We start from the raw sequence: 144,179 nt of genomic DNA, 5'->3' as shown, positions 1-144,179 counted from the left end.
CACGTGCATATTAATTAGCCATGTGCGCTCTGTGGAGCGACAACAAAGTGACAACGAAGACAACAGGCGGAGGGGGGAGGGAAAGAAAGCGAGATACACGGCATCGGGCAATAAATCAGGCAAAAACCTCCCAAATCTCAACAAAAGGGAGCAGAAAAAAGAATAATCTTATGTAATCTGCCCCTTTATTCCAGACAATCTTTTTTTTTCTTCTTTTACCTATGTTAAAACAATGTAAAGCAGCAGGATAAACTCAGGTGACAGAATAATAACAGTCTCAGTAGCTGCAGATCAGTGTGCGCTGCTGCCGGTGTGTTTTTAAACTTGGAGGGTTTGTTTTTTCTTCTCTAATAGGCCTATGTATTTGTGTATGAGAAACAGTGTCTCAGATGAAAAAATAAAAATGAATCAGAAGGACACGTCTGACTATAACGTAATCAATCAATGTCGGAAAAGCGGAATGTTTGAAAAATAGTAAAGTGCCGCTACTCCGACAATGAAAAAAAAAAAGTCGGAATAGTGGGACGCTTAAAAAATAATGTTAATGCCGCTATTCCGACAATTAGAAGTCAATGTCGAAATAGCGGCATGTCGGAATAGCAGCATGTAACCAGAAATATCTGAGCTGGTGCATCTTGATCGATGGGGTCGCCAGAAATTTGTGATGTCAAAAAGGGGTCACGAGCCAGAAAAGGTTAGGAGCTGCAAATACGGCTGGGAGATGAAACGAGATCGCGATTGTTTTCTATTATCGGTTATTATGATCATATTTCCTTGATATTACACAGTAGAAATAAGCGGCTTGTCGCTCTGTCGTTTGATACACAGCTTGATGTTGTGAACATGTAGCCTAGTTAGTTTGAGCTGCTGCTAAAGCTAAAGCTAAAGGGAAGAATTACAAAGTGAAAGTTAGAAAAGAGGGAGGAAATGTGGCGAAATGGAGCCGATGGTAAATGAAGTGATTGTGAACGTGTGGAGCGGTTCATGAGAGGAGTCTGTCCCGGTCAGGTCGCCTGTCTCCAGTCGTCATGTTTTATGATCCGACGTCAGAAAGTGGAGGAGAAACGGAGCGGCCGTTTATTCTGCGGTAAGACGTCTCATGTTGGCTAGTGTTGTTTTCGTTAACGATGACGAAATATTTTCGTTGACGCCCCTTTTTTTCATGACGATAACGAGACGGTGACGAGACGAACATGGCTCTCTGATGACGAAAACATGACGAGACGTGTGTGAGTTTTCGTTGACGAGACGAGAACGGACGTAAATGTTAGTGGTCGGGCTGTGATCGCCTCTACATTCCATATTATGGATTGTCATTACTAGCTGCACACGATTTAGCAACGGCTCCGTCAACAACAGAACAACGCTGCTGAGACGAGCCGCGGTGCGCCGCCGCCTGGTTGGTGCTTGTGATTAGAGCTGCTGTGGTGACCTCGGTCAGTGCGGTGCAGCCGCTCCGCGGCGCTGACAGGTGGTCAGATGTTCAAATGCATGACATTTCTGCTTATTGTGCGTGTAATCTGTCCATTAAAATCAACAAGTGTCTGCAACACTGCTGCATCCTTGTGTGATTACGCCCACCACCTGGCATGCAGCGCACATTCTGCTCAACACACCTGCCGTCACTCCATCAGAAAAAAAACTGAATGCACTACTGTTACCACTTTATCTGTGTGTAGGCTAATGGATAATCCTTAGACCATAAAGTATTTGGCATTGGGTGGAAACATTATGTGTAAAACCATTCCTTTATTGAATTAATTTGTTGAAAGACTTTTTTTTTTTTTTTTACTGAAACTGACTAAAACTAGACGAAAACCTTGTTGAGTTTTCGTCGACTAAAACTAGACTAAAACTATCACATATAGGAATGACTAAAATTGACTAAAACTAATAAGTATTTTCGTCAAAAAGACTAAGACTAAGACTAAATCTAAAATGCCTGTCAAAAACAACACTGATGTTGGCTCATCTACGGCGTGATTAACACGCACTAAGGCTCCTGTAGATGCAGGGTTACAGTAGCTGTGTCCCAATTCAGGGTCTGCATCCTTCGAAGGGTGGATTTGAAGGCCGATTACGTCACAGCGCTGCTCGAAGGCTGTCCCAATTCCTCCAAATTCGAAGGCTCCTCCAAATGCGTCCTCCTTTCCCCTGCATTCGAAGGATGCACCGCTACTATCCTTCGCGGCCTCCCGTATCCCAAGATGCTTTGCTGCACCGTTGTTGTTATTAGCAACCTAGCCGCTAGCTATCGAACGGTAGCAGCTCTGTGCTGTAGCCACGGTAACCCGGCTCGGAGGCGTGGTCGCCCGCTGAGCTGAGCTCTGCTCTGGCTGCACAGGTGAGGAGCGGAGGCAAAGCATCTGAGTGTGACAACTTTTAATAAGAAAGCTATGAAAACACATCACTTGTGCTCTTTATTCCCTATTCACTTAATAGCCTGAAGCCTACCCCCCTGCCTGCTGTTCAATGGTTTGTTTATTAGTATATTAATGATAACTGCCCTTGTATTGATTCTACTTCTTTAAAGGTGTACAGAAATGGCCGTTTGTCCTGTTTGTCCCGAGCTGCAACACGAGTTTACCCGAGTAAGGAAAACAAATTTGATTGGTCGTTATCGAGCGGGCGGGATATTCAAAGCTTGGGGCGAGACCGAGCTCGGTGTGTGTGTGCGTGTGTCAGACGTTTGAATGACGGATTACGGATCCAATATCAGTGGCTGGTGAATCGTGTACAGGCTGACGTATAATCCGTGCGCCTGCATTATCCAATGCGGAAAAAAAAAAATACACACTTTCATCCCGGATTTACTCAAAAATAGAATTTTGCACAAAGTTTGGCCTACATCGTCTGAAAGATGAGTTATCACATTAATTTTATGATCCAGAGTGGGCTCAAATTCAGTTTTCTTTTCTTTAGGCCATTGTTTACGTTCAGATCAGGAAATGCTCCGAAGGCTAGACCGCCCCATTTACCGACGGTTGATGCGGCCGTCGGAGGAGTCTCCGAAGCCGTTGCCTCCGGAGACCGCGTAGGCTGGGTCCTCCGAAGGCTGCAGCCCCTGAATGGGGACACAGCTAGTGTGTGTGTCTGTGTGTGTCAGCGCTGCACACACAGACACAGCGTCGGAGCGGTCAATGTAACAATAACTTGCAGATCACCTGAGTGACGTGAACTCCGCTCGTAGTTACTGTGAGTCAGAGCAATAAAACAGTGAGGTTGTTGATGAATATTTAGCTTTTTACTCTGCTTTGAGACTTTGAGACTGACTGAGGCCTAGTCCACACCAACACGGGTATTTTTGAAACTGAACTTTTATGGACCCCGGTTAAAAAAAAATTTGCGTCCACACCACCGGTGTGATAAAAAATAACTCTGTCCACATGAGACCGCAAATCCGTCTCAAACAATGTCATGTGCATTCCAAAGCAGTAGGTGGCGATATCACTCCTAACAGGAAAGCAGCTGTAACTTGTACAAAGAGAGTGGAGGACAAAGTCCTCTCTGGTGGAGGCTCAAACTGCCTGGCACCGAGAGTCTGCGCTATACTAACACACCCCGCCCGGAATCTCTTGTTTATGACAGATACAAAAATACACAAATACACATCGTAACGGTAATCCATCGATCCACTGATTGATTCTGAAAGGCTTCAATGAAAACAAATGTAGCCTACAGGACGGGAGGAAGCAAAACAGTGGGGAAGTGACCGCAATTTACAATTTGATAAAAGCCTATTTTCGCCATATCAACATTATGTTTACGGTGACCACGCGATTTTGTATTGTCCGCATGTTTAGTGATTATTGATATTCACACACATGAAGCGGAAACCGGAGTTATCGAAAAAGTTCACCCTGGACTCCGGTTACAAAAAACTCCGGTTTCAGGAGCCCACAACTGTGGTTACGTGTGGACGAAAGGCCAAACCGTGTAGAGAAACACACGGTTTCAAAAATACCCGCGTTCGTGTGGATGGCCCCTGAGTGAGCAGAGCGGAGGTTAGCGTGTCGCTGTCTGGCAACCTGGAGTCTGGTGGGTAGGGGAGGGGGGACAACGCGCTGCTGTGTTTTGAATTTGACTGCAGCAACAATTTTGGCCACATTCTTACATATCGTACCTTCAAAGCTGGAGTTTGTAGAATCTGAATAACAGAAGCTCGTTATCCGATTAATAACAGTTAGGCTAACTGATAGGAATTAAATGTGACTAGACTTATGCCAATCGGCAACGCGATCATCCATCCTGACAGAATGATTAAGGATGTTTTTTTTATGCTGCTGCCGTTTTTTTTTTTAAGCGCACGTACCATCCTTCAGACGCACATGCAGACTTCTGTGTGTTTGTTATCTGATCTTCCTTCACGAGACTGCTGCATAACGGGCACATTGCCTACTGTAGGCTAAGCAGCCTAATCCCATGTAATATTCTGCTCTTGTTACCAGTTAACGGTGTGCATCCCTAGTATCCCTCTTGCACATCTTTGTCCTTGACGATGTACAATCAATCAGTCCAAGTGACGAATAAGCACAGGACAGGTGCAACTGGAAATACTACCAAATTAAAAGGGCAAAAAATACAGTCTGCCTACTGTACTCCATTTATTTAATCCAGCTCTGTTGACAAGCCCATACATCCACAGCATAAACTTCCATTGCTTCATTATCTTATTTGCTTATTCGACCACTGTGTTCTTATCAGTGTAATTTTGTTGATTTTTATCTCATCCAGTGTCTTAACGTTACTTCTTATATTTTATATTTCTTATATGACCACAGTCAGTGCACATACCATTGTTAGGCTATTTATTCTGATGTGTGTTTATGTCACTACAGTGTTTCCTGTGTTCTATGTTTTTACTTTTATGTGATCCTATGAGCTGCAAATTGCCCTTCCCTTTGGGACATGAATTGAACCTGAACCTTCATTAGTTAGTCTATTAGGCATTAGGGAATGTAATTTCCAATTACTTCTGGCCAAACAGGTCTGAGTTTCCTGTGGCAGGTTATCCAGCTCTGGAAGGTGGTCTAGTGGCTAACTCAGCTACTAACACCGTAGTCAAATGCACACAACTGTCCTTGCTTGACTTACCTCATGGTGACGATCCCACTGTTGAAAAGACTCACGGCCATCGTTGTGAAAAGACGGCGGCAAAGGACTGATGCCCCGCGGCCTCCTGCACCGCTGGACGGAGCCACAAGCTGCAGCTGAAGCTCCAGTGCTGGCTTAGCTTAGCTTAGCTTACTGCTCTCAACTTCAGATCGGCTCCTCGTCACACAACACAGGATGAATTTTCTTCCCCTCCCTTGATGTTTTCTGTAGCTTTCCATGAAACTAGAGGAGCGAAACACGGTTTATAAACTCACTGGAAGATAACAAAACAAAACAACAGGGAATAGAATAATGACGAGCTAACTCACTGTGCTTAGCGGTTAGCGCCCCTGCTGAAAAATCCGGTAGAATACCATTAGAAAAAACCATTAGGAACCACTAGGTTCCTAGTGGTCTAATGGGAATTGGAACCTCCATTAGGAACCATTAGGAAAACCATTAGGAACCATTAGGATATAAAACCATTAGGAACCATTAGGATATAAAACCATTAGGAACCATTAGGATATAAAACCATTAGGAAATAAACCATTAGGAACCATTAGGATATAAAACCATTAGGACATAAACCATTAGGAACCATTAGGATATAAAACCATTAGAAACCTACTGGTCCCATTAGAATGTAATACCATTAGAAAGCTACTGGTTCCATTAGGAGCTACAACCATTAGAAAACTGGTCCCATTAGGATCTAAAACTATTAGAAAAATGTTGAGAAACCTACTCCTGCAACAGAAATTATAGCAGAGTCCTAACACTGGGCACCAGAGACATGTCTATACATATGTGTAATTGTGTATGTATTCGGATATTTTCCCCTCCGAATTGGGAACAGGACATATGGGGCGTGACAACTCGTTGCAGTTTGTGATTTTAATTACATCATTTCAGAACATGAACCATCAAACCATCATGAAGCAAGTAAAAACCTTAAAACATATTGAACATAAACAGACAAACATGGGAGAGAGACAGGAACACGGGAAGTGAGGTGTAGACAGCAGGACCCCCACAAAAAAAACCTTCCAGCGTCCCTGGAGGGAGATGAAGTCAAGGGTCTGCAGGGATAGCAGTTTACTCCAAGTGCTGAGAGTCTTTTGGTTTTCCCTGGAGAGGAAAAGAAAGAGACAAAAATATTCATATTTTAGTCAAAGTCTAACTTTCAAGAAAAAGGAATTTCAAGAACATTTCAAGACTTAAAGATGGAGTTTTTGCTCCAGTACAAAGCGAGGGACTGCAGGTCCAAATCTTGTTGAATATAATTCAAGCTGCAAAACTGAGTTATGTTGTATTTTTATGTGCCATGACAAATAAACATTCTAGTCTCAGGGGTGCAAACTCATCAGGAGTAAAAAAGGTGAGAAGATACTGACCCCCTGGGGGGGTCCGGGGGTATGCTCCCCCAGGAATAAAAAAACAAAACAAAACAACTTTAAAGGTGAATTTACAGTCAATTTTAGCATGAGACTAGGGTCCAGATTTACTCAGGTTAGCACAGCTTTTGCTCCTGTTAAACCTGCACAAGCTGTCTCTCTGTGTTTGGTTTTGAAACATGTGAAGGGGGAAACATTTATTTATTGATGTAAATGTGTTTTCTGTAGGCTACGTAGGCTATGCTCCGAGGCAGCGCTGCTCTTTCTGTCCAATAACACACACGAAGCTTAAAAATGCCATAGGCTACATAAAACATATTAAGTGGCAATATGTATTTAAAAGATGTTCAAGTAAACGGTTCGGTTCACGGTTTTGTGGTCATGGTTTTCGGTTCGGTTTGGTATACTTTGATCGTTGGGAAAATCAATCATGTCTTGTATATTCAGGTTAAAACTGAAAGAATGAGGCAGTCTGACATCTGATAGATCATTGTGACAGTCTGAGGTTAAAAGTAGGTGAGATTCTGGCTGCAAGGGAGGAGACATTGATAGTTCCAACATGTTTTAATTTATTGGGCAAAGAAAGTTATCTAACAAATGCTAACAACAATTAGATATTCACTGAAATATATAACCTATATTTATTAATGTGGTTCTTACAAAAATTATATCTTATAAAATATAAAAGCTAAAAGGTCTCTTAAAGCTCTGCCCCTTTAATTAGTGCATACAAAATAATTTAACTTTAGCCTACTACTTTTACAACCACATTATTTACCAGCAACATAAAGTGAAACAGAGGCAGAGGTCCTGCCACAGTCAGTCAACCTCCTCCTGCTGCTGCTGCTGCTGCTGCTGCTGCACAGGTCACGCTGCAGTGCTAATAAATGCTAAACGCGCTTGGTCGCGATTCTTCTTCTTGTTTACCCATAGCAGCCATGCTACAGGGCAGATTCATTCTTAGCACAGGCATGTTTTGATGTAGCACGTGCGACATATAGCCTAAGTCGCGTTAGTTTGTATGAAAAGTGAAGCTTCAGGTGTGTATTGCTGGACAGAAGAGCAGCGCTGCCACCACTTGTTTTCATCCAGATAAGGTGCACGCGCCTTAAAGAGACAGGTGCATTGCCTCGCTTCGCCGCGAATTTCGCCGAAAGTTGACAAGTTTGCACCCCTGTAGGCTGCATCCCAACTATCACTTTAAGATACGTTTTCACTTACCATAGTTGGTGTCATTAGTGTCTGGGTGCATCTTCCAGTACTGGCTATGCTGGACCTTCACGTGAGCCTCAATGGAGGATGGGTCCTCACCACGAACGCTTGATGCCTTATGAGAGTTTTGAGAGAGAGAGAGAGAGAGGGGGGGGGGGGGGGTTTAGAAATACACATCTGACTTGTCTGATGTGCACCACTGACTTTGGACAAGTTTCTCTGGCTGGTTCTTGCAGGTTCTAACTTTTGAATTTAAAGCTTCCTTAAAAACATATAAACATAACTCAGGAAAGCTCTGAAAGCATCATACACTCGCTCACCTTGATGTCACTGGCTCCTTGATTGTTGATGAATTAACTGAATTTGATCTGCTTTTTTCAATGATCCTTGAAATGGGCACCATGGTGTCTGCGAGGCCTCACTCAACTGTTACACCATCCACATCATTATCTGAAAAAAGTAAACAGAGGGAAATGAAATAGCTGCACACTTGACAAGGAAAGCAGTCAAGATAAACTCAGATAATTTAACTTAACTAGGGAGATATTTCTAGCTTGTCCCTAACCCAAAGCATGTCTTAGCTGTGATAAATAAAATTCAGTAACATTCAGTGTTTCCTCCATCATATAGATCAACAGTTTGAGAACCTACAGCCCATGTCAAAAATAATAACACAGTTCAACATTCGGACGATCTAACTAGGCTAACCTCCAGCTGATACAGAGCACACTCATCTGGCGCTGATCAGCCGTTGCAGCGCAGGTGTGTTTTTTAACAGCAAAAAAAAAATAATAATAATAAAAAAAAAGTCGATGTTTTTACCTCATAGGTTAAGGAGCGTTGGTTATCGGTCATAAAAAAGTGCATCTAAGTTAACTAACGTTACTTCACTCTCTCTCTCTCTCTCTCTCTCTCACACACACACACACACACACACACACACACACACACACACACTCCACAAAGCTGTCTCGCGCGCTGCTGCTATAACCGTTAGAAAACGGACTTTTTTTTTTTTTTTTTTTTAAATAGAGCCCTTAACGTTAGCCCATTTTACATTAACGTTAGCTGACCATGGCTAGACTTTTAGCACGACATACTGAGAGCAGGAAAAACTTAAAAAAGGCGAGCTACATACACTGCCTCACTTTCTAACAAAGTTATATTGGGTAACGTTAATATGAGCAACGTTAGTTACAGGCCCGTTTTGTGTTGCCAGGCATGCTAATGCTAATGCTAACGCTAACGTTTTGTCAACGGACATGACACTCCATTTAAATTTAAGTTTAGTACCGGTACCTCTGAATCTCTGGGCTTCCTCTCCGGTCACCACGCCGGTATCACGCATCCTTTTTCATAGTTTTTCCATCAAAAGGACAGGGAGCTGTTGCTCTGGTTCCTTCTCCTCCAGCCGTTGTCGAAGTGCGAAAATCACCGGAGATCGTTGGGTTTTCAACTGCCAAATCCAACAGCCAATCACAGTGACGCTGCATGTTCGATGCACCAATCAAATTCGAGCTGGCTAAAGTTCCCCAGCAACAGGCTAGCAACAGGCAGAGAGCAACCCCCCTCCCTCTCCCCTAACTATAAATTCACATTTATCTGCGTTTTGCCTGTCAGGTCGCAGATAGGTTGAATTTACTCATATTTGACCACGTGTGTTGATTTTAAATTTCGTATATTGTCAGTATTGAATCAAAATTACAAAACTGACTGGTTAATTGTATCAACTTTGCTTCATATTTGCTCCGAAAAATATTTTATATAAGTTAAAATAACTTGAATAAATAAAGATAGCAGTAAACCTTCAGATTTAAGAGTAAAATAAATCAATAATTTAATTTTATTGTATTGTGTGTATGTTTGTCAATAAAAGACCTGCATTTTAAAGAAGTTTGGAGTATGCCGTTTCACACCGGGGACGTAACGAATAAACAACACTAAATTGCGAAATAGTTAGCACCTCCATTAGGTTGTGTTCTTTTCCCTCCTCTTGGATGGATAGTAGTCATGACATGATCTGTGTTCCTCCATCACAGAGACCACTACACCCTGTAGTGACCACTAGACCACTGTATAGTGACCATTAGACTGGTATAGAAACGCCTGTAGGAACCATTAGACTCCTGTTGGAAACCATTAGACTCCTGTAGGAACCATTAGACTCCTTTTGGAAACCATTAGACTCCTGTAGGAACCATTAGACGCCTGTAGGAAACCATTAGACTCCGTAGGAACCACTAGTAGGGACCAGTAGGAGATAATAGAAACCCATTAGAAAAACAAACCGAACCATTAGGAAAACATAAGTAACCATTACAAACCATTAGAAACCATCAGGAACCATTAGAAACCCATAGAATATTCCTAATGGTTTCTCAGATTTTTTTCAGCAGGGGCGGCTAACGTTAGCATGTAGTCTCACAATAACATTCCAAAAACACCTTCTATCTCCCAGCATGCCATGTTGCGGAAACGTTATGGCGCTTTTCCACTACACTTTCACAGCACGGAACGGCACGGCTCGGTAAAGGTGCTTTTCCACTGCAGCTGAGTTCTATTGACCCCTTGCAGCTACGTCACAATTAGAACGTTACGCGAGAGGCGACGCCATGACGGACGGCAGAAAGTGCTCAGTGATAATGTACTGTCTATGGACTGTATGGGTGCCGTCCTACAATGTGGCTCGATCACTTCACACTACAACCTTACAGCATTATCACTTATTTTAAATAGAATATCTACACACCCGTTGCAATAATCCGTTTGTTTTTTTGTTATTCACCGTAGAATATCTCAGTTTTCTGTGCTTTTTCCACTGCTAAGGAGTTAACGTCAGTCAGTGCCACACTCCCCATACAGCAGCTGCTGCTGTCTTTGCTGCTGCTAACTACAGTTAACAGACCTGGAAAGTAAAACCTGGTCCGACCTGTGGGTGTTGAAGACCTGACCCGACGTCTGTATAATTAGTGATCATTCTCTGATTAAAGCCGGCTGAAAAATAAAAGAAAACAGGAAGCCGTCTTCGTTGTAATCGGCGCGATCCGACGGCGGCAACTACGTTGTGACGGTGCTATGTTTACTACGAGCGTTAGCTGTTGTTAGCCACAGCATGTAGCTCAGCTAGTTAGCTTCAACTGTGTTTACATCGACTATACACTGTAGATAAACTAACTTATAATGGCATCGATAACGTGTCTGTATATCTTCACACTGGTCCTGTTGCTCATGTAACCCCGCTGCCAGTGGCCAGCCCCCGGTTCTTAGCTCTAGCCCAGCAAGGAGTTGGTGCTTCAGACCAGTTTTAAGGAACAATATCCGGTTTTTAAGCGGTGGAAAAGCAAAGAACCGGTGCTAGTCAGGCTCTAGCTCCGAACCAGCACTGGAACCAGCTCAGTGGAAAAGGAGGGGAAACCCTACAACCACGGTATGTCACAAAACTATAACGCGCCCATTCAATTACATTGACGTTCACTGTTCTTTTGCCGTCCATCATGGCGTCCGGAGCTATCGCGAGTGGAACGTGACGTCACGTGCAAGGGGTCAATAGTACCTCCTCAGCGGGGCGGGGTTGGCACGGGGTCACATTCACTGCGTTTACATGCACTTCAGTATCCCGGTTTTAATTGGTTTTTTTAAGTAGGCTACCCCAATTATTGATCAAATTCGGGGTATGGTGTTTACATGAAGTTAGAGAACCCCGGTTATTCAGTATCCCTGTATACATGATAAATACAGTATCCCGGTTTCTGATTACTGCGTCTTACGTGCGTATGTGTGTTTCATTCATGTTTATTGTTTACAACAGGAAGCGCAACTACAGTACTAGGAAATATGTAGGTCAGAAAATTTACAAATTAAAAATGCTGCCATGTTATATAACTTAATAAAAGAAATGTAAATTCAATGCAGACTGATCCGTTCATTGTAAAACATGCTTTTATTGATGTAAAAAGTGGTGATTTCTGTACACACGTTAGGCGACAGAGCCTCCAGGCAGCGCTGCTCCTCCAATACACACATGAAGCTTCACTTACCATTCAAACAAACTGAGGCAACTGCCACAATTATTAGATTTCATCAATGAGACCAGCATTTATCTCCTAAAAAGAATATAACCAGCCGGCAGTAAACATCTAAAAACCTACGGGTAAGTTAATCAGCGATCGTTTTCTCCACCGAGGTGACGGAGTTGGCTGGCCGGCGAGCACGTCAGGAGACGGGGTTGCTGCCTCTGTGATGTCCCGGTCACAGCTCACACACGGGGAGCTTCACTCCTCCGAAAAACGTCGTAGTAAACTTGTAAACAGCCGTCATGTGGATAAACCGGCCGCACATTGGGGATCTAAACAGTTACTTTCTCGCATGAAAAAAACAAACAAAAAAACTTTATAGTCTCCTCGTCGCTCCAGAATGCGCTCTTGTCGCCGCCATTTTGTGCGTAACGTATATGGTAACGGTTACGTCAGCTGGCTGAGCAGCTTTCAGATATCGGGGTACTGTGTTTACATGCTCCAGTATCCTGATTTCTTTCGGAGTTCTCCGGGCAGCAAAATCGGGTTTCTCAAAATCGGGATATGAGCTTATCCCGATTTCTGGAATCGGGAAATGGTGTTTACATGCGCAAACACAAATTCGGCGTACTTAAAAAACCCGATTGAAATCGGGGTACTGAAGTGCATGTAAACGCAGTCATTGTCCGCTTCTCTTTTTTCGATCCTCTCGTCAGCTCCAAACTCACTCGTCTGCTCCTCGTTAACAGACCACAGTGGTTTTACAAACAGTCTCGGTACAGATCAGCTGGCGCTGTTGCCGCTCTGTTTTTGAAATTTCCGGGTTTGATTCTCATGTCGGACGTCGCGCTCGCGGCTCGCTTGGAACCAGGGCCGAGGAGGAACTAAAAATGGTACCTGGTACCAGGGCTAGTAGAAAACCAAAAAAAGCGGGCCGTGCCGCGCCGTGCCGTGCCAGTGGAAAAGCGCCATTAGAGACAGTGCACAGATCGAAAAACGAGAAATGTTAAGACGCCTACACTACCCTCTATCTCACTGTCATCGTAGGAAGTAGGCTATAGCGTACAGACCGCACCTCTACAGAGACGGCTGGTGCTCTGGAGCACTTTAAATAGTGCGTATCAAACATTTAATTTTCGGTGGAGCACTACCCGGCCGCCTGCCTCCACTAGGTCACCTGGCTCATCTTGTACATATTAGAGATCGGGGAAGCTGAGTCAGAGCGATGGATAGATCGTTGCTCTGATTGACATGTCCCAAGGGCCCAATTAGTATCCTGGCATCCTGTCAGGACCTTGGTATATGTCCACCGTAGATCCCCCCCAGTCCCAATTTGCGCCCCAGATCCGAGATGTAGCGAGGTGTACACGGTGCATAAGGCGGGGAGCCTCACAGCAGAGATGTTCACAAGTCTTTTTTTGCAAGTCCAAGTCAAGTCTCAAGTCTTTGGTCACGAGTCCAAGTCAAGTCTCAAGTCTCTAAAAAATAAAAGTCTCCTGTCTCTTCTGGTTGTAATGACCCTTCTATCATCTGCTGCTATCCGGTCTACTAAAGATACTGCACAGCTATATCTAAGAGATTCAAAGCATTTACTGTAGTGTAGGTTATTATCACTCCTTTATCTATACAGTATTGATTAGTTATTTATTATATGATCACTTTAAACAGGATATTGCAATGCAATAGGAAGAAAACACACAATGAAAGCTTTCCTTTAAAGGAAACTGTATTCTGAGTCAAGAAAGAATCAAGGCTGTTCTGCCCCTCTGCACTGGCCTTTTCTCTTTTTTTTTGCTTTGTTGAATTCAGAAAACCCAGATGAACAACATGGAAAATGATTTAGGCTGTTAATTATAGGTCATAAGATCTGGATGGTACCTATAGTTCACATCTTTATGTGCAGCAAAACCTTTCTGGAACCGCATGTTTCTTAGAGAAGAACTGGTTGTTATTATTATTTTAATTAGCTCCATCAACTCGTGGGAGCATGTCGACACGTACAGACTTCCATACATGCCTTCAGTCATATTTCGCAGCAAAAACATAAATAAACAGGAGGATTTAGCCAACAGTAGCCTGATATGTGCCAGTTATGCAGCAGCTAGTCCCCGTGAAGGAAGGTCTGACAACAAACGGACGTTGTGCCTCACATGTAGGCTACGGACGGTGCCGCTATTAAAAAAAAGAAGAAAAAAAAAGCCCGTTCACAGTCGCCTGTCACTCACCCGCAGCAGCTGACTGCGCTGTCAGAGGAGCTCTGCTGTTCCTCTCTCTTTAGACACTGGTGTTTGGCTGCACTCTGTAGGAGTTCAATATGAAGATCTAACCTCCATCTGAATAACGTTACCGGCCATGTGGCGCTGCTCCGCTAGTGGTGTGTTAACGGCAAAAAAAAAAAAAAAAAAAAAGATCGCCGGTCGTCCTGTCAGGAGGGAGGCACGAGCCAAAAAAATAATGATTGTTCACGAGTCTCAAAACACGAGTCCGAGTCGAGTCTGAAGACTTTAGGGCACGAGTCCAAGTCAAGTCTGAAGTCTCTGTGGGTGCGACTTAAGTGCGACTCGAGTTCGAGTCGCAAACTCGAGTCCCCATCTCTGCCTCACAGCTCCAGATCCCAGTGTAACTCCCCTCGATTTTTTTTTTAAAGTGTAGGCACAGTGAAACTCATCTATATCAGAGCTGGGTATTTCCCCAGACCGTCAAACTGTTGAAATTTACTGGCTTTCCTGTTTGTGGAGCAGTAAATGTCTCTGCTGCTCTGCTCATGTTGCTCTCACGCTCTCTCCCTCTGCCGCCCATACTGCCACTTCTTTCTGTAATTTTGATACACGTTTGTTATTACCAGTTTCCATCCTGTTTGTATCACAATCCTAAGCAAATGTTTATTATAGCAGCAAAAGGAAATGCACAATAGTAACCACAGTTATGCATTAGGCCCACTAATTCTCAAGTCCAATGCCACTCTGCCACTCTCATAAACGGGAGGACTAAATTGTACACAAACAGGAAAGCTGGTAGCAAAAAGAAAATAAATAGGCAAACACATAAACCTTGAGTCAACGATCTTTTTTTTTGTACCGCAATATAGAGTTCACGACATAACGTCTGTATTTTGACCATTAAAACCTCCATAGACCATAGTTCTGTTTGTTTATTATGTGAAGCCCCCCCCCCCCCCCCCAAAAAAAAGAAATATTTCTGATTTTGATTAATAAATAAAAATGGTCTTCAGCATATAGGCCTACAGAAAAAGGAGGAAGACATGAGTTTAGACATGACTGGTTTATTGCCATATAAGTACTACTAACTACATACTACATACAAGTACTACATTTGTCATTATGAAGTTGGCTACTGTGTGTGTGTGTGTGTGGGTGTCGGTTTTGTGTGTGACTTGATACTTTAGTTGTTGATTGAGAACATCACTCCCTCATCAAACCAGTGATAGGCATGCTGAAAAGAAAAAAAAGAGCGAGAGACGCACCTGGGTATCGCAACTCTAAAAAAAAAAAAAAAAAGTGTTACATATTAAACATTTATTTATTTATGTTTTTTTTCCATTGTTGTAAACAAAGGCTGTATCATGCAGGGTGGTGGGTTGATCACACAGATTACTACCTGCCTCCCTCGCCCACCAGCAGCTTCCTTCATCAGCTGTTGTTAACATTTTCATGTTTCTCACATTCTGTGTTGTAAACTGTCTTGTCTGTAACAACATCTAGCCTATGTCACGTCTGTCCGTCCTGGGTGAGGGATCCCTCCTCTGTTGCTCACCCTGAGGTTTCTCCGATTTTTCCCTGTTAAAAGGGTTTTCCATGGAGTTTTTCCTCAGTGGATGTGAGGGTCTAAGGACAGAGGATGTTGTTATGATGTCAGGTGAAGCCCTTTGAGACAAACTGTTGGTAAAAATGGGATATACAAATAAAATTGCCTTGCCTTGCCTTCTCTCCACCTTCTTCTGCTGCTCCCACTGGAAAATAGATACAAACACACACAGCACTTACACCATTGTCTGAAGCATATAAAGCATATGACACGCTCAGTAACACTTTATGACTAATAATGACTGCACTTTTCTTATATAATGTGTTGCATGTGTTGTTCATTAAGTGAAGCTATGGAGCACACTAGTTTTTGTTTTAGTCACCGTTTCCAAACAGAACATAAACTGTGAAGTTTTGTTTCTGAAACATGTCAACATGTTTGGGCTGTACAGCTTTAGTGGGCATTTGCAGGAAATAGACAGAGCCACACTGTACGTATATTCATTATATACACATGGGAATGATTTCAAGGCTTTGACACAATATTTAGACCTTAAGGGAGTAGACCATAAGGACAGTATGATACATTTAGAGAATATAATTTAACACTTACATGAATTAACAATAAATTATGAAAATCTGAGGTCATTCCTATGTTCCCTCAGCCCTATGTTCCCACATTTCTAACTTTTGTTGTCACTGAAAATTAGGCCCTATGTTCCCACAGCCCTTTGGTCCCACCATTGGTTGGGTTTAGGCAATGAAGAAAGGAGTTGGTTACGTTTAGTAAAAAGACCAGGTAGAGGCTAGACAGGCCAGATAGATAGAGTCCAGATAGGTAGAGAGTCCAGTGGGATGAGGGAACATAGGGCTGTGGGAACATAGGCACGCTCCCAAATGAATCTAAATCTAAAGCTAGACAAATGTCTTGTTGAGTCATTGGGATTCTGCTGCCTTGTCCTTGACCGACTGTTTCAAGTTGGCAAATGTTACCTGAAGTCTTTTTTGCTGGAGTCCACTCCGTCAGGCTGATGATGCATCTGAATCCACTTGAGCAGTGTGTTGGATGCCAGCGCCCCCCACTCACCATCAGCTTGGTCCTGTACAAGTTGTTGTAAAAGTTGATTTAGAGAAATGCTCAGCTACAACGTGCACTGTGTCACTGTGAAACTTTTCTTAAAGGGATAGTTCAACATTTTGGCAAATTGGCCCATTGCCATAATCCCTATAGTCATACCAGTAGGTTCGTTACCTTTAATTGTCGGTGCAAGCTGTTTTTAGAACGGCGGAGCAGAGCCATGAGCTGCTCAGAGTTATGCTACGGAGGCTCATGGGATTTCTTGGTTTCCCTCATCAAACTCATCAAATACACAACCCAACAACTCCAAAACGCTCTGGTGGACAAGTTGTGACCTGCACATTCACCACACTATGAGATAATAACGGAACGTTACGAGACAGGTCTGCAGAGTCTGACCAGCTGATAAATGACGGACTGTTACAAAATGAACTGGACTCTTTTGCTCTGTGGTGTAGAGACAATTGCCTGGACTTAAACACCTCAAAAACCAAAGAAATGGTCATTGACTTCCGCCACGGACATTTCACTCCCACACTCTCTGTTAACACTGAAATAATAGAAAGGGTGGAATCATACAAATACCTCGGCACAATAATGGACTACAAACTCACATTCCAACTACACAGTGAACATCTTTTTTCTAAATGTCAGCAACGTCTCTTTTTTCTCCGTAAACTTCGCAAACTCCAGGTTCATCAAACAATACTCTCTGCTTTCCAAAAATGTTTCATCGAATCCATCCTCACTTTCAACATCACAGCCTGGTTTGGTTCACTCAGCATCACCCACCGAAACAGTCTAAACAAAATAGTCAAACTCAGTAATAAAATCATAGGTCAGGAACAGGAGCCACTCATCAACATCTACAACACTCAGGTCAAGAAAAAAGGCACACAGATCGCCACAGACACAACACACACACTACACAGCAACTACAGCCTACTACCATCAGCACACAGATACAGGTCACTCCCACTCCGGACAAAGAGAGCATCATCCAGTTTCATCCCCACTTCAATCCGACTTCTAAACACTTAACTCCCATCAGAACTTTTTCCTTTTTAATTAACCTGTAACTAATTTTTATACTTGTATGTGTCCTTTGTTTTTAACCTTTGCTGCGAGTACTTGTACTATGTGTGGTTGTGGGAATGTGTATTATTATTGTGTTGGGTATGGCTGTGGTATGTATGTGTGGATTGTTGTTTTGCACCTGCACTTTTGATGTCCTTCCGCAACGAAGTTCCTAACGGAATAATAAAGTACTTTTGAGTTTTGAGTTGAGTTGAAATGACACGTCAGCAGCACTGACTTCAGTTGAACCAAGGCATACATGAAAACAACTGCATACTCCACAGTAACACTGCAACTTCCATCTCAATCATGCTAATACAGTAGGTTATTTACATGCATCCTGAAGTTTCACTCAAGTTAAGTATCACAGCATGCATCACAGTCTATGGTGTGCATTTCAGGTTAAACAGAGGTGGCATGAATGCATCTGACAGCATTCATGTCTGATACAAACAGACAAACAAAAAGTAAAAACATTCTCAGATGTAAAAATACCACAAAGTCATCATGCAAGACTTTCTGTGCTGGCGTTACCTGTGTAAGTGAGACAGAACATCAGCCTCTCTGCTCCTCCTGACGACCCTAAGGTGACGTAGCTGTCGCTGCAGCCCGGGTAGAGCAGCTTGTGTGCTTTTACGTTTTTATCATCCTCCTCAGTGTCGGCTGGCTGGAGGTTTGGTCAGGAGTTGTGGCTTGTGTTTGTGTTTCACCACAACTTAGGTAATGATGCATTTCTGGGTTTAGTATTTATTTACAATACTGGAGAAGTATAATGTAATATGTTGGCAATTAAATCAGCTGGCATACTGAACTAAAACAACAGGAGTGTGTTGATGTTGACGTACGTGCTGGTATTCACCATGCTGCAGCCGATGTCAGACTCAAACACATTCTTCCCTCGACCGCAGGTCTGCAAAAAGGCCACCAACAAGTATCATGGCATATGATGCAGTAACTGGATATACTATATAAAAACAAACACAAGAATTTTATGTGAAATGTGTTAGAAATAGAATTGAATTGTGAGGGAGTCTGTTGATTTTGGTACATTTAGAAAAGGTTGTCCATATAAAATGCAAATATCTAGAGTAAAAGTTTTTAAATAAACTCTCAGTTTGTGGTGGTGCTGGGGAAGTGGACATGAATATGGCTGTGTAATGTCCAAAAAACAGTTTGGATGCCGTTTCCTCGACTGTGTTGTGTCTGCTGCCATCTCCAGCTCAGTAAAGGGAACTGTTGCTGCCACATTTACTACATCAACTCTACAACGTGATACATGTTGTGTTCTGCTGCCTCCAACTAGCACTTCCCTGTGTGTGTAGCATGTGTGTGTCTCTATATCTGATTAGATGTTTAGATTATTGGTTTTATGCTGTTTTTTACATACTGTATGTTGTCTATGTAGACTATTTATGGATAATTTATATGTGTAAATATTTTGTTATGCTTTGATTGTGTATTTCTGAATTGTATTTTTTTTATTGTTACACTGATTGGACCCTAGGAAGAATAGTTGATGTGTATTACATCAGCTAATGGGGATCCAAATAAAATAAAATCAAATGTTAAAGGGACTACGAGGAGTTTCGGAAAGCGAAACTAGGAAATGCTGGGTGAGTCGACCAGTAAATAATAATATCAAAATAACTATAAAGACAAAACTATATATTTATCGAAAATGGACCCATTAACAAGTGTGGGTAACATAGATTCATCCACATTAATATGAGACTCTTTTATAACCAAAAGCAAACTCCTCGGGATCTCTAAAAGATTCCTCAGATATGAGGGGAAGTCCTCTCACATGACACGTTCATTAATAAAACTGTATTGGTCGGGGAATGGGCTCCATGGTTCAACTGAAATACTCTAATAACTATGGAATAAGTCATAAAGAGAACTTACATTATTGTTGGCAAAGTTACCCTGGTATCTGTGGTTGGAGTGGATGTACTCTCCAGCTGACTCCATGTTGCCATCCACTCACAAGCCAGTGTCTTTGTAGTGGTAGATGCCCTGGCCGTGCCTGTAAATCATCATCAACAACAACTTAAACAGTAGTTTTAAAGGTTTCAATTTCACTTTCTGTATCTGTTTTTTGTATTGATGTTAGCCTGGTGGGGCAGAATGATGTTCAATAAATTCATATTGTGCCTGGAGCACCACAGTAACTCGTTAGGATCACATTTCATCTTTAACAAAAGGACTGCAGCTCCTGCAATTTGGATATTGACTTTGGTCATTGTGATTTCAAATTATTTCACTCCATTGTTCAGCCCTATACAGCGTACATAGAAAAATGCATGGGTCAATGACATGATACAGTTCAACCCAATGTCAAGTGTTGTAACCGGTATTTTTTTTCATAAAAATCTGATATACAGGAAAAAAAAAATCTGGACTCAGATTTGGGATAAATGTTATTCACTTTTACAATGCAACACTATGTTTCTTGAAATCTTGAAACATAATTTGTCACATTTTTTTTTGAAAAATAGCGTGGTTTTAGAATGTGTCCTGCTCAGTGTTGCCAAAATGCATTTAAATTAATAAAAAACAGAACAAAAAAATCTGTTTTAATTTAATGTTATTAAAAGAAAATATACTTTTTTACACGTAAATCCAGTGTAAGTGGATAAAATATTTATATCATTCATTTGTGGTTACACCATTTGACATTTTCAGGGCAATCAGTCTTACTTTTGTAAAAAGAAAAAAAAAAGTTAAAATGTCATTTCAAATGACGTGAAACCAACATGAATACATGTCCATTTTAAAGAATCTGATGCATGCTTTTATTTTTTTTTCATTCATTTAGGCCTACAGTAAAATTTGTCACTGACCCATGTAGCTACATCTATGTTGGAACAGGACTGAAAGATTAAAGGTTTTCAAGTAGTATACAGATATTTAAAAACATTTCACTGACTGTGACTGAGTCATTTATGCTGCTGTTGTACCTTAGACAAATGAAAAAGTGAAAGAGATGTTTGTCCTGCAGTTAAAAAAAGTCAACCTAGAGCAATACTGTTTTTTTTTTTTTTTTTTCAAAAAACATTCAGTTCACCTACATACTGGTGCAGATTAATGACACTGAGTAGGACTCAAACTAGGAAAGCAGAGGAAAAACTGGTTCCTGAGACTGAAGACAAGTTCAGTTGGACCTCATGCTGCACTGTCCATCATACGTGTCTCCATTGGGATAATAAGTGTAGACACCGTGACCCTGTCTCAGGTTCTCAACCCATGACCCTGACAGAGAAGGAGAGGCAACAAGAAGAGTCTGGTCTCTACAGCTCTGTGTCAGGAACTCGGCTCCAAATGTTGATCAACCCTCAAAATGCATCAACTCATGTAAGGTGCCTTTGCTATACCTTCACATTTAGAGCCATCTGGATAGTAGAAGGAAGTGAACATGAAACATGGGCAAGGCACCATGTTTAATGTTCTGATCATAGTCTCCCACATATCTTGCCCCATTCTTGAAGTAATATGCCCCCTCATTAGACAAAAGAAGAAAACACGAAAACGATACACGAGTTAAAGCTACAATAATTCAATAATAACATTGAGCCCTTATTTAGTTATTTATATAGCATGCTTGAATTATATTTTAATTTGTTCATAAATGCTTACATGTTTTTTTGGTTTCATGATACATGCTACTCTTTCATATATTTATATATAATAATAACATGTTGATGGTCTTTGGTATGGGTATGCTCTGTTATATCTATCGCTCTGGGTATATCTACGTAGCATGTATAGAAGAAATAAAAGCATATAGCAAGTAGCCTACATATCACATTTTTTTGAATAACAGTATGTGTGAAGTATACAGAAAGGAGTCACTGAGTCCAGTCTTGGCTGAATAGGGTGCTCAACATGGTGTTCAAGAAACTGAAACTTAAAGGATTCACCAGTCACCAGCTCTGCTTGAGACTCCTGTTGTTCATCAGGTGTTGACTGTGGACTGATCCTCTCTGCTGTCAGGAAACAGAAACAATGCAAAAGTTAAATTGCTGCAGTACCTGAGCATGATGCCCACACAGAGATAAACTCAGCAATCTGTTGTTAAATTGAGCTCCAATGAGCTAGCTAAGCTAACCTAAATACAGATGCATCCCCTCAAACAATCAGACAGTCACCACATTATCTGTACATAACTGACCTGCTGTATAAGCTCATTAAAAATCGATTTTTTTTTTGGCATTTGGCAACTAAACCACTGCTTAGGCTACCTGTAATCAGTCTTGACAAGACTGGTGTCGGAGTCATTGGGTCCAGACTTGAGTGAAGACAGGTGGGACAGAGCAGCATCATTCCATGTTCAGGAAACTGGAACTTTGAGCAGTTGTCATCAATCCTGTTGAACACTGATTTGTTTAGAGTCACTTCTGCCCTGATGCTGAAATACTGACCTTTTCATCTTGGTATAATCACCAGAGGTGTGGACTTGGACTCGAGACTTGAGACTTGACTTGGACTCGAGTCCCGATTTTGATGACTTAAGACTTGCTTGATCAAATCAAAAAAAGACTTGGACTCGCTTGGGACTTGATGCCAAAGACTTGAGACTCTACTTGGACTTGAGAGCAAAGACTTGAGACTCTACTTGGACTTGAGAGCAAAGACTTGAATTCAAGTCAAGTCACATGCAGCAAGCACAAATATTAAAATATTTAAAAAAGTGTCACATCAATGTTACTGTAGCAGCCAGCCAGAGACATTCTATATAGAACCCACTCCTGTTATCCATCTTGGCTGTATAATTAATGCCAAAACACTAATGCCTACCACACACATAAAGATAATCTGGCTGTTTTTGCCCCGATTTTCCCCCTTCCGACCAAAGACAAAAATCGCCCGATTATCTTGGCTCTTAAGAGTATTTTATGAGATTCTCCTGTGGTGTGTGGTGTTTGGATTTAAATTCTCCCAACAATCGGCTCTTAAAACGGTCGGCGGCGACCAGTATTTACGGTTGTTGGTCCCAACAATCGTGACCGTTTGGATCAAAAATCGGCTTGTGTGTGGGGGAAGCCGACAATCTCGAGTCACCGGCTCTGCTTCTTTATGTAACCAATAAAGAAGCGAGCTGACTGCAGCACACGTAGCATAACAAACCAGTGTGGCTAACGGCTCCATGGCATGGATCTATATAATACATCCATGCACCATGGCCACCATCAACAGACTACGTCAGATCACGTTTGATCACACGAGATTTCTGGCGTGTTACTGTACGTCAATTTTAAATAGCTTTATTGGCATGAGAAGGCAGTACTTATAGACAAAGCATATCACAATAGAATATTAATAAAAATAAACAGATGAATAAGTGGCAGAACATTAACAATAAAATATAAACAACTTAACAATTGAGGCGTGGTCATGATCTTTACAACTTATCATTAATTATAATCGATTTGTTTGGGACTCGAAACAAAAATCTCAGGACTTGGTTGGGACTTGAAAAAAAATCTTAGGACTTGGTTGGGACTTGACAAAAAATCTTAGGACTTGGTTGGGACTCGAAACAAAAATCTTAGGACTTGGACTTGACTTGGGACTTGAGAGCAAAGACTTGAGACTCTACTCGAGACTTGAGAGCAAAGACTTGAGACTCTACTTGGACTTGCAACATAGGGACTTTCTCCCACCTCTGATAATCACCTGTGTAAACAGCCACCATCAAGTAGTTGCTAATCTGCTTTGGGCAATGGGCATGATGCATGATGCCCATCAGCAACAAACCACAGTGCACTGGTCATTTGTCCATTATTATCAACAGACCTTGCAGATCTGGAACAAAGAACAAGAATCAGGTTCAGCTATAGACTACAATTAGCCTACAATTTAATGTGTAGGACACACTGAGCACTACACCTCCCCAGCACATATGCATCAACTTCTGTGTTGATAACGCTACTCAAGAAGCCTAAAAGGTGTTCACTAATCATTGGTCTTCACAGAAAGGTAAGTTATGAATTCAGTCTTGTTCACAAGAGGTGTGTGTGAAACAGGTGGGGAAAAATCGTTGTTGTTATTTGATTCTTGTTATTTACTGTAAAACACTAATGCAAATTAAATAGTAGTAATAGTACAAGTTTTGTCTTCGATAATTCAGCGTTTGTCAGTAACCTGTGTACGAGTGAAGATGGTGGACAAAAAGAGGGGAGACATAAGGTTTGAAAACAACCTGACTGTGAACACGGTTGTGTTTACACGGCGGTCCCAGTCCCAGTCCCAGTCCCACAGTGTGGACAGGAACAGCACGCTGGGCTGGGGCGAAATAAACATGGCAAGCAACCAAAACCCCCACCTGTCCTGAACATGGATCTATTATGGTCCTGAAGTAGGCACGGGTGGGCGGGGCTGGACGCTGCCGCCCGTAACCACGACAACGACCGCACGAGCCAGTCTGCGTCTTTAAAAGGTGTGGTGAGAGCGTGAGACAGACGGCCACTGAGAGCTACGTAGCTAATGAGCCATTACACAACTTCCTGGAGTGGAGGCATTTATCAGAGCTGGAGTCTGAGCCCTGGAAATTAGTACTGGACGTCAGATAAGCACGTAGACGGTGTCTACATTCATTTAGCACAAATACCCGAGCACAGCTCCTACACAGCGGGAACGAGCCGTTAGCCTCCTCTCTCTGACTCTGACAGTTAAGTTACCGTTAGCTAGATAACAACGCCTCCTGCTCCTGTGTGAAAATGGCCACAGATGAGCTCTCGTCCAAACTCAGCCGTCGGCTGCAGATCGAAGAAGGAGCCGAGGAAGCCGTCGCCGTGGACGCAGCCGGAGAGGAGAACGGCTCGGAGCCGGAGGAGAAAGCCAGCACGGCCAACGCAGACTCGGAGCTGGGAGCCAAGCTGCTCCGACGGGGGGAGCTGAACGACGGGCAGGGGGAGCACTGCCAGCCCAGCATGAAGGTGTTCAACCCCTACACCGAGTTCAAGGAGTTCTCCCGAAAGCAGATCAAAGACATGGAGAAGATGTTCAAAATGTGAGTGTGACAGGGTGGGTTCAGAGACATGGCTCCAGGCTACTGCTTCCCCTTTCTAATCTGAGATGAGTCAGTTGCTTGTGTCAGGGAAGTTTGCTCATATAAGGAAGTTGAGCTGGCATGTTGCTCATGTAGGTCACAAAAGAGCCAAAATTAAGTGATAATGTTTTATCATTCGTGTAACACCATTAACAAAGTAGCTACAACAGACTAACACAGTGTAGTATTGATTGAAGGAGATGGCCATTGGTCAGAAGCTGTAACGTTACACCAGCATGTGGAAGTGAGGACTGACTCAGGAACAGATGTTGAGAGCTGTCAGACATTATGAGATAACTGGTTAATAAGTGATCCAAGAAAACAGACTAATCAATAAAGAAAATAGTGTTTGCAGCTGTGCAGTCGGTTAGACCACAGATTTGTGTAGCTGGAGGGAATGCAGGGTGGGGACAGTTATGCAAGTGAGTGACAAGGAAATGAGATAACAGCAGCCTTTCATTGAGTGGAGAATTGTTCTCAGTTCAGGACCCGATGTGGTCTGAGGTTAACAGAGAAAACAGTTTGTTTCAAATCCACTGACCCTGTCTCTGGAGTCACCTTGTGCATGTGGACACGTGGTTGTATTCACTGTGCTATTGGTGCTGGTTAACCTGCTGGGAAGAAGAAGAATACACGAACTGTGACATTCCTGGGGTTGCTGGCTTTTGGAAAAGTTGAAGCTGCACACAGTGTTAGACACATTTCATTGCCCTGTCCTGAACCTGGGTCACAGCAAAGAGACCAGCTCACACAGCTAAAATGTTCACATTCCTCATATCAAACAAGGATTGTCACTCAGTCATTACTTCCTGTTTTCAGGTGAGACACATTTTCATAAAGCATCAGGAAGATGTTAAACATGACAGAATAAAAAGTTAATTCCCTACTGCAAAATTCAATCTACACCATAATAAAAAAAACTAAAAACGGTCGCACTGCATATTGTGTACCGTAATTAGAATACAGCTGGAATGGTTATTATGCATACGTAGTGCTATAAATGCAGTATGTGTGTCCCAGTTTGGATCCTGTAGGAATGACTGAAGGGACTCCATGGTCCCAGTGATGTGATTGGTCAGTAGTTGGAGGATGTCATTCAGGTGCTTTGAAGTGGACGTGCTCTGGGGCAGATGTAGTGCTGCTGATAGCCAGATACATACCATACAGGATGTTGTTGGCAACAAGTTACATGAAGGCGTTTCACTCACATTTGCAGCAGGTGTGAATTTAACCGGGTTAATCCAGCGCTGTGGAAATGTTTACGGTCACACTTTGTCGTGCACACGTTTGTGAATCTGATAGGAAGTGAGTGCTGCTGCCGGGGCGATGGAGGCCGGTTGCAGTGTGACTGCACAGTGAGTCAGGCTCAGCAGCTGAATGGCAGGAATTCAGGGTCAGTGTGCGTTTACCATGAAGCCTGCAGCAGCAGCAGCAGCAGCAGCAGTCAGTGTGGGTGGTAGGTGTGGTGAAATGAGCCTTGATTACATCCCTGCTGGCCACTTCCTCTCACATAGTGTTTTACTGAGACCTACAGTATGAAGTCCTGACAGAGTCCAGCCGTCTGACTCAGCTGGACAAATTAGGATAAAAAGGAAGTTACTGTTACGGTTACTAGCCACGATGCTACATCTGGTCTTCTGTTGAGGCATGTCGTCTTTTAAATCAGGTTGACACTTACGTTTTGTTTTTGCACGTCTGCAAAGTTGGAGCTGTTTCCATGGATGCTCTGCTCAGATTCTTGGGCTTCCTGGCATGTCCAGGCCTGTCCAGGTGGTTTAGCTGCACTACTTTGTACAGTCACTCTATGCACGGTCCCCTGCTAACGGTTCAGACCCAATCACACCTGGATGGTTTCAGCGTTAATCTTGTGAGTTACAGTTATTCAAAAAGAGTGTTGAAGGAAGTATCCCCCTAATTAAACAAATCAATACATGTCTAGAGATGATTAGCCTGCCTGTGTTTACTGCACAGTGTAACACTAAGTGACCCTGTCCAGTCACAGAGCTCCAGTGTGATTGGATCCAGTAGTGCAGCAGGGATGACGTCTAACTCCAGATGTTGCCATTGCTCTAGTTCCCTCCGCAAAGAGCCAACTGGATTTTAGATGAAACAAACTCACAATCACCAGAAATAAATGGCTAATCACAAAGGCTATAAATGAACTACACTATGGCCACATGACGTCAACCGCAGCACTACTGAGCTTCCTGTAATTGTAGTTTGATTTATCTCTGACCTTTTCTACAAAAGCCTACAACGTTAGTAGTGGTTGGGGGGGGGGGGGGGGGGGGGGTTTCAGACTTGGTCTAACATTTCTAACAACCTGTTGAGTGTCATTTAGACTCTAGTGAGCAATCACCCTTTTTAAAGAGACATAAAAATCACAACAGGGGGATTTACTGATGTATTTTATGTTGTAGATCAAAACGAAGATTAAATGAAAATGTCATCTAATAGAAACTATTTTAAAAACCCATTGACTTCAGGATGAAGGAGCCAGGAGTACTAAGTCATTTCCTGGTTTAAGGACTCATCCCTGACCGACTCTGATTTATACTGCAGTATAATATCAATATACTAGTGTGTGCATGGATAAATGTTCATTATAATTCCAGTTTAAATTTAAAAAGAAAAAGAACACAATTGTTGAATTCCTGCTTTGTCATTAGAAATATGTGACAAAGATTTTTTTCCCGCATACTGTTCACTTCGTCTGTTGTGCCGCTTGCTTGAAGTTCCAGTTGTTTTCACACCTTTATGCACCAGACCAGTCAGCACAGAGACGGTGTGAGTTTGAGGGCTGCTTGGGTTTGAGTAATAAAAACAAGAACCCTGGAGGAAAATGAACATCCTCCCTCCATGTGAAATCAAGCCTTGTCTCTTGGTTTTTGACCGAGGTCTCTTTAGAAAACAAATATTTTAAAATAGACCTGGACCGGTGCCAACCACTGAGAGCAAGATGGAAAAAGATGGAATTAAAAGGTCCTGTGCTCAGAGACTGGAGGAGGACAATGACTGAACAACTCATACTGATTGTTTCTGCTCTCTGTGGGAACAGGTGCAGATAACAGAGTGTGTAAATAAAGTCAATAACTGCATGATAACGATCAGTAGTCCCTCTATTGACTACAAAGCGAGTATACAGGAAGTCATTTACTTGTCTGGACATGAACTCTCTCATTGCCAAGTAGGAAATGCTCAACGATGAGCGCACGCTTCCTGTGGCTGAAGTGAGAGCAGAGATGACTGCAGCTGTTCTCTCAGCGCTAAGCAGCACCTGTCTGTTCCTTCCTCTGCTGACCAAACCTATGTTAGCACATCTTTGCACATAGATCAGGTTGAAGCAGAGGCAGAAAAATCTTCTTATTGAAAGTAGAAACCTTGAACAGGACAGGGTGTAGTAATAACACATTCTTAAAGGGATATTTCAACATTTTGGCAAATTCGGCTGTTGCCATAATCCCTATAGTCATAGCAATAGGTTCGTTACCTTTACAGTAATTGTCGGTTCAAGCTGCTTTTAAATCGGCGGAGCAGAGACATGAGCTGCTTAGCTAACGCAACGGAGGCTAATGGAATTTCCACGTTTCCCTCATCAAACTAAATACACAATCCAACAACTCCAAAACGCTCTGGTGGACAAGTTGTGACCTGACATTCACCACGCTATGAGATAATAACGTATAATTATGTAACATTACAACACATGAAGCAAATACTCAGAACTACTTGCCTTTGAAATCACTCACATGTATCACACACATGTTCCTGCTACCTCTAAAACAACTCTGTCTGGCAACGTTGTGTTATTATCTCATAGCGTGGTGAATGTGCAGGTCACAACTTGTCCACCAGAGCGTTGTGGAGTTGTTGGATTGTGTATTTGATGAGTTTGATGAGGGAAACCAAGAAATCCCATGAGCCTCCGTAGCGTAGCTCTGAGCAGCTCGCGTCTCTGCCCCGCAAATCGAAAAAACAGCTTGCACCGACAATTAAAGGTAATGAACCTACTGCTATGACTATAGGGATTACGAATTTGCCAAAATGTTAAAATATCCCCAGGGTTCGACAATAACGGTTGCCCGATTGCCCGGGGCAAGTAAAAATTACCGGCGGGCAGGTAGAACCTGCGCGGACTTGCCCGGTCGGGCAAGCACCGACTCAGATTTTATTATTTTTTATTTTCGGACTTTTTATGCATTTATTTTGAAAGGACAGCTGGAGAGAGACGGGGGGAGAGGGGGGGTTGACGCGGAGCAAAGGCACTGTCAGGTGGGATCGAACTGGGTCGCTGCAGCGGGTGCTCTACCAGGTGAGATAGGTACGTCGCTCGCGGCTCGCCGTAATCGGCGATTTCACCGAGCATTTCACTGACGGTGAGCGGCCTGACGCTGCTTCATTAACGCCGCCGCTGTTTCAGACTCGGGGCAGACGCACCGTTTAGTTACCATACCGACGAGCTAACGTGCCCTTTTTAGGTTATAATCCTGTTGTCAATAAACACACGTGGAGACGGCGCTACAACCAGGGGTGTGAAACATGCGGCCCGCGGGCCAAAACCGGCCCAACAGTGGGTCCAATCCGGCCCTCAGCAAGTGTGAAAATTTTAAATTGCACATATTTTTATCAAGAAATTTCAGGTGGTTCATAATATGTTTTGTAAAAGGATAGTTCATTAACTGTAAACATCTTAATAATGTACTAAAACAGAGGAAAAATAGAAATTTTAAAATATATGTATAGGCTATCATGATATTGTTTTACTGGTTAGGCCTACTTGAGATCAAATTGTGCTGTTTGTTACCCCTGAACTAAATTGAGTTTGACACACATGATTGGCTGTTTGCCTGTCACTGTTGTTTCAATGTCCCACATCCTTGAGTTTTACAGGGGCAACTCAATAAACTAGAGTAACATGGAAAAGTCTAGGCTATTTCCAGTAGTTCAAGTCAAATGGCCCCAACCAAGTATTGAGAGCATATAGATGGACATGAACATTTTCATATTCAAAATTATTTTTTAAATTGGTCTTTTCTAATATATATATATATATTTTTAGATACTGCATTAATACTGAAGCTAAATTGTCCACTGCAGCATGTGAATGCAATGAAAAGAATAAAATCTGATTGGAGGAGCCAGCTATCTGTTAAAATGTTGTCCAGGTTAATGTTTTAGCCATTAAAAGGCCCTTCAGTTCAAGATTTCAACTGTGATCGGGCATTAAACAGGTGGCTCACCTGTTCAGATAGGGCATGGAGGGTGTAACTGCTACTGGTCAAATAATGTGAAATAGCAGTTAATTTTACATGTCTGCAATGATTGCCATTTAAATGCAATTATAGATAATAATAAATACTGCTTTCTGAAGAAAGAAGTGTTGTGTAGTGTTGTGTATAGTCAACAGGAAGGATTTTAGTAAGATATAAGTCATGAGCGAAAGTATGCACCACACAACCAGAAAAAAAAAACCTAGGCAGGGCAAGTAAGAATTTAGATGGGGCAAGTAGATTTGAAAAGTACTTGCCCGACAGGGCAAGTACGAAAAAACCTTAACGTCGGACCCTGATCCCTTTAAAACAGAAAGACAATAATATGACAACTGCTATGAGTAAAAATAACACAATTGCGTAATAAGAATAACTGTAGCAGATGGCATTGAGCAGATCACGGAGTGACGAGGAGGAACACAACTGCAGAGAGAGCAAGCTGTGTGCAGATGGAGAGGAAGAGGAGGAGAGAGGACCTCGGTGCATCATGGGAAGTGCTGGCAGCTATGGGCATATAGCTGCTGGAGATTGGCAAGAATCTGGTGATGCAATAAGTTTTACAATCGTAATTCAATGAATGGTGATGTCTGACAGCAGCACACAGCAGTTCAATTCTTTATGAACAGATCTGCATTTGCATGTATCTCAGTCTGTCAAACATCCAGTCACAGTGCTGCTCTTTGTCCAGCTGGAGCACTTCACTCCCATCGGCTGTAAACCTCACTTATCTCAACAAGTGTTATATTGTCCTGAGCCAGCTCTGCATGCTGATACCGGTTGCTTCTATGTAATAATGGCTCTCTATTGTCCACATGGAGACAAGGTGTTAGTTCTCACTGCCTCCTCCACCACTGTTTCTCAGAGATGAACTCAGAGGTTTCTGACCGTGTGCCTGTGCTCTCACACTGTCCTGCTTTGTAGCAGCAGCAGCTGTGCAGCTCTTGTTAAATCAGCTGTGATGCCTGTGATACAATGGTGCTGGACGCCACAGAGAGAAAACACTGGGTGTAAATGAATGAAAGCCTTGGCAGAGAGATCAAATGCCGCTCGGCTAAAACGGTCTCTGGCCTGGGAAACAAACTCCAAACCCTTCTTCTTCTTCTTCCGTAAACACACCACCACCACTGGCAAAGACCTTTGGAAAGTACCCATGAAGGGAGGGGCCTGGGGGCCGCTGTGAGCACTGCATTCTGGTTAATGTATTTCTACTTTAAATATACAAGCTTCCTCTCAGGTTTCTCCGGCCACCAGGGTCGCAGTTAGTTGAAAAGTGTTGTGTTACGACACTTTTCAATATTAAAAAGACAAATAAATCTGATTGACAAGAGCTGTGACACTGTTTATGCAGAATCTTCTGCACAGATTCTCCAGGAAGGAAGAAAATCTATGAAAACATAACTTAACTCATCCACAGAACATACTTTTATTCTGTATCTCATTATATCTCAACAACTCAGTCTCCTTCTATCTTGTTTTTTCTACACTGGTTACTTTTTATTGTTATGTGTTATTATTCTACTCCACTTGGCCTCCCTTCCACTAAACCTGGAGGATGAGATGTGACTTGATCAGTAGACCTGATAGTAGCTGGTATCTCTTCCTCAGCCCTGTAGGAGCTGCAGGAAGTCGTCCACATTGGTCAGCAGAGCCAACAGATTCATGTTGGGTTCTTAAAGGGATAGTTCAACATTTTGGCAAATTGGCCCATTGCCATAATCCCTATAGTAGTGGTTCGTTACCTTTATTTGTCAGTGCAAGCTATTTTTAGAACGGCGGAGCAGAGCCGCCCGCGAGCTGCTTAGAGCTACGCTACGGAGGCTAATGGGATTTCTTGGTTTCTCTCATCAAACTCATCAAATACACAATCCAACAACTCCACAACGCTCTGGTGGACAAGTTGTGACCTGCACATTCACCACGCTATGAGATAATAACACAACGTTGCCAGACAGAATTGTTTTAGAGGGAAATTCATGCAAAACCGCTGATGCGCGTTCCCGTCGAGGGCAGTTTTTCATCAAGCAGTCAAGCTCAAGTGTATTTCCCTCTAAAACAACTCTGTGTGGTAACGTTGTGTTATTATCTCATAGCGTGGTGAATGTGCAGGTCACAACTTGTCCACCAGAGCGTTTTGGAGTTGTTGGATTGTGTATTTGATGAGTTTGATGAGGGAAACCAAGAAATCCCATTATCCTCCGTAGTGTAGCTATGAGCAGCTCGCGGCTCTGCTCCGCCGTTCTAAAAATAGCTTGCACCGACAAATAATTTGCCAAAATGTTGAACTATCCCTTTAACATTTGTTTAGTGGGAGTGGAAATGTTTAATTGTTGCATACAAAGATAAAACCAGGGTTAAAAACAGTACAGTGAAATGCAAAAACCAAGCGCACAACTGTTATTCATTGTTTAACAGGCTGCCTACTGCAGCTACACCTGGTGGAAGATATGGATTTTCCTTTTCTTCCCATGTAATGAAACACCTGTGTTCAGGTATGACGCTGGTAAGGACAACTACATCGACCTGATGGAGCTGAAGCTGATGATGGAGAAGCTGGGCGCTCCACAGACTCACCTGGGCCTGAAGAACATGATCAAGGAGGTGGACGAGGACCTGGACAACATGCTGAGCTTCAGAGAGGTGAGGGGAGACGGGACAGAGCCAGCTCACTTCAGTCAGAGACTCTGTCTTCATCCATGTGTCTCTGCTCTTCCTGTCCTCCTCAGTTCCTGCTGATCTTCAGGAAGGCAGCAGCAGGAGAGCTGTCTGAGGACAGTGGCCTCTGTGTCCTCGCTCGCCTCTCTGAGATCGATGTCGCCACAGAGGGAGTCAAAGGAGCCAAGACCTTCTTTGAAGCTAAAGTAAGTCAAATCTGAACGTGTACACGTCCCAGATTTACAAGGCAAAGAAGGACAAAAATACACACATTTTTAGTGATGACACACATCACTAGTGATGTGAAGCAATTCAAAGAGTGAAGTGTGTCTATTTTCTCCTTTCTTGCCTTGCCTTTGGCATGTGCTGCCCTATCAAGTGTTTTTGAATTCTCTGTTTTATGACAGTCAGTGCTGTGGGCTGAGTGTTTGAGAAGAGGACAATATGAATATTTATAGCATTTGGCAATTTCTTTGCTTTATGCCTTTCATTATCTGTAATAATGATAATGATAATAACAATAATGAAAATAATACCACTAGGCTGCTATGCTTTTTTAGTGCATTTTAGTTTTTTCTACCTGTATTCATACACATAGCATCAATCACAAATTCAGTTTCAGGTCAGGGGGGTGGGGAATGTTCTTTGCTCGCTTCAAGCCCTGACTCTCAGTGTTGTAGCTACAAAAACAGATTATCCTCCACTGACAACAGCTCTTTGGGATTCAGTTGTGCGTCTCAGTTCTTGGCTCCACCACCTGACCGCTGTGTGCTTCCAGGTCCAGGCCATCAACGAGTCCAACCGGTTCGAGGCCGAGATCCGCCAGGAGCAGGAGGAGAAGAAGAAGCAGGCCGAGGAGCAGAAACAGAGACGAGCCGCGTTCAAAGACCTGCAGTCGGCCTTCAAGTGACTACCTCTCTCCCCTCAGGACCCTCACTCTCTGTGCTGTACTAATGCTGTTAGTTTGTCAACGCTCTGTGTATGACAGTGGTAGACGTGAGTCAGCCACAGGCCCCAACATCCCAGACATGCTGATGACTAGTCTACGATGCAGTCGACTAGATACGCTATGAAAAATCACCACTGCCCATGCTTATGCAGATAATCGCTAAAAAATATGTACCATCATCTGTTAATGTAGCTCAGTCACACCTTCAAACATCCAAATACAAGCTAGAAAATACTGAGCTACATTAACAGATGACCACTACAGTTTTTACCCCCAAATCAGCTGTGTGGCCCCTGTGCTGGCACAGCAGGAATCACACACCCTGCCCCCCCCCCACCCCCTTCTCCATTCATATTTCATTATCTCACACAAACACACACACATACACACACACACACACACACTGTTGCAGCCGGCTGTTGTGATAAATGCACGTATTGCCTTGACCTGGCGACGGTGTTCGACCCACATTCAATTGACTTGATTGATTCCAGGGCTCATATGTCACAGTCACATGATCCGTGTGTGTTGAGTGGTGCTGTACATGTTGAGCTGACAGGTCAGTGGGTGTCCACTGACAGCTTTAACATTAGCTTCTTATATTAAAGGGATAGTTCACCCAAAATTCAAATTTCACTCATTATCTACTCACCCTCATGTCGATTAAGAGCTGTGAGAATTTTCAGAGTCCTCCGTTCAGAGTTACGGGGGGGGTCCACGCAGCAGTATTTGTCCATATAATGGTTGTCAATGGATACCAACTTTCTTCATCCAAAAAGACACACCAAAAAACATCCAAATAGCTCCATAGTGCTCGTCTGTAATGTCCCTCTTGTATTGAAGCCCCGACATGAGAAATTGTTCCGAAAAAAATTAAATAAGTCTATATTTTAAGCTTGTTTGTAGCGGAAGCTCCCAGTGTCTCAGTTCACTGCTCTTCCTGTGTCAGTGCAAATCTCGCGTGATTTGCACTGACCGGCGGAACAATTTCTCATGTCGGGGCTTCAATACCAGAGGGACATTACAGACGAGCAGTCTGCGGACCCCCCCCCACCCCCCGTAACCCAGAGAAGGAACGGAGGAGTCTGAAAATTCTCACAGCTCTTAGTTGACATGAGGGTGAGTAGATAATGAGTGAAATTTGAATTTTGGGTGAACTATCCCTTTAACAAGTGTCTGTCCTGTCAAACTCTGGTGGTTTTCCCCATCAGCTCTAGTTTTATTCACCAGCCTCACTGCTGAGATGTGACTGTCTCTAACCACAAGCTACTTCCTGGTTCAACAGGATTTCACAGTCATTTGGTTTAGACCTGATGGAAACAACAGCCACTCTGCGCCACACACACCGCGTTCTCATTCTCTGACCTGATGAACCTGCAGGATCACTACGGCACCGTGCCATTCCAGCAACTAAACCACAGCTTCCACTGCTTTTAGCCCCCCCCCCCACCCCTCCACCCCCCTGCTCCTCTCTCACAGTCTAACTAATGTGACTAATGTGAAATCCTCCTTCCTGAATTCAAACCAGCCTTGAATGCTAAACCGCTCATTCCCTGTGGGCCCTGGCTAGTTAGTGAGACCAGCTGCTGGGGCCTGTGTATTCTCTGTAATCAGGTAAATCTTTTTAGCTAAGGGATTTGCACATTTTGCACTTACTGGTCATTTGATGTTAGTGTGTTAATCAGTAGATAGTAGACTTCACTTTATGCCAATTGTTGACTTTATTTCAACATCGTCTTTGAGACTTTGTGTTAATCCTGAAGATTATTTGGTCGACAGTACAAGTATTAACACACCAGAGATTAGACAGGCCGTAGTTCATTTGGAATATAATCCAACAGCCGCACATGATGGGACCTTAAACCTGTTGGCCTTTAGTTGTTTTATCTGTTCAAACACCTATAAACTCATCACTTGGTTGAAGTGATTGTGATGTAACCTGGCGACGTAACGTGACCTCACCGTTCTCAGCAGCCGCTCCTTCTCTTTCCTCCTCACTTTACTTCCAGTCCAACACCACTCGTCCAGCGCGGCTCACTAGTTCCTTCACACGGCCACTGCGTCAGTTTGATTACAAATTTTAAATTTACAAATATACAGAGCTGTATTAAATGCATGTGTGGGAGTGAAAAGTAAATACTACTGAGTGTTTAATGTGTTGTAATGATTAAATTGTTTCAAATTGTTGTTTCCGGTATAAAATTCTACAAGAAAACCCCTGAGAAGTGAAACACTGTCATACGACACCATGATCTGACTTCTTTTAAATAAGATTACATCTTCAGGATTATCACTCAACATGTCCAGTCTTAATCTGATGACTTTAGTTTTTGTATCATGGCACACAACAATATAAATTCTTTTTATAAGAGATTTTTCTATCTAAATGCTTTGCTGTTGAGGAACTTTTGGATACTGTATAAAATGATATGCAAGTTACTGATCCTGCAGCGTCCGTCCACTCCAGGACGTCCCAGCACCCCGGTCACAGCCCAAACCTTCCTCATGAGCAACCGAACAAAGATTTCCTGACGGTATGAAATGCAGTTGTGATTTAGTCAGATCTATAATGTGTTTTTATATTTGTAGAGTACGATCTGTCCCCAGTCATTTCCTGTTGTAACTAAACACTGTCACATTTTGGATCGTAGTGTTGAGTTGTGTTGATGCAGACTCTCAGTGCCAGTGTTCAAAACAAACACCATTGGTGTTGTGTAGTTGTTGTTGAGCCCTGTTTCTATATGCAAACCCTTCACCGTCACATCTTGTCCCTCGTGATACCAGCACTGTGTTGTAGTGGAGGTGGAGGTATTTATTTCCAAGGTCGACGTCCCATTAAGCCTCATTGACAGAGAACAGCAACTTCAGTGTGCACACAGTGGAGTCCATGTGTTCTTCTACTGATTCATTCCTTCATGTCCTTATTTTTAAAGTGCCAAATGTTTAGACTACTGTCATTAAGTCCAGTTCAGTGGAGCTGTTCACTCCACAGCAACACAAGTGAATGGAGAGGGAGTAGATGATGGGATGCAGACATTCAGTAAGCTGGCTGGTTGGTATGCTCCATCATCTTCACTGTTGTCATGAATGGAGCTTCTCCTTGTTGCTGTGTCCTCGCTCACTGCTGATCTTCAGAAACTCAACTGTGAAGTGTGTTGAATGTGAAAACTTCACTGTGAGCTGGAGGGAGTGTGTGCAGCCTCTTCTCTATACAACATGATCAAAGAGGGTTGAACTACGTTTCCCTTCTGTATTTTTCATTTCATTCCCTTTTTTTTGTGTTAGTACTGGCGTTTGTATTGTCTTGTATGCTGATAACAAATGAGGAAATGTTCTAATACATCTTTATTTTAATTTTCAATAAAAATGTATCCTTTTGTCGCAGAAGGTTGTCTCATCATTGTCTTATTGTTCAGTGTCAAAGTGAGATCAAAGCCTATAGGTCTGAACAACTGGTCAAATCATGATTTTATAATCATAACAATGTCCGACAAAATCACCAAACACACAAACTAAAGACAAAGACTGAGCAATTATTTACTGTAGAAGAATACACTCAGATGTACAGGTATGTAAATGTACATACCTGTCCAGTGATAGTTTAATTGTATGAATCATAATTAGATGGGTTTGTGGGTTACAAGTTACAAATAAATCTTGTGAGCAGAACAAATGGTCAGAGTTAGAGTTTTATCGAAGGAAGGAGGCAGCCGACTCTGTCATTTGTAAACAGTAGAGCATACTGAGAAGCTTGACATAGATTTAGCTAACAACTAGTGAGAGAAGTTGAATGACAGCAAAGTTCCTAGAGAGAAATCTAAGTTAAAGGTACAATATGTAAGAAATCTAAAGCAACTGGCCGTAAAATCCTCCTAATATGTCACAGAGACTCAGGAATAATGTTCATATAACATGATGAACTCACCAACAACAGTACAGCCAGAGTATTCACATTAAAAATCTTTTTTTTGCAGACTGCAAATCATGTTTATGTTTTGAATTTACGTGTTGGCATGTTGCGCCACCTAGCCCTCTCTCCCAGTCACGGCGGCGTCAGTGGCATTTCACCCTCCGGTCTGCTGCACTGAGACTATCGCTCAAAACCACAGTTACAATGTAACCTATAGTTATTTATTTTGGTTTTATAGTGTAAAGTTTAACCGCCCTTGGTTTTTACACTTGTCCTACCCAAAGACCGCAGTGTGTGGTGACAACAAATGCATTTCCTGAGTGTGCTTTCACAGTGACTGTGACTTCCACAGAAATGTGAGTCAGTTAGAGAGGCAAAATTAACATTTAAAAAAAATCCATTGCATTTTATTTTAGGGCCCTGAACCCTGAATATTTGTTAACTACACAAAGAGGCCAAACTAATAAATGAATCAATATGCATACATAGGCTAAACGTATTATAGCCTTGGCCTCTGTGTAGATTTCCAGATGCCAGAGCCTGGTTGTCAGCTCGGACACTGACCCATCACATTCACATGTCACACTTAAATCGCAATAAATGGCCAATTTACAACCAGAAGCATATGTTTCCCATCCATGACTTCATCATAGGACATAGAAGACTGGAGTCACAGGTGATGTCAGCTCACTGACAGTGGTGCTGGTTCCACTAGGTGGAGCTGTGACACAGCTGCTGCTTTCACACACTCAACTGGCTACATACAAAATGAAATACTGTCTAATAATTACAATTGTACTAATGACAATTGTAATAACTTATATTTACTTACATTATTATCATTATCATTGTTTATTCTAATAACATATTATACCTATTATATATAGGTCATACCTATTATGATAATAATTACTGCTTCAAGCCTATTTTTTAGGCCTTTTCTCGAAAATTGCATATCCATAATAAAATTAGTATATCTCTGCAACCACAACGTCTATTTGAATACTTTTGGTGTCATAGTAAAGGGAAAAAATTGAGGAATTGCTCAGATGTGTAAATTTCAGTATATGTGTTACTGGTGAAGAGTAAATGAAGATGACACACAGTAAAAATTAAATAAAATTAATATTTGCCTAAAAAGAATTGATGAGTGTCCTTTAGAATAATGCTATCCAAGCTCAAACCCTCTATAAAATCATTGTACAACATATGAACATTGTCTCTGCAGTGGTTGATTCTGATTAATTGAAGCAGGACAAAATTATTGAGATTTTACTACAAAATATTCGGGCGAACTTTCCAAAATGTCCATTTTTGGCACAGCTTGGAACCACCTGCTACTATAAACCATTGTTTAATCTTTATTTTCACACAATTTGCATAAACTAACTGAAAAAGAATCAACCGGGACTAAATAACAACTACTTTCCAGGCCCTCTGTGTCCCTCTGTGTAAATCTGCACTGAGAGCAGCTTATTTGGCTGCATTTGCGCCAGGCTCTATCTCTGCAGCGGATTGGTTGATTCGAGTGATTGACAACTCATTCGAACCGAATGAGGCTAGACCCACGTTGATGTGATTGACAGCACTGGCAGCCAATCAGAATAAGAAGTCTTCTCATGAGCCAATCAGAATCAGCAGAATCCACGCGCAGGCTGTTGTGTGCCCGCGCTCGTAAAGGTTCCGCAGCTCCTAAAGCCAGTCCGGACCATAATAGAGTGCCAACGCGGAAGCAGGAAGTAACGGCCTCATGGGTCCTCAATTCGAAAAAAAGGCTCCATAGAAATGAACGGGACTCCAAGATTTATTTCGTGATCCGTTTGAATTGTACCATGACAAAAAAAATATGTCCTCTACCTGTTTAAAACATCACGTTTCATGCCGAGAAATCAGCAGTTTATCGTAAAACGGCAACAGAAGAATGTATTTTGTGTGACGACGCTCTGCGGACTACAGATCTGGTGTCCCACAAAAAATACGTCACCAACTGACACGGGAAAGGGCGGCATTTGGTGTGTGACGTCACCTACGCGACCTGTAGTCTTTCTGGTTACGGATTCTTCTGAATTTTATTTTACAATGTGATGATGTTTTAAACAGGTAGAGGACATATTTTTTTGTCATGGCACAATTCAAACGGATCACGAAATAAATCTTGGAGTCCCGTTCATTTCTACGGAGCCTTTTTTCGAATTGAGGACCCATGGGGCCGTTACTTCCTGCTTCCACTTCGGCACTCTACATCCATGGTCCGGGCCGTTTTAGATGTAACACCGGTCAAAGTTCAAGCAAAGGTAAGAGGAAATGTACAACCATGTTTTGGCCAAGCAGTGTCTGTGTTTGCTGGACTTTGCTGGTTTTCTCTTCTCTCTCTGCCGTGCTGCTGCCTGCTAGCTTCTGTGTAGCTTCTGTGTAGCCGCGGCTGCTGTATCGTTCCAATCTTTGTAGCGGCTCTTTCACATGAGCGGTAGCTGATGTGTTTTGCATAATGTACAGTAGGATAGGAGCCAGAAATGTGGCGACTGGGTCCACACAGAGGTGCTTCATGAAGTTTGATGTTTAGTTGTGTGTTTGAGTAGTGTTTGGGCTGTGTTTGGGTCATATAAACATTGTTTTTACACGCTGTAGCCCAGCTTCTGCTGTTTAATTTGACATAATATGACCAGCTATATTCCCTCAGTGCAGTGGTGGCTCTGTGATTGTTCTGCATATGTCCCATATGGGGGACACTGGTTTTACAGCCTTTAAATACATCAGGTTGCATCTGACTCTGGGTCTCTGTAATGACTACAGTTGCTCTATTTAAGAACTGCTCTGTTGTTGCCGTATTAATCAACAATCAACTATTGGCTGAGATCAAAAACCTTGGATTCTTCACCATTCTCCCACCCCACAGCCCCCCTCTGTTATTATTATTTTTTTTATTGTGGAAAAAACAAAACAGACAATACAGTGAACATGCATTGATGACTTACAATGACATAAAATGTGAAATTAGGTGTGTGTGTGTGTGTGTGTGTGTGTGTGTGTGTGTGTGTGTGTGTGCGTGTGCGTGTGTGTGTGTTTGTGTAAGTCAGTTATGATATATTCTATAAATGGTGATCATAATAATGGTGAAAAAGAGACTTAGTGGATAATAATAGTGACTTTGGTCATAATAATACTATTGGGGTAGAGGAAAAAAGCGAAAACAAAGATTGAAAACATAAATGAAAAAAATAAATAAATAAATAATAGAAAACAAATAAATGACAATTGTGACAGCAATAACTCAACAGCGATAACGACAAAACCAAGCGAGCAAACAAACAAACAGAACAACAGGAAAAAGTAAAAAATAATAATAATAGTAACAGCGATTATTCTACAGTGTAGGGGAGAGGTAGGAACCAAAGGTACAGGAGCGGTTTGGGAGCGGAGGTGAAAAAAAAAAAAGTAAAATAGAATCAAATTTTGGATGGGGAGAAAGATAAATAAATGGAATATGAATAAATGATAAAGTAGGTAATGATAATAAAATAGAATACAAATAATAAAAATTACTAATTAGAAAATCAATTTGAACAGCGGGGCATTGGCCCGTGGTCCCCCATCCCCACCTCCCCCCAGCAATACCCCGCCCCACCGCACCCAGCCACCCCAGAGCACCAGCAGCAGCAGCCCGCCTCCCTGCTTAGATGGGAAGGTTTTGTTTTTGTTTTGTTTTTTCTTCTTTTTTTTATTTTTATTTATTTATTTATTTTTATCCTTTTTTCCTTTCCTTTTCTTTCCCTTTTCTCCTTTCTTTTTCCTCCTCTTCTTTTCATTTGTTTGTGTGTGTTTGTGTAGGGCATTAAAAGCAGAGTGCGTGTGGTGCATTAAAAACTAGGTAGGTGATGATGTATAGTGCTTTGTTTGTTTTTGTTGTAAGTTGGTTGTCAGAAGGGAAGTGGGCCGTACAGCAACTGCCTGAGCGGAGATGGGCATGAGCGGGCATGCCAGAGGGGAGGGCTGGGGGGGCCTCTGTTAGAGGCTCTATGTGGTCCCAGCCCTGAGCTGAAAACATCTCCACAACATCCTCTCAAATGCTCAAATGAGGTAACACACAGTAAAGAACAGAGAAGTGAATGCATAACTGTGATGGATTTGATATTTACAGAAGGCTGGTGTGTTTTGAGAGTTGACCAGTGACATCATAAAAGTTGCATAAGTCATAGAGCAGGTGACAGCTCTTGTTGGTGTGTGTCCTGTTGGTCAGAGAGAGTGCCACACTGAGGCCTCTCAGGTAACACTACTCTGACACACACTGATACTCTGTAGTATCAGTAGTATCAGTGTGTGTCTGCTCCACACGATGGCTAATGTTGTCTGACAGCAGCCTCATGACGGACCAGGACCACTCAGGTAGGACTCTGCTGTCTCTACATTCTGCTGTGTAATCTCATGCTCATTGATCAGGATATTATTGAGCTGTGCAGTGTTTTTTTTTTTTTTAGAGTGAACCATTCATTCATTATAAATATACCGTAGTAGATATTCATAATATTATCAAAGACAAACCAAGAGAGCAGCTTCAATTCTCCTTGGAGATTCATACTGTGTTCTTCATCTCCATAGTTGAATTCCTGTCATGTAGCCAGACTCTCACAGTTTCTACATTGATGTAACCTGACCCCAGGTCTGTCCTCCATCCTCTGCTGTTCAGTGAGCTCCATGGTCGTTTTGACTGAATCTCTGTCTCTGTGTCTTTACCTGCTCTCTGGTGAATCACGTTCATGTGAAGCTGCTCACTGACACAGATATTGTGAAGCTTCTTGTGAACTCAAAGGTTCCTTTGGCCTATTGTGGACCGTGTTTCCACTCCCAGGAAGATCATTCAAGTCAGGCTGATACAGTATATGTAGAACTAGTGGAGGTACAGTAAAGGAACTACACAATCAGTTCTGACACCGAATCTCTGAAAAACAACAGTTTACCAGCTGTGGCCTTTTAAAGATAGTGGGTGAAATAAAACGCAGTGAGCACTGGACCAGGCTCAGGAATGTTCAGCACCGCAGACCACACCCCCTGAAGTTCCTCAACCTTTGAAAAGTGCTACCGCTGGACCGGGGACAGTTTTTGGAGGTTGAGGTCGGAGGCTGAACACTAGATTTATCCTGTTTCCTGCAATTGAAACATGCCTCTTAAGTTCCCCTTAAAAGAATAGTTCACCTAAAATTCAAATTGCATGTTGACTAAGGGCTGGGAGAAGTTTCAGAGTTTGTATTTGCGCCGGCGTCAGTGCGATTACTGACGCCGGCGCAATCTCGCGAGATTTGGACGGACCAGGAAGAGGAGCTTCCGTTACAAACAAGCTTGAAATATAGACTTATTTCATTTTTTTGGGAACAATTTCGCATTTCGGGGCTTTAATACAAGACGGACATTACAAACGAGCAGCATGGAGGTATTTGGATGTTTTTTGGTGTGTCTTTTTGTTACGAAGACAGTTGGTATCCATTTGTTAGTTACCGTTATATGGACATGCACTGCTACGCCGAGACCCCCTGTAACTCAGAGAAGCCACGGAGGACTCTGAAACTTCTCCCAGCCCTTAGTCCACATGAGGGGGAGTAGATAATGAGTGAAATTTCAATTTTGAGTGAACTATTCCTTTAAGGTTTCTTAGTGCAAGTTCCTGAGGTTTGAACCACCATGACACTGTCATCCTATAAGAGCAGTTTCGATCACACAAAAGAGTTTAATTTACTCACAAAACTAGCAGGGGGAAACACTGGCCCACAGGGCAGGACATGGGGAGAAATGACGGCAATCAGACAAAGACAAAGGGACACACTGAGGCTAAATACACAAGGGAAGACACAGGTGCAATCAAGATAGGTGAAACACATTAGTAATCAAACGGGCAGGAAAACTTAACAGGAAGATAGGAGTAAGACTTCAAAATAAAACAGGAACACAGGGAATGAAAGATACGTAACACTAAGACATTGTGTCCCAGTGTCTTGTCTTAGTGTTAGGAACCTGACAGGAGAGAAGGCTGAGCGCTGTCTCTGTCTCTCTCTCAGCAGCTGTCCAGCAGCAGCAGCAGCAGCAGCAGCAGCAGCAGCAGCAGCTCCATGTTAGCTCATCAGCTGCCTCCATCCACCAAACGTCAGAGAAGCTCCTTCTGTCCACACCATCCCACCCCCGTCCCACTGAGTCAGCTCAACTCTAGGCCATCATGTCCATCAGTGGTTCGTTACCCGGCAACAGCACTCACACACAGAGGAAGATCCAGCTGAACAACACTCATCCACAGGGCAGCAGTCACAGAAAAGGTCAGTTCAACACTTTAAAGGGACATTGTGTAAGTTCTCCCGTTATCTATTCACGAAAATCGGTTATTACGTTCAAAAGTCTGTTTTTCATTAATCAGTAACCCCCCCATCAACAAAGTGAAGTGTTCTTTTCAGCTCTGAATGAGCCGTTCATATCATTCATATCTCCATGGAGCGGGTAAGCTCGGTGCTGCTGCCATGTGGTGTCTCCATGTTTTTACGTTCAGTGGCAGCGTGACGGTAGGAAACCACGGAAACTCAGCGGAGACACCGGAGCTGTCGGCTCAGGTCCAGGTGGCGTCTGTAAAAAGTCACCGTGGTAACGCAGTGAGGACTGTGAGGTGCAGTCGGGCAGAAGGCCCGGTCGGTAACAAACCAGATGTCATTTTAGTCACAGAAGTCAAGAGAAAGCCGGTAAAACGTGGGTCAGGTAAACAATACAACATCGCCATGACAACATATTGTCACATGTTTTGTTTTGCCTCGTGCTGATGGGCCACTTGTTTACATAGAGGCTTGTTTATGCCGTTACCTGCAGCGGCTGTCGTCCGTCTGCCATCTAACCGATTTCACGTGAATGCAGCATGAAAAATACGACTGAGTTGCTTGCGATCTACAACCGCACCGCTAGATGGGAGTAATTCTTACACAATGTACCTTTAAGATCCCAGCAGTTGAAGCAGTTATATTCATGAGCCACCTCCTCTAGGTCAAACTCTTCATCATCATCATCATCATCATCTGAGATGAGTTTGACCTGGTTCCTGGTTAATGAAATGTCAGTCTGTGGCCAACAAATCCTGTACGGAATCTTTAATTCACACTTTCTGCATGACAGACATCAACACAGACTGGCATCCACTCTCTGATCGCTTCATTAGGAACATCACACTAACATTCCTCCTCTGCTCTCAAAAGCTTTTGCAGATTTTTTTCTTTTGCGCTGCTCCCATATGATTGGCTGATTGGATATTTGCAAAAGGTATATAGGGATTGCTAACAAAGCGCTAAATTTCAAATGCACAGAGGATGACAAAAACTACGGAAGAGGATTAGGGATTCTGTAAGGAAAAAAAGTGAGTTCTGACTTTTTCCTCAGAATTCTGACTTTTTTTTGTGTGTTAAAAAGAAAAAGTCTCTGGAGCTCTGGAGATTTTTTTTCTCCAACCCCCCCCCCAAAAAAAAAAAACAGCAGCCCTAATCCTCTTCCATACAAGTCCTATGTTTGAATACATGTTTTAAAAAATGTTTTGTTGATATTGATATTCACTGAAGAGAAGGTGGATTAGATATTATTTCCAGTGTGCAGTTCAGTGAAGAGCAAACTGAGTTAATGAAGGTCACAGAGCTCTCAGCTCAGTAGGATTATTAGTTATGAACACACTTCATGTTGGTAATTAGTCCACAAATTACAATAATAATGATCACTGGACACCTAATAATTGAAATTTGTTTTGTTTGTGTGCTGAGTGATATGCAATTTTATTTTTCTGTCAAACCAATAAGAACAATTAAATCGGATACAGCTGCCATTGTTTTTTCTATTCATACTTGAACACAAAGTGTCAAAAATTGATCATAAAAAAAAAAGAAAAAGAAAAATTAAATCCAGATTTAGATTAGAAGCTGGACTCAGATTGGATCCCTACGTATGAAGTGTTCCGTGGTGTACTGATGTTTTTGATGTGATACCTTACTCAGATAATGGAGTCCGAGCTGAGGCCTGTTCAGGTCATTCAAACCCCATCAAGAGCTTGAGGACTCACAATGAGCTTCACAAGGAACTGATACTGGCCCATAAGAGGTAGGTACCATACAGCAACTAACTGCTCTCATCCTTTCTAAATTATGGATGGGTAACCTCTCATGTGGAGTCATTACAGACGTTATTCTTTTGTGAGATGAGGACATTAAATTCAGCATTTTGTGGGAATTAATTTGCTTCGGTGTCCATCGTCAAAATGCATCTAATTCCTCTCTCCTGTCATTCTCCTCTGAAGCAGCTCTCATTAAGAATACATGAGAGTCTCTTTCTCTTACAAAGTTGCAATCATACACCTTCTCTCCATGCTGCTGCAGTCCTTCAGGCCATGGAAACCTGAAGCAGTGTAAAGTGATATGTTACCTGGCTCCACCACTGGCTTGTCCTGATAGCAAACAGAGCACCAGTGAAAGCTCAGGATCTGTGTCCTGACAGTTTACAAAGTTCATACTGTAGCAGGAAAGGTTTTCAACAAAACAAACACAAATCTACTGTCAAACCTTATGTTTACAATATACAATACAATATTACTTAGAAATTAGACTCACCACCTTGCAGTTGTCTGCTTGCAACACTCATTCTTCTTTAACCAGCATCATCCAGAATACCAACCAGCTGGTGACATTTGGTCATAATTGAAAGAAAAATGCCTAAAAGGTTTTCTGAGGCCATTGTGGCCTTGACCTTTGACCTTTAGCAACCAAAATTTTATCAAATCATCCTCAAGTTCAGGTGAACTTTTCTACCATATTTGAAGAAATTCTCTCAAGTCATTACAGAAACATTCACAAGGCCAAAACTGTATTTTTGTGAGGTCATAGTGACTTTGACCTTTAACAATTTAAGTTTTTTCTCAAGTCCAACTAGAAGTTGATCTGAAAAAAATTCCCCCAAAGGTGTTATGGACATATTATATAAGGGCCCAATTGTGTTTTGTGAAGTCACTGCACCCTTGACCTTTGATCCCCCAGATCTGATCTGTTTATCCTTGTGTTCAAGATTGTGTCAAAATCAACCACTCATCTCTTTATAGTCCATTGTATAAAGAGTCTAGTAGTTCTGTGCTGATGTACAGAAGATGTACAGTCGTGGCCTATGTGCAGGTTTCCTTAGTAACGCTGAGACCAAACACATTCCAAATAAAAATCTGTATTATAAAATGACAGCAATGTAAGGGTAAATTATGTTGGTAGATAAAATGAGTTGGAGATATGAACATTTAAATATTCATATTTAAAGTTTAGCTGTTACTGTGTCAGCTGAAGACACAAGGAACCATTTAGATAATATGTAATGTAATCACAGAGGCATATTCAGCAGTAGATACAATACGTGATTAGTGTAAGGGAGCAATTGGGCTGAGTGGGGTGAAGCTCTTCCAGTCATTTCAGCTTCGACAAATCTCTACACTGCTGTACATTCTTAAACCACCTGTCTTGTGACTTTGCTACTCAGTCTAACTCCAGCTGTCTCTTCTCTTCCTCTACGGACTAAGGGGTCTGGCTCTGAGCAGCAGATCTGAACTTCAGCAGGTCCTGGAGAGGAGGAAGAGGGTGCAGAGTGACCAGGAGGAGGAGGGACAGAGCCGGACTCCTCTGGAGGACGTGCTGCTGAGACGTCAGCAGAAACAACATGAGGTAATAGATTTTATTTCAAGACTATAAGGTTATTAACAATGGCAGAAACTCTTCATGTGGTCTTGTTATTCAGATGGACACTTGCTGGACTGCCTTCCCTGTCCCTCAACACCAATCAACAGTATGAGCTGTGTTCAGAGTGAGGCAGGTTTCAGATCTACTTTAGCACAGGCTGACTTCACCACCATCTGGTCACAGCAGCTCCATGGTTGGTCCTCTCCCTGTCCACAAGGATGACGATACAGCCTGACATGAAACCCCACCATGCCAAAATAGGAGTTTTAGGTGGTCACATTTTTCATCTGTTACAGACTGTGTCGTCAAGAAACACTTAAAGGGACAACGAGGAGTTTTGGAAAAGCGAAGTGTTTTCACACTACATTTATGAGCCTCCGCACCGTGAAATTCTTTGACCGGCGCAAGACAGACTCATGTTTTCATTCATCAAGAATTAAAGTCAGAGGTTGGAAGACGATCACATACCGTCGTAGTTCCCACCATAAACGGCGATTCGGCGGCGTTATTCTCATGACTCGCCACGAAACCGAAAGTAAAGAAACGCTGGTCGGCTCGCCCAGCATTTCCACCACCACTAATAATAACAAAATAACCATAGAGACAAAACCATATATTTATCGAAAATGGCCCATTAACAAGTGGTAACGTAGATTCATCCACATTAATATGAGACTTTTTTATTGTCGCGGAATTTTTCGTTCTGCCGATGGAGAAACTCCTCGATGTCCCTTTAAGTCTGGAGAGCAACAATCAAGTCTCATAACAATAAATAAAATACTAAATAGCCACAGTTAGAATAAAAACAATAAAGCCAGAGATGAATGGTAGGATATTAATAATTTGGTAAAAAAAAAAAAAAAAAAGGCTAAAAGCGAGTAAAACACCAAATTAAAGTTGAGGTAAAATAGATACAGAAAAAAAAGGATATATAAATATATAAAATATAGGATATTAAAATGAAAATAATGGCGAAATGGAGAAACAGCTCGGAATGTATTTAATAAATAAATAAATAGAAAAACAAACAAACAATATAAAAAGCCTGCCTTAAATGGTGGATCGTGACTTTGTGTCTAAAAAAAACATAATATACACAGTGTTAATTCCCATACGTCTCACTCTTGCCCTAGTCATGAAGTAAAGATCTTTGTGGTCTTCTCTCTTGTCAGAAGGAGAAGGAACAAGAGGAGAAGGTCCGAGAGGAGGCCCAGCTGATGGAGTTTGTCAGAGTCCGACAGAACCTCAGAAAGATCCACTCAGTGATCCAGAACAAGACTGCACATTTCTGAGACACGAGGGAAGAATCCAGCAGAACATCTACTGCCCCTGGTGACAACATGGATGGAATGCTGGCTACTATACTTATGGAAACAGTCTGCTTTATAGTTATACAAACTAATGTCATCTGATGCTTTGTGTAAGTCAAATATTTGTAAGTGATCTGGCTTCATATAGTAGTTGTTCTATCAGTAGTACTGTATATTGTGGATACCTGATGTCCTTTGACTTGTTGAAGTCATTATTGTGAAACTATGTCAAAAATAATTTTATCATTTACTTCTTATTAAAATACTGACATTTACTATTCAAATGCCAGAGTGGGACTTCAAAAAACACTGATGCTACCTTGAACACAACATACTGCTGTCATGATAATACTTGCAGCTAGCTGGTAGCTGAAGGCAAACTGACATCACAGTCTGACGGGGGCTTGAACAGCCTCCAGAGGTCTGGCAGGATGATCACAGTGAAGGATCAAATATAAAGCAAGAGAAGATGCACGCATGTTACATAGTTCCAAATCTTTTCCATTTATTTTATTTCTATGATGTTCCAACACATGCTACTTCTAGTGGTGCATTCACATGCTGTTTCCTCCTCATCAGGGTGTCTTACACACACACACACATCTGAACATGTGCTGTGACTTTACTACTTAACCATGTGAGGCATTTTACAATTATTAGAGATTGCTAAGAATAATGGTTTATCATCACATCTTGACTGTGGCAGGGACATATGTCCCCACCATATACACATCTGCACCTATGGTACTTTGTACCTCAGCAGTAGTAGTAGTAGTGCTTTTAATAAAGACACTTTCCTGTTGAAGCAGGCAGGACGGCAGAGTTGTAGCTTTCTGCTGTTACAATCACAAGCTTTTAGTGCAGATGCTGGTTTTAGTGCCAAGATAAATAATTTACTTGTGAGATTATTTTCTGTCCTCTGCAGTGCAGACAGGGTTGCTGATAGGGCTCTTTGTGTGCCGTGTGACCAAGTAGGAGGGAAAGGAAAGCCCTATCTACTCCTTCACCAACTACTTCTAAAGCAATCCAGACGCAGCTCTGCTTGGTATTAGACCGAGCCAAACACACACATCGGGCCATCACCGAGGTCCACCATGAGCAGTGTGGTCCAGAACCCCTACATCGGCCGAACTCCAACCAGTCGGGTGAGTAGCTGCTAGTGGTTGGGATGTGGCTGGACAGATTCATGTTGCATGGATACACCAGCCATGTTTGGGGTAGCCTGCTACTGATTATGGGAACAAATATCCTGTAGTAACACAGAGGAGATTGTGGTGGACCAGGGTCATTTGGCATTTGGTTCCCTAATGTATTTTCCTGTTTCTGTTCAGTCTGATTGAAAGTAGCTGGATGATGTGTTCCATCATTGTCATCAGGATGCAGGAGGAGGCTCCTACATTATTGATTGGCTGGGGATTCTCTGGTGTAGGTGTTTTAGAGCAGCCAGGAGTCTAGAAAAATGGAGGGAGTAGCAACTGTAGACTGTATTTATCAAAGGTTATATAATCTGTGTTAATAGATCTCCTAGCATGTACTGGTTATAAAAAATGAAAGAGCCCATCTTTGGTGAAGCAGGTGATTAGGTTGGTAACTCGTGGTTACACTGTGTTGTGAGATGAAATCTATTGGCAGTACCGGTTCACCCAATACGCACACTACGCACGTTGCGTAGGGCCCCGCAAAATAGCAGAGGCCCCGTTAAAAAAAAAAAAAAACTGACGACGTGACCGTCCGTCGCGCACGTGTAGCCTACCGGATTCCCAGCACATCAGCCTAGCAAGACAGCGTTTAGCACGCCACGATGAAGCGGAGTTATCCCTCGGGGAATTAGGGGGAAGAAACAGCTGACAATGACCTGCAGGAACAGCAGTCAGGTAACTCTCCTCTCCGGGTGGGAGAGTGGGAGGGAGGGACTAGTCCGTGCTTGACCTGCATTAACAGGGCGGTGGGCCCTGGGTGAACCCCGGTCTCTGTGTGCGTCTTGCTGGCTCCTATAATTTTAGTTGTAGTGTAGTTACATCTACACTTATACAAAATGGAAAGCAATGGATAAGATTGAATTTTGTTTGCTTGGATAGCCTACATGCAAATATAGATGCAGAATCAAACAAAACTTGTGAAATATTATGACAATGGTGCTAAAAATAATAATAATTATATAATAATAAACATTATTACCTACATTTGAAGTGAAAGTAAAACAAGTGCAGCCAATTTGATGGAGCTGAATTAATAGTAGCTTTATCTAGAGATTTATTTAATGGTGAGTTTTTTCAAACATTAACATGTTTACATGCATTGTTACATTTAGTTTGATTTGATTTGTTCTGAATTTATTCTTAGTTAGACCAACACTGCAATACGTTTAAAGGGGGGATGCGTGGAAACACTGCGTGTCAGGTGCGACTGTTGAAAATTTTTGGGGTTCAGTTAGGAGGGCCCCTTAGCAGAATTTTGCCTAGGGCCCCATGGAGGTCTGAACCGGCTCTGTCTATTGGTCATAGTTATTATGACAGGAGCAAAAAGAAAGGTGTGGTGATGGATGGAGGTGGACTGATGATACAAAAGGCCATGACTAAAGCCGTGTTCGATGTGAAAGTAGCAGTTTGTTTCTCTAATCCATGAACGTTCACTGTTAACCACCTTGTTATTTTATTTATTAACATATTCATTCATTTATTGAGTTCATTGAATTAGGACAATGCACATGAATCAACATATTAGCTGTTAGCATCAATGTTAATATGCCAGAATTAGCGCAATTGCTAAATTACATCTGTAGTCCTAGTACATTATAACTGGACACATTGTATAGACATTAACATAATTACATATACAGTACAATATTCAGTTACCATGACAGTGAAGACTTTTTTCAAGTTTATTTCTACACATTCAATCCAATTCCACTTTTATAAGACGATATGAACCTGGCTACTCCACATAAAACCAGACTACTGCTTTAAAAGGGAATCAAGAACAAGAGGGTAACAGGAGCAAACAGTTTCTCTGATAAAGTTGTTTCCATCTTATTTATTCCCATGGTGTAAACAGTTGTGTGTAAACTACACAGACTGTTAATAGTTGTCATATAAAGAGTAAGATGTGGAGGGAAGTTAAAGCAGAAGTAAGTGGTCCGGTCGTTTTCGCTAATGCTGCGTTCCAGGCAGGCTTTTGAAATCGTAAATTACAGCTTCAAGTCACAACTTACGACTTTGTAGCGTTCCAGGCAACCCACTCGTGTTTTTCCGACCTGTTTTACCGGTGAAAGTCACTATAACGGCCACTCGTAACTTCCGACCGGTGAACTCGTACCAGATCGAACTGGTACGACTTCACGGTCGGAAAAATACGAGTTTCCTTGAACACACCATAACAGTCCTCGTCCCTACGTCGCCACATTCAGGCGCATCCCTTGGCTGCACACACAGCCCTGCATGCCGTTCTCTCTCCTCATTGGATAAAAACTGTAGGATACGATAAATGTTTTCTCCTCAGCTCAGAGCAGAGCAGAGTGACTGACAGACCCGTGTTTCAGACCAAACACTCTATGTAAGTGATTGCTGTCGGAAGATATAACTATTTAAGACTTATATTAACACAAATATATAACTTACTTCTGCTTTAAATAAATAAAGTCACGTGACTGTCGGCAGTGGACCTCTCATAACAACACTTTTTATTTAGTGATGTGTGGAGCCTAAACTGGACTAAAGGAGGAAGTAATGACCGAGTGGACTCACTATAGCTCTACTGGTAGAATGACATATTATATTTGTGTTGTTATGGTTCATTTAAAACTCATACTAACATGGATATTAGGACTTTTTTTTTCTCTACTTTCTTTGTAGCGTAGATCTCGTACAGTCTCTGACTGTGGTTATTTCATTTTACAACAGAAAATAAAGAGAGATAAAATCCTCAGAAACAGCATCTAAATGATTAAAGGCCAAAAGGAAGCTTAAACTGTGCAGTACAAATGTGATGGAGATGTTTAGCAGTCAGGGCAGCATGCTGATCCAGTGGTTAGTGAGAAGCAGGTTCTGCTGCCTTACTGGCTGGAGTTGATCTGGGTTCTCTCCAGGTTCTCCTGTGTTCTCCCACAGTCTCTAACGTGTCCGTAGGTGTGAATGTGTGGTTGTCATAGGGATGTCAGCCCTGTGATAAAATGGTGTGTACTCTAACAATCAAAACATGTTTTTTACGGTCAATGAGTAATGTCCTTGGTATAAGTTTCATAAAGGGCTTCTTGGCCGGTATTAGAGAGATAAACATGGACTCATGTGCATCGTGCTCTGTATGATGCTGGTTAGAAACACAGAACAATCTGCTTCCAAGACAGAGAAACTAAAAGTTTAAACAAGTTCTTTCTAACCCTCCTGACCATGTCCACCCAGAGCCGGTAAAGATGTCTGGTGCTGATCTCAATCCATTCCACATTGTCCTGTCGTCCTGTAATTACAGGCTTAAAATATGAATTACGTTCACTTGTGTTTCCAGAACAAACTGTGTATTACACAACTGGTGCAGTGTGGATATGAATTATTTAAATCTTCAGATGCAGCATGTAACTGACTGGGGCTTTTCTAACTGGGAATCTCCTGTCCTTAGTATATACACACAAGAGATGACTTTCATAGCAAAACAGTTCCATTTTGTTCAGTCAAATATGAATGCAGGGTGAGGAAAAGTTAAACATTTTTTGAAGCATTTGGTGTGCCAAATGCTTCAAAAAATGTGGAAAACCAACGCCCTTTCCTCCAGCACAAAGAAGAACACATCCTATCCCTTCCCATCCTGAGGCTCCTCCCCTCCGAGCCGTGGAATCACACTGATACAACCTCACCATGTGTATCGGCATCATTTAGCATCACTGAACAAATTAGCAGAGATACTTCAGTTAATTGTGAGACGATTCTCAAAGGATTATCTTGTCTTTCAATTCTTCCTTCAGCCAACAGTGGTGTGTCTCCCCACAGTGAATGACCCTCATGCATGCCACAATACCATAGATGTCCACCCAGGCACCTGTATGTGAGTATGGACCCTGCACTGCTTCAAACAGCACTGTCACGTGCATGTGTGCATGTTCATCTTTTCATCCACACAGACAAAACAAAGCACATCTGGCCTTCACATATGATTTGTCACTCACATATGAATTACTTAGTGTGCTTCAATAATGCAGAGACCATGAGACAGCTGTGATTATAATGCACATAGTAGATGAAGTGTTGTCTGGATGAGTGACTCATATCAGCAGTTCTTTTAGGGATGTCTGAGGCCCCAAGATGAACTCACAGACCCAACAACCAGCTCCCTAAATTTAGCTCCAGTGGCTATGACACTAAACCTGCCAGATGATTTTACAAGAGAAATAACTCTGCGAGGAGAACAATGGAGAACACTTCCCTCCTCAGCAACACAGAAGCTGCACAGCCAGATAAAACTACAGCAGCTCACTGGGATTTACCACTACCAGACCTAGCACAGCATGGCACAGCAATGCACAGTGTTTAATCAGACAGTCAGAAAGTGCTGTTTCTGATAAGTAGGGGGTTGGAGAGGCTGTGGGGAAAAGGAAAGAAGGACCTGATTGGCCAGTAAGCCCTGTTCTGGGACATGATCACTACCTCCTGCGCACCCTGAATGACAGGCTCACAGGGTGTTAACATTTGATAATGAGGTCCCTCAATAATAATTTACAATCAGGAGGGACCTGGTTACAACATCCCTTCACTTCCCTGGCTGTGCTACAGATGAACTACAAGTTGTATTTACAACCACAAAAAGCTAAGAAACAACCTTGGTGTTGACCTTCTGTCTGTCTGTGTTTCATGGCCTCAGTCTGTCAGGAAGTGAGAGTATACTGTATGTAGTGAATGAGCTGGATGTGAGAGCAGCACTGCACATTGCTGCTGTTGTCCGTGGCAACATACCTCTACTCAACTTTGGTGAACAAAGAAGAAGAAGAAAAGATTCCAGTCAGAAAAAGAAAGCAATGGATGATATACAAATATGAGTTAGTATTGATTTGGCTTTTCCTTGTTGGAGAGCAGTCAAAGAAGATGCAGACATGGATGTTGTCGTACTGGTGCCTGGTATGTCTAACTATGCAAACACCCTGACAGCAGTCAGTCAGGTGGAGCGACAACACAGTTCTGTCACTGTGACTTAACCTGAGATAGATTAGTGTTCTCTAATTACACTCTGACTTGGCCTTGAACAAATATACACACACTCTCTCTCTGCCACATGCCATCTTTGATTCTGCCATCTTTGTTTGTAATTTCTTTCTTTCCAATAATATCTAATCCAACCTAGAAATTAGATTAGACATTGTGAGTTTCACCTTATTTTTTAAATTAATGCTTTCGAAAATCTACTGGTCTGTTTAAAGGTGTTCAGAAATGTCCGTTTGTCCTGTTTATCGCGCCTCCTTCCACGAGCTGCAACACGAGTTTACCCGAGTAAGGAAAACAAATTAGATTGGTCGTTATCGAGCGGGCGGGATATTCAATGTTTGGGGCGAGACCGAGCTCCGACATTTGATTGACGGATGACTGATCCAATATCAGTGGCTGATGAATTGTGAGCAACGTGACGCATAAAACTACCCCACTTTCATCCCAGATTTACTCGAAAATAGAATTTTGCACAAAGTTTGGGCTACATCGTCTGATAGATGAGTTATTACACTATGTTAAGACCCACAGTGGGCTCAAATTCAATTTTCTTTTCTGTACACCTTTAATGTACAAGAGTGAATGTCACTGACCTCTCCTCTGTAGACCTCCAAGCCCTTCACTCATGCCAGCTATTGACAAGGTGATTTACTTGTAGTTATTTGGAGTTCCATTTTGTTTTGTCATCATCCTGTAGATTCCCAAGCCAGGGGGCAGTGGAGGGGCTCAGCCTGGCAGCGGTGGGATCTGTCGAAGCAGCAGCATCAGCAGTGGGAGTGGGGGCCCTGGAGGCAAGATACTGTCCCTGTCGTCCATGAGCGACAGTGTGCACAGCGGCCTGAGCTGTTTCCTGTCTGAACAAGCACTAGAGCAGGAAGAGCGGCAGCAGCGCAGTCGCCAGTTAGCTGAGTTTCAGCGGCTGAAAGAGGTTCGTGCAGCTGCTCAACTCAAAAACCTGGAGGATTTCCTCAGAATGAACCATGTGTCACTCAGAGAAAGCATGTCTTATTCCACTGGTATGATCTACAGGTAAGCCCAGGCCATATATACTGTTGCACATATATGACATATAGCTAGTTCCTAGGTTATATGTCGTTGTATGACACCAATATTATTATCAAATAAACCTGAGTTAATGAAGATACAAGTTTATATATACAAAAAAACAACAAAAAATGTGTTTATGGACACAAATATAGAATGTTGCAGCCATGAAATATTAAATCAAATATAGCCTATATCTAATCGATGTTGGTAATAAAGCTTATATATATATATATATATATATATATATATATATATATATATATATATATATATATATATATATATATATATATATATATATATATATATATATATATATATATATATATATATATATATATATCAACACATATTCACTATGAGATGGATGTATATTTATGTGACATCTAAAATGTAATATACAGCACATAGGCCTACAGAAGCACATCTGTATGTATGATCTAGACTTGAATGCCAATATATTGAGTTATTCCATGAGTAATAGGTTCCATGCAAATTACTTGTGTTATATATTGTATATATATAACTTATATATAATATAAATTCAATGTATATATGTACAAATGTAGATATATCATGTATGCATGCATATTAATGCACAACAACCCACACTGTGTCCCCGAGCAGCTGGAGGAAATCTATTTATCCACATGTTACCTTGGCTCCTGCTCAGTGAAGATCTGTACAGTAGTGCACCTTGGTGGGCACCTTGTTTGTCGGCAGGCTTCATCTGATGCAGGGATTTTGCTTTCAAATTGCATCACTTAATACTTTTTATTTTGATAAACAGTTGTAATTAAATGTTGTTGTTGAGCTCGCTGTTTTTCCCCCTCTGCAGAAATCTGGGAAAATCAGGGCTCAGGGTGTCCTGTCTTGGATTAGGTAAGATCATGACTATTTATGGGAGCACATACTGTAGAGAAAAAACTGACAACCTAACAATTCCTTCCTCATTAGTATTGTGCTGTGACCCTTGATCCTCTGTTGCAACACTCTAACACATTATAATGATTTCATATTTGTGCAGGTACATGGGTTACCTTTGGAGGACAGATAACAGCTGAGGTAGGACAGGACACCTGCAGTCCTGCACCTGGACAGTCTCTTGTAATCCAGTCTCAGGTTTAACAGGGTCTAACAGTGTGAATGACAAGACTTTCAGGAAGTGTTCACTTGGGTTCAGCTTTAAACTTACAACATGTTGAAATACTGTTTGACATTTAAAGGGATAGTAGCAAAGTGGGGTTGTATGATCTACAAATAGCCCCTAAGTACTTTAATTGCAGTAGAAGACTCTCTGCACTCCTCCCGTTAGCAACGCCAGCCCATCGGTGGGCGCTAACCCTGGGCGGAGGGATACGTGAGTTAGGTCCAAATAAAAACTGCGTTTTTCCTGCACTTTGAAGGGTTGGAAAAAATTATATTATAGCGAACAATGGAACTGTGTATTTTTTTTTCAGGTAAAACCTCTTTTAGGCTGCAAAAATAGGCCGTTTCTTTGGGTCTGTTCACAACACTGTATGTTGTAAATGTCTGGGCAGGGCTATTATGGGCTGGCGTTGCTAACGGGAGGAGTGCAGAGAGTCTTCTACTGCAATTAAAGTACTTAGGGGCTATTTGTAGATCATACAACCCCACTTTTAAAAAAATGCTACTATCCCTTTAAGATCAGTTTGTCTATGATGGTAAATGTACACAGATTGTTTTTAGACCTCACCACTCAGCCCAGACTCAAATGTCCCTCCCTGATGCACATGGACTCTGTTGAATTATTACAGTGTCTTACAAAGACACTTCTGTGGATGCCAAAGAGTTCCATGTTTTTCAGGGATGGTTCTGCCCTCGTAAAATACTGGCAGGGACATACAGTATCTGCACCATCCATACACAAAAACAAAAACAAAGCTGATCATAATAATTTATTAGATTTTTACTAACCACAAAAAATAATCATCAGAGTCATTGGGTTATAGCATAGATATGGCATATTAATAGTTGTTGAGATCTGATCTGTTGGACCTATGGCAAACATTGTGGCTCAAACAGTACTGTATATAAAGCAGAGTGAAGCACTTTGATGCTGTTTTACATATTGAAGAATCTCTCAACTAGAGGATGTTGTTATGATGCCATGTAAAGCCCTTTGAGACAAACTGTAAAACTGGGCTATACAAATAAAATTGCCTTGCCTTGCCTAGACAGCAGGTCTTTGTTTTTACTCATCTTTCTTTGTCTCAAATCTGCTGCTGAAGGTGGCAGAGGAGTTGATGACCACGGCATATGAGAGTGGAATCAACCTTTTTGACACGGCTGAAGTGTATAGTGCTGGAAAGTAAGTAAGGCTCCATCTACACCTGGTTTGACTGAACCACATACAGTAGCTAAATGCATGATGTTAATCCACCAATCAGACTGCAGCTGCCATGGGCCCACTTCATGTGCCTAGTATTAATATGCATCTTGGGTGATCTAAGGACAAGTGGGCAGCTCTAAGTACGTGACGTCACACCTAATACTATAATGTGTCTCCGCGTAGCCTTCATCATCATCATCATCATCGTCTCTCTCTTTCCATCTTTAGGGCTGAAGTCGTCTTGGGAAGTATCATAAAGAAGAAAGGATGGAGGTAGACACATTGTGTTTATTGTTTGTTCAGATTTGAAACTGATTAAAATTACAAGAATAAGATTATAGCTGCTGCGCAGCAATGGGTCGGGTCCGGGCTACTTTTGGGCAAATTTAGGCAATTCTGAGCAACAAACAGGAGAATAGGAAGACAAGACAGCTGACTTTATAATGTTCAATTTGCATAAGTTGAGGATTGAACCCACAACCTCGGGAACCAAAGACCATTGTCTATCGCACTGAGCTAATTGACAAGTGTCATTCAACAGTGGCTTCACAAATTGAGTAAGCCATTCACTGTCGTGTAGGCAGATTTGAAACCACAGTAAAAAGAAAAATCAGTTTTTGAGGTAAAATAATGATATTTGTCAAACATCTACTATGAGTCTAAGATGTTAAGAGCCTTCGCACATGGACCAGTCCAAGCTATTTGGTTTTTTTTTTTATTTAGAGGCTTGCTGTGATGCCACCATTAGGACAATTGTCTTGTGTTTCATATTGAGGTCAACTGACATTTTGATCTGTCATCATCACCATCAGCCTTGCTGGGTCTCGAACTCACAACCTCTGACACCAAGAACCAGCTCCTAACTCGCTGAGCTAATTGGCTGGTAGTGAGACCTGCTGTGTAGCTTCATTTATCCACTCAGGTGAGCCAGTGCCCGGGCAGCTGTTGTCAACGCAGATTTCAGAAAGTCAGAAATTCTATTATCTAAACAAAAATCTGTTAATACATAAATTGCATTTAGACAGCAAAACAGCTTAAGGACATGTGACATTTTGATCCGTCATCATCATCATCATCACCCTTGCTGGGTCTCGAACTCACAATCTCTGACACCAAGAACCAGCTCCTAACTCACTGAGCTAATTGGCTGGTAGTGAGACCTGCTGTGTAGCTTCATTTATCCACTCAGGTGAGTCAGTGCCCGGGCAGCTGTTGTGATGAAATGGTCAAAATTTCAGAAATTCAGTCATCTAAACAAAAATCTGATAATACATAAATTGCATCTTGACAGCATGGAAATGTTGGTGATTTGTTTTTAATGATAAGTGTTTTGCTTCATAAGAGAAAATATTATGTTTATAAATTCCACTCTCACATTGACTGCAGTTGTTCCCATGAGAGCAGAATTCAAAATGTTCTAGAAAATTCAGTTTTTGAGATAAAATTCTGATATTTGCCAAACTTCATCAACCATGACTCCAGAATATTGTCATTTTTTTTCAGGAAGATTGAAAATGTATTTATCAAGAATTTGATGGTATATGTTTACAGTACTGTTTGCAGTCAAACGTTTTCATGCACTGTAGGCTCAATTTTTGCTTAATCAAAAATCCGAGAAACAAGTTTTGTGGAGGACGGTCTGGAGATGCTCTGTAGCAAGTTTGGTGTCAATTGAGCAAAAATTGTGGGAGGAGATACATTTTAAAAGTTTTACAGTTATTGAAAAAAACAGAGTGATGGACTTCATAATTTGTAATAAGTTTAAGTGGACAAAAGTTTCAGCAGTATTGAGGCTACATTGTGGTGAAGTTTCAACACTGTAGCATCTACCGTTGGTTTGGTAGGAATTTTTAAAGTTTTTAAATTTAAACGCTTATTGTGCCCCCCCTAGGAGGGGGGGGCACATGTCCTTGGAGTTGAGTGAATCTGGCATGGGACTGAACCTTTGTGCAAAGTTTGGTGAGTTTTCGCCCATGGGAAGTATGACTTCCTTGGAAGAAGAAAGAAAGAAAGAAGAAGAAGAAGATTATAGCTGCTGCGCAGCGATGGGTCGGGTCCGGGCTACTTTTGGGCAAAATTAGGCAATTCTGAGTAACAAACAGGAGAATAGGAAGACAAGACAGTTGACCTTATAATGTTCAATTTGCATCAGTTGAGGATTGAACCAACAACCTCGGGAACCAAAGACCGTTGTCTACCGCACTGAGCTAATTGACAAGTGGCAGATCAACAGTGGCTTCACAAATTGAGTAAGCCATTCACTGTCGTGTAGGCAGATTTGAAACCACAGTAAAAAAGAAAAACCAGTTTTTGAGGTAAAATAATGATATTTGTCAAACATCTACTATGAGTCTAAGATGTTAGGAGCCTTCGCGCATGGACCAGTCCAAGCTATTTGTTTTTTTTTTTAATTTAGAGGCTTGCTGTGATGCCACCATTAGGACAATTGTCTTGTGTTTCATATTGAGGTCAACTGACATTTTGATCTGTCATCATCACCATCATCATCATCGCCCTTGCTGGGTCTCGAACTCACAACCTCTGACACCAAGAACCAGCTCCTAACCCGCTGAGCTAATTGGCTGGTAGTGAGACCTGCTGTGTAGCTTCATTTATCCACTCAGGGAGTCAGTGCCCAGGCAGCTGTTGTCAAGGCAGATTTCAGAAAGTCAGAAATTCTATTATCTAAACAAAAATCTGTTAATACATAAATTGCATTTAGACAGCAAAACAGCTTAAGGACATGTGACATTTTGATCCGTCATCATCATCATCATCACCCTTGCTGGGTCTCGAACTCACAATCTCTGACACCAAGAACCAGCTCCTAACTCACTGAGCTAATTGGCTGGTAGTGAGACCTGCTGTGTAGCTTCATTTATCCACTCAGGTGAGTCAGTGCCCGGGCAGCTGTTGTGATGAAATGGTCAAAATGTCAATAATTCAGTCATCTAAACAAAAATCTGATAATACATAAATTGCATCTTGACAGCATGGAAATGTTGGTGATTTGTTTTTAATGATAAGTGTTTTGCTTCATAAGAGAAAATATGATGTTTATAAATTCCACTCTCACATTGACTGCAGTTGTTCCCATGAGAGCAGAATTCAAAATGTTCTAGAAAATTCAGTTTTTGAGACAAAATTCTGATATTTGCCAAACTTCATCAACCATGACTCCAGAATATTGTCATTTTTTTTCAGGAAGATTGAAAATGTATTTATCAAGAATTTGATGGTATATGTTTACAGTACTGTTTACAGTCAAACGTTTTCATGCACTGTAGGCTCAATTTTTGCTTAATCAAAAATCCGAGAAACAAGTTTTGTGGAGGACGGTCTGGAGATGCTCTGTAGCAAGTTTGGTGTCAATTGAGCAAAAATTGTGGGAGGAGATACATTTTAAAAGTTTTACAGTTATTGAAAAAAACAGAGTGATGGACTTCATAATTTGTAATAAGTTTAAGTGGACAAAAGTTTCAGCAGTATTGAGGCTACATTGTGGTGAAGTTTCAACACTGTAGCATCTACCGTTGGTTTGGTAGGAATTTTTAAAGTTTTTAAATTTAAACACTTATTGTGCCCCCCCTAGGAGGGGGGGGCACATGTCCTTGGAGTTGAGTGAATCTGACATGGGACTGAACCTTTGTGCAAAGTTTGGTGAGTTTTCGCCCATGGGAAGTATGACTTCCTTGGAAGAAGAAAGAAAGAAAGAAGAAGAAGAAGAAGAAGAATTCCTAGGAATACAATAGTGTCCTGTCAGCTGCGCTGCCCGGACCCTAAAGAAGAAGAAGAATTCCTAGGAATACAATAGTGTCCTGTCAGCTGCGCTGCCCGGACCCTAAAAAACAATTGAATATATTTAATTCAACAGCTCATCCCCAATGGGGTGAAACACATTTCAGTAGTTGATACATAATTCACATCCGGCCCCCTTGTTTAGAAAAGGAAAAGTTCATCTACAAGGGAAGAAAAAAAGACAACTGAGAGATGCAGCAGTCACTGAGAGAAGGATCCAGGTGATCCAGGGAGAAGATGTGAACCTAACTCTGACCACATGTTGTCTGACATAATGGAGCAAATGGCTTCCATTGGACAGCAAATGTATCTTTATTTTACACCACTGACAGGTGTAAAATAACTTTGGCTGTAGGACATCCAGATCTCTAAACATTCTCTATTTTCACAATGAGTTAAACAATATTCACAGTGAACAGTTTTAGCTGAAGATGGTATTATTTCTTTATTCATGTGGTCATTCACGTCAGAGACATGAACTGAGATCCATAAGAGACCGTGAGGTCCTCTGACAGGGATCTACTACACATCTGTGTAGTAGTGGTATCAGAAGACACAAGTGCATAATTACACCCAAGGATGTGGTGTTTATTACAAAAATGTCCCTGTACTGATGTTTGGGCCCTTGATAAGGTTCATACTGGTGTTTTGTTGTATATGTATGATTTCTCCTGGATGAATATAGTTTTCTTGACAATAGCTTAAGCCAAAGCTAATTATTGATTTGTCTCTGAGTGAGATAGAATGTCATTTTTATTAATATAGAAGATATGTATTTCTATTGATATGAATGCAGCTTTGGTTCATGATGTCAGCGTGAATCAGTAGAATGATATTGAATTTTCCTTGGATGGATAATGACTTTAATGTTCTGGCCCTAATTAAAAAATGACCATCAAAAGAAACAAAATATGGCAATACTAAATATTTTTGTCATTGAAACATTACAATATTTGATAACAGTGTAATTTCTATGTTTCTATCTGTTCCCACATGTAGGCGTTCCAGTTTAGTCATCACCACCAAAATCTTCTGGGGAGGAAAGTAGGTATCATCTCTGTCTCTGACTACAGTGAATTACACAGAGGAACAGTCACAAACTAAGCTGTCACATGATGAACAAAAATAAATAAAAAATCATAAAAAAGTTGCTCATTTAGGATTAATGCCCTGAATATAGTCTAAATATGTTATTACTGGTTTATGACTAATGATAATGCAGTAGCAGACACACACACACACACACACACACACACACACACACACACACACACACACACACACACACACACACACACACACACACACACACACACACACACACACACACACAAGGATATATGCTTTGTGTTAATGTGTACATCAGTGACCAGTTTGAAAAGTTGTTGTCTTGAGATGCAACATCATGACTTTTCTTTTTTAGGGCCGAGATGGAAAGAGGACTGTCCAGAAAACACATCATTGAGGGTGAGATTTGAACGACCTATGTGACCTGATTATTGTTTTATAAGTTTAAAGTTGTTCATGTGTCTCCTCCTTCAAGATGCTAGATATATTATATTCAATATGTCATTTATGAGCCAGGTCTAAGAGCATCACTAGAGAGACTTCAGCTGGAGTACATAGATGTGATCTTTGCAAATCGACCAGATCCAAACACACCAATAGAAGGTGAGTTGTATTCAATATCCTCATTTCTTTTTTATCTGTGCTGTTGAACATACAGATCTGAGATCAGTCAGTGCTTGTCACTGTGCTGAAAACTTTATTTGGCATCTGAGATCATTCAAAGATTTCAGGACTATGTTCTGGATCCACTGATCTCAGATTCTCGGAACCATCACAAGCTGTGACAGTCGTCACAAACTCTGTTGTTCAAAGCCTATGTGTTACAGAGTGAATGGAGCTCTCTGCTGCGTTAGAGGGCTGGTGTTACCCCACCCTGGTAAAATAGGCACACCTGTTGTGTTGCACCCGCGATGTTCCGCCTGCTGGCTAATGTGTGTATGTAGCTGCAACTGTTAGTAAAAGAGCAAACACCGTATGCGACGTCTGTATTATTGCTATGCAAGTCAACCACTCGGGTTACTACAGTATGTAACACCATCATTGATGTTCATGATGGGTGTGCTTAAGAAATTTCGAAATGTCCAACTAATTTGGAAAAGTCATTCCAAACAAAAGCCAGACCTTCTATAAGCAACACTGACACTGTAACGTTTGCTGAATCTTTGGGTTCCTTTGGCAGAGACAGTGAGAGCAATGACCCACGTCATCAACCACGGGATGGCCATGTATTGGGGAACATCACGATGGACCTCCATGGAGATCATGGTGAGTTCACACAGGAGTCTCAAAGTCTAACTCATCTTATATTTGATTTTTTTTTTTTTTTTTAATCCATGTCTCTGTCCTCTCTGGTTCAGATGATCCTGGTGTATCCTGGGAGGTTTTGGATCAGGTGGAGAATCTTGGACCAGCACAGACCTGCCTGTATCGTGCACAGATACTGACTGACTGTTCTCTCCACCTATAGGAGGCCTACTCTGTGGCACGACAGTTCAACCAGATCCCGCCCATCTGTGAACAGGCCGAGTATCACATGTTCCAGAGGGAGAAGGTGGAGGTGCAGCTCCCGGACCTTTTCCACAAGATCGGTGAGGAATCACTGAAACCTCACACTCCTCATCACTGTTACGTGTTTTTGTTAGGGCTGTCAATCAATCAATCAATCAATCAATCAATCAATCAATCAATCAATCAATCAATCAATCAATCAATCAATCAATCAATCAATCAATCAATCAATCAATCAATCAATCAATCAATCAATCAAAAAACATTACATATTCAATCACAGTCACTGTAGTGTTCATAGCTAATCATGATTAAAGGGATAGTTCACCCAAAATTCAAATTTCACTCATTATCTACTCACCCTCATGTCGACTAAGAGCTGTGAGAATTTTCAGAGTCCTCCGTTCCTTCTCTGAGTTACGGGGGGGTCCGTGCAGCAGTATTTGTCCATATAATGGTTGTCAATGGATAGCAACTTTCTTCGTCCAAAAAGACACACTAAAAAACATCCAAATACCTCCATACTGCTCGTATGTAATGTCCGTCTTGTATTGAAGCCCCGACATGAGAAATTGTTCCGCCGGTCATATTTGTCAGATTTGCACTGACACAGGAAGAGCAGTGAACTGAGACACTGGGAGCTTCCGCTACAAACAAGCTTAAAATATAGACTTATTCGGGGCTTCAATACAAGAGGGACATTACAGACGAGCAGTATGGAGGTATTTGGATGTTTTTTGGTGTGTCTTTTTGGACGAAGAAAGTTGCTATCCATTGACAACCATTATATGGACAAATACTGCTGCACGGACCCCCCCGTAACTCAGAGAAGGCACGGAGGACTCTGAAAATTCTCACAGCTCTTAGTTGACATGAGGGTGAGTAGATAATGAGTGAAATTTGAATTTTGGGTGAACTATCCCTTTAACCACAAATGAATAAATATTTTTTATTGACTCATTGAATACTGGTACGTAACAAAGTATGTTTATTTGAGAACTGTTACAATAAAGACAAATATCCTCTTTTTGACTCCACTACAGCTCTGAAGTGAGGTGAAACAGAGCTTTTATTTCCTTGCAGTGTAATAGTACGGAAGCGTATTGCATTCATTGCGTACATTTTATAAAATGTACTTTTGAATAGTTTTAAAATCCTTTACCTCTCTAAACAATCTAGTAAGCTCTCACTTCTATTAATGTAATATCTGACCAGGAGTGTAGACCACTGTGACTCGGGTACTGGAGTTGTTACTGTATCATTAGATGTGATGTTGTTTGTTTGTTAGTCCTTAACATTGCCAGTAAAGCAGTCACTGAATGCTGCAGGTATTGGAGCGATGACCTGGTCTCCTCTGGCATGTGGGATCATCTCGGGGAAGTATAACAGTGGGATCCCCCCTCACTCGCGGGCCTCGCTGAAGGTAACTTACTTCCTCCACTCTTTATTATATCAGGCTGTTGTGTCACATCCTCCATCACCTCCATCAGGGAGTGTTCATGGTCCAGGGAAGAACCCATCTGAACTTGACATGGATCTTGTCAAAGGGGCTGAAACAGGAACTTTCTTAAAGAGCATTTTTGACACTTTCACACTACTTGCAGTGCGTTTGACTGTTTTGAAATTTGATCTGAATTTCTTAGTTATTTGTCCATCTGCATGTGTTTTCCTAAGCTGCAATGCTTTGACATGAAACATCTTTGTCATGTTGAGACGTGTGACTTGGTGTAATTTTAATAAAATCTGGATCTCATAGACATATTGGATTGTTTAGCCTCAGTTGAGGTTTCATTCATTCATGATACATCCTCATCCTCATCTTCGTCATTCATTAAGCTGCCTTTACACACCAGCAATCACAATAGAGACATAACAGCATACTAGAAATACAAGTCATAGTAGCTAGTGTAGATGTCAGACCTGGCTTTTCATTGGAACGTCTCTCTACTGAAGAATCAGTCTGGAACAACCTGCATCATGCTCAAAATAAAGAAAACTGATTTATTGACATGGGAGCTGCATGTATCTACATCATAAGACTGATGTGTTGTTGCTAGGATTATCCAGCATGTTTTCTCTTGTTGTGGTCAGAGCCTGTCTCACCTTCAGACCTGTGCTGTGTAACAGGGTTATCAGTGGATGAAGGACAAGATCTTGAGTGAGGAGGGACACCGCCAGCAGGAGAAACTGAAGGATTTGCATGCAGTTGCTGAGCGACTGGGCTGCACTCTGCCCCAACTGGCCATTGGTAAATCACAACTGAAATCTGTTGTTGCCAACATTGACTTCTACTTTCCCCAGTGGAATACCTGACACTTGTGTCCTAGCATGTATAATCATTTAGGGGGACATATTATGGAACCATCACTTTTTGAAGGCTCTTTAACATATATTTGGGTTTTTGTCTTACCTTCCGGCCCCCAAAATGTAAGAATTGACAAAAAAATCTGTAATTTTCAGGCTTTTCAGATTAAAATCCACGTGGTTTTACAAGCTGTTCCCTATGGCAAGCAGATTTAACATTTAAAAGCTAAGTTTGACTATCCGGAATTAACATTGTAGATATCAACAACGTCTTTCTGACTAGTCGTAATTACATTTTGAATAGTTGGATTTTTTATTCAAGATATCTGTAATTCAGTTTTGCCGAGTCAAAAAGAACATTTCAGATATGCGCAACTACATTCTTCCTATCCACAATTGTCATTTCAGATAACCACAACTACGTTCTTCCTAGGACAAATGACGTCACTTTTGCCGTTCATGTGTATGGGGTTTGTCATTACAGATATCTACAATTGCAGTTGCAGATATCTGCTATGTGAATTACGAATATCTGTAAGTGAATTACGACTATTACGAATACCAGTTTGAGATATCTACAACGTCATTTTGACTAGTCATAATTCTAGTTACAGATATCTACAACGTTATTTCACCTATAGTCAAAACTTAATTGAAGGTATCTGAAAAGGGACATGTAGATATCTTTAATTGAGGTGAATTAAAGATATCTTGAACTGGAATTATGACTAGTCAGAATCAAATTGTAGATATCTCAAACTGGAATTAGTACTTGTCGCAATTCAGTTACAGATATCTGTAATTCACTGACGGATATCTGCAATTTAGGATATCTGTAATGACAAACTCCTTACACATGAATGGCAAAAGTGACGTCAATTTAATTTCAATCTCGGCCTATTTGAATGTCCGGCCCCCAAGGTGTCTGTTGAGAAAGATTCTGGCCCTTCAACAAATATAGTTGATGACCCCTGCTCTAGTTGGTTTCAAATTTGCATAATCCCACCCCTACCTGGGACCAGTAGAAGGGGCGGGGCAAACAGTGGTTCATTTGCATTTAAAGGGACAGGCACTGAAACCAGCCGTTCTGAACAGCTGTTTAGAGAGGATGAGAAGAGCTGTGATGTTTGAACCTTGGGGGATTTTGACCGAAGCATGTCACAGACATGTCTTTAAGACACCTGGGAACTATTTTAATTTGTGGAAAAGGGTGTATAATATGTCTCCTTTAAAGAAAATACATGCGTGCACCTGTGCTTGTTGGGATTCCTGAGACTTAATAACAATGGCTGCTGATGGAGCTGTCTTCACCTTTTCCTTCTGTGTTGGAAATTCCCCAAAAAGCCTGGTGCCTGAGGAATGAGGGGGTGAACTCTGTGCTGCTTGGAGCTTCTAGGATCGACCAGCTGACGGAGAACATCAGAGCAATACAGGTCAGAGAGCACACACACCTGATTTGTTCATGACAATGACATTAATTGCTAACAAATGTCTGTTTTATCACCAAAGACATATATGATCCACTGTTGCCTTTTAGTTCTGGTCTGCCTGGAGTTCTGGCACTGACTGTTGTCTCAAGGTGGGGCCTTTGTGTCTGGAGCATGTTCTCCACATTCCCGGTTGGGTTCTCTCCAGGGTCCTCACCCTGTGTCAGCTGGGATTGGCTGGAGCCCCCCTCACCCAGAAGTGAAGGTCTGTTTGATCTGTTCTCCCTTGTCTTCACAGGTTCTTCCAAAGTTATCAGTGTCCGTCGTATCTGAGATAGACGGTATCTTGGGAAACAAGCCCTATATCAAGAAGGACTTCAGATCCTAGAAGCAGCAGTAATGAACTGTTACACTGTCCTCTGCTTCTGAACAAGCAGCGACACGACAAGTGGACAATCTGGAGTCAGTTTCTGAACCAAAAAGACACAACAAGCAAAAACTGTGACATCATTCATTCCACCAAGCTGCTCTACTGTCGTTCTGCCTTTTTCATCACCATCGCAATCGCACTTGTTGCCACCTCAAAGTATTAGTTTCTACGAATCAACTGAGCAATCAGCCGACCACTCCTCTACACAGTCTTGTTTCCTCAGCATGTTGCAGAGTCTGTAACTCGTTGCACTGTGCAATCAAGCCGACTGCTCACCAATCATTGTATTATAATATATTAGCCTTTTCACTGCAGTAACAACTGGCATGTTAAACAGCGTTCATTTCTGCATTGTTTTGTTGGATTTTGTTGTTACCACGACGATGGGGGTGTGGTACGCTCCATGGTTCTGAACTGAAGGTGGGTCATTTAGTTGGATTGTTAATCTGGATGGTGCCAATTGGATACATTCAGTGCAGTATGTCTGATCATAAAGTTGTTGATACAGTACAAGACATGTATTTATTTATAGGCTGCCACACATGAGTTTAGACACTTAAACATTATGTTGAATGTTAAATGTTGTTAATTTCACTGACTGGCATCTGTCAAAGCATCCACCTGTTCAGATTCAGACTACAACATACTATCCACAGTTATCCCCGGTGCCCTCTGTTAGAATAAAGCAATGCTTTAAAAACATGCTGCAGTTATATTTTGTGTCTGCTAGAGAGAGAGGAGAAAACATGTATATGACGCTAAGACTGACAGCAGCTCAGAAGTTTACATAGGGAAGATAGTTACAAAAAAAAACAATTGTCTACATTAAAGCAGAAGTGAGTGGTCCGGTCGTTTTCGCTAATGCTGCGTTCCAGGCAGGCTTTTGAAATCGTAAATTACAGCTTCAAGTCACAACTTACGACTTTGTAGCGTTCCAGGCAACCCACTCGTGTTTTTCCGACCTGTTTTACCGGTGAAAGTCACTATAACGGCCACTCGTAACTTCCGACCGGTGAACTCGTACCAGATCAAACTGGTACGACTTCACGGTCGGAAAAATACGAGTTTCCTTGAACGCACCATAACAGTCCTCGTCCCTACGTCGCCACATTCACGGCGTTCCTTGGCTGCACACACAGCCCTGCATGCCGTTCTCTCTCCTCATTGGATAAAAACTGTAGGATACGATAAATGTTTTCTCCTCGGCTCAGAGCAGAGCAGAGGGACTGACAGACCCGTGTTTCAGTCCAAACACTCTATGTAAGTGATTGCTGTCGGAAGATATAACTATTTAAGACTTATATTAACACAAATATATCACTTACTTCTGCTTTAATGTTTCAATCTACATTTTGTAATAAACAAATTATAAGTATAATTTGATATGACCAAGACGCCTAAAAACAAAAACACGGCCGTTTTCATCAATTTACAAGCAAGTGGGCAACACACATACATTGGAGTGAATGGGTTTTCTGGGCTCTTTTGCAATACCCATATCCTGCCACTAAGGGCGCAAAACCCTTACCACGGGAGTCAATGGTGGTGTCATTACTCTCTTTTCCAGTGCTCTAGTCAGCACATACCATGGATGTATTATATTGGCACATACACGCGCATCCCTTGGCTGCACACACAGAGAGGACCGCCCCTTTATGCCGTTCTCTCTCCTCATTGGATAAAGGTTGTAGGATACAAGGAAAGTTTTCTCCTCGGCTTACAGCAGAGCAGAGTGACTGACAGACCCGTGTTTCAGACCAAACACTCTATAGAAGTGATTGCTGTCGGAAGATAGAACTATTTAAGACTTATATTAACACAAACATTCCGCTTACTTCTGCTTTAAATGTAGTTAGAGTGTCTGCCTCTCTGACCCATGGAGAGAGCTGGTTCCACAGTAAAGGAGGCCGGTAACTGAAGGCTCTACCTCCCAGTCTGTTTTTAGTTTTTATACATTAGGCTACACTAACAACTTGCATGAAATAAATCTACAAATAAAAAAAAGACTCACAATAACATGATGTAAGTTTGATGGCTCGGCTGGCAAGGCTATGGAGGGGGGGAAATACTTTCAGGCCTCAAAATTATTTTTTCCCTCTGAAATTGGCTGCATCTGCCACAGGATGCTACTTCACTTATGGAAGAAGGACGAAACTGAGCATTTACAAAGTCAATCAGATGATTCATAACTTGTTCCCGATACCCCCGGTCTGCCCTACACCAACTCAGTTCCTCTTGATTGGCATTGACAAGAAAATCAATGTGTCGGACAAACAATGTGCATTTCCACAAGTCTGGTTCATGTTTAGGAACGATTTCACCTAAAGGTTCCACGTTTATCCGTAGGGTCAACAGCACATGTTTCAACACTGTCATATCAAGTGCCATATCACTTGGAGAAAAGAAATCCTGTCTCCTAGACATGAAATTACTTTGGTGAGAAAAGTGAAAATCAACACCAGGACATCAACAAAGGATCTTGTGAAAAACTGTGCAAGAATCAAAGTAAAGTACAAATCTTATTTCCTGGAGAAATGTCCTGTGGTCTGATGTAACTGAGCTGTCGGCCATAATGACAGAGGATGGATCATTTCAGGTAACAAGCGCCCCCCTATGGTCTCTTGGTAAAATTTATAAAATTTAGGATATTACATTTTCACAACCTTTTTCCTATTCCTATTTTCCTAACTGTCTACAACTCACCACAAAATTGTATTGATGTGTTGTTCTCAACATTAAAGCATTGTATTTGTCAATATCCCTTTTTTATTTAAAAGAAAAAAGAAGATGAACAAGCAGCGACACGACAAGTGGACAATCTGGAGTCAGTTTCTGAACCAAAAAGACACAACAAGCAAAAACTGTGACATCATTCATTCCACCAAGCTGCTCTACTGTCGTTCTGCCTTTTTAATCACCATCGCAATTGCACTTGTTGCCACCTCAAAGTATTAGTTTCTACGAATCAACTGAGCAATCAGCCGACCACTCCTCTACACAGTCTTGTTTCCTCAGCATGTTGCAGAGTCTGTAACTCGTTGCACTGTGCAATCAAGCCGACTGATCACCAATCATTGTATTATGATATATTAGCCTTTTCACTGCAGTAACAACTGGCATGTTAAACAGCGTTCATTTCTGCATTGTTTTGTTGGATTTTGTTGTTACCACCAAAAAAGAAGATAATAAATAATAACATTGGACAGTTTGTGTGGTGTGGCACAAATGATCAGGGCAAGCAGTGTTAGGTTTTATCAGACATGTAGTTGCCTCCATTGAGATTCAGTGTCTGGTGCCATCCAGCCAGTGTTCATATGTAAATGTAATTTGATGGGAAATAACCAGTATGAGGGCAGTGAATAGACTGTGACCAGCTGACATTTTTAACTCATGTTTGCCTCAATACTACTGAAGCAGTAGACCCTATTGGTTTATGGTTTCTTTGTGGAGCTGGGTGGTCCATGAGTTTTAATCTAATATTGAAGTGGTCCATGGTGAAAAGGTTTTGAGAAACACTGAACTGAAATGATGATCAGACTGGGGAGGTAGCAGGTGAACAATGGTTGATTAAAACTTATTCTAAATGCTCAACCATCAGACTATTAATTATTTTTTGTTTCTCTGGGTTACAAGCAAAACAGTTCACACTTGCAGACGCCCTGTAGGCAACATCTACTCAGTTTCTCATTTATTCTCCTGCCCAACAGACAGAGCTCAAGATCCTCAACAACAGGAAAGGTTCACGCCATCACCTCCCTGTAGGCTGGAAATGTCCACAACTGACCCGCTGACTGATCATTTTTTCATTCATTTTTACAGTGTTGATGGTTTCAACATATTACCCAGTACTTTTTATTATCTGGCTTAATGAAGCTAATGTTGTTCAAAGGATAGTTCACCCAAAATTGAAATTTCACTCATTATCTCCTCCCCCTCATATGGACTAAGGGCTGGGAGAAGTTTCAGAGTCCTCCGTGGCTTCTCTGAGTTACAGGGGGTCTCGGCGTAGCAGTGCATGTCCATATAACGGTTGCAAATGGATACCAACTGTCTTCGTAACAACAAGACACACCAAAAAACATCCAAATACCTCCATGCTGCTCGTACGTAATGTCCGTCTTGTATTGAAGCTTGTATTGTAACTATTTCACATTTCGGGGCTTCAATACAAGATGGACATTACATACTTCCTTCTTTTTGTCTTTTTGTGACGAGACGACAGTTGGTATCCATTTGCAACCGTCATATGGACATGCACTGCTACGCACTGCTGCGACCCCCTGTAACTCAGAGAAGCCACGGAGGACTCTGAAACTTCTCCCAGCCCTTAGTCCACATGAGGGGGAGTAGATAATGAGTGAAATTTAAATTTTGAGTGAACTATCCCTTTCAGCCTGGGTCTGGCTACGAGCTTGTTCATGTGAAAGAGCCTTAGTTGTTATAATAAAGAATAAAGTAAAAACTAAAAGATGACAATATTTAGTCACTTTTACAATGACACTCCATATTTTGCTCATATTCCGTCATCTCTCCAGCAATGTTTCTTTCCTGATTGGATGATGTGGAAGGACACAGAAGCCATGAGGAAGGAGATGGCTGAAGAGAACAGTGACCTTCATCATCCTCACATGAAGAAGTCTCAGACCAGCAGCTGTCATAAAGCCTCAGCTCATCATGGTCCTCCATGGAACGTGGTCTGGGGTCACCAACCCTGCACACACGATAGTCCTGAATGTTCTCCTCTGTGGTTCCTCAGGGTGGTAGAAGCTTCTGACTGCTATCCCTCCACTTAACTTAGACTTTGACACTGAAGCTTTAGTGATCCTCCTCCCTTGTAAGCTGCTCTGGATGTGAAATGAGTATGAATACATCAACCGGATGTAAAGTCTATAAGTCCACATGTGAAAACACCACCTAGGTCAGCAAGTACACAGCACTCGTCAGCAAATTTTCATAAATTTGTTTAATCTATTTTGTACAAAGTTGGATCATCCTGACTGACAGCAGACCTGCTGTAGCAGTGGTTAGTCAAAGCTCAGCTTAATCATCAATAAATTAACTTGACTGCAACGTATCCATGGCAAATAGAAACACAGCAAAGTTCACTTTTATTGGTAAACAGGTCAACAGGACTAACCGCCGAATCTTTAGTCGTTTCGTCTAGCACATGTGATGAAAGCGAAGAGTATGGTTCACACTGACGTACGTTACATTCGGTCTCTGCGAGGACATTCGTGGCAGAAATAAAAACATGACGCCTGGATCTTTCCCTCTTTGTACATTGTGAATGTGACGAGCTGTGGAGATGAGGCGGCAAGCACAGGGAATGAGGAGGAGCCAGATGCACCCAGGAGCTCTCACACACAGTTTACAGTGTGTTGTCAGGAAGAGAACACACCCAGGAGAAGGCTGAGGCCAGATTCCTGAAAACAACTCCATCCGTCAGGAAGCCGTTTGTTTCCCACAAAAAGTTATGTGACATAAGAATAAATGATCATGATTAGGACTTGAACAAAACCCATCCATTTCATTTATTTAACAGTCGTACTTACTGATTTTCTGAAAGAAATGCAAAATTAAAGTAAGAAAATCAGACATCCAATAAAAGTTATTTACACATGTTAGCACTGTGAGTTTCTATGAGACTTCTGGAGATCATAGCAGGTTACATGCAAATTTGCTTTAAAACACAGCTGCATTTAACAACTAAGATAACATACAATCAACATAACAGACACCAACCTATATAATAGATACTAACTTGCAACCTTATGAACTTCCACTGGGGTAAAAATATAAAATGTAGGCCTACTCTGTATAACTCAGAGTAATAGAGGCTCTTATGTTCTCATACGTACCCATGGATGGTATGACAGCAAATATAAGATAGGGCTTCTTAATATGTTTGGTAAATACATACACTGAACCTTTAATAGGGAACATAAAAGTAGACCACCAGTTCACAAACTGATGGAAGATTGGACAAAAGTTCAATTACATTAAAAACAAATCAGCAACAAAGTTGGATTACAAAGTTTTGGCAAAAAAAGAAGAAAACAGACAGATGTACATTTGTAATGAAGCCAGTGAAGATATCAAGGATGTCAGAACTGTGAAGTGATGGACAGAAGAGCTGTGTCAAATCAGACTTTATATATATATACCCAATATGAGCCTGCGCCTCTTTTTTTTTTTTTTTTTGTGGCTGTTTGCACTGCATAACAGAAACATGTCAAATATCAGGATCAGGGGCATTTCAAATGGCAAGTCTTATTAAAATGACATTCAGTCTCTAGTCTACTTTTGTAACAAAATCATCATAAAATAGCATTATGCTAATACTTCATCTTTGATACTTATCACTGATATTAAACATTTCCAAACCAAAGGTACTTAGACTTGCTTTGAGTTAGAACCACTTCTGGTTGACCGGTCGTCACATTTCAGTAAAACCACATTTTGAGAGATTTTCAAAATCCTGACATCGTGACATCCCATGACTGGACGTAACGCCGCCCAGATGTGCCCAAAGCTGGGTCACAATTCACATGGAGAGCGACATGTTCAACGCCAATTCAGGGAGCATTTCTCAAAGCATAATTTCCACGCTCACACGTTGTAGACAACAAGAATTTAGAGGACGTCATCAGTGACTGCAGGAACAAGATTTTGCAGGATTGTCCAATACTGTCAGAGTTTAACAGAGAGTACAGCCCCCTGTGAGTTAAGGTGGGATGAGACATTTGTATTATGATTGTGCAGCATCAAACTCTACAGCTACTGCCACTGTGAGGCTGTGATGGCAACAGGAACCAGCATCATCAGCTAGTTTCAGACCGTTCTGCACTCCTTCTACCCACTACAGAGGTTTTCCTGATGAGGTGAGTGCAGTAACCACTAGGTATTGTATGACTGCATGAAATGAGAGCTTTAATCAGTAATACTGTCAACACAAACAGGGACCCACCAAACCTCATTTCTACTGTTGATCCTCCTTATTCCACAGACGCCAAAGAGTAATGAAAATAAATTCCCACTTTGGTTAATCGGCATTTCACAGTGGCACAGAATGGATGTCATTGTCCAAGATCTATGCGCTAAATTGTCGAGGATCAACATGCGATATACTTTTACTATTATGTTGGTCCTCTGTTCCGTTTCACATCCATAAGAAAAAGACACACACAGTTCAGTTTGCAACTGAAGCCACACCTTGTGATGACGACACCTTTTAATTTCTCCCCTGGGCCCTGGAGCTGCTGGATGAGGCAGTTTTATCACCTGTGGACTCGACTGCATCCTCACCCACCAGACCACATTACACACCCACAGAGACGACTGCTGAGGACTTAGAGTGGGAGTTCCACTCTAACTGCTTTCACTCTACTAAAACAGGACAGGTACAAATCCCAGCTCAAACTGCAGGCATCCTACTTATCTGCACATCTTAGATGACTTGACACACACTGGGTAGAAATGTCACTTGTAGTTGATTTGTTATTGAGAGTCATTTCAAATTGGGAAAAAAATCACAACTGAGCGTGAATGAGATGGTGAGTGAGCAGAGGTCCGACGGTACAGGCTGACAATGACTCTGGCACTGATTTACAAATCCAAAAAACACCAGTGAATGACTCTGTAACACACAGAACACTCTCATTGGGTTGATCTAGTCTGTGATGTACACCAAAAAAACTGGGAGAAGAGATGAACCGGTTTGACAATAAGGTACAACTCCCACTGGGAGTAACTCATCAGCGTTAAGCATGTTTCCTGTATTGAAAATAACTCCACTGTTTTGAAGAGTATTAGAGTTAACAAATGTCTCAATGAGCTAACACACCAGAAACAAGAAATTAGTTTGAGTCAATGCACGTATGAGATCAGCGTTCTCCTCCTTCAAGAAAATGAACAGCTTAGGATTCAAAAATAATGCCAACCTGTATGTATCGCCTACTTTGCTAACATAGTTCCCAATCACTTTGCATGCTACGCTTAGGGCGCCAAGTAGATATCCTATGAACTTAGCTCTGTCAAGGAATCGGTGGGGTCGCTGAAAAGTCCTCAGTTCCTCTCAGACACATACTTCAGGCACCTCAAATGACACAACCACGTCTCACTCTGTGGGGGAGGCACAGCAGTGTTTCTCCCGTATGCTACCACCTTGGACAGAGAGTCTAAGATACTGAATCTTTGCTACCTCCTGGTGGGCTACCGCTACCTGTGACCAAATTACAGAGCAGTTTGCGTCGCCCAGCCTGGTAGTCCTCCTCGTCCACGTTGACCAACAGTTTTATTGCCTCGTGGCCCACAGCCTGTTTTAGGGAATCCGTGATAAAGACCCCTTTAAGGGCCTCTAGCAACGATCCGTTGATGTAGTCCCTCCAGAAGGCATCCAGGTAGGTGAGCTCTGAGAACTTGATGTCACAGATGATGGAGCCTAAGTCTCGGGATTTGAGGATAGTGTTGGCCTGGTTGAAGCGCTCGAACTGCCGCTCCACCGCCTCCTGTTTGTTGGAGAACACGTTGCCCTGAAGCGCAGACTCGTGTTGGCAGTACTCAGCACGGACCCGGAGGCGGATATCTGAGAGGAGAGGAGAGCACAACAAGGGTCAAACATGACCTCAGGACTTCAACACCCTAAAATACCTCAAGACTTGAGTCTTGAGATCAACTTGTTTCTATTGACTTAGGCTGGTCACACATACACACCAGACAACCTTCAGATCTTAAAGCTACAGTTGCTAAGTAGCTGTGACTTGGTTGGGAATTTCAAGACAATACACCGTCAGGTCACTTTATGAACCCCCCCCCCCCCCCCCACACACACACACACACACACACAAAGTAGCCATACGTTTCCATAGCAACCGGAGACTCCGAAACGATCTTACGTCTCTCTCACCATGAAACACACTCTTGTTGTGTGTTGTGTGTGTGTGTGTGGAGGGAGGGAGGGGGTTGACAGGTGAAAAGAGGGAGCTGAAGGTGTATCATCTTGAAATTTCCAACCAAGTCGCGGACTGTACTTTCACTTTCGTCATCTTACTACGACGCTTTCCCGATCCTCGTAGTCCCTTTAATAATTGGTCGTATATAGATGCTTTGAATGTTCTGTTTATATAATTAGTAATGCAATTATATTTTGACTATATTGGATTTTACACATTCATAGTGTTTATTTCTCTGACAATAATCGTACCAAGAAAATCTATAATCGTCACATCCATATTTCTGTCAGAAGAAGCCCATAAATATCAAACATGTTAATTAATGACTCCACATCAGGGAGCCTCCAACTTGACCGGGTGCAGTAACTTCAGGTCTATTTAGACAAATAATTGCCAAGACAAGCCACATTTGGGCTAATCTAGTGTGTAGCTTTACATGTGAACAACAATAGTCACACTCTGGACAGTGCCTGCCACTAGAGAGGGGGGGGGGGGGGGGGGTTGCAATGGATAATACAAATGACACAGACTCTCAGATATCCTTTAAGATTCATAATGTTCCCACAGTGACTGAAGTTACTTTAAGTGACTTAAAGCTAGCTCTTATGTTAGCTAGTGCTGCAGGCTGGTGGGGCTGTAGGTGGCTGGATCACATCCTGGCACCCACAGATGATGTCAGAGGGAAAAAGAAAATGAAACACTTATTGGACAAGACAAACTGATTTGTGGATTCATCCAGCACATGCTTCACTCTCACACAGTTCTTTAGTGTCTCAATTAATAACTGAGAAATCAGACAAAAGATAAAGTTTTCAAATTTGTTCAGATGTGCCTATTGACAGTTTGAGTTGTGTGTGCACTCTGCAGAGAAATCTGATTTCTCGAGGAGAAACTGGGCTGTGAAAGAAGCTCCTTGCCCCAATAACTGAAACTGAAATTCTCAAAGAGTGCAACCTCACCAAGAAAACACTTCAGGTATGAGTCTCACATAAGCCGTTTTCCCACTAAAATTAGCGGGTCGACGCGGGTTTTTTAAACGCGGGTCGACCCGCTAACAATCGGCATTTGGCTCCTTTCCCATTGACCAAAATGAGCCGAGTCTGACCCCCCGCTGAGGGATCAGACAGAGCATAAACCAATCGCCCCGCTCTCATCCGCGGTGCAAGAGACACACAGTCATGCCACAGCCGCCCGCCGCGGAGTGTCCGTCCGCCGAGGCAGACTCTCTGTCTGGCTGACCTGGAGCACCAGGACCGCGGAGGACAGAGAGTCTGCTGCGGCCGGATGACGGACGTCCGCGGGCGGCACAACACGCCAGTTAAACAGACGGTCGCTTCTTTTCTTTTTTTCTATCGTCTTTGGTCAGTGTTCTCTGATGTTTTGATCCCAGTCTCGGATGAGAGCAGAGCGGAGCAGAGCTTTGTTTTGGTACGTGATATGAGACGCGACCGGCGCGATGACGTAGCGTCACGTAACGTTCAGTGTCATCACGTAAATTAGCGGGTTGACGCGGGTCTGGCGTTCCCACTGCAAGCCGTTCGGAGCCGAGCCGATTAAAGGCGATTTTAACCCGCGTCGCTTGCTGAGTCGTTTGACCGTCGACACGGCTCGGTGCGCCTTTCCCACTGCCACCAAAAGCCGATTGTTAGCGGGTTTAAACGGGTTTTTTGGCCAGTGGGAAAGGGGTATTACTTAACAGTTTGTGCATGTGATCTCAGGTCGTTCCTTCTCAACCCAGGAAAACAGAAGTTTTGTTATCCTACTCTAAGAGACCAGACAAAAACAGCTTCTTTTTACCGCAGGTTTGTTTCTCTCGGCAGTCAGCCGACGAGTGACTTCTCTTCCGTTTGCGGTTGGGAACCGGAGGAGCTGGCTTCGTTCGGGGCGGGCCGACGTGAGGTCCAGACGGGGAACAGCAGATGACTGGCTGAGGACCTAAAAGAAACAGAAACAGAAACATCAGATAAGACATTAACCAAACTTCTGTATCAAGGTGATACAGAAATAAGCCCACACAGACAATCACCAACCTGTTCTTCTGTGGGGGGCCGTGTCCTTGCTCTGTGCTGTTCCTCTTGGTGAAATGTAGCGCACTGATGTCTCTTCCAAGTACTTGTCAACAGGGTCTGGGCACACTGAAACACAACAGCTCATCAGTTCATCAGATAAATGTCTGTGGACGCATCTCACAGAATGCAGGGACAATCACAAAACTGACAGTTTTTGTGCTCTGCCAGGGTTGATATGAGTAACCACTTCCATCAAATACACATGTTTACTACATTCAGTCAAACTAACTCAACTTCCTACCTTGAAAAAGTCTGTGATGAAAAATGACAAATGTATTTTTGTATAAGTACAGTTTACTTAATTATTTACAGTATTTGTGTTCTTGTTTTTTATTATTATTATTATTATTATTATTATGTAAAAAAACAACAAGAAGAGCAAGGACAAACTCATAGAACAACCACAACCTGTCCCCTCCCCTCTGTTTTGATGACTGTTGGACTTTAAAAACCAACTGAAAGTCCTGATCTCTGGACAAGTCACTTCCTGTTTACTATGGGTATACTCTGAGTGTCTGTACTTTACAACCAAACACTGCCATCTGAAAATGTGGTTGACAAGTAAAGAGCTCATCGGGAACCTAATGTAGCCAGCTGGTCTCCTTAAGGAGCATACCATGGTAGTGTTGTTCATATGCTGCCAAACAATCTTAAAACTCCAACCAACAGTAGTGAGACTTTTCATCCAGGTGTGGACATGAAGAAGACACTGCATTACTCACCGGCCTGTCGTTTCCTGAGTGTGACATAAGGCAAAAGGTCGTGGCGGGTGATAATCCTCAGAAGCTGGAGAACGTGTCGGAAGTTGGTCTCATCACAGCGACCCTGGCGCTCCAGGGCCAACAGGAAATCCCTCCCACTCCTGATGCCGCCACGCTCGTACTCGTCGATCACATCGACAAACAGGAACGACAGTACCCTGACATCCCGATGTGTCAGCTGGGCGCCGACTATGTCAAACATGCGGTGGAGTGAGTACAGCCCGTGGGAGTTGTCCACCGCCTCCTCGGGCCACGGTTCGAACCCCCCATCTCTTCTTGCTAAGCTGGAGTTAGTACAGGAGGCAGAAAGGTTCCTGCTGGCCACCTGGCCGCTGGCCGCCGACACGCCGGAGCAGCCCGGCCGGCCGCTCAGCGCCCGCTGCTCCAGAGGACCGGCAGACGCGCTGCTCTGACTGCTGTGCAGCTGATTAGCCTGAATGTGAGGCCGCGCCTGCTGAGCAGAGGAGTTCTGTGCAAGCTGGGGAGGAATAACAGCATTGGGGAGCTGAGGTTGCTGTGATGTCATCTCAGGACCCGGTGGTGATGAGGGATGCTCGAATCCCTGCAACTCCTGCTGTCTCTGCTCCAACCAATGAGCTAAGTACGGAAAGAGGGGGGGGTCATTAATGTCCAATCAGTTCAGACTGAGTTTATCATCAGTGGCCATCACAGCGTATTACAGTGAAGACAGACTGCTCTCTGATAATAAGTACGTAAACCTCCATGACATGTAACATTGACAGAAACAAACCACAGCTCAATTTAACACAGCAAAGGGCACACATGTGGTGAAGCAGGCAAGTGTATGGGCCAGCACACATCACATACTGTGTGAGAATGTGTCACCCAGCAGACTATTCACACAACTTTTGGAGGCAAGGCAAGGCAATTTTATTTGTATAGCCCGTTTTTACAAACAGTTTGTCTCAAAGGGCATCTGCAAACATGTAGGTTTGTGTAAATCCATGGAGAATATTTCTGGGTGTATCAAAATCAAATAATTGAATAGAACAGTTTCATGGAAATGTGAGATTTTTGCATATTACAGAACAATGACAGTAACAGTTTTGTTTCAAATTCACTACAGTGTCGAACATTTAACTTGCAGTAAATCTCCAGTGGGAATCAGTCTTGTGACTTCTGGCCTCAGGTAAGTGAATAGTTGACGAGTGACCAGCATGATATTAACACACTTAAATCAAATCAAAGTGACACAAACAGATGCGTTACCATCTGTTTGGAAAAGCCTCGAAAACACAGCCAACTATCACAAGACCACAAAATAGAAGAGTGAACGTTCTGACTGGACAAATGATGCCACAGTTTGTTTGCAACCAGAAGAACACAGCTTCTTCTTCCACAAGGTGCTTTTGTACGTACAGTAGAAATGACAAGCCGTTAATTGATGAGGGTTTGAATACAAATGGAAAGAATCATAACAGTTAGGCTATAGAATTTAGCTGAAAGGGTTAAACACCAATAATTCAATATTAGTGTCAATATGTGTCAATATAAATAATGTAAAAAAAACACACAATGTATTTGGAATGGGACTCTAGCTAGGAGCCAAGAAAATTTAACCCATTAATACGTGTCCATGTCAATTGTTATCTATGACAAGAAATGAGAGGTGTTGTGTGTATTGTAATCAAGTAGGTTTACTTTGATTTGTGTCTGGAGAAGCTGAATATGATACAATTAACATCCATGTGGTTGGGGCAGTTCCAGTGTCCTGATACTGTACGAGCACTTGAACTGTCATGAACCTAATTGATTGATCGGGAAATTAAATTATTAAAATCAAAGACAGAAATGCTGGAAATCAGATTTACACCCAATTGAGGGATACACATGTCATTGTTGGAGAAGAGCACTGAGAATTCTAAATTGCATTGAAATGCTCAGTTCTCTTCATTGATGTATATTCTATTGTTGATTACGTTAACATCGTAAGAAACATTGCTATGTACACAGGAAATCACTGTTACATATACTATTATTACCATGGGGACGTCTAAACAGTAACACTAACGTTAGCTATGGCTACATTGGCAAACTATAGCAGACATAAACATTCATACACACAAGAGACGAATTGTCGAACTCTTTTAAAAGTCAAGTGGCTGACGAAAGACAGTTTTTTACAATAGAACATGTAAACAACACACACCCTGTAACATCCAGCTGTTTGACAAGCGATGGGGCGAGCTAGCAACTAGCTAGGTGTCTGACGGTTGATAGCTAGCATGCTAACGTTAGTTATCTGTATTCAAAACAGATGCAAGGAGATGTAGATGCGTGGTCGCTACACAACAAGAGAAAAAACTTGACTGTGGCCCGTGTTGTGTTAGACGTGACTAAGTTAAATAGCCAAAAGAAATCACTACAGTCACGCAAATCTACGTACAATAACATGCCTGTGATCTGCGTCTTGGTTTGTTGTGACTGCTCGTCGTTAGCTTCAGTCCAAGCTAACGTGGCCCAGACTAACCTGCACACTACCACGTAGAGCGGACAGCCACAACAACACACACAATGTTATCTCGTGCCAACTTTACATTACCTTCTGTCTCTTGGATATTCCTGACGAGCCCGTCACTAACAAAGTTCGGTAGGCCGCTAACAGCTGAGTTCCCTTCCAACGGTCTAGATGCAACCGGACAGAAGACACGGGCACGGTGGACCGCTTCAGTCCAACACAACGTTCAGCGCGTGCCTCAGCGCGTGCCTCCGGTGTACGGGTGTGGGGCACGGCTGTGTTTCAGCTCAGAAACAAACACAGTGTGTTCAGTGGTTGTAGTCCACACTCAGTCACCATGGGAAAAGTAAGCAGACAATTCTCGTTCTTCAGCTAAAATGAAAGAACTTCCGGGTGGCAGTCACGGCTGTACCCTAATACATCCATGGCTGTACCGGGCTCACTTCCGGGTTAAATGGCTCTGGTTCTTCTTCTTTGTTTTATGGCAAATGACGACTTTGTGAAAGGTATCACCACTGCTGACCCCTGCTGTCACCACTGCTGACCCCTGCTATCTGACTGATCTGTCCTTATTTTCTATGTCTACATTTATCTTGGGCCAGACCAGATACCGGTATCACTTGAGTGGGCAAAACCTTACCTATACTAAATTGTTTTAGGGTCAATATAAGTAAATTAAAATATGACAGCCTTCTCATAGGAGCAGCTTTTTATATATATTTTTTTTCCGCATTTTGTTGTTTTCCCATATAGGCAGATTGTCATTACATTTCCAAAAAGAACACAGACGGCCAATAACACATTAAAAGTCATTGAACACTCTTTTTGGACATCATTATAGTTTTTTCATGGTCCTAAATCCTAAATCCTATAAAGCTGCCAGTCAGCAAGGTCTATCATATCAAAACTTAATCTAGGGGTGTATAGGAATAAAAAAAATCACAACTAGAATTTGCCCTCCCAGGTGATACCTGGGAGATATGTGAAATTTTGGGTCTTGGCCCAAGGACTAATTCAGGATTCAAGGTGTTTATTGTCATTTGCACAGAAACATGTTTTCCTGACAATGGAATTAAAGAGCACCAGTAATATAATAATAACAATAGAATATATAAAAACCTAAAGATAAACACATATGGAGGTCACAGCTGTAAACAGTAGGCTAGAGAATGTATTACTGTGCAAAATGCATGTGATAATAATAAATAATGTGCAAATAGTGCAAAATGAAGGTGCTGTTACATGGGGTAGTGATAGACTCCCATCAACTGTTTAGGAGTCTGATCCTCCGTCCTGGGTGTGAACAGTTTGTGCTGGGGGTGGGTGGGGGGGTTCAGGATGGAAGCAGCTCTCCTGCAGACTCTGTGATGGTAAACACTCTGCATCTTCTCAGCAGTCTTCACTACTGTTTGCAGTGCAGCCGTACCACACTGTGATACAGCTGTATATTGTATATGCTTATATTTATCTTCATCATTATCTATTTCACATTCTCTATTTTTGATTGACTGTCACATAATGTAACTCCCCCTTGGCCTTCAATAATGTTTTATGATTATGATTCTGCTTTAACTGACTGTGTTTGTAAATAGAGATGTTATCATATCAGTGTGTTTTATCTCAGTATCCTTCACTCCTATGTGCTGCTGCAACACTGTACAAAAGGTATATAAATGTGTGAATATTTCAGTGTAGTGGGGTTTGATTGCAAAAATATGAAGTATGCAAAGTCCAAATTAGTAGTGCTTAATTCCAATCAGGTTACCTGGTGAGTATAAATTGCTCACAGGTATGACATTGAACATGAATAGTTGTTTTGGTCTCTATATGTCTGAGACAAACTGACAGTTAGTCCAGGTTGCACCCCGCCTGTTGCCCAACGTCAGCAGGGATTGGTTCCAGTTCCTCCCACCCCTATTCCCCACAGACGCACACACATACACGCAGACGTGCACAAATCAAATGTCAAAATCGGTGCTGTTTTACAGCTATGGCTCTGGAGCTCATGAAGATGTGTCAACATGCATAGAGATCTTTAGGACTTACTGTATTTTATATACGTCTGTAAGTCTTCATTATTGAACACACTAGAGTCAAGGCACTGTGTGTTCTCAGCAATCAGTCGTATTGTGAATCAAGTGTTTAGTACTGCAGACATAAACGCTGAGGTGTAATAAGTACAGTTGCTGAAACGGAGGGAGGTTTAAATAAGCTGAGCTCTGAGCTTAATGTACAGCTGCTGCACACTGGCAGGTGCCACCTATCTGTCCATAACATTAGATTTATCACCGTGGTCCCTCTCTCACCCTCCCCACCAGTAGAGGTCTACTATTTCCAGTCAAGGACACACGTTTAAAATAGCCCTATGTGTGTATCTATTGTCATGTAGACAGCTGACGCCACCCTGGTCATATAGTACATAAAGAAGATGATTTGGAGTTACAAAAACGTAACTTTTAATTTCCTTCATTCTGACAAGAGTTGCTGTTCTTCAAAATGACCCATTTTGAGGAGCATATGTGTTCGTGATGAAATAGATACAAGTGACCTGACAAGCATTCTCTGTGTGCCATCCCAATTGTTGACAGGGCTTTCCAAACCATTCCTCATGTTGAGTGACTATGAAAACGATATAGGCTGATACCAGTTTCTGCCTGTGTGTTAGACTTTGATTCAGGTAAGACAAAGTCCCTGTTAACTCTGTTTGTGTAACACAGTGACTGCCTAAACCATTTAAAAGTTAAATAAGGCCACAGTCACACAAGTGGACATTGTTCTGCAGGATTGGACTTTTTTGCTAAAAAACAAACCACGACTGCTCAAATGATGAATTTGGTATCAAGCGCACAAGGCACGTGAAGATGGACGTAGTCTCTGTGACATCACCCACGTGTTTCTGAACTGTTTGAAGCCCAGAGTGGGCTCTGCTGTTGCCATCTTGGCAGTACTTGACCCCACCCCCTCACTCAAAGAGGCGGGGCATGCGTGGAGCTGAGACATGGTGCACGCTGGTTTGTGACATGCACACACTCAATCAACCTGTCACACAAAGTGGCCACGCCTTCAATTATGCAAAAACCTTTAAGCATTCGTCCTTGCCCCAGAATTTTCAGATTGCTTGGCGTGGGACGATCTGCATCCCCAGGATCCTTCCAGGATAGTGATCTCTCCTGTCCCTCCTGTCACTGCATCGACTAGTGAAAGGGAAAGGCCAGCTGCTTAGATCAGACAAGCTGCCTCTGTAACATCTCTGAGCCTCTGGCTCACAAGGCCCTTGTCCCAAATCCCAGGTGTCTGCATACCTATCGGTCTTTCAACTGTCTTGACTGCCTGTTGAGGTTTCCATTTCTTCCCACAACACATGTTCTTATATGTGTGAGAGACTTTGTGGTTATCCAAAGTGTCTTCACTGCTCTGGTGTTGAATTGCTCCACTTAAGATGTTATTAGTTACGCTTTGAGTCATGGTGAAATCATGCGTCATACTTTATTTATTTGATAGGAACATTGGTGGGTGCAAACTTATCACCCTTTTCTACTTTTCAAAACTAACATTTGCTAACAGAGCTTCTGTCAGTGGTGGAGAATGGTACAATGTGCTATTTTACAGTTAGTTGTGTGTGTCCTCCTCAGTCTTAGAGAAAGCCACACTTGGCTAGCAGTGTTAATCGCCCTTTTAGCAGGTGTTCCTGCATACCTGCTAATTTAGGTGTTAGTGCAAGCTTTGCACCTAGGCACAGCATGTTTACTCTCTGGACAGTGGAGGAGATGTAACAAAGTTACATTCTGGCCTTATTGTAACCAAATATATTAATACCATTTCCGAAGGAAAAGCCTGAGAATCAAAGACTTTTTAAATCATGTGCTGTTTTTGATGTTCCAGTATTGATGGGGAGCTCCTGTTGTTTCCTATTTATAGATCTGTCTGTCTCTCTCCCTCTCTTTATCTCTCTGTCTCTGTCACTCCTCCCTAAATCACCCTTGGATTTTGGGTGGGTGAGTCAAGAGCTTTTTTAGTGCCACGCTCACCCAACAATAAAGAGTGAAGCAGTTGCTCCCTGCGCTTGCATTGTATTTGAGTGTGGCGGTGCGTTCACTGGTGTGACAGAGGCAGGGACAGAGCAGCAGCGATGGATGATGTATATAAGGCAGCGGTAAGTACAGAGTATGATGTGCTTATCTCATTTCTCTACCTGCTGAGAATCAGTAAGTCCTGCCATAGATCAGATCCTTGTACGTTGAGCATTGGCTACAAGACAAAAACATACAACAAACACACTCTGTTGCATGGAATGATATTGGAGGTCTGTCATGCATGTATTTGAAGTTTAGAGGCCACCTGGTAATATTAACTCTATACATTATGTAAAAAAGACTGTTTATTTAGGACAATGGGGTCATGTCCTTGAAGACAGAAGTTTTAACAACTTGAGCAGTTAAACTCTGTAAAAACACATAAATGGTGTTTTTTTTTCATACAAAGCTAGACAAATTATAATCAAATTGATTTTAAGAAAAAAGAACTATTGTGATACAACAGAGTTTTCTTTATATAGATACATGCATACATCTAAACTGATATATATGATATGATAATAAGTCTCTGTGAGTGAGGTCGACCTGTGTGACACTGAAACAATAGGTGAGATAAGAAGAGAGCTCTGAGTGACAGGCTGCTGTGGTGAGCTCATATTTCTGAGAACAAAGAACAACTGGACAGTTGAGGGGGACAGAGAGGGAACAGCTGATGGCTATTAAAACAAATGGGTGACACTAGACACCCACCCCTGGAAGTGTAACATTGCAGTCCAGTTACACTGAGAGCAGAGAGACACAGACACGAGGTGATCAGTGCACTTACTAAGCTGAGCACTGGCTGTAGAGAGGTAAAAGAAGCGAATGTGAAACACTGTGACATGAACAATGTCGATGTTCATCTGATCTGATCTCCTTTCAGGTTGAAAACTTGACCGAGGAACAGAAAAATGGTGAGGAAACTGTAACACTGTTATCACTGCTAAGGGTCTGTACCAACAAGTAGCTACATCTGCTGTTCCAATACTAACAGTAAAACATTCAGGAGGGGTTTGATTTGGATTGAAAGGCCTCTTATAGTTTGTCATTTGCACAGACAATGAGAAACACAAAATTATAAACTGTTCTTCAAACATGGGTACGAGACAGTACACTGAATGGATAAATGATGATTGACAGTGAGTTGTCCTCGTTCAAAGATCACTGAGAGATCTTTCACATATATCCATGAAGTGTCTGAGCTTTCCTCTGTTCTGCTGATCTATAGCTCCACTGGAACATTTCCAACAAAACCCTGTTCCAGGAACCTTTTCAGGAACTTCAGCAGAGGGGACCAGAAACTAAATAGGTTGTGGGACCATAAAAGGTCTCCACTAAGCAACACTGAGTGTCACTGGGACTAATATTAGGAGGAGGAGCAGATGTTTCTTATCATACTCATCAATGTTTAAATAATCTACTCTGGAAAGACTGAATGTTTTGGGTGAGAGCTAATGATATAGAGTGGCAGTAATATAAACTCAAACATTTGCATTTTCTTCTGCTGCTGTTTGTGGTGAATGATACTTATATAAATATGAGTCAAATTTAACACTAATAACTGGCCACATGGTGGCACAATTGCAACTATTTTTGAATATGAAGCACTTTTCCAGTGGCCTGCTGACTGGGAGGTTTCACTGTTGCAACTTTTGACATAGTTTATGCACCAATCGTTTAAAAACTCAATAACTCATCAATTAGTTAATAGTTAAATAAACCTCAGACTGTCATGTCAACTGCCTACGACATGTAAAATCTAACTGGTGTTCACACTGGAATTATGGGAGCTGTGTTGAACAAATGTCAGTTCTCCATGCCATATTGGAAACTTGGTGGAAGTAGCTTTTAGAAGCTGGGACCAAAATGGTCAGAAACAATAGGCTACTGAGGTGCATTTGACCATTAACATTACCAATCAATCATGGTCTAAATGCCACAACCAGAGTGCCTCAGCACACGTCCAGATCTATCAGAGCAGGTGATGATTTTCCAGTCTTCAACTGTCCACAGTTGTTGGGATGTTGATCAGATTTCTTGGTGGAACCAGATGTGATCTATTGTTGGACATGTTGTTGTCTCAGTTGACAACTCTTGTAAAGTGTGGTTATCTGAGTGACTTCAGTCTTTCTGTCAGCTCCAACCCCTCTGCCTGTTCTCCTCTGACCTCCACGGAGCTGCTGCTCATTGGATGGTTTAGTTGTTGGCTCCACTCTAACTCTAAAAACTCTAGAGACTGTTGTGTATGAGAATCGAGGAGATCAGCAGTTTGACAAACATTCAAACCACCAACAGTCACATCACGATCAAGACACTGAGATGTTTCCTCAATTCTGAAGTTTGATGCAAACATTCACCTAAAGTCCTGACCTGGATCTACTGGTGTGTGATTGGCTTTACTACCTTGATTATCTAAGATCATATGCTAATGAACATTATGTTCATCCTCTCCCTTTAACTTCTTTACTAACATCTACATAATATTGTAATGTATTTTGTATTTTATAATGTTGACGACGTGTGCTGCTGCCCTCTTGGCCAGGTCACCCTTGAAAATGAGATCTCGATCTCAACGGGTCTTTTACCTGGTTAAATAAAGGCTAAATAAAATAAAATCTATCCATGTATTTACAGCAGTTGCCGAACAAGCAATTCCTCTTCACACAAATGCACAGCTGTTTGTAGTTATGAATGCTTTAAATCTGCTGTGTCACCTACAGAGTTCAAGGCTGCGTTCGACATCTTCATTCAGGATGCAGAGGACGGCTGCATCAGCACCAAAGAGTTGGGGAAGGTGATGAGGATGCTGGGACAGAATCCCACACCTGAAGAGCTGCAGGAGATGATTGATGAGGTGGATGAGGATGGTATGTCAGCATCTCTGTGACACATCACTGCACAGCAGACACAGCGAGCATGTTCATTAAATAGAATGATTTTAACATAACTAAAGAAACTTGAGTGTAAATTAAATTAAAGCTGGATTTTAAAGGTCCCATATTTTACACTTTCAATACTGTATATCTTGAAATGTTGGTCCTCTTCTTGGGTTTTAAAAACCTGGAGCATGACTCTCATTTGACATCACAAAATTACAGAAGTCTGCTTTAAAAATCCAAAAGACATGGATATATCACGTTATACAACATGGGACCTTTAAGAGATTTAATAATGTCAACATGATATGGAGATATTGAGTCTTTATAATATCATGGTGCATTCACAGGCAGTGGCACGGTAGATTTTGATGAGTTCTTGGTTATGATGGTCCGCTGCATGAAGGAGGAGAGCAAAGGAAAATCAGAGGAGGAGCTGGCTGAACTCTTCCGCATGTTTGACAAGTAGGTTTCTCTTTGTATTTACTCGGTAAATGCCACTAATGCAATAGAAACTAGTGCTGATTAAGTAGTAAGTAGTTTGATAGAGAATCTCTTGAAACTTACTGTAGGTCAAAGAGAACCACTTGGCGACCTTGAATTTCACTAGAATAGACTTTGTTTCCATGTTAGAAAGAGACAATGTGGTGTCGATTTTGGTTTGTCTGATATTTCTAAGCCTGGTTCCTTTGTCTTGTGTTGAGGAATGGAGATGGCTACATAGACTTAGAGGAGCTGAAGACCATGCTGGAGAACACTGGAGAACAAATCACAGAAGACGACATTGAAGAGCTGATGAAGGATGGAGACAAAAACAACGACGGCAAAATCGATTACGACGGTACGACAGGCAGCACATTAGGAACGCAACGGAAAACAAAATGCACCAACTCAACGAAGTTCATATTGCAATTGCAAGTTTGCAGAAAATATAAGATCCTGCAAACTAAAGTGAATTTCGGTGTTGAAAATGACGATAAACTTCCTTTTGTCCTAACTAAACAAAAAATACCAAACCAATTTGCATCAACTTGGGGAAGGATGGAGGATGGGAGGAGAGAAGGAAATGACTCCACTTAGATGAAGATCTGTCATTTCAATGAATCCAAATCACCTCTTTATCTTTACCAACTGAGGTTGAAAGAAGCCTGGGTGTCATGGTGCTTGTATATTTCTCCTGGGTTCTTGCACCTTTGCACAATTCATTCAGGCCTTACCAGAGTCAGTGCATTGCCCATCTGTGACTCCCTTTACAGATGTCCCAGAATGCAGCAGCAGCAGCAGCAGCAGCAGCAGCAGCACATCTGGTCTTGCATCAGGCTAAAAAGAGCTCTGCTGCTCATTGACTTCCAGTGTGTTACACATTAATTCAAATACATCTATTCATCTGAGGGAGACGCATAGAGTTTCAAAAACATAGCCATGGTCAGAGACCTCGTGTCACTCAAGATTCAGAGGAACTTATTCATACCTTTAAAACCTCCACAGTTGATTATTGCAATGGTCTCCTCACTTCACAGAGTTCACCAGACCCAGAGAACTACATCCTATTTAGATGCTGCTGCTGAGGTTCCATCTAAAATCAAGACAATCGTTTGATTACAGTCAGATAGAGATTTCCATTCAAATTCAAATGGACTAGGCCCTAAATGAATTTATGAATTTTCAGTGATAGGAGCACAATAAGGTCTCTAAGATTTTGTGGAGCTGGTCAGTTGGTGGTGCCTATAGGGTTAAAACTAAACAAGGTTAAATGGTGTTCAGCCTGCTGCTGGAACCAGGTCCCAATGGATCTCAATGGATGTCAAATATACCTAAACTGCTTTAAAAGGAAGCTAAACACACCTTTATTGCCCACTGCTTTCATTTAATCATTTAATCTCAGACTTCATTTTAGACATCCATCTAATAATCAGTGCTTCATCTCTATTTTCAGGCTTTTTATATTTTCTGTTAGGCACATTGAATGACCTCTGAGCATGAGTATGTGCTATACAAATACATTTGAACTTATGTAGGCCTACCACTGTGGAGACTCACCTCTTCAACACCTATGCAGCCATGTATGCCAGGACATCTTCACTCCACATTACTGTTTACATACTGACTTTGTGGTTTCTCTCTGACAGAGTTCCTGGAGTTCATGAAGGGTGTTGAATAAATGATTCAGCTGGAGGCTCCTCTCTGCAACAGCTCTCCTGGCTTTTGACAACATAATCCGAGGCTGTTCCTGAAGGCATCGTGCTCAGCTCCTGTCTGCTTTTAATACAAACAACCAACACACCGTCCTCAGCAGACGCCTGTCCCATCACTTATTCTCACACAACACCGTCAAAGCAAAGGTCTGCCTAGCACCAACCACGAAGATATAAAGGCTGTTTACAATAAAAAAGTTTTTCTTAATTGTTCATTTCGTCTGTCATTTGTCTGATATAATGTGCTCCTTTTTTACACCTTAAGATTTGAGATTTCAAAAACCAGATGTCTTTCTAAGTCAATACAGCACAGACATTTGTAAAGGACTGAACTGTGTACTCATGCTCATTCCATTGGGTGTTGACCTTTAGAACATGATGGCAGGTCCAGCCATTTAAATATACCATTTACATTTCCACTTTTTTGTGATGTAATTTGATGGTCCATTTTGGGACGACCCAATAGTTGTAATAAAAGGGCTTAAAAAGATAAATGGTATCTGTCCTCCATAGTCAGTCAGAAGACAGAAGGGTTTCAGTGTGTGGTAGAAGGAGCCTTTCAAACAGGTCTGTGGTGACTGTGGAGCTTTGTTGATAATGGAATTTAGTGCTGTCTCTCACAGTAATGACTATTTTGAGTGCGTACGAATGTGGAACAATGGATAACACTCACCTTCAGTGGTTGCCATCTTGGTTTTTGTAGCAGGAGGGCGGGGACACTAACAGAATCAGCTTCTCCATGCAGGGTCATGAGGGCCGAAGCCGGTAAACCCTGAACAGAGCCGACATATTGAGGAAAAATAACCTCATACACGCACATTCACGGGCGTTCAAAGGCGCTTTGAACTGTGGGAGGAAGCTGGAACATTAAAGTTGTAAATATTCTGTTAAATCACCATGTAAACTGGGTTTTTCTAGCTATCACGATTTAAAGGGATAGTAGCATTTTTTAAAAGTGCTTGTATGATCTACAAATAGCACCTAAGTACTATAATTGCAGTAGGAGATTCTCTGCACTCCTCCCGTTAGCAACACCAGCCCATAGCCCTGCCCAGAGATTTACAACAGTGTTGTGAACAGACCCACAGAAACAGCCTATTTTCGTGGCCTAAAAGAGGTTTTACCTGAAAAAGCTCCAAATAAAAACTGCGTTTTCCCTGCACTTTGAAGGGCTGGAAAAAATTATATTATAGCAAACAATGGAACTGTGTATTTTTTTTTCCAGGTAAAACCTCTTTTGGGCCACGAAAATAGGCCGTTTCTTTGGGTCTGTTCACAACACTATGTTGTAAATCTCTGGGCAGGGCTATGGGCTGGCGTTGCTAACGGGAGGAGTGCAGAGAGTCTTCTACTGCAATTAAAGTACTTAGGGGCTATTTGTAGATCATACAACCCCACTTTTAAAAAATGCTACTATCCCTTTAAGCTCATTTTTGTCAAAAATGAATGTGATTATTAATGGGAGGGTCAAAAGTGCATTATATGAGAATGGTCTTTATTATTTTACAGATTATATCCACTTGATACACATTACATGTGTGCAGTACAGGTAGTATAACTAAGGAGTGAGTAAATGAACCCGGGGCCTGCAGAGCAGAACAGTTGATGCTGACAGACATCGAGGCACTGAGAAAAAGTGTTTGAAATTCACAAATGAACTTTAAACATGTAAATCACATCAACTGATGACAACATAAATACAAATGATACAAAATCCAAACATACTTGTGAACACAGTATGCTACATGTAAAAGGTCTGAGTGAACCCAGTTAACTCAATCTCACAGAGCAAACAGACACTGTACTGTATGTGCACAATGGACATTCTGATAGTGAAGTCATAATGTTGCAGGATGAAGGCACCACTTTAGAAATATTAAAATGCAAACACACAAACATACATGTGCATGTGTTTGTGTGTACATTTTTTGTAAAAAGGCAAATTCATCTTGTAACAGTATGACTTGACTTTTCGACTGATTGCCTTCAAATATTTTGTCTTTGCTCCCCCTTCCTTCTTGCTGTTCAGTTGTCCTCGTTCTGCCTCAGAATTAAAAGCCCCTTAAACATAACAGTAATCAATAGTGCTTCAAATTACAAAAGAGTGAGCACAGAATTATGACAAGAGCATCTTATAGTGACTCTCCTCCCTGAAGGTACATTTACATGCTCATACAACACTGTAATAACACTGGACGTGATACAGTTTCTCTTAAGAAATGATTGGCATCCATAGCAGAAATAACAGAATATATTTCTACAGTGCAACAATACAATGGAATAGTCTGCCCACACATATGAAATGGACGACAGTTTAAAGTGACCATAAATAAAATCTTACCAAGTACCATTACGTATAAAAATCAATAATTTGTAATTATTGAAAGAATGTTGTCATAGCTACCACCACTAGCTGTTTAGTTTATATGTTGACTCTGTTGTCAAATGTTTTCCTACAGCACCTCAACAGAAATAAGCTTTTGATCGTTATTGTGTTCTCACCTTGGTTGTTTTTAATTATTTTAAATGTAATGAATTGATAATGACAGTGTTATTAGGAGTCACAGTGGTTTATAGAGTGTTGTACTTTGATGTTTCACTGCTAAACGTCAGGCAACAGTGTGTTCAGCCAGCCGAGACTGGAGCACGCACATCAACCACATTACATTATTGTTAACCAAATGATTAAAGAGGGAAGCTAGAGACTCAGGGACAGATTTACTATGACGATTGAGAAAATCCAGCCCATATTTGTTCTTGTTAGCCTAGCTTAGCATAAATAAGCAACTAGCCTTGCTGTTATTAGCCTAGCATAGCAAAAACAAGCAGCTAACACCTAGCTGTCTGTTTAGCCAAGTTTGAATGTTTGTGCACATGGAAACTTCAGAGGTGTCAGTACAAGTTTGTTTTTTTCAAAGAGCAGTTTTTGGTTTTCAGCAGGAAGTACATGCTGGAACTATTCCCTGATGAAAGACAGTTTATCTGTGACCTGCCTCTCCTGTGCAATGTCTTCATTCATAGTCCACGTTTTGGTGTGTGCACACCGGGCACAACTCGTTTTCTTCGGGGGTTTATTCCAATACAAACCTACATAATCAACACAAACCCACAGCTAATGTATGCAGAGTCTATGGACACCCACTGTCATATCCAGGTGTTTCTTTTATTTTGTCCACCTTGTTCTTGTCAATAAAGGTAGCACCACTAAATAATATAGCAGGAACAGCACCTCTCAAACATGTTTGAACATTGAACATTAAACTGAAGGATATACTGTACAGTATATAACCTTTCTGAAGAGGCCTGTTGTATTCAACTACTTTATGTTCCTAATAAACTGCCAACTGACTGATATTATTATTATTATTATTATTATCATCAGTTGTATGAACAGGCTGTGAAGAACTGGAATTTACTGGCTTAGCTGCTTTCAGTGCTGTTCTCACCTGTAACAGCTGCTGCGCTAAGCAGCTGAGGGTATGGGACAGTCATGGCTTGGTTAGGTTCATGTGCAGTTTGGGTTAGGATAAGTCATTCCTTAAGGTTCTTTGTTATAGTGGTTACAATAAAAACAACATGATTATATCACAGAATGTCTTCCCTTTGCTCCTGTCATAATCACTATGACAACTAGATGTATCCTGGCAATAACCTGCAATTGTTGGTTAAAGCGACTGCACAGATTTTTTACAGGATGATGGTCTTATCTTGGATCTACGTATTGCTCTGCTCCACAAACAAACAGGCAGCTGCATCAGAGAGTAGGCTACTATATAGTATAGTATATTCATTCATTGTAATGGATCTGACAGTGGGATAGTGGCTGATAATGGGTTGACCCCAGGAGATCTCTGTACCCCACCACTGCACTGGGCTGGTGATCATCAAGAAACAGTTCTAGCACTTCACATTTAATGACATGAGTATGATTATCTAACCACACTCTCACAACAAAGAAGACTCACCCTACTTCAAAACATGCTGCAGTACTCTCTTAAATGCGTACCGTAAAACTTCAAATAATGGCCGAGTCCCAATTTGCCGCCGGTCCCAATTAACCGCCGGGTGTAGCAAAATATTTTTTATATTAAACGCCCATCCCACATAAACGCCGGGTCTAACATTGTTTTTCTGGTTGCCAAAAAATATTCTATGCAAATATAGCGGGTGTCTCTAAGACGGCCGAGGACCGACGAGACGCCTCCCCTCGGCTTGGCTCGCTCCTTGTTTAAAATGACTTGTTACTCCTTTTAAAAGTAGCAATCAGAGAGGGCGGAGCACCGACATGACGGGGGTCTCTGTCTCCTGGTACCTGTGCGGTCCAGGACCGCGGAGGTCCTGGACCTAAACGCCCGGGCCTTTATTTGAAGTTTTATGGTATGTACCCCCTGAGGAAGTCCACCAGCTGTCTGGGGCAGACTGCGTCACATTATGGCTGTAAAACCTCTGAGAGTTTGGCAGTGATGCAAACTGGGCCCAGTGTGACAAACTGATACAGTTTGATGTCACATCTGGAAAGAAGTGAAGACAGTTGTTCTCTCTGATGTCCCACATCCCTGGAGGTAGCTGCAGACTGAGGTGTTTGGGCTTCACAGGCAACGGTACTTGGTTTTCACCTGTCAGAACCAAAGCACTGAGACTGAACCAGAGGAGACACACAGCGGTCCCAGGTGCCGGCTCTTCTGACTTCAGATCAGAGGAGTTCACAGGAGCGTCCACGCCTACAGTTACTCAGTCAGGTGACATGCCCACCCGTCATTGGCTGAGAGCTAGAGGGAGCTGCCACACCAGAAGAGTATTTTCACTGGAGCTGGAGCCGGAGTCTCCAGAGGCCGTCTGTCCCGCGCGGCGAGATCCTCTCCCGCCGGAGAAGACGGCTGTTGAGGTGACTTTGTTCCGCCTGGCCTCCCCCTCCGTCCCCCACTCCGCGCGCCGCCCCCTCACCCACACGTCGGGATCCTCGCTCACCTCGTAGATGGAGCCGTCCTCGGGGCTGTGCTCCAGTGAGTCTGCGGGGGCCCGGGGGCCCCCCAGGTCGGGCTGGGCGCTCAGCAGCTTCCCCGGCAGCTGGCAGGTGGAGTGGAGGCGGTACTGCAGCAACAGACGCTTGGGCTTCTGCTCCCTGGACGGAGGAACTTCTGAGTCTCGGGGGTGGTTGTTGTGCTCCGGCCTCTGCCCCCCCTCTTCTCCCCCCACAACACCCTGACCTCCGGGCCCCCCCCCTCCCTCGCCGTTGACCCCTTCATCTCGGCTGCTGAGGATGGAGTCCCGTCTGAGCAAGTCCGAGGCCAGGATGCTGGAGGTGGACACGAGGAAGTCCACTGGACCACAGTGAGCGTTCAGAGACGTCATTCCTTTACCTGAGTGGTGAGACAGGTCGACATGTTAACTAGGGGTGTGACGATACACTCAGCTCACCAGACCAGACCAGACACAAGACTGGGTTCACGAGATCGAGACGAGACTTTAAGAAAACTACAATAACAAAATATACGACTGGACCAACAGACTTTTATTTAACCGAGTTGCACATGCATTTTGAAATGTTTTATTATAACTCATTACATGCATGATGTAAGCATGAGCTTTTAATTAACTTCTTCTTCCACAAATTGAAACTAAAACTAAAATTTATAAAATTTAAAATAAATTAAATAAAATTCAATATTTATTTCTTTTTTTCAAGTGCAAACAATATTATGTGCAGTGTTTCCTCTAAGATTTTTTAAAGTAGTGGCAGCTGGTTGATAAGTTTGGTTTTTACTGAGGAGGAATGAAGCACCTAAACCAAGTCGAGTACAGTTATAACTGTGTAGTGGAAAGCGGTGCAAAGTATTGGTAACTGGTAGTGGAAACCCTGCTTTACATTTTTTAACATAAAAAAAAAACAAAAAGACAGATTTTTAACGCAACGAGAAATATCGTCGAGTTAAATCTCGTGGGACGAGATCTCGTCACACCCCTAATGTTAACACATGGGCAGAAGAACAGGAAACACTGTGTGTTAGATACAACCAGCTGAATCTATCAATCATGACAATATCAGATCACCTATATATATGAAGAAGAGGGTTATGAAGTACCTTGATTTTGTTTCTGTTTTATTTTTGGTGAGTCATTTTAACGTATGAAGAGAGAGGTTTTCAAATCAAAGAGAAACTAATGCCATACAGTAAAATGCCTTGTGTCTCATACTAAAGGATTCTGGTTTTACATCCACTGTCAGGATAACAGACTCTCTCTCTCTCCTTTATTTTCAATCCAATAAACTTGTGAGGGCTTTACTCTTACGCTTACGCTTTACTAAGATATGAATAAATGCAGTCTTATTAAATGCCCCTTTTTTTGCAAACCGAATGCAATAAATATATTCCATGGAGGTGCAAGGAATAATGAGCATGAGTCAGTGCTGACCTGTGATCTTAGGAATGCCCTCCAGTGTAGGCACAGGGAAGGTGAGGATGACACCCTGACTGGTCCCCACCCACAGCAGGCCCTGACAGATCAACAAGCTGGAGACGCAGACTTGACCTGAAACACAGACGTTGAGTCATCACCATGACGCTCACAGCTGCATCTTCATAATGTAGGGCAGCAGTGAGTGACTCTGTGATGTGATGTGTGTGTGTTTGCTCTTGCGTGGACTGGCCTGGCGTCAGGTGGGCCGTGCGGGTGGAGATGTTGACCTCCTGCAGCGGCTGCAGTGTCTCTGTGTGGAACAGCTGGAGGGAGGAGCCCTGGGTGAAGGCCATCCAAACGCCCCCACCTGAACCAACCATGTGGCTGACAGCGCAGCCCGGATCGGGGTGGGCTTCAAACCTCTGTGGTAACAGAGAGAGTCAGAGGGTCACAGTGGGAAGCTGACCTGTCAGAGCCTCCAGGTTCTGTGGGATCATCAACATTTAACCTTCAGGGTTCAGGGCTACACTTGTACCGCTTCGGTCAAATGTCCACTTCCGAAAAACTGCTCTCAAAACAGATACGTATTTTTTTCTGTTTTTTTTTTTTGCATAGATCTCTTAAAAGAATTGTTCACCCAAAATTCAAATTGCACTCTATTTGAGGGTCTCAAACTGGGAAACATTTTCTATTCCTATTTTTTAATAAGGTCAGCCCCTCCTCCTGACAGAGATGAGAGATCATGAAACGCTGTTAAAAAAAACACAATAAGATTATTTTCTGTGAGAGACTATGGCGGACCCAAATGAGTCTTGTTAATTAATCAAAAAAAAAAAAACACTATTCCGCCCACGTAGTCATAGGCCTATGCGGATACAGGACACATCACCGTTTACACTTGTGTATAATGTGGTCACAACGCGTCCATGACAACCTCCAGAGGTGGTTTGGCCAATCGGATCACTGTACTTTCATATGGTCAAGCTCTATCTGATTGATTAATAGACATTGCAGCCACAATTATCAGTAACTGTTTATGTAAAATATTATTGTTTATTATTATCTATCTATCTTTGGGTTTTCAACTATAGTTTAATGACTTTCTAGTTTGTGTTAATCTTATCAAGTTAGTGATTTACAGCATTACAATCATTTTAGTCTTGATACTGAGCAATGGGAACACTGTGTCTCAAAGATATATAGATATATGGATATATACAATAAATTTCCCTTTGGGGACAAATAAAGTAATTCTTATTCTTATTTAGAAATGAATTTGACCATTTCTGAGTGTAGATGTAGGATTAACAGGAAACTCTTGCCTACCTGTGTGTGGAGGCTGGGAACTTGGAAGACAGTGACCTGGTTGGAACAACTGGCCCACACATCGTCTTCAAGTGTCAACAGAGTGCTGACCGGCTCAGAGCCCAAAGACACCAGGCTGCATGAGTCCTGCTCCCACAGTCTCTCTGAGAGGGACAACGGTCCACGGATTAGCATCTGTTCACAAGCAACCACTACTCCTCCACAGTCAACCCTCACCAGGGTATATACAGGAATCTTGAAGTGAATTTTAATACCTTTTTAAGACTTTTTCAAGACCTTTTCAATATTTTTCAACACCTCACCGCCACTTCAAGCTGTAACCATTTACATCAGTGACACTTTTAACGTAACAGTTTTAGTTTGTGATAAAGACTATAGACCACTATGATACAACATAATTCAAAATAGGCTAGGATAATAAATCAAAGGCAAAGTTTATAAAAAAAAAAACCAAAAAAACATTGCTCCACTCTCAAAAAACAAAAACAACAATCTTCTTTTCTTTTTTATGTACTGGTTCATCTTTGTTTTTTAATAAAATGAATAAATTCACACATTTTTACAATGTTTTTTAGGACTCAAACTCTTGAACAGCTAATTCAGAAAAAAATACCTTCAATATTTAAGACTTTATAAAGTAATACTTTAATACTTTTTAAGGGTCTTAATTTTCCCAAAAGTGATTTATCACCTTTTAATACTATTCAAGACCCCGCGGATACCCTGCTCACATTAGTGCAGCAGGTGTTTAGAAGTGTGCCCTCACCTCCAGACTTCCTCTGGTACACAGCTACTTTTCCGTTGTTGAGTCCAGCAAAGAGGAAACAGAGCAGGTGTTTGAGGCAGAGGACTGAGCTGCTGTCAGGGTTCCCCAAGGTCAGCAGGCACTGGACAGCCGTGTCCACGCTGTTGTACACATGGATGCTGGGAGGACAAGAAGAAAGGTTACACACGAGTAAAACTGTGCACTTTAAATCCACATCTGAGAAATTGGTACATGTACCTATGCACATATGTTTTGGAAATGCTTGAAGATACAAATGTTTTGGAATGAGGTAAAGAAAGAACTGGACACTTTGATTGGACATAACTTGGACCTATCACCTCTTCAGTGTATTCTGGCGGCCAAGGTCTCGAGCGCAAGGAACAACCACAACGCAAAACTCATCGGAATACTCTTATATATGGCACGAAAAACTATTCTTAAGTTCTGGATTCATAAAGACACTCCTACATTGGACGATTGGTACAAAGAGGTAATGAGTATAATCCCTTTGGAAAATGGACTTATAGCCTTCATGATAAAATGGAGGGTTTTACAAGGGTATGGCAACCAGTTTTTGATGCTGTGGATGTGGATCCCTCTGGACTGAGCTTCAATATCCCTCACTGAGTGACATAACATGGATGACTCTGGTGGTGTATTGATGTGTTTATGTATATGTATGTTTGTAAGCTGTTACTTGCTTTGTTATGTTTATTCATAACTGTTGAGTAGCTTATGCTACAGAAAAATGCATGGTTCTGTGGAAACCATATGTAAAGAACAATATGTGCCCTGATTAAACCTTAATAAAAAGAAATTTAAAAAAAATCCACATCTGGAGCCGGAGTCAGGATGTGGTTGGCTGAAAGCAGAGGAGACACCTGAATATAAGAGAACCAGATTGAGATGACAGACCTGCTGTCCTGCAGGCCCACACAGATGATGTTTCCCATGGCAACAGTCTGGGCCTTCTCAGCTTCCTCCTCTGTGCTGGGACACGGCTCCTTGACGTACTCCAGACAGAGGACCGGGGCTCTCAGTGGGATGGTCTTGACCAGGCGAGGAGTGGCTCGGTTCAGGGAGAAGACCTCCACCTGGCCGTGGGTGGACACGCCTCCTCCAGCAGCAGCCTACACACCGGGACAACACAGAGAAGATAACTTATCTCAGATCAGCTGACCATGTTCCACACATACACATCAGAGCTGTGAATTGATGAACTGACATTTTTTAATTGCAATTCATGAGTATCTATAGTTAATCCTGATTAATTGAATATTCTTTTTGTTCCAAATGTACCTTAAAGAAATATTCTTCAAGTATTTATAATAACAATTAATAATTCTTTATACAAATGAAACTTTATTATACATTTAGCAGAAACAATGACATCTATTTTCCGTAAACCCTTGAAGGCCTCACTGCATTTGGCATAAAACAATATGACGGCACCACCTGAGTGGAGACTCAGCTTACAGTTTAGCCTGCAACTACAAGGAGATTCATAGTTAGAAACTGACAATAGGTCAGTAGTAATAATTGTCCCGTCACGCGTTACCATTTAAGATCATGGTTGTAAGAGCTGTTGAAAATGCCTCTGACAAAGGCTGAGAAACGTCAGGATCATCAATGAATTGTACTGCTGAGTAAGTGTGTGGTGTGTGGGTTGTTGTGGTTGTCTACTCACCCAGAGGTAACCCTGAGGTAGGGATGTACTGGCAGTGCAGAACCCCAGCAGGCTGGACTGAGACGGGCTGTGAAGAGCAGCCTGCAGCTACACACACACACACACAAGACATCAGAGGTACAAGACACACTATGAGACCAGTCTTCCTTCTCTCAAACCCCCACCGGTCGAGGCAGACAGCCCCCCCAACCTCAGACCAGTACTGTTGGAGGTCTCATCAAGTTTGTTCTGCTGCTCTGTTGGGTTTCTCTCTATAATAAAGTCCGATCTTACCCTGTAAAGTGCTTTGACATGATGTGAATTAAGATTAGGGGCTATACAAATCCAGCCGCATTGTGTGTTCTCACCTTCAGTGTTTTGGAAGAGAAAACAGGAAGTTTGCAGGTCACCAGTGGAAAACTAAATGGAGCTTTTGTCTTCCCGTCTTCTTCAGCATATTCCCAACCCGGAGAGTTTTCCTGTCCTGAACAGACAAACAACAGACATTTATTTTATCATTTAAGTTTTATTTTATTTGACTTATACAAGCACCTTATAACTTCTCTAAGAGAGTATTATCCAAATCACATTATAACATTTAAAGGGACATTGTGTAACTTCTCCTGTTATCTATTCACGAAAATCGATTATTTGGTTCAAAAGTCTGTTTTTCATTAACCAGTAATCCCCCCATCAACAAAGTGAAGTGTTCCTTTCAGCTCTGAATTAGCCGTTCATATCATTCATATCTCCATGGAGCGGGTAAGCTCGGTGCTGGCTGCCATGTGGTGTCGCCATGTTTTTATGCTCAGTGGCAGCGTGACGGTAGGAAACCACGGAAAACTCAGCGGAGACACCGGAGCTGTCGGCTCAGGTCCAGGTGAAAAGGTAAAAGGTACTTTATTTGTCACATATACAGCTAGTACAGTGAAATTCTTTCTCTGCATTTAACCCATCCCTGAGGAGCAGTGGGCAGCCACGGTGCAGCGCCCGGGGACCAACTCCAGATTATGAGTCAGTGCCTTTGGTCAGGGGCGCCGACTGGAGGATTAACCTAGCTGGCATGTTTTTAGTGGTGGGGGAAACCGGAGCACCCAGAGGAAACCCACGCAGACACGGGGAGAACATGCAAACTCCACACAGAAAGGACCTGGGCGGCCGGGGATTCGAACCCAGGACCTTCTTGCTGTGAGGCAACAGTGCTAACCACTGTGCCACCGTGCCGCCTAACTGTTGCCGCCTAAAGGTGGCGTCTGTGAAAAGTCACCGTGGTAACGCAGTGAGGAGGAATGGAGCGTTACACTGATGCTGCATTCACCTGCAGTCGGGCAGACGGCCGTCGCTAACGAACCAGATGTCATGTCAGAAGTCAGAGAAAGCCGGTAAAACGTGAGTCAGGTAAACAAAACAAAATCGCCATGACAACATATTGTCACGTGTATTGTTTTGCCTCGTGCTGACGGACCACTTGTTTACATAGAGGCTTGTGCAGCGGCTGTCGTCCGTCTGCCGTCTGCCCAATTTCACGTGAATGCAGCATGAGAAATACGATTGAGTTGCTTGTGATATACACAATGTCCCTTTAAACTTATGAGCATTTTTGTCAAAACTACATTAAAATCATGTACAAAAAAACATGATGACGATGAACAGTGGTGGACAGAGACAAGACTGTGATGGTCATGTTTCCATTTCATCTTCTACATTGTTTTTCATTGATGTTTAACAAACAGTAGTGGATGGAAAAATGCATTGTTGCCTAGAAACACAGTAAAACTCTCACTCTGGGCAATCCTGGCGAGGTGCAGCCGGTTCACCCAGGAGATCTTACTGAGGGGACTCGGAGTGTTGAAGACCACCATGATGCTCACTGGACGACCCGACCTGTTAGTGGAAACAAGAGCATGTTAGCATTCAAAATATCTTTTTAATCCAAGACTGAACACCTCAGCCTGGGTACGGTTGAATACAACAGTGTCTAATATGAACCTCCAGATACTGACTTGTCAGGTTTGCCCGGCACAGACAGACGCAGCCGACACTTGTTGGCGTTCTGGATCTCCTCCTCCTTCAGACGGACGAGTCTCAGCAAAGCCAGGCACCAGTCCTGAGAGACTGTGGTGTTCAGGTTCTGAGGAGGAAGCAAAGATGGACCAGAGTTTATTCTACTGTATTAAAGGGACAACGAGGAGTTTTGGAAAGCAAAGGGTTCTCACACTACATTCCCCATGAGAAGATTATTGGACCGCCGTAAGACAGATGTCTTGCCAAGAATGTTTTCATTCATCAAGAATTAAAGTCAGAGGTTCAAAGACGATCAGATACCGTCGTAGTTCCGACCATAAACGGTGATTCGGCGGCGTTATTCCCATGACCCACCAGGCAGCGTCCGTGAAACCGAAAGTAAAGAAACGCTGGGCGGCTCGCCCGGCATTTCCACCACTAATAATAATATAAAATAACGATAGAGACAAAACGATATATTTATCGAAAATGGAGCCATTAACAAATGTGGGTAGCGTAGATTCATCCACATTACAGTAATATGAGACTTTTTTATTGTATTTTTGGCTCTGCCGCTGGAGAAACTCCTCGTTGTCTTCTAAGAAAGATGGAGGAAGTTTCAGCCTGAGAAACATAGGAACAACAACAAACAACAAAAATGAGAAAATGAATGTTTACTGTCAGAATATTTCAGTGGAGGTTTGTTAAATAAAACACTTGTGTGTCTAAAAACAGAAGTTAAACGGTGCTGCAGGAAGAGAAAAAGGGGAAATAAAAGAGACAAACCAAGACCATGACCACAAAATATAAAGTTCCTCCAAATTAAACAAGTCTACTAGCCTGACAAGCCAGACTGTAATTAACATGTCTAGTCTGGCAACGAGCGGTAGACCTCGACTCAATCCAGGGGGCGGGATGAAGGCTGTCTTTCAAACTGCCTCTGCACCAATAGGGTAGCGCTACGACCAATCAGAGCAAAGAGCAGGATGACGTTAGCCTGACAAGCCAATTAAAATGTATGTCGTCATGGCGTTAAGCCGCCCAACGACTCTCTAAACAGATAGAGCGCTGTGATTGGTGAACACAAACGGTGTTCGAGACTCAAAAAGTTCCTATGGCTCGTTTCTAGACCCACCTACGGAGCAAAGAGATCTGCTGCTGCTAGGGTGCAGCTAGATTTCTAGGCTACAAGTCGACAGGAAAGCACAGAGACATCAGAGAGGTGCTGTTACCTGGTAGGTTCCATGGAGCGTCCCCACCAGCAGGGACACCTCCTCCACCACAGCCAGGTCGTGCTGCAGCTCCTCCAGCTCCTGGTAGAGTCTCGGGGGGCCCAGGAAGACTTTACCTGAAACATTTGATGAATTGCTCTTTGATGAACTGAATGGATCATTCACACGTCTGTCTGCAGGAGCAAAAACCTTTGCAAACTGTCACTGTAGCTTTCATCATATGAATGTTCAGCTTGTGGACGTTCATCAGATGAAATCAGAGCGTGAAGCAGCACCACACAAGACTGTTTTTAAAATACACATTTTGACCTTTGACCTGATTACCCTGATGTTTTGTGACCTTTTTCACTTTTTGGTATTGTGTCTATGATGTTATAATAATGTTGGTCCTCAGTTGAGTTTACAGTGACTATAGCAGATAGAGAAATCTTTTCCTTCCTGTTCTGCAGAGTTCCTGTCGGGCCTGATCTGCCACCTCACACCTCATAGGTTAGTTAGTCCATATTTTACAGTCTATTTAACGTTTAGACTTATTTTCCTCTACATTTCTTCCATTGGGAGTTTAAAAAAAAAAAAAATTATATTTAACATTTCCTATTTAAAATTATCTACTTATTTTGTACTTACTGTGTTACATTTGTATTAGACACTAACTTGTGTAATGAAGGACAGAGGAGGAGTTGTATTCTGATAACCACTGATTAGACCCAGGTGTGATTCATTGTGGACTTTGCCTCATGTTCAAATGAACTGTGTTTTCACTTCTGTCAAAGTCTACCTGAAGATGGTCCATGACTGAAACGTTGTATCCAATAAATGTACTCAAGTATGTACGCAAGTAGTGCCGACAGTTTTCTACTTTGACCCTTGACCTCTTCAATCCAATCAGTTCATTCTTGAATCCAAGTGAATCTTTAAAGCTCCAGTTGGTAAGTTGATGAAAGTGAAAGTAAACTCTGTGACTTGGACGGAAATTTCAAGATAATACACCGTCAGGTCACTTTGACCTGAATCTGATTTTTTCGCTCATATGTGACCCATATCTGATTTGCTTTTGACAGTGTGAACAGCTCAAGTCGCATTGAATCTGACTTTTTCAAATCAGATTCAGGCCACTTCTAAATGTGGTACTGAATCGGATACATATCCAGACCTGCCAACCTTGAAATATTTTTATGAGTACCACAATTCATGATTATTGTAATTTATAAATAGATACATGAGAAAAATGATAGATTAAAAAAAATGTTGCACAGTTGGTTCATAAGTTATTGAGTGGTTGAGTTTTGATCGTGGTTCACACGATGGTGCAGCTCAGCCATCATCATCATCATCATCATCATCATCATAGAAGCAGAGCATTACTCTATTGTCTGCATGTGTCATGTGTTGTGAGTTACTGCCAGTGGGTGTGTGATGTGTGTTGAGCTGTGAGTGTGTACCTGTGGTGCTGGAGATGGAGCTGTGGCGTTGTCTAGCGGTGCCGACACTGTCCCGGCTCTGCAGACTGTCCTGTCCCACCTCCACCACCTGAGTCTGCAGCAGGGGGGCAAACCACTTCACAGAGTACTTAGGACCCACAGGGACCAGGCTGCTGATGTCAGGGGGCCCTCTGGTGGACAAACATGTTGCACATGTTCACTACATCGCTCTTCAATCACATCCAGTCAGTCTCAGAATAACAATCAGATGTTTTAGCAAGTATTTTCAACATAAACGTGATATTATTAAAGCAGAAGTAAGTGATCCGGTGGTTTTGGCTAACTTTCTGTCAGCAGATGGAGTTAGCAGTCCCCGCCCTCGTCCCTACGTCACCACATTCACGCGCATCCCTTGGCTGCACACACAGAGAGGACCGCCCCTTTATGCCGTTCTCTCTCCTCATTGGATAAAGGTTGTAGGATACAAGGAAAGTTTTCTCCTCGGCTTACAGCAGAGCAGAGTGACTGACAGACCAAACACTCTATAGAAGTGATTGCTGTCGGAAGATATAACTATTTAAGACTTATATTAACACAAACATTCTGCTTACTTCTGCTTTAAGTATTTCGTAAGAAGAGAGGAAATATAAACATTGATTACACATGAAAGTACTGCAGGTCAGATAACCTAAATATAAAAAGAAAAATTCAACAATAGGGTAAAGTATTTACTATGAAAATGTGAAGAAACAGTGGAAATACATAAAAAACATACAGCTGCAAATATTTACACTAAAAAAATGAGTGAAGGGAGGGAGGGGTTTGTTTTTAGCCTGCTGGAAACATCTAATCCACACCCATCCCCACGCTCCATATACCTCTGTTGCAAGAAAGCTGAAACACACAAGTGGAAACACTCATTTAGAGGAGATAACACAGACTGACAGTCTTCTTACTTGAGGTTGATGTTGGCACAGATCAGGGTGTCATTGAGGAGGAAAACCTTCCTCTCCTTGGACTTGAGGACTTGGCCGTTGTCACCATAAACAATTTCAGTCAGCAGCTCACACTGGATCAGCTGCCTCTGCTCCGGGGTCAGCAGCTGGAAACACAAGTGACCACAGCAGATCATTGATCACACATCCAGTCAAAGTGGATGAGTCAGTTAGCGTCGCGACCACTCCTGATCTATGTGTTGGCAAAAGCTGCAGCCACATCAACATGAAGTTGAAGGACAGTTAGTGAAGAGGGCACATGGACAGTAAACGGAATGTAAAGAGTCTCTGAACAGATTTATGGAGGCCCATCCAGCTTGTGTATTTCAGTGTTAAAGTTTAGACACTGCATGGTGTAAATAGCTCCAGCTCCACTGAATTGTAGATGTGTGTATTAATCCCATGTGTGTAACCTTGTTGAAGGCGCGGTCCCCGAGGCTGTGGGCCAGCTGCTGGATCTCAGCCTCCTGATCGGCCACTCGCTTCTGCTCGTTGAGTTTCTCGGCCAGAGTCTCCAGCTCAGTGAGGGCGAGCTGCAGGGGCAGCCGGTCAGCGTGGGACTTTGGAGTGTTCTTCAACATGTCCTGATAAAACAACAACACCATTAAAAGAGGGTTACTACAGGGGCTTACTATAGAGGTGGTGAGGAGGGGCTAGAATTGGCACTCTATAGACATTCCCCACATAATCCATTATTGACTTCCAAATGAATGTGTCTGATTTTTTTAAGATACTTTTTTTTTTTATCTTTATCCACTTAATTTTCTACACTCCTTGTCAAACTTTTTTTTTGAGTGACTTTGAAAATGTATTGATTGATATCAGAGAGACATTTCAACCCAAGAGAATAAGTGAAGTGAACCATAATTCTGGTTCTGATTCACACTTATAATGATCAATGTCCTCTTCGGATGATTCTTCAGCACAATTTTTCATCTAAACCAATCACGGACTGAAAAGTTTTCATTTTTTTTATTATATTCATTATAATTTGTAAATATAAGGAAGATGTTATTGGTAAATGGTTCATGGTAAATGAACAGCACTAAAGTTCTCCAGCTTTCCTCTGATGCACTTACACTTAGAGATCATTCCTGGCAGACAGATCCCAGTGTGAGAGGGGATCCATAACAGATAGGAAATCATGACAAAGCTATTTTTTTCATAAAACTATGAGTGGTTCACTAACTGGAACGTCAGTGGTTTGACCCACAGGTCCAGAGTGTGAGGTGCTGTATGTATGTATGAATGTGGTTTCCACTATAAAGACTACAGGGCACTGTGTGAGTGCAGTAGTCCAATTCAAAAACCTGATGAAGCCAAGGGGCAGAGATTTAGAGGGTTTTTTTTTTCCATTCAGGACCCATAATGCACAGCAGCAGAGACATGACTGTCTTTCACTTCCTCCTGTCAGAAACTCCAACACAGAGTTTCAGAGCAGCAGTTAAGGACTTGAAATGAAACCAAATGCCAAATGCCAGTGGAGGCAGTCGGTTGGCAGCAGGGCACAACTCACATACTGTCACTTTCTTTACACTTCCTGAGTGAACAGGCAGGTCACATGTCAGCTCAGCTTGGGTCTCATGCAGGGGCGTTGCTAGGCCTGCAGGTTTACAGGGGCACAGCCCCCCCACGGACACCTACACACACAGCAGCCTCACTATAATATTACCACTCAAACTTACAAATGCACTATGGTGATGGTATTTAAATTCACATGCATGAACAGAGTTTTTTCATTCAAACATAATCAAGTCCTTCATCAAAAATACATTTTACAAAAATAAAAAATACAATTATATAGGGTAGGATTTGTTAAAACAACGATTCGATTTTAATCAAGATTTGTGGTTGCCAATACAATTCAAGGAGATATTGGTTCATTTAGAAAGATAAGATCCAATACAATTCAGTGACTTGAAATTGATTCAGTAGCTTTTTAGCCAAAAATTCAACCAGTGTGACTGTGAAATAAATACCTGGATACTGGACAGTTTTTAAAGAAAATGAGAAGGGAGCAGTAGTTCAAAAGCTCTCAGGTGTGTTGAATATATTCTGATATTCACAACAACAAAAACTTATTAATAATAACACTATAGCAAGAGGCACACAGCTATGCATGCTGTCAATACCATTAGTGCAGACTTAAACCCATCTGCAAAATGTTCAGCATTTGTACAACCCTTCACCTCAAGAAGATCCAATTGAGTCAGACACACACACACACACACACACACACACACACACACACACAGAGAGAGAGAGAGAGAGCGCGTCAGCTGTCACTTTGTCACTCTCAGCGTCGGCATGGTCCGGTAAAATAAAACAAAACTGGTCAGTCTTTGCCACCTTTTGGTTTGGGACATCATGTTATTATTTATCTGACTAACTTGTACATTTGACTCAGAGGAGCGGCGGATCAGCTGGTGTGCAGTGCGCGCTGTAGCCTACTGTATGATCCTTTTTTTCTCTCTCTCTCTCCATCGCGCTGTACGTCTTCACGTTTAGGCCTACTCACTTTCTACACAAGCCGTAGGTCGAGGTGTGTGGGGTGAGATGGAAATAAGGTAGAGCAGAGCTTCTGTCTCATGCTGAGTTCCATATTAAGACAGGTGCGTCAGTGCCAGTAGATCGTCGCGGACTCGCGCGTCAGGCATTTGGCTCTCCTAATAGGAATGGCTGGTTTGATGTGTCTTTATCATTTAAAGGGCTAAAAAAAAATAAGGAGCTGTCAACCACTCCTAGACACGTCAGGTCAGTCATAGCGCAGGGGGAGGGATATTATCCTCTGATGAAAAATAGACTCATTCATGAAATTTTATTGAGAATTTTACAGGAGAGCATAGCGCATGTTTACTGGGACACGTGCCCCAGTAAAAAGTGTCGTGATGCGCATGGACATGACTGTATTTCTGTGCATGGTTTGGATTATTGAAGAGGGACCTGTCTGACAGGGGAACACATTAAAACTGTGATTTATACCGTACGTCATTACCACATCAAACATGAGTCATTTTTAACCACATGTCAGTACAGCCTTAAGGTGTGGACAGGTGTGGACAGGTGTCTTCTCCTGTGTTGTATTTCCAGTGTTGATCCGTAAGAAGAAAGATTTGTCATCATCATGTCAAAACCATCTGATCACAAGTGAACAGCTCTAAATACAGGTGTTAAAGCACCTGTGAGACGTTGAGGACACATTGGAGGTGTGGTCACTCACACCATATACAGGTGTGATCTGGACCACATGTAGCCAAGTTCTTTTAGCACAGATCCAGAAGTTAGATCCAGTCACACTGTAAAGCCAGGTGTGAACACACGCAGCTGTTTTGTTACGGCTCACGTGGTTGAGATGAGCACGACAGAGAGACAGGTGTGACCAGTTGGGGTGTGATTGGTCTCGTGCCACAAGATCTCGCCAGATTTAACTCGATATTTCTCGTCGCGTAAAAATCTGTCTCGCCAGATTTCTTTTCTTTCTTTTTTTTAATGTTAAAACCATAGGTTAAAACAGGGTTTCCACTACCAGTTACCATTACTTTGCATCCCTTTCCACTACACAGTGATAACTCTACTCTACTCGGTTTAGGTGCTTTTCTTTTCAGTCACAGCTGAGTTCTTCATGGTTCCTCCTCAGTAAAAACCAAACTTATCAACCAGCGCATCCAGCGTTTACCATTAATTAGCGACTCTCTCTCTCTCTCTGGCTTGCGCGCACGCACTTACACACACACACACACACACACACACACACACACACACACACACACACACACGGGCACATGGACAGGTCACACCCCTAGTGACCAGTGGTGTCAGTGACTCACCTGCAGCAGCAGGATGAACTGAGGGAAGCGTTGGATGGGTTTGACCATCAGGCCGTACAGAGTGATTCTGTCTGGACTTGACGCTTGCTTCTTCTGAAAGGCACATAAAGAGGATTTGGTGAGTGCTGCAGTAATGTGTGGTTACATGAGGAGGGATACTGAGGGTGTGGTGGTGTAGCTGGATGCTCCACTATAGACGGAATTATACCAATCTCTATTAAACTAAGATAAATATTTCAAATAGACTCTAATTGTCTACAGTTTTACAGTTTTCATACTGTATGTTTTACAGTCTCTTTCTTTCTTTCTTTCTTTCTTTCTTTCTTTCTTTCTTTCTTTCTTTCTTTCTTTCTTTCTTTCTTTCTTTCTTTCTTTCTTTCTTTCTTTCTTTCTTTCTTTCTCTTTGTCTTCTCTCTAATCTGTCTGTCTACCCTCTAAAACCCCTTCCTGTGTGCCTTATGTAATAATGCATAATAGTGAAGTACAAGCTTTTTGAACAGGTTACAGCTTAGTGTGTGTTGGGGGCACACCTTGAGAAAGTCCAAGAATGCAGGTTTAGACATGCAGGCCTTCTTGATCAGCGCCATTGCATTGGTGAAGTTGTTGATGTAGTCACTGTACACGTTCAGCACCATGGACTTTGAGAACTGTGGAGAAAAGAGTTTAAAGTCAGGACTCAGGATTCAGCAGCTGGTTGAGAAGTGATTGATTGGAGACGCACAGGCTGCAATTCTAATGTTTGATTTCCAATTAAAAAAAGACAATCTGACCTGATTATTCCAATTTTATTTGTAAAACTACAAGCATATATCAACTGGTAGCTGTAGCTACACAACACTTTGACAGTAGGACGTAACAAAGTGAACACTAAAATCCTTAGCTGTAAATACTGTCAACTACATTTTTACTTCAGATTAAAAATGAGATAATTTGCCAACAAGAGGAATAATTTAACTAGATGGCCCATTCCTTCAGGGCAGTAGGTCTCACCCAGTGAACGCTCTTACTCAGAGGGGGAAAAAGTGCAAGGACGGAAATGAAGAAAGAATCAATGACAAGAAAAATGTGCTTATGACTGACCGAGGCTACAAACAGGTCTCCAATGGTCTCGCTGTGATCCCACTCAGCCACCCGGGAGGCCAGGGCGATCTGGAACATGGAGTGACACTGGTGGATCTCCGGCAGACGGTGAAAGATCTGACGCACCTTCTTGGGGCTCAGGATCCAGTTGTGTGTCTCCAACAGAGGCCTCTGGTACTCCTGGCAGACAGAGACAGCTCAGCTTGGTTTACTGTACATCTGCTTAAATTGGTTGACTGCAGGATTATAGAGCAAACATAGCATGTTTCTCTTTCCTTTTGTCCTCACATGCCCTTTACTGCACAGCGCTTTCAACAGGACACTTGATGTGATTCATTTCTTAATAGCTAAATAATGACCTGTCAATACTTTAAAGTTTAAAGTAACAAACTGACATTGCCCTAATTCAGAAAGACAGGAACCATGACATAACATAACCATCACTGCTGTTGTAATGGACAAAGTGATGCACAATCTCTTCTACACATGAGTGAAGAACTGAAACCTTGAAAATACAAAAAAGTCAGCAGACACCAACGCTGCTGAGACAGCTGAACAACCAGCTGGTCAATCCTGTATGTTTACTTGACCACCCAGTAATGAAGCCTTCCCACCCTGCATGCAGTGTTGGTCCTGTTAGCCCAGGACAGACGGGACTCACCTGGAGGACTCTCTTCAGAGAGTCTAGGTAGCTGCTCTCACTCTGAACAATGGAGCTGAGGATGAGACGTCTGACAACCTGTGGGACAGAGTGACACTCAAATTTGGGATAAACCTTCAATAACATCGATGAACTATTTGATAACCGTTGTCAATGCATTGATTAAAGGAGTCAAATCTAAAGAATCACAGTAACAGAGTCACCAAGTTACAGAGAAACAGTAGCAGTATAATCAAGGCACTGAGAGACAGTCATGGTAAAGGGTCAGTGTAACAGACTCAAAGTAAGAGAGTGACAATAACAGAGTCATAGCAAAGATTTTCAATATATGGAAAGATACTCCATGAGCGGCTGCTCCAATCATATGACACTTCCTGTCTCTCTAAGTGGGCGTGGCCAACCGTCACCACCTCGTCTGTGATTGTGTGTGTGGATTTATACAATTTGTAGGTAGATGAAAGTGAGATGTTTATATTTTCTTATGATAACATTAAATATTTACACTACTAACAGTCATATTTAGCATGACAAAAATAATTTTAATCATTTTCACGGAAGTTCGCGGCCGTTTGTTTGACGTTGCCTAGGAGATCTGTGCCAAATCTGCCAAAGTGGATTTTCTCCTGATGTGTCCGTCTGAAAATTGCCATTTTGGTGTCAAACTGTTCAGAAGAGATGTGGCTTGTGAAAAATGAGTCCAAAATTTACTTCAGTGACTGTGGGGAGAAAGGACAGACCATAATCGGTGTTTACGTTAAATTGTCCCATTGGAGTCAATACATTCTATGCTGCCTCTGGTCTCCCTAAAGGGGCGTGGCCCTGCAGAAGCCCACGTGACATCATACAGGAAGCTGACTCGTCATTGAAGGTCTTGGTTTATAAACCGTCTTTGGTCATAGTAAATGAGTCAGAGGAATAGAGTCAGAGTAACAGAGCCCCAGCACCAGTCATAGTAATAGAGTCACAGTATCAAAGTAACAGAGTGACAGTCATAGCCACGGCCACATCTTGACTGAATGTCATGTCCTGCATTGCATGTACCCAGGCCACCACTTTGCTACTCTCACTTTCTCTTTTTAGTCATGCTACAGTTTTCAGTCACTAATTTACTGCAGTGGCTTCTACTTAGCTTCTGCCCTGACCGGTGTTAAACCATATGAAATTCAACATGTTCCTGCACATGTTCAACAAAGAAAAACCCCATTTCAGCTAAAGGTGTCGTCCTGTCTACAACTCTTGGGATTAAAGCTCAAGACTACACAGTGATAACTGGTCATTTATACCAGTTGCATACTTGAAGAATAATTGATATATGTATAAACGTATAAAAGCAACATACACCTTGTTAATACTCCAAAAAAGAGCTGTGATCATTTTACATTATGCCAATTACAGGGCACACACAAACCAGTTATTTATCAAAGCAAAATTCCTCAAATTATATGACTTAATAAACTATCGCACATTACAGTTTATGTACAAGGCTACCAACAAAAGCCTCCCGCACAAACTACAAGCACTATTTATAGATAGAGAGATGAGACACAATCTGAGAGGAAACATGATATTCAGGCAGAGAAGGGTGCAAACTACATTAAAATCCTTTTCCATCTCGGTTACTGGGGTCAGACAGTGGAATAACTTGGATGACGAGGTTAAAAAATCAGGAAACCTGCGCGTTTTCAAAAAGAAATATGTTCAATTGATCCTAGACTGCTGCAGAATGATTTACAATGAGGACTGATTAAGGTCAGAGACATGAATCTGCAGGCACTGTGTCTGTGTCTAGATGGTATGGGTTGATAACAATAGCCACTGTGTACCCAAATAATGAACTGAAGAACAACAATGAACTGAAGAATTCAGCACCAATACGGATAATCAATTGGTCCACGAGCTGCTCAAATCACTGCAATCGATCTCTGCCATTGGACCACACGAATACAGGACTGAGACATGCCAGACAATGTTGGAACGTCAAAAGATAAAATTTTGATGAAGAGAATGTATTCTGAGGGTACCGGAGGCGGGACTAGATACACTTTTGCTTCTCCCATTTTCCCTTTCGGCCATGTTGCTGTATTACTTAAACTGAGATGAAGTGTGATGAAGTCTGATTTAACTAACATGTCCGAAATGAATAAAATAAAATACAAATAAAAAATGTCACAAATATGTCACTAAAGTTATGATTAGAAGCAATGAAACTGTCATGATTGTAATACAATAACCAGAAATTATATTCACCTCTATAAATAAATTGAATAAATCCATGGTTTAATTTTTCCCTTATTTTAAAAAACACTGACTGGCATTTTATGATGAACTGGTCATTTGCCTTTGGCCAAATACATTCACTCCCATGGTTACACACCTGTTGGCTGCTGAGCCCCTCTGGCATGGGGCACAGTTGTGCTGGAGGGTGCTTGAACTCACACACAGACACGTCCATGTAACCCATGTCATCCTTTCCCTCACCTGCAAAGTGGAACACAGTCACTTCATTACACACAGTCTGTTCAGGTGGTTGTTACAGACATGTACACAATAACAGCCTTATATCAGCTATATGTAAGTTTTTTAGCAGTCACATCTCTTAAAGCAGAAGTAAGCGGAATGTTTGTGTTAAGAATAGCGTAGTAGTGTTGTCGACATTTTAGTCAAAATATTTCAATTTGGTGTATTTTGTAGTAATACTGGAAGAGTGACTGCCCTCTATGGGTTGAAACACGGCTATTACAATCGAATTTTTCTATTGGCTGAGATGGAGGTCGATGACGTTTTGGAGGTCGCTTTCGTCACCGGCCACTACTGTAGCTCCCCGACCAATCAGCACCGGCTGCTGCCTGCCGCTAACGGCTGCTAGGCACTCTAGTCCATGCTCTAGCTGCTCTGCTGCGGCTAATGGCTCTGCTGCGGCTAACGGCTGCTAGGCACTCTAGCTGCTCTGCTGCGGCTAACGGCTGCTAGGCACTCTAGCTGCTCTGCTGCGGCTAATGGCTCTGCTGCGGCTAACGGCTGCTAGGCACTCTAGCTGCTCTGCTGCGGCTAACGGCTCTGCTGCGGCTAACGGCTGCTAGGCACTCTAGCTGCTCTCCTGCGGCTAACGGCTCTGCTGCGGCTAACGGCTGCTAGGCACTCTAGCTGCTCTCCTGCGGCTAACGGCTCTGCTGCGGCTAACGGCTGCTAGGCACTCTAGCTGTTCTGCTGCAGCTAACGGCTGCTAGGCACTCTAGCTGCTCTGCTGCATCTAACGGCTCTGCTGCGGCTAACGGCTGCTAGGCACTCTAGCTGCTCTGCTGCGGCTAACGGCTGCCAGGCACTCTAGCTGCTCTGCTGCGGCTAACGGCTCTGCTGTGGCTAACGGCTGCTAGGCACTCTAGCTGCTCTGCTACGGCTAACGGCTCTGCTGTGGCTAACGGCTGCTAGGCACTCTAGCTGCTCTGCTACGGCTAACGGCTCTGCTGCGGCTAACGGCTGCGGAGCCGGTGACCAGCGGATCGGCTGTAGATGCACTGTGTCACGGCTCCGGCGTCCTCTCCTAGTAGTGTCCACACTACTAGTGCTGTTAGAGTCGCTCGTTAGTAGCTCGTTAGCGCTATAGCAGAAGTGTCGATGTGTGTTTATAATAAACAATTTTTATATACAGTCTGTGGTGTGAATGCGGCGCAGGCGGGAGGGGGGATCGGAGAGTGCTCCTGGAGTTTTTGAATTTCAAGCTTAGAGCACGTCATCCAAAACTGAGGGGTTTAGTTGCTCTTTAAATAGTTGTATCTTCCAACAGCAATCACTTATATAGAGTGTTTGGTCTGTCAGTCACTCTGCTCTGCTGTAAGCCGAGGAGAAAACTTTCCTTGTATCCTACAACCTTTATCCATTGAGGAGTGAGAACGGCATAAAGGGGCGGTCCTCTCTGTGTGTGCAGCCAAGGGATGCGCGTGAATGTGGTGACGTAGGGACGAGGGCAGGGACTGCTAACTCCATCTGCTGACAGGAAGTTAGCCAAAACCACCGGATCGCTTACTTCTGCTTTAACTGACCAATTAACAAGACTGGGCAGCATTAAACTTCATTCCTTTAGACCTGCTCCAAAACCATGTTCAGCATGTTGCTTTTGATTTTGTACCTGTAATATTAAATATGCTTTCATTTTAAATTCAGCCTGTATGCAGCAACTGAGCATTATTTTTAACATTTAGCATTTTCTCCCTGACATTTTAATGCTCAACAGCAATTTCAGATTTTTTTTTTTGATGAGACTTCCATGTTTTATATTTTTTGTCCAGTCTTTGTGGCTTTCAGTTAGTTCTCAGCTCCTGTTGTCTGATTTCCAACAATGAGAGTTACTTTTTATGCGTCTTCATCTCAGTGTCTTCACATTGGGCAGAAGAATAAATAAATGACATCTGCAGCCTTGGTATAAATCTGATCACCATATTTGATGAACATGTCAATCCCAGCACCAGTGTCTGTACCTGTGGAGTCTTTCCTCTGCAGGAATGACACTTTGCGAATCATGGCCAGCCTCGTCTTTTCTAAACCATCCTTGGTACCGTTTCTGGCTGCCTTCATAAACTGCTGCACCTGGAAAACACAGATAATAATGTTTACTGTAGTTTTTTTTTGTTTTTTTCCAACAAAGGTAAAATCTGACATTCGTGTCACATTATAGGAGGATGGGACATACCCTAGCATCACAGCTCTGTTTGATTTGGGAAACATGGGGTGTACCCAGACGCACTGCCAGCTCCCTGGTGGTGACAGCGCAGCGCTCCTTCAAGCTCAGCACATCTGCAGGCAGCTGGCACAACAACAGCAAGATTAACACACCTGACTACAGTAAACAAAGAAAAAAACATATTGATATTCTATTTTTTTTTTTACCATTTGCAACAAATAAAATCGTATTTCATCTTATTGTATCGCCTCAATGAGCCTGTGGTTCACTAAAACAAGCCATTGTTTTTAATGACTATCCCTGTCTCACCTGTCATTCAGGGAGTGCAGTAGCCACATGGAACTAACCCCTCTGGCTCATTTGTTTGATACAATGCAAAGCAACTGAGTTGTTTACATTGTTCAGTTATTTGTTGCACAAAATAACAGCATCATTATCGACTAAAAGTCATACTGGATGACTATGTTTAGACTCACTCTGAGAAACAAGAACACAAACCCTCCCAGAAAAAAACATAGAGATCCATCAAAAGCAGTTTGTTGAGCTAGATCATGTTGCAACTTGAAAACAAAAAACAGAACAGGCTGTGACCAAAGTGTCGATCTCAAACCCTGTGTTGAGTCATTTGTAATTTCTGCCTTCACCGCTGTGACCGTATCTGCTGTAGGTAAACAGCTAAACAGGTCTGAAATGACCAACTATTCACATTTCTTTTCAAAGTTACAGAAATAATAGAGGGTGTGCAGGCCAAGCCTTCCACACACTGAATATTAGAGGGCTATCTGGACTCACCCAGTATAAACTTATCATATGTGATTTCAGTGTCAGAGGTCAGTGTGTGAAAATACCACAGAAAACATCTGGACTCAAAGAGTGATGTCAGTCAATAACATCATCATTCTTTAATTCAATGTTATTTCATTTGAATGTATCACTTAGAAGATAAGACACCTACCTCACTGATTAGTTGATCTCTTCATATGTACAAATCACTTCTTTCGCAAAGCTCATAAAAACATGCAGCTTATTCCTTGAGAGTCACACTCAGTATTACTGCCCAGCTGTAACTCATTATCTCCACTCTGAAAGCTCATTCGACTGTGTCATTTTCAAAATACTAACACATGAGCAGGAGGGGAAAGTCCAACATCAGGAGTAACACATGGTGAAGTAGAAGACAGAAGTGCTGACAGAGCGAGGGACGGCCAGAAATAATCCACTTCCTCTTTTCTTCAAACTGGGTTTCATTCACACTGTGCATTGACTCTGTGGTTATTCCCCTGCACAAGGTGATTTTGGGGCTGGACCGGTGTGGACTTTTTAGCTCAGTGCTCACAGAATAATGGTTTATTTTTGTCACAACAAATGTTATTTTAAATTGAGCAGAACAAACGCTACAACCCTCCACTGGTGCGGATTCCTCTGTCAATACTTGGTCGTCTTTCAGTTCACTGTTTCGATTTTACAGACCACACTTTTACTGTGTTGCTTTGGTTGCACACTCCTGCATTTATACAAGTGCTAAATGTGAAGTTTAAATCAAGGAGAAGCGTAAAAGTAAAAGTTCTTTAACTACTCTTACTGTAAATATGAAAAATTCTAGAATAAATGAAAATCTCCAAACCTTGCTGTTGCTGCTGCGGGCTGGATGAGGAACAGTCTCACTGTCAGACAGTTCATCATAACTGTCAAACTCACTGGAGCTCCAGCCATTAGAGCCACGGTGATCAGGTCTCTGGACGTCCTCATAGATGTCATCTACATCCACACACAGACAGGCATGTACAATGCATGAAAAAACAGACAGAGAGCAGTTTCAAAAACAACCATGCTACAATTTTAAAGCGCTACATTGTTCTGGACTGACCTTCCACTGGGTGCGGCAGGTTTTCAGCAGGCACGTCATCATAGATGACCTCTGGGTCTCTGACCTCACTGTCTGGTCTGCAGGTCATGGTGCTCTGGTTGTCTGCTCTGTCTCCATCAGGTGTGTGAAGTTCAGTCTGTGGACCGACTGCAGAGGAGGCCTCACTCTCCTCAGCACAGTCCTGTTGCAGACTGCAACCATTTATTGCACTGCTGGACTCCACACCACCCTCTGTCATACAGGAGGACTTTTCTACAAAAAACACACAATAACAGTTTTAAACAGCACGATGCAAAAGGACCAGACCATGAATTTCTTGAGTTTGTAAAACCACCAGTCTTTAAAGGTCCAATGTGTAATAACTGGCAATATTTATTGGCAAAATATAACTATCCATGAATATATTCGTATTTTTGTATAATCGCTATAAAATAAAATTTGTTTGGTTTTCGTAGCCCTATAATTCTTCTTTTATATATAGCAGGGGCCTCCAACCTTTTTTCCTCTGAGAGCTACTTTTACAAAATGACAATGGCTGAGAGCTACTAATTCTTTACATTAGTAAAACAAAACTGTGTTTCCCACTCTTCATGGAAATAGTATGTTTTTAGCTTCTACAATACTGATAGGCTGAAATTATTATTTTCAGGTATTGTCCCTCCTCTATTAAATATGAAAATCACAGGACATGTCTGTTCTGATGATACATGCACATACACATGCTTCAACCAAGGTGGCGCCTATGTAGGGACAATCCTGGATCAAGTTTTCAAATTTATGTATGATTCATTAATCCTTTGGCAAGCTACTGGGAAAAGGGGCTGCGAGCTACTGGTAGCTCGTGAGCCACATGTTGGAGACCCCCGATATATAGTGTATATATATAGAGAGAGAGAGCAAGGGCTTTGCTTTAGAGAGTGTTGCCATCTTGCGGCGCCATGTTTGTACGCCAGATTTTATTGTCCTCGGTGGCCACCGTCACTTTGTTGACGGGAGGGGTGAGCGCGAGCGAGTGAATGCTAGATATCACTGCCCCCCCCCCCCATTTTACACACTGGACCTTTAAATTAATTGTGGCAAGATTTACCAGCATCTGTGGTGCCCACTGCTGGCCAACTTTAACACAGGTGATTTTAGATTTTTGACAGGTGATGGGTCCATGTGGTCGCTGTACACTCATTCTCATTCATAACCCACAGGTGAGATCATGACACAGGGGAACAGGTTTAACACACAGGTTAGGTTACCTGTCAGGACTAGCATAGGAACAGTTTCACATTCAACACTCCCTCAAGTGCTGCAGGTGAACTGCTGTTCAGGTGGCACAGATCCATACTGGAGGCTGTGAGAAGGAGCTCACTTCACAGTAGGCTATGGGGCAGAGCACAGCTAGCTGTTGCTAATGCTAACTGCTGGCAGTGAAATTCAGCCAGTGAACCTTTTACTCCCAGCAGTTAGCATTAGCGACGGCTAGCTGTGGACATTTGAGGAGTAACTACAGGAGATGTTCAGATAAGTTATACCTGAGACATCTTCAATGTGTAACAAGCTAGCTGCTACCAGAGCTAACACTACACACCGGTCATGTACCTTTGTGTAATCGCAGCGTGAGCTCTGAAACCACACTGAGCCACTCCTTGGCTCGGGGTGATGCCCGGACTGCCCCAATGAAAGCCAACACAAAAACATCCTCACTTTGGTGAGCGTACACACACAGACCAGCAGCTGTGCACAGCTGGATGTGGGGCCATGTTGTTTTTATTCTTACCTTCATACACATTGTTCGCTTTCCAGAAACTCTCTGACTCTCCCGTCACTCCCAGATCAGAAGAGGTGGACCGTCTGCAACGAGGTCAAACAACCTTTCAGATTTCACCCTTACTGCCTTGATAGGAGCTACTTGTCACTTTCTCTATTTAGTCAGCACAGCTGCTTACTAAGTGCTACTGTACATCTTCAGGGAAGTTGGACACTACAGTGTGATTAAAGGGATAGTTCACCCAAAATTGAAATTTCACTCATTATCTACTCCCCCTCATGTGGACTAAGGGCTGGTAGAAGTTTCAGAGTCCTCCGTGGCTTCTCTGAGTTACAGGGGGTCTCGGCGTAGCAGTGCATGTCCATATAACGGTTGCAAATAGATACCAACTGTCTTCGTAACAAAAAGACACACCAAAAAACATCCAAATACCTCCATGCTGCTCGTATGTAATGTCCATTTTGTATTGAAGCCCCGAAATGCAAAATTGTCCCGAAAAAAATTAAATAAGCTTTAAAGCTTGTTTTGTAGCAGAAGCTTCTCGAAGCTCCTCTTCCTGGTTCATCAAATTTGGACGAACTGGGAAGAGGACAGACCCTGGTTCGTCCAAATTTGACGAACCGGGAAGAGAAGCTTCCGCTACAAACAAGCTTGAAATATAGACTTTCGCATTTCGGGGCTTCAATACAACACGGACATTACAGAGCAGCATGGAGGTATTTGGATGTTTTTTGGTGTGTCTTTTTGTTACGAAGACAGTTGGTATCCATTTGCAATATGGACATGCACTGCTACGCCGAGACCAAGGGGGCAGTTGTCGGTCTGAGAAGTGAAGCTCACTTCCGCGTTCAAAAAACTGCAATCCCCTCGGCTGTCGCTGGGTGCTGGCTCCAGAAGGGAGCAACTCCAGTTGAGCCCCATGTTAAAATAGCCGATTTTACATCTTAAAAAAACATATTTACAGCCTGGTACATTTTATTTTTTTGGTCTCAACCGATAGTTTCTACCCCCGCACACACTCTGAGGGGGGTGAATTTTTTTTAAACTCTACAGTTTTACTATTATTAGGTTTAAAGTTCTGGCCAATTAGGGCGCGGAAACGTTGAGTGACAGGTCCGGAGACCGCTGCTTCGAGGCCAGTGGGCGGGCTCTCGGCCGGCTAACCGCCGCACCGCTCCAAATATGGCAAGTAGAATCCAACATGGCGCGGCTCAAACCCCCGTAGTAGCGGCACAAAACAGACTCCTCCAAACCAATGGGTGACGTCACGGACGCTACGTCCATTCTTTTTACAGTCTATGGCCGAGACCCCCTGTAACTCAGAGAAGAAATTTCAATTTTGGGTGAACTATCCCTTTAAGAAACAGCAATCCAGTAGAAATCTTTATCAGTGTGGTGACAGCACACGTGTGGACAGATAATTCTGTCAGCCACGACACCTCTGAGTGAACTCTCTCAGACCTTGGTCAGTCTGCCTGTCTCTGTACACCTCTCATCATCAGGACTCTGTTACCAGTGGTAGAGCTGGTTCAGGGTCTTCCTCAGTTATCGAGCAAGACATCGAGCAGGCGGGATATTCAGTGTTCGGGTTGGGACCGAGCTCTCTGTGTGTGTGTGTGTGTGTGTGTGTGTGTGTGTGTGTGTGTTTAGCTAACGTCTATGAGCTAACGTAGCTAACTGTTAGCTAGTAGGCTTGCTACGTTATAGCTTGCTAACTTAGCTAGTGAGGCTAAGTGATGGACGCAGGGATCTGGAGGAGGAGAGTGGCGTAGGGATGGAGGAGAGTTTGTGTCGGTGCTGGTGGACGAGTCTCCTCGTTTTTCTCAGAAGTTTGATTGACGGATGACGGATCCTGATATCATTGGCTTGATGAATCGTGAGCAACGTGACGCATAATTCGTGCACCTGCATTATCCAATGTGAAAAAAAACTACCCCACTTTCATCCCGGATTTACTGGAAAATAGAATTTTGCACAAAGTTTGGGCTCCATCGTCTGATGAGTTATTACACTAATGTTAAGACCCACAGTGGGCTCAAATTCTTTTCTGAATACCTTTAAGCTTATGGATCTCATTGCTCTGCTTTTACTATTTCTACATTGCACCTATTCTCCTTCAGAAAAAATTACACTTAAAATGCCTCTTTCACATAGATAAAATAGTTTTTTTATTTTATTTTATTATAGCTACTATGCTAAATCTTTTTAAGCGTACTTTACAGTCTGGAATTTATCCACCATAACTTACCCCTCTGGTGACTCTCTGACCTCCATATCTGTCAAAATGAAACAGATAAAAACATTACTTTACAATCTACATGCCCCCAAAAACCCCCATTGTGCCATAGTACCAACATCCACCTGAGCAGCACTGGGGGGTCGAGGAGGGGTCATGGCCCTGCTGCCCCCTGCTGGCGGCTTCACCCGCGCCTTGGCCTGCTGTGTCTTGGGTCAGGTTGGTCTTGGCATAAAGATCTGACTGTGCTGTGTGCGTGCTCCATTCATTCGTCTCTGGAGGTCCTTCATCGCTGTCTTCAAACTCAAACTTCTCCCCCTGCTCATCTTCATCATCGTCGTCCTCTATGTGTGACACCCCATTGGATACAGGCACTGAGGAGAGAAAACACTCATTCAGTTTCCTTCCTGCTGCAGTGAGTTACACATAACAAGCACCTCAAACCTCGACAACATCTAACAAGGTGAATGACATTTATATTGTAAACTGACTCAGCCTCAGGAGGGCAGGGTGTGACTTTTATTGGTTTATGGATCAAGAACTCTTCCTTAAAGGGATAGTTCACCCAAAATTCAAATTTCACTCATTATCTACCCTCATGTCAACTAAGAGCTGTGAGAATTTTCAGAGTCCTCCGTTCCTTCTCTGAGTTACGGGGGGGTCCGTGCAGCAGTATTTGTCCATATAATGGTTGTCAATGGATACCAACTTTCTTCGTCCAAAAAGACACACCAAAAACCATCCAAATACCTCCATACTGCTCGTCTGTAATGTCCCTCTTGTATTGAAGCGCCGACATGAGAAATTGTTCTGAAAAAAATTTAATAAGTCTATATTTTAAGCTTGTTTGTAGTGGAAGCTCCCAGTGTCTCAGTTCACTGCTCTGCCTGGGACCGGGGGAACAATTTCTCATGTCGGGGCTTCAATACAAGAGGGACATTACAGACGAGCAGCTTCTCGTAACTCAGAGAAGGCACGGAGGACTCTGAAAATTCTCACAGCTCTTAGTCAACATGAGGGTGAGTAGATAATGAGTGAAATTTGAATTTTGGGTGAACTATCCCTTTAAATCCAGCCCGTCATCAGGCAGACTGACCCTACGCGAGGCCAGACCACCCACTGACCTGCTGTCTCATTCACTATGAGATGATGGTGAACAGCTTGTGGAGCAGCGAGCAGCCTGGGAGACAGGATTATTTGTTGTTGTGCCACAACCGAGGAGATTACACTCTAAACATATGGCTTCTAAGCAGTAACCCTCCACCTGTCACTCTGCATTTGCACCACATTTTACACATCAACACCCACCTGCCTCAGAGCTACAGACAGCCAAGGGGGACAAATAAAGACTGCCCTGAACATTTGATGAGGCTCCAGCAGGTACTGCAGGTGAAGAGAGATTATATTTACATGTTGATTTATATGGAGCTTATAAGAAGATGAAATTTCATGTCAATCAAAGAACATGCAGTGAAAACTGTTCATGGTGAACTGAATCTAGTCCTGAACATTATTTCAGTAGATACTGTGCTCACACTGCACAGACAAGAAGAACAGGAATCAGCAGGGCTGTTTTTACCTTCAGGATGTAAATCAGTTTAATTAGGTCAAAATTGTAGACGATCTGATAAAGTATTTGCCTTGTTGATAGCATTGTGTTTCCTCTACTACAGGGTATCTTTTACAGTTCTGAGGCCTCCAGAGTCACTGTGCCAACCCTGACAGGTAGATTTGTTTGTGAACCATATGGTCTGCAGAGGTTCACTCATTCTAGCATAGGGTAAGTGGGTCAGTAAACCCTTGTCCCAGAGCAGCAGGGATTCATAAGTCAGGTTCACCCGCAGGTGATCACCTGAGTCCTGGCCGAGCCTGATCATTTCAGTTTTTATCAAGATTAGTTTTTCCGTGTTGCTGGATGTCAAATCATAGACTAAAACACCCTCAATTCAAGTTAATGACTGAAACACCCTCTGAATTACTACAGCCTCTGATGGGCTTCATCCCATAGCAAGACAGACATCAGCAGAACAGAGCTGGATGATGTAGCCCAGCACGGTCTCCAGGTCTAAACCCCATGGGACTGGTTGGGGATGAGCTGGACTGAAGAGACAAACATCAGTAGGAACTAATGCAATGTTAGATTTTGTCACAGGAAGTTCAGCTGCTGCAGGAGTGAGACTTTTACATGTAGCTTGTCTCTGCTCTGTCAAGACTCATGTGATAAACTACATCTTGTTTTCAGACATATGAATGTATGATGTTGAACCCAGTTTATTATCATTTAGATCTTATACTAGTTTTTATTACCCAGCTGTATGGGTGATAGGCGATTTGGGCCGAGGAGGAGAGGTCTGATCAAAGACTCTTTACATTGTTGCATTATGGAAAATGTAAGATTTTGTGTTGTTTGATGTTTAAAGCAGAAGTAAGTGATCCGGTGGTTTTGGCTAACTTCCTGTCATCCGATGGAGTTAGGAGTCCCCGCCCTCGTCCCTACGTCACCACATTCACGCGCATCCCTTGGCTGCACAACACAGAGAGGACTGCCCCTTTATGCCGTTCTCTCTCCTCACTGGATAAAGGTTGTAGGATACGAGGAAAGTTTTCTCCTCGGCTTACAGCAGAGCAGAGTGACTGACAGACCAAACACTCTATAGAAGTGATTGCTGTCGGAAGATACAACTATTTAAGACTTATATTAACAAAAACATTCCGCTTACTTCTGCTTTAATGTTTGTCTTTTTTGTTTGTTTTTTTACCTTACACTGGCGCTGAGCTCTTTTGTGAAACGTTTAAACTGCCATTATAGCTGAAATATCAGACAGAATACAAGATGTTTTCACTGAATCCAGAAATCTGCTGCACTTGTTGAGTCTAATACCGTCATCTTTCAGTCTCATACAGACACTTTCAGTCTCATACACCACATGATGCTGAACTGATATTACTGTCAAGCAACAGCAAAACAGGAGCTGTGGCCTTCCCCTCTCCTCTTTTCTTTGTTTAAAACAACATTTTCGGGGGGGGAAAAATGGCAATATGGCATATGCCATCAAGAGCATGCCAAACCTGTAGGTGGCAGTGTAGAGAAGCTCAAGCCCACGTTAGCCAATCAGAATCCCGCACATGATCCCGCATAGCAACCTGATAGCAACAACAACAACAACAACAACAACAACAACAACAACGTCACTTGCCCTCCTTATGGGTAAAGTTTTAATATTTTTTCATGCGAGAAAGTAACTGTTTAGATGCCAAATATACAGCCAGTTTATCCAGATGACGACTGTTTAGAAGTTTGCTCCGAAGCTTCTCGGAGAGGTGAAGCTTTTTTTTTGGAGAAGTGAAGCTCCACCTGTGGAGCAACGACCGGGACATCACAGAGACAGTGTCCGCTCTGCAATGCTGCTCGGTCGGCCAACCTCTGTCGTCCTCCCGGGGGACAAAACGATCGCTATTTAACTTACCCGCAGGTTTTTAGAGGTTTACCACCGGCTGGTTAAATTATTTTTAGGAGATAAATGTTGGTCTCATTGATGAAATCTAACAATTGTGGCAGTAGCATTAGTTTGTTTGAATGAAAAGTGAAGCTTCATGTGTGTGGACAAGAGGCAGCGCAGCCTCGGGGCTCTGTTCAGAAATCACCCCATTTAACGTTACATCAATAAATAAATGTTTTACAATGAACACATCAGTCTGCATTAAATTTTATCATTATTATTATTATTTATTTATTTATGTAATATGGTTACGGTTAGACGTCAGGGTCTGACGTCGGCTACCCAAATCTCAGTTTTTCTCTGTTGACATGCTACCGTGCAAACGGAGTTTTCCAAAATCTCCACTCTGGCCGGAGTTTTTAAAAAGCATTGTTTCAGGGGCGATTTCTCCGTTTGCATCTAAACAGAGGGTGCAAACGATGGTTAATGTCTCCGTTTTTAAAAATTACCCGGATACGTATAAACGGGGCCACAAACAGCAGCTGGACCAGCCAGTGTGTGCTTGGTCACTTGTGAATATTTCAAATAGTAAAAATGAATTATCTGGTTTCTAATTTGCTGTATTATTGTGTAGGAGTAGATGCGCAGACTCAGTGTCACTGGTGGGTTTTCAACCAGACCAAATCCATCTTTCAAGGCCAAGTACAGGATCTGACAGGCTACAGGTCTAATCAAGGCCATCACATATGCTAGGACCTGGACTGAAGCCACCAGACAGTAGAAGGTTTAGAACAAACCCAGGTGATACTGGACATGACTTTGATAGAGGAATGACTCACCTGTGGGGTGACAGAGCAGTGGGTGTGGAGTGGTCATGCTGGGTGATTCTCAGAGGTCACATCGGCTCCTGTCAATACAAAACCCTTCATTATAAAGACAGTTTCAAGAGGATGAATTACTGTTGATACGGGCAACACAGTTGTACTTAAATTAATTAACTTGTGATCTGCTGTGGCCACAAATCAAAACCTTTCTCATAAGAGTTGAATATCAGTGATGATGACAGTAAGGATGTGGACCTACTCTACTGATCCAGTCACTGCATGTTAGAGGGACTAACCAGCCAACCATGCACGGGCTCTCTACTTTAAATACACTGATACACTTTAAATACCACGGTTGCATATGTGAGAAAAACCTCCAGTGTTCGCAGAGGGAGCTGAGCGATGTCTGATAAACTTTCACAAATAATGTCACCCAAATCAGAGTTAGAAAAATAAAACCTCTAAAGGCTCCAGGCTACATAGGACATATAATAATAACACCTCTGACCTGTCAGCGGCACAGTGGCATTGTGGGTAAGGCAGCAGTTGAAATGTAAGACAAATGAGTGGAAATCAATTTTGATCCTTGTTTTAAAGGTCCCAAATTGTACAAAGTGAGATTTCCATGTGTTTTTTTCATTATAAACCAGGTCTAGGTTCAATGTGAAAATATCAAAGTGCTCAGTGACTCAGAGAAATGCACACAACCTATATTCAGAAACAGAGACTTAAAACGAGCTGTTAAGACTTCTGTAACTTTGTGATGTCACAACCTTGCCCCAAGCCCAGCACACCTGCTCCCATCATCAAACCATGGGGGAATTTGGTTTCTTTGAGTGTTAACCTGAAATCAGAGAACAGTCAGCAAATCTCTTCAGGAGCCTCAGCCAACCAAAATACAAACCAATTCTTTCTTCTAATTCTGAACAAATGCCAAGCCTGAAAATGAGCAGCCACAGAAAATTGGGAAATTATCCAAAAGATCTGAAAACCACCATTCAAATGACACACCTAACATGCTGATTAAACACACAGAAATGTGAGCTAGATTGCACTAGTAAGATAAAACAGAGAATGTGAGGGATTCTCCTACAGGACTATGAAGGACTTCTTACCACTGGAAAAGTCATCTTACTCAAAACACACAGGTAAATGACACACACATGACACACAGGTAAAATAAAAAGCAGAGTTTTGGAAGGCCAGTGTTTATCCATGTGGACAACTGGTTATAGTTGTATTTTGCTGCGTTTTGCCAGAGGCAACATGAGTGGGTTACATTCCTTTACAGCAAATCCAGACGTGCCCTTTCCCAGAGTCTGTTACTCAATCAGATGGCAAAACACTTTAACAGTCTAGAGCTTTAATCATCCTCAGCGGTAACTGGACATGAAATCATCTCCTATATCATCTCCTGTATGTGTTAGCAAAGGCCTAAGCCTCTCAGCTCACATGTCATGTCATTAGACTCAGAGAGTAAATATTCAGATAAGGGCCTGTGTGGGCGATCCCTTGTTCCAAGTCCCAAGTCGAATAAAGACAAAAACAAATAAATAATTCAACAGCTATATGGAAAAAAGCCTCCATTCTGAAGAATGGTTCCTGACAACTGAATGGACAATAGCAGAGAGAGGGACTCCTCAGTCAGCTGTGAGGAGGACACAGCCTCTGGATTGTCCAGCCTCAGTGATCTACTGACTCCCACTGTGATGACAGCATTCAGTCAGAGCCCAAAGCCAAACATGCAAACAAGATGAAGGCACATTCTTGCATAATGTTTCACTGAAGCTGATGAATTGTAACGGTCAGTGAGTCAGGCCAGCATGGACTCTAGTGGGACCTTCTGACCATCAGTTAACATGTCTCCATATGTGGAATACTGTGGTGCAGAAGAAGCCATTGGGTCAATATCATCAAATCTGCATCGGTTCTAAGAGGGTGAATGCTCTAACAGGCAATGTGTTGGTAGGACATTCTACCTCAAGCCTCCAACAAAGCCCCAGGTGATCTTTGTCATATGCTCATCATGTAAGAACACTACTTTTTAGATGTTTTCATGATTTAAAAGATCACCCCAAAATCTCATTGCTTTTGAGATATGGTGCTTCACAGACCAGACAGAGATCTACGAATTACCACATGGATTGTCATAAAAAGACTGATTTTGTTTGGATGTAATATAGATCACATGTCTGTAGTCACTGAAAAATGGTTAAACAGTGGACAAGAGTAGCCCTAAAAAATGTAATCATAAACGTTTTAGTGAAGTCTGACTGCTATCACAGCAACAATGTTCAGGATTGTGAACCATCGACCAGCCAACCCCGACTATGGCCACACCTAAACATAAACCTCCACTGACAGGTCACATGCATTCATAAACTTAGATTGGCCTGCTCCAGTAGGTCATGCACACTGTCAAATTGCTGTCAACAGTATCCTCTTGTTCTCAGCTGTGACTTCCTGAAGTGGACCAACGCCACAGGCTGCTCCACAGAATCAGCTTATTATGGGTGTAACAGTGTGACAGAGAACAGTCAGTCTGAAAGTGAACAGTCTGACAGGAAACAGTCTGACAGTGAACAGTCTGAGAATTAACAGTCTGGCAGTGAACAGTCAGTTTGAAAGTGAACAGTCTTAAGCCGTTTTCCCACTAAAATTAGCGGGTCGACGCAGGTTTTTTAAAGGTGGGTCGACCCGCTAACAATCGGCATTTGGCCCCTTTCCCATTGACCAAAATGAGCCGAGTCTGACCTCCCGCTGGGGAACAGATAGTTTTGGTCGGTGTTGTTTGATCTTTTGATCCCAGTCTCGAGTGAGGGCAGAACTTTGTTTTGGTACGTGATATGAGACTCGACCAGCGCGATGACGTGGCGGCGTCATCAAGTAAATTAGCGGGTTGACGCGGGTCTGGCGTTCCCACTGCTAGCCGATTGGAGCCGAGCCGATTAAAGGCGATTTTAACCCGCGTCGCTTGCCGAGTCGTTTGACCCGCATCGACGCGGCTCGGTGCGCCTTTCCCACTGCCACCAAAAGCCGATTGTTAGCGGGTTTAAACTGGTTTTTTGACCAGTGGGAAAGGGGTATTACAGTGAACAGTCAGTCTGACAGTGAACAGTCTGACAGTGAACAGTCTTACAGGGAACAGTCTGGAAGTAAACAGTCTGAGAATTAACAGTCTGGCAGTGAACAGTCTGACAGGGAACAGTCTGACAGGGAACAGTCTGGAAGTAAACAGTCTGACAGTGAACAGTCTTACTGGGAACAGTCTGGAAGTAAACAGTCTGAGAATTAACAGTCTGGCAGTGAACAGTCAGTTTGAAAGTGAACAGTCTGACAGTGAACAGTCTGACAGTGAACAGTCAGTTTGAAAGTGAACAGTCTGACAGGGAACAGTCAGTCTGACAGCATGAGAGTGTATAGTCTAACATTTAACAGTCTGACCATTAACAGTGTGATAGTGAACAGTTTATCTGCCAGTGAACAGTCTGATGATATTAAGAATAACTTTATTTGTAGATCACTTTTCAATAAATCTTACAAAGTGTAATAAACGCATTCATAGTGATCAGCGTGTCTCAATAGTTTAATATTGAACAGTGTGATAGTGAAGTGTGACAGTGAACTATCTGACAGTGAACAGTGTGATAGGTAACAGTCTGAGTCTGACATTGTGATAGGTAACGTGACAGTGTGATAATGATCAGTCTGGCTGTAAATAGTGTGATCAGTCTGACAGTAGACAGTGTGATAGTGAACAATCTGAAAATGAATAGTGTCATAGTGAAGTGTGACAATGAACAGTGTGATAATGAACAGTCTGACAGCAGACAGTGTGATAAGCTGGTGAACAGTCAGTGAACACTGTTTTGGGGCTTCAGCCTTAGATCAGTGGGCAGACTGTGAACTAACTATGTTGCCTCCTGATTCCCAGAGTTTATACCTACCTGCAGTCTGTGGGTCGTCACTGACTTTATTAATAACCTTACACACACAAATCAACCAACCACCGATCTCCATCTGCTGCAGTCCCGTTCCAGTGGCCACAGACAGATCAACATGTTACTGTATCTCCATGTCCCTGTCTCAGACATACCTTCAGTCCGGTCCCACGGTGCAGTCCTCCGTCTGTCCTGCAGCTGCTCACGCTAGTAGTACTCCACAAAACATGGCTTTGGTTAAACCACAGTTTCCCCAAGAAACTTTTCTTTCCAGGGTTTTCCTGTTGTGTTTCCCTCCTTCCCCCTCCTCTTCCTCTGTGCTTGCCGCTCTCCCTGCCCCTGCTCCGTAGGGCTGCGGGGGGCGGAGACTAGTCTCTGACCGTCCTGGTCCTGGTCCTGGTCCTGGTCCTGTCGGCAGATGGTGTCGGTGCAGACTCAGTACAATCCTCCTGGGTAGACAGTATATTTACAAAGGAGAGCTCTTGTGTCTCCAGTGTCGTCCGTGACTCATGTTCTTGCTTTGTGGAGACAACAAGAAGCACCAGTCTGTCATTAGCGTTCAAACGGGAGCTCGTTACGTAAACTGGTCTCAGAGCAGCAGCCTGTCTGAGGGTTGCTGCCGTGGATGTAAACAGGACAATCTACAAACTTTACATGTGCTACGGGCTGCTCTCTAAACTGTGCAGAATTGAGTTTCATTTTAAACGATCCCTGTAGAGTTGTTGTAACTAAAAACAAATCTTTAATATTTTTTTTATGGAGCTGTAATGTTTCACTACATGAACTATCGCTATTGAGAGCTACGGAAGCCTAAAGGGTTCATAACCGCAGTGAAGTTAGTTTTAAGTTGGATATTTGACAGACATTCGCTCCTTCTCAATACATTAAAAATACATATTACATGTGTTTAAATGCAATAAAAAACAGGTGTGTCATAAAGGAGACTCAGATCTTCTGTCCTGTGTTGATTTTGAGCCAACAGGTCACATGACCTGGGAGTTATTGAGCTCTAACGCTCATATTTACAGTATAAAATATATTAAAAATTCATATAAAATAGTAAATGTGTTTAAATGCAATAAAAACAGGTGTGTCTCATAGAGGAGGCTTAGCCCTACCATCCTGTGTTGATTTTGAGCCAACAGGTCACATGACCTGGGAATTATTGAGCTATAACGCTCATATTTACAGTATAAAATAAATTAAAAATTCATATAAAATATTACATTTGTTTTACGTTAGCAATACTGGGAATTGTCAATGCAATACACTTATATAATGCAAACAAAAATAACAGAAACCCATATTCAAAATAGTAAATGGCTTCAAGAGAATAGAATGGAGAGTGAAACAGAAATGGGAAAAGAAATGAATATCAAACAGTCCTACTTGGAAATTCTGCATATCAAAATAATTACATGCCCCAAAAAGAGTGTGTGTGCGTGTGTGTGTCCACAAGAGGGCACTAATTGCTAATAAAAAAAATACAATTCAGTTGTCAAGTGCTCAGATCATAGGCTGTTAGTGGGAGGTGAAAATACCACTACATTTTTGCCTCAGATAGACTTGTCTCCTCGGAAATCAAAGACTTGACTGAACCGGACTGAACCGAGTTTGGTAGCTTTGCAGTTTTCTGACTGCTGCATTCCAGTGGATCATGGAAAAAGGAGCATCCATCTCATGTTATACTTTTGTTGATTAGGTGTAGAGCAGAAAATGCTAGAAGCAGTGTGAGTGTTAAGAGCAGCTATAATTCAAATGAAGTAGCCTAACTCTGTTTGGCCTAAGTATTTATATTAATGAATCAGTTGTTATTCCGCTCTGCTTCTACTAGCTCAGGGTAATTATCAATTAGCCTACTGTAAAAAGCTGGACATGCCTGTATCAGTTCTCAGCTTGTGGTGCAGTATTTATCAACCAGGCCTCCATTCACTGTCTGCAGCTATACAAAACACTGCTGCTCATCTTATTTCTGGAACTTACAGGTACAGCCAGTGCCGTTGTATAGGGGAGAAAGGTGATGATAATTCTAGGGGCCCAGCACCCGGTAGGGCCCACAAAAATCCCAGTAGTCTAATCTTTGTATGACTGAATTATTCTGAATAAGACCCTGACTAATACTCATATGCTGCACTAGCATCAAAACAAAGTAGGCTAAAAAATGATAATACATAAGTAGTGGGAAAAGTCAGGGGTCCACTTTAGTATTCTTTCAGGGGCCCCAGAATTCCTAGCAACGGCCCTGGGTACAGCCACATTACTCTGGTGCATCCCATTGATTTAAGATTGTCTTTTAAGGCCTTAAACGGCCTGAGATCTTTGGAAGGAGGCCCAAAGTCCCAAAACTTGGCCTTTGGTATTAGAGCCCCCGCACTCTGGACTTCTATGCTGAAATCAGATGCTGCAACTTCTAAATAAAAATATGCATATTTTTGTGCAGCCTGTGGTTATATTTGATATATGTTTTATATTATTCTATCCTAAAGTGATGTTTTTAGACATTTTATTGGCTATTTTTGATATTTTATAATTACCTAATGTTTTATACACAATCTGTTTTTATTATTATGATTATGCTCTCTCTTTTATTTGGTTTTATTTTCCTATGAAAAATCTTGTAACTCTAAGAAAAGTGCTATACAACCAAAGTCTTTGTCAGGTTAGGACCCATTCAGTGAACTTCACAGCTGAACAGTTTGACCCGTCTATCTGCTTTGAATTGACTCTAAAGCTCATTCCAAGATTTTCCACATTAGTCTGTACAGGAAACATCACTGTTGTTGATAAGCTGCAGCAGCAGGCAATCCAGTCAGTCTGGTCCACAGTGGAAACAAAAACCTGCACCTGTCTTTATCACCGGGATCAGACTGTTCCATCCTGCTAGTTTCCAAAGATATTATAAAACATGGTGTGAAAAGTAGTTACAGGTCAGTTTAGGCTGGTTTAGCTCAGCTGCTGTCAGGTCAGCTGCTGCCATCGAGGTGAAACGCTTCACTGGTGTATTACCAGAGGTTAATTGATGTCCATAAACTCCATAATCTGATTGGACAGGACTGTGTGACAGTTACTTTATCATAACCCACAGTGACGTGTCCTTCTTGCTGCCTGTCAAATGCATGTAGACAACAGCAGTTAATGAGTGAATCAGCCATGTTTCCTGTGTGACTCACTTCCTCTCTCAGTAGTCTATTTTCATTTGACAGCAAGTTGGAAGGAATAGATTAAATCACTTCTCCCCGTTCATATCCTACACTTGGTTACTCATCTCAGGGCTGCAGGGAGATTGGAGCTAATCCCAGCAGTTTGAGTGAGAGTGTTTAAAGGATGAATTTATATCAAAAAAAAAATTAAGGTGACATTCTTTTCAAGACTTTTAAGACTTTATTTTGTATTAATTTGACGCGTCTTTATTCAACAAAACTAACAAACAAGCTGTACAAATGAGCACGGAGCTGGCCTGCCCCTTTGGACTATTATGATATTTTCTTTTCATTTGTATTATCATTTATATACTTCAAGCATAAGAATGCTCCATGTTGTAATATTTGTGTTTTCAGGAACTTAAAACAAGTTCAGTGAACTTCTCAGTGTCCAGACATGAATCCTGTCAAAAACCCTTGGGATGTGGAAGAACAGGAGATGGATGCATGAATGTGCAGCTCATATAAATGACGTGATGTCAACATGGAGCAGAGTCTCAGAGGAAAGTTTCCAACATCTGGTGGATCATTACATGAAGAGCAGAGGCTTTAAAGTGGAAGAGGTTTAAAGTGCAATGGGACAAACCACTGTTGTTCCTAATAAAGTGCCCAGTTGTCTTTCATATAAACTAAAGGGGAAAAGTTGAAAACTAATTTTTGCATATCAGAGGCAGACATGATGAGAACTGGTACAATTCCTCGGACTCGAAAGCTCAAAATCCATAAAACCAGATTTCAAATTAAAAGTTGTAACAATCTATAGATGGATGCCATCTCAAAACTGCACTCGCCTCACTGAAATACAATCATTTTATATTTTATACAGTATTGAATCATTGTATTCTTTCATTGGAGTAACATAAATAAAGTTGGTTTTAGTCCGATTTTTTGTCATCTCTTCCTAACTCCTTCTTTGTTTGAGCTCATGATGTTTTCTACCGAGGTCAAGGAAAACTGGTTTGGAAGGGAGATTTGTATATGAACTAATCAACCAAAGTCTGAGATCAATCCGGTCTCTCTCTTCTCAGTGTACTGATGAAGCAGCAATGGGAAGAATGACTTCATATGAAAATATTGAAAAAAGACTTTATTTATCTCTGTTAACACCCCACATGCAGTTATGTAGTTAATTCATTTCCTTAGGGTGTTAAAGTTACAGAAAAGCACACAAAAGATACACACTGAACTGTCACTAATGCAAAGTCATACAGTACATATCCAGTCTTGTTGGTTGCATCTTCAGTTGGATGTGAAACTATAATCCAACGTGTGTTGCAGGAAGCTGTCAGGCTAGCCTGATAGGAAAATGACAAAGACAAACAGGAAGAGCATTTGTTATAAATTGCTGGTCATCGTGAACACTGCGTCATGTTTATTTCTTTCATATTGACCTCACAGTCTGTGACGTCCCACAATAACCAGTCAGACCCCTGACTGTCATGCTTCAGGATCTTTTAATTGATTAAGCCCTGATTTGAATTTTTGAATTTAAATTTTTATTTTTGCACAAAGTTAAAAGAATACAACATGAAACATGGTAGGTAACAATAGGACAGTGCAGGGAGAGGCAAAAAGGAGCTTATTTTTAAGACTCCACCTTATATTACAGTTTAATGTGAAAAAACACAAAATAACATAAAAAAATTAATGAAAAAAATTGAATAATAATGACTGCCAACAATAATAAATATATATATAAAAAAACAACAGAAAATATAAGTGTGTGTGTGGATTTGTGGATGTGATTGTCCTCCTCCATCCTCAGCTGTGGTAGCTTACCTCGTCCATTGTTGCATCCCAGACCGCTGGCATTTCCTATTCGATCCATTCTGGCTCCAAAGCAGCTGGAGGCCCGTTTCCTGGTGGTCAGCAGCAGGTCCTGCAGACGGCTCCTCTGGCTCATGGCCCTGCTGCGCTCCTCGCCTGCTGCTGGTTGAGATCTGTCTGATATTTCTTGGTCCCCCTCCTGGTTCAGGCCCCATCCTCGGCTGACTTGGCCGCGATCAGGCTCCTGGTTCGTCCCCTCATAATCAGCTTCAGAGTTCTCCTCCTGGGCAGCCTCAGCCAGAGTCTCCTCAAAGCGTTCCAGCAGAGACTGTGTTGAGAGGTGGAGACAGGTTTACGCTTACGAACCAACCATTCTGCTCAAGTGTCTCAGAGACAACAACCACCAGCTGATTGAAAACATGAATCCCAGAGCATCTTGGTCCTCTGGGAAACGGTGTTTGTTACAGTAAAGGCTACAACCTGGTTATGGTGACTGTGACTTTTACAGGTGTTTTTAAAAGTGTGTTAAAAGTGTGTAGCAGAGTCGGTCTGAACAACTGATCCAGCCACAGAGTCAAAACTATTCTCAGCACATAATTCTCTGACATACTCAGCAGGAATGAAAATAAAATCCTTAGTTTAAGTTTATGTTCTCAAGAGGCAAAAACACGTAGGTCAGTCACATCGCTGACTATTGTGTCACACATTTGACTGCTTTTTCTGGCTGTTTGACCTGGGCTAAAACGACTCACTGAAAAGAAAGAACTACAATTAGCTGACATCATTTCTCAGACAAACTGTCTCTGTGATTGGTTGAAACATGTGTGCACAGCATCCTAAAAAATATAGGACTAATGACACAAACAAAACATTAACAGATTAGGCGGTCTTTTCAAAAGAAGTGAATTTTCCAAAATGCATCTCAAAGATGACGTCCGATTTATTTCTATTTTATTTGTGATTAAAACCAGTTCACAAACAGCTGCGTTATCCTCATGCGCTCGTCCTGCAAAGTTCCGTTTTCCATGTGGCCACTGACGAGTTCTTTTTGTTGATTCGGTGTACACAGCAGCTACTGTTAACAATTGTTTGGAGATCTCAGTGAATCCTCTTTACTTGACTTACCAGTCTTCACAGGTCCTACTTTTTTTTTTTTAAGCAAAAAGTGGCTAGTGTTACATACATCAGGAGGATGTGAGAAGTTTATGGCGTTATGTTATGCCATAATGTCACAACTTTAACTGTAAATTACCTCTAAATGTGCAGCAGCCTAATCAAGAAAACAGGTGTGAGGACTGAGGGGTCACATGGTTTCTTTCTTACCTTGAGCTGAGCAAGGTCGTTGGTAGAAGAGGCCCGTGCCAGTGTGTGGCTGCTGACCAGTGTATGCTGACACAGCAGGGCCAGTAGGCCCCACAGGACCGCAGTCCTCATGATATCCTGCTGCTGCTTCCTCTGATAGGCTACTACAGCCTGCACCGCAACATCTTATATACATGCCAACACACACACACATTCACACACCATGCCACAGACAGTCAGTGTCAGTGGCTCATCATTTTGTAGACCACCTCAAGTGCATTCTGACACCTCTGCATGATAAGGCAGCTGGTCAGATGTCAGATTAAGTGCTGCTTGGTGGTAGGTGATGTGTGTGTGTGTGTGTGTGTGTGTGTGTGTGTGTGTGTGTGTGTGTGTGTGTGTGTGTGTGTGTGTGTGTGTGTGTGTGTGTGTGTGTGTGTGTGTGTGTGTGTGTGTGTGTGTGTGTGTGTGTGTGTGTGTGTGTGTGTGTGTGTTCAGTGGCATGACCTCAGGAACCATCTTAGAACTCTGAGCTCAGACGTGGTGTTTAATGACAGGAATGCAGATCCACCATGCAAATACTTCACACTGTCTACACTCCTGAAAAATACCATAGTAGGTTAAAACTGCTGCTGCTTGGTTACCGGGTGACCACATGGTTCAGATGAATAGAGGGAGAAAACAATGACAGATGCTAGCGGATGAGAGTCTTTGAGGTGTCTGATGGGTTTTAAGTTATGGTTCATTTTGTGAGCTGAGGTTGATGACATTTTAGTTGCTTGCTTCAAGTTAACTTCATTTTCATTTGAGTGAAATAAAACAACAACAGACCAAATATTTAAGCAATACTTTGGCATTTTAGAAAACCTTGCCATCTTATCAAGAGCTCATGAAGCTGAACCAGGAAGTATGAGGCTTAAATTACCTTAAAATGTCAATGCATTTTCTTCCTGTTGTCAAGTTGTATACTGTAATAAGATGGACATGACCTCCATGACATCACCCACCGGTTTATGAGGAGTGGGCTTGGCAGCCTGCTAATCCAAATTGGACAAAAAGATGAAGGATTTGTGGAGCTAAGACATTGGTACATACCAGTTTCTGACAACACATTCTTCTACCTGTCACTCAAAGAAGCCACACCCCCAGTGATGCCTAAATAACAACAATTGAAGCTGTAGTTAGATTATATGAGTGTCAAACTATGTAACGTGTAGTTTTTGTAGTAAGGAAACCAAGAAATCGACTTCCCTGAACCAATGAACCAAACACTCACGTGCTGAAAACTGCAGTTCCTCAAATGACCACTTGATGCTGGTTCCAAAAATGAGTGAAGTACTGATTGTAAAAAGGCATATGTACAGCAGAAACAGGCCTGTTTACAGTCTGGCTCAAAAATAGTTTTGGTCTTGATGACTCTCTCATCATGAACTGGGGGATTGTTTATCGAACACATCTGGTTACACTTGTCAGACTGTTGTGTTTTTGTGTTGTGTTACACTTGTCACAGTTAGGCATAAGTGAGGAAATTGCCACTTTGAGTGACAGGTGAGTGAGCAAACGACCGCCACAATCTGGCGTGCACAAAATATCAACCCCCCCACACACCTGACCTCATCAGGCAAGGATTAGGTAGAATTAGGTTCTGCCAAGATGGCGACAGCATGGAAGGCCACTCTGAGTTTCAGAGTGCTCCTCATAAATATGTTATACAGTGTATAAGTGAGTGACACAAAAAGACACTGAGAGCTCAGAACACATGATTTTTGTTTCACCTTTATTTTACATCATTTCACTCACAGGGTCATTTGCTTCCATTGCAAAGAAAATTGAGCCCTAAACTAAAGTTAAAGCACATCAGGTCACATGACTTGTTCCTTGTGGCCTAAGGCTTGATGTGGTCCAGAGTCCTGTGGAAGCAGGTGGTGATGCTAACTCTGCATCCAATCCTGTATGTCACTGGCACTGCTACCCAAGCAGCCATGATACTGTTTCATAATGTTGCACTGTTGTCTTTGCTCAAACTGATACACAAGATAGAAAACAATTGGAAACAACCTGATAGCTGATAACTAAGGACTTCCCTAATGACTAAGACACCAGGACTGTAATGATAGGTTCATGTTAGGGAATGCATCATGTTGGGTCCCCACAAATATAGTAAAACAAGGATGTGAACATGTTTGAGTGTGTGTGTGTGTGTGTGTGTGTGTGTGTGTGTGTGTGTGTGTGTGTGTGTGTGTGTGTGTGTGTGTGTGTGTGTGTGTGTGTGTGTGTGTGTGTGTGTGTGTGTGTGTGCGTGCGTGGGTGCGCACGTGCGTGCGCACTGTGATGCTGAAACATGGGCTCAATAATGTGCAGTTGTAAACATTTATTAAAACAGAACAAAGTTACATCCATTTTAAATAAATATACTTGTCGGCCACAAACAATATTCAATAAATATTAGTAAATAAATAAATATATATTTTGGTAGAGACGTTGCAGTAGCAGAGTTGAGATGGTAAGACTTCATCTTCACTTTGGATCTGCAAGAGAACAAAACAGCAGCTCTGTTATTAATATTAATATTTTCTCATTCACGTCATTGATAGTACAAATGTGTGTATTATGCATTCACAATCAAGACTTTAAAAGACAATATGAAGGGGAAACACGTAGAGCTTTGGTGGTGGATTTTGTATAGCTAAACTCTTTTTTTTTTTCAATTGGGTCGTCTTTATTTAGACTAAGTTTAGTTGTTTGTTTTTTTTGCAGCAGCAGCAGGTGCAAATCAAGATATGTCTGTCAGTGCAGACAGCCAAACAAAATACAAACATATAAAGATATACACATATACACATGTATAGCTAAACTCTTCTTAATTTCTTGGCAACCATTAAAATCATTTTTCATTTCGTGAGTTCAACCTGCATCTACCTGGGGGCTGTTGTTTATTCAAGTGCAGTCACTGTGACTTACTGTATCTTCCCACAGTGTTGCAGCCCAGAGAACTCATGGAGCCTATCCTGTCCATCCGTCGGCCGAAGCAGCCGGAGGGCCTCCTGGATGAGTCGTTGCGGACGCTCTTCAGGTTCTTGGCAGAGAGGAATTCTTTGATTGCGGCCTCGTCCAATCCAGTTTGTGGCTGCTCCTCTACATTTAAACTATCCAGACCATCCTGCTCTGTGGAGGCTCTCTGGTCCACCTCAGTCTGCTGCTCTGACACCGAGTCCTCCAGTCTGTGAAGCAACACCTGCAACATCCACATGAGCAGAGTCAGTCTACAGTAATAAGACCAATTGAAGCATCTGAAATGTTTCAAAGTGTAGATCCAAACAAACACAGTTAACTAATATTTACTTCAAGTTTAATTTGTTGACAAGGCAACTGCAGCATTAAACATCAAATTATTATATTATATCTTAGAGCACTAATTTATATAAAATCACACTTGGAGAAGAGACGTAGAGAATATGCATCCTCATACAGTCTTGCTGTGTCTGTCCCAGAACTGCAACTTTCCACACTCTAGTTTCACACTCACTCATAGGAGACTCACCTTTAAGATGTCCATGTCAGTGTCAGTCAAGCCTGTGCTGATGGGATACGCGCTGATCAGCTGCAGGTTTAGGATGAGGAGGAGGCCGCAGAGGGGAGTGGGAAACAGATGCATCTTTTTCCTGTGGGTTCCTGTTGGATCCTGTCAATGTAGTGGATTGATGCTCTTTGGTTTCTTTGTTCCTGGGATGCTGAAGCCCAAAGCAGCAGCCTCTCCTCTTTTATACTTTAGCCTGATACACGTAGGTATGCTAGGAATTGTACTGGCATTCCTGACACCTGATTCTGATAACAGGAGCTGTCGGAAACTGCTCCTTTTAAAGCTCTGTCTCTCAGATATGGGACATTAGTATGACATAGCTGCTTCCATAGGCTACTTGGTTTCAGAAACATACTCCAACCCCCTCCACACGGGACATTGTTGTTACTGAGCTACGGGAAGTAGTAAACTAACTGACAGCGTGACAGTGTTACTATATTAAGGAGTGTACGTGATTGTGGTAGGGTAGCCTACTGGTAGCCTAAGGAGGAACCTATTTCAGACTGTCAGTCTGCTGAAAGCTCCTCGAAAAAGACACAACGCTTAACTCAGTGGCGGCCTATGACCTCTGACCTCTGTGTAAAAAAGCAAGAAAAAAAATCAGATAACACGAATATTACTATCTGACTGACACTCAACAATCCACCACGTCAGTCAGATAATATATTTTCAGATTATTATAGAGATCTGCACCAAACTGTATGAACTCATAGATCAGATCATAAATACATTTGATTTTTACAACCAGGTCCAATCGTTATCTGAGTAGCTGATGAAAGTGTCAAAATGTCAACCATTTCCAACCACTTCCACATCATGGACCAGTTTTGGAAAGATTCATTTTTCATATCATATCGTCATATCGTCACGAAGACAGTTGGTATCCATTTGCAACCGTTATATGGACATGCAGTGCTGCACGGAGCCCCGCTGTAACTCCGAGAAGGCACGGAGGACTCTGAAACTTCTCCCAGCCCTTAAGCCTACCACACACATAAAGATAATCGGGCTGATTTTGCCCCGATTTTCCCCCTTCCGACCAAAGACAAAAATCGGCCGATTATCTTAAGCTCTTAAGATTATTTTATGAGATTCTCTTGTAGTGTGTGGTGTGTTAAGAGTCAAAATTCTCCCGACAATCGGCTCGGAAAACGTTCAGCGCCGATAATCGTAAATATTAAACATGTTCATTATTTACGATTGTCGGGGCTGACAATATATGGATCTCTTTCTGAGTTTTCTGACCGGAGGGTCAAGATTCTGAAAAATCTTGATGTGTGTGGTGTGCTGTGTTTGGAATATCGCAGCACACCACACACAATACGATCAAAACTGTTCAATCACAGATTTTTTATCTTCATGTGTGGGGTCTCTCACGGATAAAAAATCGGTTGAGATTTATAAAATCTTTATGTGTGTACCAGGCTTTAGTCGACATGAGGGTGAGTAGCTAATGAGTGAAATTTTAATTTTGGGTGAACTATCCTTTTAAATCCCATTAATTCTTTTTTATAGTTAATTATTAATATTTTGGTATTTATATTTTACTAATTTGATAGCCAATAACCCTCTTAGAATTCCCTATATTTTGGTGCTTCCGCGTGAGCCATCTTATTATTTGTGTTTTATTAGAGCAGGCTACAGCCCGTGTGACGCATCTCAATATTCATCTTATAGTTGTGAGAAATCATAACATTAATTGGTGCCCCTGTGGGAGGCATCATAACATTCTTAATAAATTATCGTTATAGTTGTGCCAGACCACAACATAAATGGTGCCCCGTTGTGAGGCATCTTAATACACTTTTCTTAGTTGTGAGAAATCACAACAATACAGAGCCATTATAGGATGGATCACATTACCTAATAACATGAAAAATATTAACTCAAAACACATTTTTAAAAAGGTAGTAATAGACTAAATAAATGTTAAATAAATTGTAAATTTAATGAGTAAGAGATATATAATGTATAATAATTTATTATAAGAATTTATTTGTAGGTTGAACTGTTGTGGTAATATAATGTTATGTATGATGTATTCTTTGTACAGTACCTAATAATGTAGTTTAGACTACACAGTTTGCTGTTTGTGTATATGATGAGGTGTTACAGTGATCTGTAAGAGTGATGAATGTGAGTATGTACTACGTTCTTTTTAAAAATTGCATTGGGGACCCCAGGGAGAATGTA

The 144,179-nt window shown here is 42.2% G+C and overlaps 10 protein-coding genes across 11 annotated transcripts; 4 read left to right on the top strand and 6 right to left on the bottom strand.

Moving 5' to 3' along the window:
• Positions 1–18,446: 18,446 nt before the first annotated feature.
• On the bottom strand, positions 18,447–21,073 carry LOC310988889 (uncharacterized protein; the record flags this gene model as incomplete). Its single annotated transcript, XM_083975693.1, has 5 exons — positions 18,447–18,545; positions 19,541–19,617; positions 20,479–20,492; positions 20,800–20,887; positions 21,010–21,073. The coding sequence occupies 5 exons, from the start codon at positions 21,071–21,073 to the stop codon at positions 18,447–18,449; spliced, it is 342 nt and encodes a 113-aa protein (XP_083831819.1).
• A 3,065-nt stretch (positions 21,074–24,138) lies between these two features.
• Positions 24,139–78,565, top strand: efhd2 (EF-hand domain family, member D2). 2 transcript variants are annotated; one of them, XR_014595522.1, is made up of 5 exons: positions 24,139–24,647; positions 32,446–32,593; positions 32,680–32,814; positions 33,387–34,170; positions 78,556–78,565. XR_014595522.1 is itself a non-coding variant. In XM_083976042.1 (4 exons), the coding sequence occupies exons 1-4, from the start codon at positions 24,355–24,357 to the stop codon at positions 33,516–33,518; spliced, it is 708 nt and encodes a 235-aa protein (XP_083832168.1). In that variant the 5' UTR covers positions 24,139–24,354; the 3' UTR covers positions 33,519–34,263. The 2 variants fall into 2 exon arrangements, 1 of the variants encoding a protein (XP_083832168.1); XM_083976042.1 differs by lacking the exon at positions 78,556–78,565 and having other exon boundaries at positions 33,387–34,263.
• On the top strand, positions 43,670–48,472 carry LOC310988888 (protein FAM107B; the record flags this gene model as incomplete). Its single annotated transcript, XM_083975692.1, has 4 exons — positions 43,670–43,766; positions 45,468–45,570; positions 47,018–47,165; positions 48,353–48,472. The coding sequence occupies 4 exons, from the start codon at positions 43,670–43,672 to the stop codon at positions 48,470–48,472; spliced, it is 468 nt and encodes a 155-aa protein (XP_083831818.1).
• LOC310989127 (voltage-gated potassium channel subunit beta-2-like) lies at positions 49,585–68,569 on the top strand (the record flags this gene model as incomplete). The annotated part of the gene is made up of 15 exons (XM_083976038.1): positions 49,585–49,635; positions 55,373–55,704; positions 56,561–56,604; positions 56,750–56,787; positions 57,975–58,054; positions 58,304–58,348; positions 62,873–62,917; positions 63,297–63,340; positions 63,458–63,544; positions 64,122–64,207; positions 64,410–64,530; positions 65,779–65,873; positions 66,578–66,698; positions 68,099–68,187; positions 68,480–68,569. The coding sequence occupies 15 exons, from the start codon at positions 49,585–49,587 to the stop codon at positions 68,567–68,569; spliced, it is 1,368 nt and encodes a 455-aa protein (XP_083832164.1).
• Positions 73,748–83,249, bottom strand: dedd (death effector domain containing). Its single transcript, XM_083976034.1, has 5 exons — positions 82,956–83,249; positions 80,354–80,989; positions 79,593–79,697; positions 79,360–79,497; positions 73,748–77,195 (listed from the first exon to the last, which is right to left on the bottom strand). The coding sequence occupies exons 2-5, from the start codon at positions 80,916–80,918 to the stop codon at positions 76,789–76,791; spliced, it is 1,215 nt and encodes a 404-aa protein (XP_083832160.1). The 5' UTR covers positions 80,919–80,989; positions 82,956–83,249; the 3' UTR covers positions 73,748–76,788.
• Positions 83,250–86,854: 3,605 nt separating this feature from the next.
• On the top strand, positions 86,855–92,196 carry LOC310989257 (troponin C, slow skeletal and cardiac muscles-like). The gene is made up of 6 exons (XM_083976255.1): positions 86,855–87,024; positions 87,828–87,858; positions 89,665–89,811; positions 90,171–90,285; positions 90,525–90,661; positions 91,950–92,196. Exons 1-6 carry the CDS (start codon positions 87,001–87,003, stop codon positions 91,979–91,981), a joined length of 486 nt encoding a protein of 161 aa, XP_083832381.1. The 5' UTR covers positions 86,855–87,000; the 3' UTR covers positions 91,982–92,196.
• Positions 92,197–95,600: 3,404 nt separating this feature from the next.
• On the bottom strand, positions 95,601–119,851 carry LOC310989105 (rho guanine nucleotide exchange factor 10-like protein). Its single transcript, XM_083976006.1, has 22 exons — positions 119,695–119,851; positions 118,080–118,193; positions 117,868–117,976; positions 115,767–115,870; positions 113,393–113,470; positions 112,732–112,911; positions 112,182–112,298; positions 111,652–111,744; positions 108,238–108,408; positions 107,786–107,931; positions 106,851–107,020; positions 105,409–105,524; positions 104,176–104,303; positions 103,956–104,056; positions 102,541–102,656; positions 102,194–102,280; positions 101,422–101,636; positions 100,507–100,664; positions 99,741–99,883; positions 98,665–98,836; positions 98,430–98,546; positions 95,601–97,375 (listed from the first exon to the last, which is right to left on the bottom strand). The coding sequence occupies exons 3-22, from the start codon at positions 117,962–117,964 to the stop codon at positions 96,771–96,773; spliced, it is 3,114 nt and encodes a 1,037-aa protein (XP_083832132.1). The 5' UTR covers positions 117,965–117,976; positions 118,080–118,193; positions 119,695–119,851; the 3' UTR covers positions 95,601–96,770.
• Positions 119,852–119,917: 66 nt separating this feature from the next.
• Positions 119,918–132,445, bottom strand: LOC310988887 (uncharacterized protein; the record flags this gene model as incomplete). Its single annotated transcript, XM_083975691.1, has 6 exons — positions 132,293–132,445; positions 128,212–128,279; positions 124,058–124,306; positions 123,945–123,972; positions 121,706–121,779; positions 119,918–120,189 (listed from the first exon to the last, which is right to left on the bottom strand). Exons 2-6 carry the CDS (start codon positions 128,246–128,248, stop codon positions 119,918–119,920), a joined length of 660 nt encoding a protein of 219 aa, XP_083831817.1. The 5' UTR covers positions 128,249–128,279; positions 132,293–132,445.
• A 4,182-nt stretch (positions 132,446–136,627) lies between these two features.
• Positions 136,628–138,538, bottom strand: nppa (natriuretic peptide A; the record flags this gene model as incomplete). The annotated part of the gene is made up of 3 exons (XM_083975689.1): positions 136,628–136,632; positions 137,117–137,432; positions 138,428–138,538. 3 exons carry the CDS (start codon positions 138,536–138,538, stop codon positions 136,628–136,630), a joined length of 432 nt encoding a protein of 143 aa, XP_083831815.1.
• A 2,815-nt stretch (positions 138,539–141,353) lies between these two features.
• Positions 141,354–142,061, bottom strand: nppb (natriuretic peptide B; the record flags this gene model as incomplete). Its single annotated transcript, XM_083975688.1, has 2 exons — positions 141,354–141,641; positions 141,948–142,061. The coding sequence occupies 2 exons, from the start codon at positions 142,059–142,061 to the stop codon at positions 141,354–141,356; spliced, it is 402 nt and encodes a 133-aa protein (XP_083831814.1).
• Between the last annotated feature and the right edge of the window lie 2,118 nt (positions 142,062–144,179).

Source organism: Trachurus trachurus (genome assembly GCF_905171665.1).
Source record: "Trachurus trachurus genome assembly, chromosome: 7".
Taxonomy (NCBI): domain Eukaryota; kingdom Metazoa; phylum Chordata; class Actinopteri; order Carangiformes; family Carangidae; genus Trachurus; species Trachurus trachurus.
This window is presented reverse-complemented; position numbering and strand designations above follow the sequence as displayed.

What these genes read in the sequence shown, in the direction of transcription:
- efhd2 (XM_083976042.1), top strand. Translation starts at nt 24,355, where the DNA reads ATGGCCACAGATGAGCTCTCGTCCAAACTCAGCCGTCGGCTGCAGATC. An exon ending in ATGGAGAAGATGTTCAAAAT is followed by an intron (nt 24,648 to 32,445) that starts GTGAGTGTGACA and finishes ACCTGTGTTCAG; the next exon opens with GTATGACGCTGGTAAGGACA. An exon ending in ACATGCTGAGCTTCAGAGAG is followed by an intron (nt 32,594 to 32,679) that starts GTGAGGGGAGAC and finishes TGTCCTCCTCAG; the next exon opens with TTCCTGCTGATCTTCAGGAA.
- dedd (XM_083976034.1), bottom strand. Translation starts at nt 80,918, where the DNA reads ATGACATCACAGCAACCTCAGCTCCCCAATGCTGTTATTCCTCCCCAG. An exon ending in ACTCAGGAAACGACAGGCCG is followed by an intron (nt 79,698 to 80,353) that starts GTGAGTAATGCA and finishes GTTGTGTTTCAG; the next exon opens with TGTGCCCAGACCCTGTTGAC. An exon ending in CCGAGAGAAACAAACCTGCG is followed by an intron (nt 77,196 to 79,359) that starts GTAAAAAGAAGC and finishes CTCTCCTCTCAG; the next exon opens with ATATCCGCCTCCGGGTCCGT.
- LOC310989257 (XM_083976255.1), top strand. Translation starts at nt 87,001, where the DNA reads ATGGATGATGTATATAAGGCAGCG. An exon ending in ATGATGTATATAAGGCAGCG is followed by an intron (nt 87,025 to 87,827) that starts GTAAGTACAGAG and finishes ATCTCCTTTCAG; the next exon opens with GTTGAAAACTTGACCGAGGA. An exon ending in CGGCAAAATCGATTACGACG is followed by an intron (nt 90,662 to 91,949) that starts GTACGACAGGCA and finishes TCTCTCTGACAG; the next exon opens with AGTTCCTGGAGTTCATGAAG.
- LOC310989105 (XM_083976006.1), bottom strand. Translation starts at nt 117,964, where the DNA reads ATGAAGGCAGCCAGAAACGGTACCAAGGATGGTTTAGAAAAGACGAGG. An exon ending in AGTTCATCCTGCTGCTGCAG is followed by an intron (nt 108,409 to 111,651) that starts GTGAGTCACTGA and finishes TTGTTTTATCAG; the next exon opens with GACATGTTGAAGAACACTCC. An exon ending in GTGGGCCTGCAGGACAGCAG is followed by an intron (nt 100,665 to 101,421) that starts GTCTGTCATCTC and finishes TTGTCCTCCCAG; the next exon opens with CATCCATGTGTACAACAGCG.